This window comes from Corvus moneduloides, chromosome 15 (assembly GCF_009650955.1).
Source record: "Corvus moneduloides isolate bCorMon1 chromosome 15, bCorMon1.pri, whole genome shotgun sequence".
In the NCBI taxonomy this organism is placed as follows: Eukaryota; Metazoa; Chordata; class Aves; order Passeriformes; family Corvidae; genus Corvus; species Corvus moneduloides.
The window spans coordinates 16,173,349-16,285,287 of NC_045490.1; the positions used below are offsets into that span (position 1 = coordinate 16,173,349).

At 52.1% G+C, this 111,939-nt stretch overlaps 1 protein-coding gene across 3 annotated transcripts; it reads left to right on the forward strand.

The window, feature by feature from the left end:
• Positions 1-36,742: 36,742 nt before the first annotated feature.
• PSD2 (pleckstrin and Sec7 domain containing 2) lies at positions 36,743-108,485 on the forward strand. Of its 3 annotated transcripts, none has more exons than XM_032124564.1 (16): positions 36,743-36,895; positions 70,211-70,322; positions 72,326-72,907; positions 77,794-78,282; positions 79,355-79,549; positions 82,624-82,704; positions 83,183-83,295; positions 86,006-86,066; positions 90,559-90,649; positions 91,764-91,807; positions 94,741-94,931; positions 96,002-96,072; positions 102,714-102,871; positions 103,880-104,024; positions 105,058-105,201; positions 106,763-108,485. In XM_032124564.1, exons 3-16 carry the CDS (start codon positions 72,390-72,392, stop codon positions 106,967-106,969), a joined length of 2,508 nt encoding a protein of 835 aa, XP_031980455.1. In that variant the 5' UTR covers positions 36,743-36,895; positions 70,211-70,322; positions 72,326-72,389; the 3' UTR covers positions 106,970-108,485. The 3 variants fall into 3 exon arrangements, with proteins under 3 accessions (XP_031980455.1, XP_031980457.1, XP_031980456.1); XM_032124565.1 differs by lacking the exon at positions 36,743-36,895 and adding an exon at positions 52,246-52,449 and having other exon boundaries at positions 86,006-86,064; positions 90,560-90,649; XM_032124566.1 differs by lacking the exons at positions 36,743-36,895; positions 103,880-104,024; positions 105,058-105,201 and adding an exon at positions 52,241-52,449 and having other exon boundaries at positions 106,763-106,896.
• Positions 108,486-111,939: the final 3,454 nt, after the last annotated feature.

The following is a 111,939-nucleotide window of genomic DNA, read 5'->3' on the forward strand; positions in this document are numbered from 1 at the left end:
GTTTCCATGACCACTGGACACCAGTTTGGCCCTTTCCATACCTAGATAACGGGTCTTAATTTTCCAGTTTAAAACCACTGAAGTGTCAAGAAGTGCCACACTGCTAGTCTGGGTCCAGATGCTGTCACAGCAGATGTCCTGGGCCTGGAGCTGTCACTTCTGTACTAAATGTCCCACTGTCAATTTTGCCACGTTACAGGGCACAATCCTTGAGATGTTGTGGTGACATGACACACTTTGACTGGTTTTAGCTATGACTCTCCTTTGCTTGGCTCTTTAAAGTTCTCCCTTACAACTTGCCAGCTATGGAAAGAGCTCTTTTTACTCTTGTTTTGACAGTGGAATAGATGCCAGTTTTGGGGAAACACTATAAATATCCCTGAGTCTGTGATCTCTGGTGTTAGTATTTCCTGGCAGTGCTTTCAAGAGGATCTGATTGATAAGCACTCAACACAATGGTGAGTCCTGACACATTTTTAAGTGTTCACAGATGTGGCAGATAACCTTGTCCCATCATCTTTCGATGCCAGGTTGAGGGCTGGACGTAGTTTATTGATAGCCTCAACTCCATCAAGGTCCACCGTATCAGTGAGTCACAACTCAGCCAAGTGTTCACTTCATTTCCAAGACACTTTAAAAGATTATCCTCACAACTTCATCTATTTATTATTTTTAGGATGGGCTGGAGGATGACGATGTTTTGGTTTCTTATAAGTCACTTTCTAGATTCTTACAGATTATTAAAGAGCATAAAGCTCTGAATTTATAGGAAAAATGATTTGGGTCTTGTGCAAGTGATCTTTTGGGATATTTGATATGAAATGGCTTCTTAGAAAATTGTCCAATTTGTCAGTTTATTCCATCTCACGAGCCTTTTAGTCACAAAATCACTGCCATGTTTCTGGCCAACACCTCCAATTATCATTAAATTTTCTTCCGCTGTGGCGAGTGACCTGCAAATCCACTGATGTTCCTCAGTAACATTAATGAAGCCACTTCTATGACCAAGTTCTGCATTACTCCAGCTCCCTGATGCTGAGTTGTTGGATTTTTCCTTCATGGTGCCTGGCTTCAGACAGAGCAGGATCTGCCCTTGGGTGTCTGCATTTGAAACCTGATCAGAAATGCTCAGTCACCAACAGTCCCCTCCCCTCCCCGTACTCTTCAGTGCACTCCAGAGCATTGTAATGGCTTAAGATGATGAATACTATGCAGACAACACACCCAGCTGTCCAAGCAGACAGTCAGCGGAGAAATGAAGATATGCCTGCCTAAGTAAAAGTTTGATTAATTGCATTAATTAGGCCCTAAGGTATGGTTCATAAAATAAGAGTACAACTGGTGTATTGGATTGGGGAATTGACTATGTGACAGGGAACAAACAGTGGCACGAACAGGAACTCGTCTCTGTCTGGAATGGCATGATAAATTATCAATTAAATAATGGAGAGTGACAAAGCTGCAGTCTGTGAGAGGCGACCTCCAGCCATGGCGGCGGCCAGCTCGGGTGGGTGACTCGGCCACGTCTGTCAGTCTCTCCAGTGTTCCATACAAGTTTGTTCTCCCATAGTCCCACCACACAGGCTTGTGGTCCTGTCAGCACTGCAGGGCACTGGACCCTCATGGGGTGAGTGTGGACTCAGCAGCCCAGGGGCCAGTGGTCTCCTGCAGGGACTGTACCAGAGCACTGAGCATTCACCAGCTGCTGATCTCCTCCTGCCGTGGCAGCAGGACCACCTTCTGCCAGGCAAAGTGGTGAAGAGGTATTAATTCATCCCAAAGGCACTGGTTTTGACCTTCACACGTCTTCTCAGTGCGCCCCATCCTTTGGCATCACAATATTTGCTCACCAGGGTCCTGCCTCAGTGGGAGAGCCATGGGGCAGCTCAAGCACGAGGTCCACTAGCATTCCTCCTCCTGGATGCTGGGACTTTGTGCCAGGCCTTTGTGTGGCCACAGCTGCAGCTTCCTCGTCCTCTCCTGTCCTTGCTGCTCTGCACGATGGGCTCCTCACTGCTCTTCCCTCCCGTCGTGCTGCAAACCTGTGGGGATTTGCCTGCTGCCAGACGGGGGCTTGTCTTCACCTGCACAGGCGGAGGTGAATGGATGGTCTGTGTTCGTGGTGTGCTCCACCACATCCATTCCCCATTTCCCACCCGAGTGATTAAAGAGTCGCCGGTACTCCAGGCTGGACCGGCTCCCGTCGATCCGTCAAGCGCCGCTGCCGCTCCCGTCTCCGGCAGTGCTGCTGCTGCTGTGTGCAGGCGCAGCTGTGCGGGAGGAGGCTCTCCAGATTCCTCGTTACCCGTTGTTATTAATGACTGTGCGTTCCCACGAAGCCAATAGCAGCCTGGGACAGATGAATCACCCCCTGCCCCAGGAAGCTGATGAGGGATGCTGCCTCCCCAGCGGCACCGCTTCAGTTTCTTCTAGAAGAAGGTTCCTTCAGGATCATTTCCACCAGCTCTCACTTTCCACAGCATTTTCTCTCATTCTGCATTGTTTTCTGTTCCAAGATTTGTTCCATTATTGCTTTTAGCGTCACATAAAGGCCTTGACTGAGATCTAGGCTGGATTCTGACAAACGACCTCTACAGCACCACTCACAGAATGAGTGAGCAGGTCTGTCACCAGTACAGTTGGCACGTATGACATGGGGAACCCCAGGGGAACTTCAGCACTGACAGTGAGAACTCAGGAGGTGGTGTGGGCTGAATGATCCGCTCCCTTCCCTTGGGAATGGTCCCTCTAAGCAGAGGAGGGACTAAAGGCAGTGTGAGAATGGAAACCCAGCAGGGAAACGATCACAGTTCCACCCTGATGAATGGCTGAGTCAGGAAGACGTGCCTGGTCATTAGTTGTGTTGTCTCCACAGTGGGTGTCCAGACAATGTAAGATATCGCTTGGACATTTCTCTTGTCGCATTGCCCTGGCAGGGTGGGATGACAGCTCTCTGGTGCTTGGTAGCTTGTTCATTCTCAAACCATCACTGGGAACATTCCTCTCACCTCCTGTCTATCAGATTTCTCCACCATCCATCCTGTACATTCAGAGAGCGCCCTTTTAGGCAGACTCCAGCTGCCAAACAGAAACCAGGGTGGTTCAAAGATAGCTGAAATCCACGCAGTCTGGTTTTCCCTCTCTTCCTTCCCTCTTTCTTCCACAAGCCCAAGTCCTGCATGAAGCCAGGACAGTAGCTTGGGACAGAGCAACCACATGCATTAGTGTTTACTAAGTGCATGCTTAGAAAGGACAGATTCCTCCCAAAACTAAAGAAAGAAACAATTCCTGGTCCATTGGTGCTTATGGCTGCCGTACTGTAACGAGTGAGGATCAGACATGGGAGGAAAGCTGGAGAGGGACAAGAACTACAGCCCTGGGATCTCATTCACCAGGGAATTCACATCTCTGTGCTGATGTAAACACACCTCTATCAGGTGCTTTAATGACTGAGCAGCACTGGGGACCTCACAGGTTTTTTTGCTTCCCTGTTCTTTCTTTACCCTTTCTGTATGACTTTTGCAGTTACAAGCTGTGGATTACTCACCACTTTCTCTTCAGCTTCCTCTGAGTCCTTTGTGTGCCATTCTCCCAAGCTAAGCAGGGCCGTTACTGCTGGACAACTGTCTCCTATCAGCGACGGTGACACAATCAGTGCCGTGTCTCTGCCTGTCTCTGACACGATTTCAGTGGGTTGCTCTCTGTTCTCTGACAGGTTGGTTTCTGTTGGGGATATTTGTGCGGCAGTGTCCCTATCCCTTTCAATATTGGTACGTTTCTGGCATGTGAATTTGGGAATGGCTGGCTGCTCCATGAATTTCTCTCCTCAGCTGGTTTGGTTGCAGTAGGTGTAGCATTGGGATACTGCTTTCACAGGATAGATGATCTTTCCATTTTGCTTTGAAAAATACCCACTCATTCTGCAGTTGTAAAGCCACGGTTCTGTTAAAGAGGCTGTGCACACCTTGGGGAGGTTGTTGCCCTTGTCTCATCAGATTTCTTGCAGAACAGGGCACAGCAGCTCACCCCAACTTCCGTAGGTGATGCTCAGTGAACTTGTAGTTGAGCTGGAGCCTGGTTTTCCAAAAGATGCCCAGTCTGGAAGTTTCGGATGAGTCTATTTCCAACCGCAGAAAATCTGGTAGAGCGTCCCTCTATTCAGAAAATGAACTAAGCTTTGAGCTTGCTCTTGGAAGCATGGAAATCTACTGGCAACAGGCATGCTACAGCAAGCAAACCTGTGGCTGATTCATCTGTCTCTCTGCTCTTGCTTTGGGTGCCCCTAGGGAGGCAGCCGGATGGGGATTCGATTGGTGTCACCACAAAAAGTGGTTGATATTTAACAAAAAGCCATGAGAGCCCAGCTGCGTTTGGCTGCAGCCAGTGCACGTTGCCTTTCTCTGCTCCCCTGACCCATGGCCCTGCTCCTTTTGTGGTCTCACAAGCTGGCCAAGCTTCCAACGCATTGGGAAGTCCCACAGCGACGTGTGACACCTGCTGCTGCTACCACTGCATGAAACTCCTGTCAGCTGAAGAAGCCCTTTGGGGTGGCCCTCCTGATTGTCACACGGAGCCAACTGCTGCAGGACAAGCAGCAGCCCCAGTGTGACTGCAGTTCAAGCCCCTGCCACCAGCACTGGCTTCCACGGGTCTGTGAGGGCTGGTGGGAGCGCTGTGGTGATTGCACCCTGCTGGGTGCTGTGCTGGTTGTCTTGCCCATCGTTTTCTTTGCCTCATTTGTTTGCATCTTTCAAACATGACTTGATAGCAGTCAGGGAGCCTCCTTCACCCTCCTCAAACCTCACTGGGGACAACTGAAAGCTTTTAGAGCATCCAAAGGAGGGACATGAGGATGGAGAAGGGCCCAGAGGGGCCACATGAGGAGCAGCTGAGTGCACTTGGCCTGTCCAGCTGGAGCAGAGGAGACTGAGGTCAGACTCACCCAGGGGCTGCAGCTCCTCCCAAAGGGCAGCTCCAATCTCTGCTCCCTGGGACCAGGGACAGGGCCCAAGGGAATACTTGGAGTTGTGTCATGGGGATTTAGTTTGGACATTTGGAAAAGGTTCTTCCCCCAGAGGGTGCTCAGGCACTGACCAGGCTCCCCAGGGAATGGTCCCAGCCCCAAGGCTGCCAGAGCTCCAGGAGCGTTTGGACAACGCTCTCAGGGACCAGGTGGGATTGTTGGGATGCCGTGTGTAGGGACAGGAGTTGGATTGGATGATCCTTGTGGGTCCCCCCCCGCTCAGGATATTCCATGATTCTATGGTAACTGCACAGGGCTGCCACTGTAACCAAGAAGTCTCCACATCTGCCCTTGTGCTGGCCTCCCAAAGGACCCCCAATGCCTCCATGGAGCTGGTGACAGGCATGGGCTTTGGGGTCTGGCAAACAAAGCACATCTGCCAGGCTTATCAATCCCTCACTGCTGATATCAGCCCCAGAGGGAGTTCCTGTGTCAGGGCACTTTTTGGGTGGCAGAAGAGATGAAAAACCCCATGATCAAATGCAGCAATCCCCACCCATCCCCACTGCCCTTTCGTCATCCAGGCCAGCTGGTGAATTCATTGTGAAATGCTATCCACTGTTCTGTTTATTCCAGATGAAAATCGCTTCTCCAGGGACTGCTTCCCCAGGAAAAACTCTTCATTTGTGTAAGTACTTCAGAAGGAAAGACTCTGAAGCAGGTCTGAAACTAAACCCTTCTCTCTCATCAAGGCTGAGGAGTCCAGCTAAAGCAGCTACAGCACCCCTGCTTTACTTTCCAGGAGAAAAAGAGATCCTTCCCATGGCAGGGAGACAGCTCTGCCAATGTTTCCTTCTCATACCTAGCACTGGCAGTAATTTCAGCTGTGGCAAGATTCATCAAAGTTAATCATCTGACCCTCATCTACATGAGATAATTTTTCAGCGAGCAGGATTTGCCAGTAGCCTCAGCTGGCATCACGCAGACCAACATGAACAAATCACATCCTGTTCCAGGTCTGGCTTTCCAAATCCCAAGCAGGGAAAGAGAGCAGCGGGCGTCAGATCCTGAGGAAGACCTAGATTCAATTCAGCTCTTGGTGTTGGGCCATACGGCTGCCTCAGGTAGCTCTTCAGCGAAAATCTGACAGTCCCCAAAACTTCACGAACACTTCTGGCCCTGAGCGGCTGGCATCTTGCACAACCTTCTGATCTGACAAGTTTGCCAACATCCTGAATGGTGAACATCTCATGGGGTAGGCGGTTCTTGGGAGGCTTCCATGCATCTTCTGTCGTCTCTGAAAACCTGTCTGAAAAAAATCGGTCTCCTTCTGGCTTTGCGTTCAGCCCGGCACCAAACCTATAGAGGCAGGTTCAATTGGAAAGGTCCCATCTCTGCAGGGGTTCGAGCCAACCTTCTGATTTGATGTGAACAGTATGTACGAATGCCACTGAATGACATGTTTCCATGATAAAGAGTGTGGTGATGAAATTCTTCTGCGTGCCAAGGATGGAAACAAAAAAGTCAGTGGGCAGCTGCAACACATCACAGGAGCTGGAAAACAAAATCCTTTCTGATTCCCAGAGCAGTTCTTGAGGTCCTTGGAAACCTCAGATTCCTGCCCCCTGCAAGGGACCCGCACTTCCCCAGAACATGTAAAGCACTGTCACTGTATTAAAGCTGAACAAATGCTCCACAGAGAAAAGGGAGATATTGTTTGAGTGACAAAGGCTGATAAATCATTCTCTGGATGTTTTCCTCTTTGCTTGGCTTCTTCCCATTGATCCATAGGAAATCGGTGGCACTTTGCATGTGAAAATCCATAACCCAAAAGTCCATGCATTGATGACTTGGAGCAAGCCGTGTTCTCAGGTAACACACCACTTGCTTTTGGTTTTCATCAGGATTGCTCTGTGGGGAGGAGGGTAAAGAAGGCCTTGGGTGATTTTTGATGTGGGGACAACTGAGCTGATTGGTGTCCTCATGTCAAAGCAGCCCCCAGGCCCATTCTGGAGAAATGCACACCACACACATGTCACCCGTCCCCGATGCCACAGCTCAATAGCTCTCAGGCTCCTGGGAACTGAGGGCAGATAGATAAACACACGGCATTGATGCAAATGATCCCTTCATGGACAGCTGGAACGTGGTTCCACCTGAGGTTCAAGAGTCCAGCAGAGACCTGAGGAGCTCGGCCTGTCTGCCCCACCTCACACACCACCCCTGAGCTCCCCTTCTCTAAAAGGGATGACAGCACTTGCTGTGGTCTTGGCACGTCAGTCTGATTTTTCAGCCTGAAGGCTGCATATTTTAGGCCTGCTGTGGTGGGTTGACCCTGGCCAGCAGCTAAGCACCCAGAGAGTTGCTCATTTGCATCCTCCCCACAGCAGGATGGGGAAGAGAGTCAGAAGAGCAAAAGTGAGAAAACTCGTGGGTCGAGGTAAAGAAACAAAGCTGTATGCCTGCTAAGGGAAATAAGGAATTCATTCACTCCTTCCCATCAGCAGGCACATGTCCAGCTGCTTCCTGCAGTTCAGAGCTTCAATATACATGATGGATACTTGGAGAGACAAACATAACCATGAACAGCCCTTCATCCTCCTTTCCCTGAGCTTTTATTGCTGCCATCATATGGTCTGGAATATCCCTCTGGTCAGCTGGGATCAGCTGTCCTGGCTCTGTACCTTCCCAGCCTCATGCCTGGGGGTGGAATGGGAAACAGAGAAATCCTCAGCACAGAGCAAACACTGCTCAGCACTAACCAGAACACCAGTGTGTTACCAACACTGCTTTAGTCACCAACCCAAAACACGGCACCATACGGGCTGCTGGGAGGAAAATGAGCTTCATCCCAGCCAGACCCACTACACCCACGGAGCTTCAGCCCACAAAGCCTCCCTGTGCCTGGGGCATCACTTTCTGTCTGCCATGGATGAAAACTTCTCAGGGCTCCAAAACACCACAAACAGAAATGGGTCCATCAGGATCATCTTCCCCTGAAAATCTTTTGGTCCAAAGGGAGAGGCAGCCTGAGGCTGGTGGGAAGAGCAAGTGGCCTAGAGAGTGCTACCCTTCAGTGTAGGATAGATACCAGGAGACCTTTGCTTCACTTAGATGTCCTGAAGAAGGGCTGTCATTTACCTTCCTTGCGCCTCATTTTCCCAGTGCCCAGGGCAGAACTGGCAGCACTGGTGTCCCAGGGTTGGTGGTGCTGCAGGGGCACCAGGGAGGCTGATGGGCTGTGTAAAATCACCTGGTGCTGGCTCTGCTGTACAGATATTGAGGCACCCTTTCTCTGACCTTGTTTATCTCTGAGCTGCCTCTTCCACAAGATGTCACCTCCACCTGGATACGACCGATTTGGTTCAAGACTCACGGAAGTTTCCCTGCAGATCTGTGCCACAAGATGTGATCTGAACCTGCACGACATATGGCTCAGAGCTCCTTATTTCATATAAAATGGGACTTAGCTTCGTAATCCTGAACTAAACAGAGAGAGATGCAAGCAGAGCCAGAAGGGAGCATCACTGCCACTCTCCTGCCAGTTTTCTGGGTCGGCACTGACTTACACACATCTCTGCACAAGCGTTCAGCAGTCAGCCGGTCTCACCCACCAAAACTCCTTTCCAAGCATCCAGATGGGGCCTGAGTCAGGTTTTAGCTGAACCACTTCCAGGTGGTGCACCAGGTAGCCCTGGGCAGACATTGCCTTGCACTGTGCTGGATGACACTGTCATTCAAGTCTGCACCAAGCAGGGTCCCTTCTTGGCCTCAGGGTCCTGGAAGAGCTCTGGAGTGAGTCACCAGTGGCACTGTTGACCTTGTGCTGACAGAGGTGGGCAACAAGTCCCACTGTGTCCATCCAGTAGTCTGGAATACAGAACTGGATCATGAACTTGCCCATAAGGGCTTCTCAGTGTGGGGGACAGGCATGTGCCCGGGCAGGCAGGAGGGACTTTGCTGTCCTATTCTCTGGCTAGCTGTGCCTCTTCTTGAGCCTTAGCTTTTCTGAGTTTGACCCATGTTTTCATATCCTTCTTTATCCATTTATCAGCTGTAGTTATGCAGTTTGTTTTTTCCTTCCTGAGCTTCAGAGCAGTGAGTAGTTCAGGATTCAGCTGCTTTGGTTATTTGCTCTGTTTCCAAGCCTTCCTTTGTACCTGTATGCTTAAGATCATTCCTGTAGGGAAGTGTCAGCAGCCCTCCTCTCTGTCCCACTTAACCCCTGGGGTCTCCCCTCCTGGTTCTCTGAGGCCACAGGAGATGCCTCCCAAGCCCATTGCCTTTCTCTTGCCACTCTCCTGTCACTCAGAGCTGTGAACTCTCACAGCTGCTCTCACCCAAGGTGCCTCCCACTTCCAGTTTGCAAGGATCCCACATCAAATCCATGCAGCCTGAAGCTAACAGATGTTTTGCCATCCCATCAGCTCACTAAGAAACTGAGATTCCGATTTTTTTCCATAGCTTATACCACCCGTACCAAAGGTTCTCTGGGATAAAAGCCGACTTCACTGAACACCTGCTCAGCCCTTTGCTGCCCTGTGAGTCCTTCTGTAAAGGTCTAGTCATGCCATTTTCCTGCAGATGCTGTCTTAGGATGCAGAGTTGAAAATCAGTAACCTCAACAATCCTAGATATCACGAATTTGTCTGATTACAGGACTCCTGAGTCTTTCTCCAGGTCTCTTGGAGATGTTTGCCACTGAAAATGCCTGCTACCTGACCGTGCTGCCGCACAGTTTACTGAAGAGCTAGACTTCCTCTTTATACCTTACCTCAGACAGCTGGAAAGAACAGTCACGATCGCAAAGAACCACTGTTATTTTCCCAGAGGGGAGCCTGAGTTCTGTGGAGAGACCAATCCCATGGTGATTATCCCTTCCTGGCCATATAAGAGAAGGCAAAACACAGAGAGAGTCTTTCGTGGCTGCATGGCTGCACAAAGGAAGGACCAGGCTGTGAGCAGCTCCAGGATTGAAAAACCTTCCTCTTTTTCTACAGCAGTGTGGGACCTGCTGGGGAGCAAACCCTGCCGTTGTGACCCATGTGCATCACTTATCCAGGCAGGGTCAGTCCTTCCCAGGCTGTCCCAGCCCTCATCCTCACTGCATGGGAGGAGAGGATCTCTAGTCCTCGCTTCCCACCCCTGCCACCATTCCTCCATCTCCAAGATGGAAAGGATGGGTGTAAAAGGGAAAAGAGCCAGTCTCTTTTCTGTGCCCATTGGAGCACGGCTGCTCCGTGGCCTGTGCCAGGCTCTGCACGTGTGTTAAGGGTAGGATGCGCTTTTTGACGATTCCACAGAAAATGCATCCTGCTAGCTCCCTCCTCTGTAGCCAGCCCGGCTCTGCAGAGCTGTGAGTCATGCCAGGCAGCACGATTTTGTTCCTGTCATTACCACATCAGCTCAGGCTGATGCACAGGGGAGCTGGTGGGTTGAGTAAGAAGGTGCCATTTTTACACGGTCTCTCTGCAGGCAGGAGCTGGACTTTTCTCACAGTATTTTTTTACAGTGTCTCAGCAAATAAAACTCTGAGCACAGAGGGTCAGGACATGCTGCATGTCAATGAGGGGGATGTAGAGCAGTCACTGCATTCTCTTATCTCCTGCTATCCCCTATGGAAAGCTGGACCTCAGTGCTGACATGTCTTGCTGAAGAGGTCTCCAGAAAGACACACAAGTCAGCAGAGAGCAGGAGGAGTCCTTGAAATGTCAGCAGAGGAGGTGGGACAGCACAAAGGGACTGTTGGATGGAAGGTGGATTTGGAAAGCTGTGCATGACCACTGGCCTTTGATAAGACACAACCAGAGTTCCCAAGGAAGTTGAGAGAAGATCCACCTCCTGCTTGTCCAAATCCACCATCCTCCAGCAGAAAATATAATGGTCAAAGAGGGATCCCACCCTGGTCTTACCCAACAGCTGGGGAGCCTTGTTCTGCTGCCTTGACCATGTGGATCTCCCTTCTCAGTTTAGAAAACCAGAAGCTTGTTGCCTAAGTGACAACAGTTTTTTGGCTTAGCGGTCTGATCTCCTCGGGAAGGAAGGGGGACCTCTCCTCAGAGACCAGTTTGTCCCAGCAGAAGAAACTGGACAGCTCCATCTCTGGTTGTAAACAGAGCTCAGACGCTAAGCTGTGATTTAGGTAAGGAGTTCTGGGTGTGAGAAGCCAGCTGGGATAACTCATGGCTTTGTGGAGCATGGGGCAGACCAGTCCCCCTTTGCCCCATGCCATGTCCCTGACCCAGCTGTTCAGCCATACTTCACTCAAGAGGGAAAGGGAAAAGAGTATCTGCTGAGCAAATCCAGTGTCTTAAGGCTTCTTAAAGAGTTTCTCCAACGCTCTTTGTTTGCATGTCAAGTCTGGTGTGAGTGGAGGACCGGCCCCTTTTTTGGGCCCAGTGTGAGAGATTCTCACACACTTTCAAGCTGAGAACATGCCTAAATCAGCGTAAATCTGTTACTCTGTGATCTAAGTATATAATTTCTACATTTTGCACAAACAAGGCCTCTAAAGGGGCTGAAATCCAAGAGAGGAACAAGGCGAGGAGACAATAAAGGAAAAGTATGCATCCAAGTTCTGTTACTGAACAAAAGGGAAACCAATGGCTTCTCCATCCACATCCCTCAAAGACACAAGGAAATGTTGGTGGGAAGTGACCTCTGAAGATTTCTAGTCCAATCTGCTCAGAGCTGGGCCATGGCCAGTGCTATGCCAGATCAGCTGTGCTTTGTCCTAACTGCTTCTTGAGAGCACCGCTTCTCTGGTGACCTGTCCAGGGAAGAAACACCCATACAGATAAAACATTTTTAAACCAGAATGTCTCAAGCCCAGCTTGTGGCCATGGTTCTTTGTTTTACTTGTCACTGACTGACCAGCTTCTCACCACGTCACACAGGGACGGGAAGGAAGGTGTTGCTAAAGGTGTCAGTCTGAGTGTGTCCCCATCAGTGTGTCCAGAGAGAAGGGTTACAATGAGGTCTTTAGGAAGCTGTCAGAAAAAAGCCTGCACTGACAACCTCACCACTGAGGCAGCTGGGAGCTGTGTCCTGGCTGCAGACATTAGATATGCTCAAACACTGAGCGGGAGAGGCTCCAGCAGGCAGAGTAAGCAGATTGTTCCTGGCAGGACCTGACAGTATGGCACTGCCACTTGAGTCCCGTCCAGTTTGCCTGGGAAGAAATTGTCAAAACCAAGTGCAGCTGCTAAGCAAGATCTTGGAGTTACCTGCAGCTGGAAGAGTTTTGATGCTGCTGGGACTGAAGTCAGGAGGTTTTGCATTGGAGAATAGCGCTAATTGGTTTTTAAAATTGAGAGATTAAGATACCCCACTTCCTGGGGCTGGAAATGACAGAGGTCCTTTCTTCCGAACATGGAGGAGACAAGAGAGGAGGAGAGGAACTGGCTCTATGGGGCCAGACGTGCATGTACAGACCAAGGAAGTGTCTCCAGACACGTGCCCTTTGCTTAGAGCACCACACATCAACACTGCCCATCCTGCTGGGCCTCCTCACCCATGGCAAGAGCTGGCAAGAAGCTGCATTGGGCAGGACATTTGAAGCCATGTGCAGGCAGTTATTATTTGGAGCTGGGGAGACTGAGGAAACGCACACACTTTCTTACCTATGGGCAGGAACAAGATCATCTCTGTCCAGAGGCACTGGGTTGAACTGGAGGTGTCTGAGTAATCAGAGAATGGTGGAATCACAGAGTGGTTTGGGTTGGAAGGGACTTTAAAGATCACCTCCTTCCCCCCCCTGCCATGGGCAGGGACACCTCCCACTGTCCCAGGTTGCTCCAAGCCCCATCCAGCCTGGCCTTGGACACTTTCAGGGATGGGGCAGCCACAGCTTCTCTGGGCAACCTGTGCCAGGGCCTCCCCACCCTCCCAGGGAAGAATTTCTTCCTAGTATTTAATCTAAACCTACTCTCTCTAAGTTTGAAGCCATTCCTCTCTGTCCAAACAGCAACGTTCACAAGGAGTTCAGCAGCTTCTTCAAATCAGCTTTCCTGAGTTGAAAAATAGTTGGAATGACTGCCCGTGAACCCACCCGAGGTCTCCCTGGAAGTTCACAAGCCCCCTGATTTTTGTTTGCTAACACATTGTCTATTTCTACTGAAACCTTCTTCAAAACTGTTCAAAATTTGTCATCGACCAAAAGCATTCTGTTTAAATACAGTTTCTGAAAAAAGTGAATGCTCATAATTCTGCAGAATATGGCAAATGTCAAATTGAATTCATGCCAACTCCACTTATTTATTAAAAAGAGACAATCTTTCCATGTAAGTAAGTTCCTATCAAATATTTTGGCCAGCTCCCCTACCTGTGGCTTTAATTGTGATCTACTTATCCCACTGGAGCCCGTCAAATGAACAGAGGTGAGGACATGGAACAGAAATTGCTTGGGAGTGAAATCAAGGGCAGACGAGGAATTCCCTACCCCCATGATAGAAACCCACCCATTGCCAAGGAAAGCTCATTGCTCAGACTTCAAACACTACAGCTTGTGCTTAATTTGGATACCACGGTTCTCCTACTAGGATGAAAAAGTGCCAGTCTTACTCCAGGCAGAAGAAATTGGGGGCTTAGCAGAGCTGCCAGGCCCCATCTTTGCACAGGAGCAATGCCACGGTCTACGGCAGCGCCGGCAGCGGCAGCCGGCTCGGATGGATGATGGCGAGTGGGATATGGGTGGGAGGAGGCCTCTCTTTACACGCTGGGGAGTCAGTCTGGCTTTCTTTCACCTTAAAACAGAAAGTTATTGCCCTAGGGCACAGCCCAGCATCGTTAACCCACGAGGTCTCAGCAGAGGTGGATGGGATAACGACAGGCAACGGCTGCAGGGTGGAATCTTCAGGTTGGATATTAGGAAAAATGCCTTCCCCAGGTGGGTGGTGCAGCCCTGGGTTGGGTCACAGAGGTGTGAGATTCTCAAGACTTGGACAAACAAAGCCACATCTGGCTGCCAGCAGTCCTTCTCCAAGCAGCAGGATGGACTAGAGACCTCCCGAGAGATGGAGATTCCATGTTTTATTTCCATTTATTTATCTGCCATTATCTGTGCCACTGAGCTCAGGTGTAGCCTCCTCTGCTAAGAGCTCCTGTGGGCAGGCAGACCTTGTTAAAATCACAGAGCCATTTCTGTGCAATGATTTTTTGGGGGGAGGTGAGCACATACAGGCGTAGGCAGGTTAAATGCTGGAAGCTTTTCCAGCCTACAGCCTCTGTCCTCATAAAGCTTCAGAGAAACACCTTTTTTCTCAGGTCAGCTGATGTTGACACAGCTGGATGGGCTGTTGATGAACCTTCTTGACCTCAGGGCTGCTCAGGGCCAAGGAGTGAAGGTGGACTCCTCTTGGATCTCAACCCTGACCCTTCTGAGGCCTCAGCCCCTCTCAAAACTCAGTCCTGACCCCTCTGGGACCTCAGCCCCCACCCAGGCTCCCAGACTGGCTGGTTTGGTTGTGCTCTACCTTCAAACAAGGACAAATGAGGTGGAATTCAGAGAAGAGCAACAGGAATGATTACAGGGGTGGATATAATGGCTGAGGAGGAAAGATTTTGAAATTTAAAGATGGATAGCCAGGCTACAAGCCTACATACAGAGACATTATCATCAGTCATTAAGCAACACAACACTTCAGAGCCAGGGCAGGCTCATGATTCAAGACAGCCCAGTCTCCAAAGTGCTGTAGCCCAGAGGAGCAGCGCAAGACCAGGCAGAAGGAGCCTGCTCAGGCTTGTGAGCATGAGCATTTATTTTTATTTTTCCTCTCAATGCAGCATCTCACAGTATAAAATGAAATTCTGTTTGGCACTAGGCAGTACCACAGGGGCACCAGGGAAAGAGAACCTCCTAGCAACAGGACTTGATGATCTTGGAGGTCTTTTCCAACCTTAGTGACTCTGTGATTCTGTGATTCTATGACTCTGTGATTCTATGGTTCTATGATTCCATTTGGGGAGACTCTGTAGAAGCTGGAATTCTCTTGGTGTGGCACTGATCAGCCAGAGAAAGTGCCAGAGCCCCACGGCTCAGGATACTGAAGTTAGACTGGACAAAGCATCGGGCAGTAGCCAATGGTGAGGAATAGCCAGTGGTCAGCAGATGGACAGAGCAACTGGAGGAAGTCTGTCCCAGCACAGATTTGCAGGAGAGGGGCCAGATTTGCCTCTGGTGTAATCCCCAGCCTCTCTGAGAGAGGTGGCCAAGCCCTCCTCACACCTTCACCCAGGGGAGAGCCGGGCTTGGATCGCAAAGTGCTTCCACAAAGTTTGCAAACCGCAAATACCACGTGGTGAGACAGGGAGGGAGCGAGGGAGTGGAGACAGGGAGCAATTAATATGCAGCTGGTGCAGGGCCTGGGAGAAAGGAGCCACCGATGCCCAGCGGAGCTGACGCTTCGAAACCCACAATAAAAGCTGAACGATGGCTGGATGCAAGGCCTGGCAAATCAGAACAGATGCAATAAGCTGGGGCCAGTGGAACCAGCAGCCAACAATGACAGCAGAGCCCACGGGCTGCGGGGCACGTGGTTGGCACAGAGAAAGGAGGAGGCCAGGGAGGAGCGCGGATGAGCTCTACCAAGGGAATCAAAGGCCTGCTGTTCTGAGGGCCAGAACAAACGGCAAGTGTGCTCCTGACACACATGGCATTGACAGTGGGAGCTGCGAGGTCCTCCGTGTCCCTCCAGGAGCCAGCCAGGGGCAGGCTGCTTCCAGGCTCAGCACAGGACCCTCCATCCTCCCTCCTGCCTTCCCCCAGGGAGAGCTGCCCTCTGCCACACACTGCTGGAGAGAGCTCTTCCAAAGTGATCCTGCAGCCAAAACTCCTCTGTCTTCTGGCATCCAAGTATTTCCCATCACAAGGGAGGGAGATCATCCTTTCCTCACCCAGCGTGGTTTGTGAGCTTGGACACCTGGGGCAAGAGCTGCACCAGCTTGTGGCTCCCAGGTTGGCTTTGCATGGTGGGACTTGTGTGAAGACCTGAGAAGGGAAGGAAAGGTCCACGCTGCTGAGGCCACCTGTCCCTTGCCCTGTTGGGACATCGAGCTGTGGGTTAGCACAGCCACTGGCACCATGAGCCTGGTGGCAACACTCCTGTTGAGAAGAGAGCTGATTTTGTAGCCAAGGACACAGACACCCAGCCTGGGAGCTCTTGTGTCAGTGACATCCACTATGTGCCTGTGTAGGACACGTGAGCACATCAGAAATTGAGAGTAAGTGTTTGAGATTCACATCAAACATCTAGGACAGCAGATTTGTGTGCCTGGTGAGGAAAATTCGTAGTTTAAACACCTCACCCCTAACTTCATGCACAGGGCTGCAAAGGCCCTAAGTCCTTGGTTCCCTTGCACCAAGCTAAGGACAGCAAGGCAGAGGTTGGGCGTACCTGCACTAGCAAAATCTCCAGGACCAGTAAACCTGCCTCGAACAACTCAGGCCTTTTAAAGAAGGAAAAAACCCCTTAAATCCACTTGAAAACTCCCTTTTGACTCCTGGCATCGCCTCCATTTGTTTGTGGCCTCCCTTGTGAAATACCATAAAAGAAAATTTTGCGAAGGGTGGGGTGGGGTTTTTTTTGAGATCCTTCTTGCTGCTCCCAATGCACAGCCCAATTTAGAGGAGTGTTGCTTCATCTCCCCAGCTCCTCACAGTTAACCTGTAGAGCAAGACAGGCTCTGCAGTGCTGTAACAACCCATTAGACAGCCAGTCAATCACACCAGTGATCACTGTAATGGTGCACACGCCAGCAGATGCCTCCCCACCAGAGCTGGGCACAGCAGTGCACCTGCCAGTCCCCCCAGTGTCTGCCAGGGGATCAAAGGATATTAAAGGGGTAAAAATAAAATTCTCAACCTGATCTCTTCTCCAGCTGCCTCTTCCCTCTGGTACAGACGCAGTGTCCTGAGGATGCCATGCCCATGTCAGAGAAAGCCCCTCCAGCTGGGGCTCAGCTCTCTGGGCAGCTGCTGTCTGAAAGCTCTCATCTCATCAGCTCACCAGCACCCGCTCCCCAGGAAGCCAAAATTAGGCTGCACGGTGTACTGGAAACAGGAATCTCTGTCCCTGTCCCTGCCCTTGGCCTTCCTAAGCCCTGTGATGACTGATGCTGAGATCTAGTCCAGGAGCCTGGTTATGCAGGGCAAACTGGTCTTCAGTGCTGTCCTGCTGCTCTTTCCTCTTCCATTTTTTGTGTCCTGTCCTTAGTGTGTGATGGATACAGGGAACAACTCCAGAGTCACCTCTTGGTTCCAGAGAAGATGCACTCTGTGGCCAATCCCTCACAATCTAGATGAGGACAGCTTTAGAAACTGCATCAGGAGATGTTTTTATTTCTTCTCCAGCCTGAAGCCCTTGAAGAGTGTCGCCCACAGGCTTAAGCTCTTCTCAGCAAGCCTCAAACTAAGTAAAATATATCAAAGCAAGATTCTCATATACGCCTCCAAACCTTCCAAATATCCAAAGTCTTGCATTAAAACCAGCCTAACCAGCAATCTCTTGGACAGCCCAAACCAGAAGGCTTTTCTGGAAGGGAAACATTGGGTCTCTTCAAATTACCAGACATTGTGCAAGGGTGACTGGAAAAGAGCCTCTGGACTATGCCACTCAAAATGATCTAATTGTTTCTTCTGGCCTTAAAAGTCATTTATCAAAAACACACCGACCCTGTACTGGGCCAGCAAAGCCTCTGCTATAGATTTGGCAACAAGATGTCCAGACCTACAGTAGCCATTGACACCATCATGATGGATCTGCTGAAGAAAGCTTGGGTGGAGGCGGGGCACGTATATAACAAGGAATATGGTACACATATAAATATGTGCAGACTTCAGTAAGCAATAAATCAGTTGAGAACCCCTTAGTGTTTCGAGAAAACCAAGCTATGTTCTAGTCAATCAATCTGTTGCTGAAAATATTATTAATGCCTGGCACATAGATTTATGATGAAGGCTAGATGGATGCAAAAGAAACGTTTGTTAGTGGGAATTTTTGATGACTGTGCTGGAATATCATTCATTTGTGAAAAGAAATCTAAATACAATCATCGTGGTTATTTATCAAGGAACAGAGTCATCTTCATCTCTTTGTTTCCACCTTAAAATGCAGGATACCTGCAGGACTCTCCGGTCTCTCTTTTTGTCTTAAATGCACACAAGTTAAAAATGGGTACCTGTAAACATCATCGTGGCAGGAGCTGCCCCATTATCACATCATTCCCAACACAGCCTGAGATGCTGGGCCTTGGTCAGTGTTCAGAAACTAAGCACAAATTTACCATGCAAGATGTCACCTCAGTGATGTCTCCTGAGTGTCTCCGTGCAGGGATGGACACATGAGGAGGGAAAAAGTCCCTTCTGTAGACTTTGTTAAGCTCAGGGGTTATGAGGTTCAAAGGAATTAGAACATCTAGAGAAGGTCAATAGGAAGAACAGCTTGTACCAGGATGAGCATCTCTGGCACTGCTCACAGGTTTGTGGATGGGTGCTGAACCAACAGTGTCCAGAAGTGGTGTGAGTCCCAACTCCTCCTCATCCCAGCCCTGCTGGTCGTGTTTCCACTTTGCCATCACCAGTTCCTGCCCTCCCCAAGAAGATGCCTGAGTTGCTGTTAGACCCTGGTGTGGTCATTCCTCCTCAGCCAGCTGCGAGGACCATGGTGTGGAAGAGTCAAGCTTTGGCACTGCAGGATCTTTGCCAGAAGTGCACAGGAGACTGTCAGATCCCGTGGGATGCCGGCTCCAGCCTTCCCAGCACCTCCATGGACATGTCTAAATACAGGCTTGGACGGAACCAACACGAGATGAGTTATTGTCTCCACATCAGGAGGAGCCCATGGAGGGGGATACAACCCCCCACCACGCTGAGCAGAGCAGCTCTGGGGCCGCTGCTCCAGCACCAGCCTCAAGCTGAGCTCTGCGCCTCCAGTCCCAGCCCCAGGCTGCCTGGGCCAGCTCTCTCAGCTCCCTCGCTTCCCTTTACTGCTGTTTGTGTTTTCTTTCCACAGCTCGTTTTCTCGGTCATCCATGTCTCTGTGCATCATATATCACGCCTAGGTGTCCGGAGGAAAGAAAGATCCCCTCCAACCCAGCAGCCCTGTAACGGATGGACCTTCCCGATTCGCAGCGAGCTGACAGCTTGTGAGAACAACAGCTTGAATTACTGAAAGAACTTTTCCCACTGAGTTAATCTGCAATGGATGTAGGTGACCTTCTAAAGGCATCTATTAATCAAAAAACCGGTGCCCATTCACTGTGCTAGGCTGAGCCCTTTGGAGGAGGGGGAGATACTAATTTCCCTCTGAGATAAATCATAATTTGACAATAATCATCTGCCCTAATCACTCCGATTCTTCCCTTTAATTATTTGTACACACGGCTCTTCCTGCCTGAGAATCACAAAGGACAACATTAAATGTGGAAATGCTGAAGGCTCCAGCCGCAGCCTTAAATCCCTGTGTGGAGCAGAGCACCCAACGGAGCTGAGCTGACAGGGTGGACCCTCCTTCCAAGGGGCAGGGAGCAGCCTTTCCCACGGCTCCCAGTCATAGGGAGTCACTGGTCCCAGCCCAGGGACCACAGCATCAAGGGGAAGGCTGCTGGAGGGGACAGCAGACAGCAGAGGGGCTCTAGAGCTGTCCCAGCAGCCCGGGGTGACACCTCAGTGCTGCACCCACTGGAAGAAGCTGACCCGCACACACCAGCCATGCACTCTTCCCGCTGGGAGCGCACAGGGTTAACGTCACATCAGTGCCCCTCGGATGTTGGGAGGAAGAGTTGTGAGCTGGGGAGCCAGCGGGCCGTGGGAGGGAGGGAGGAAGGAGGGAGGAAGGAAGGGAGGGAGGGAGGGGTGGTTTGGGTGGCCTTGTGCTGTGCTGATGTGCTGCCCTGGCCCGGGGCTGGCGTGGGGTCTGTGCCCGGGGTGTGACCCTCACCCAACACGACCGTGCTGTGAGGGTGGCTCTGGCAGGCACCAGCAGCCCCTGCCCGGGGAAGCTCTCAGGTGGTGCCAGAGCGAATGAAATGCCTGGGGGCCCATCAAGGGCCAGGGCTCCACTCTTGGCATCCCCTGTCACCTGGCCACCGAGCTGGGGGCGTGGAGCCGCGTCCCATGACTGCCTCCAGCAGCTGGGACTTTTACTCAGCCACCTCGGAGCCACTGGCTCCCCAGGGCATGCTCCAGGCAGCACAATGCTGTGTCCTTGGGCACCCGTGAAAGCAGAGGGGACATTGATGGGGGTCAGGTGACCATTTTGTCAAAATCTGCACCTGTGAGATAAGAATATAAATGGCAGTGGTGTGAGAATTTGCCCGTGCCTGAAGTGGGGGCAGGCAGTGGGGTTTGTCCGTGGCAGCGAGGGTACAGTGGTCCTCTGCACGTGCCTGACTGAAAACTGCTCAGCAAAACTCCTTTTCAGCAGCCTCGTGGGATGAGGCAAACAGTGCACGCTGTCCCTGGGAAAATGGGACTCCTCCTTTTTCTCTTTGGGAAGAAATCCTCTAAAACTGGAAACAGCCAGGAAATGCTGCACAGCAGCTCTTGGGAAGTGAGATTTCTCACTGCACCCATCTCCTCTCCCACTGGCCTGTGCCCATAGCATCTCCCACCGTTCAGGCACAGGCTGGGTGTGCCGGCTCCTCACTGCCAGCCCCACGGGACCGACAGCCTGGAGCCCAGTGCCGGTAGCCAGGATGGGGTCCCGAGTGCAGCAGCATCACTTCAGAAACACACCAGCCACATTTCATCCTCTGCTTTGCAAGGTTTGGGGCCAGGACGTTTTAGGATTTAAACATCTGCCCTCCCAAAAACCCAAGCAAAATAGGAGACAGCCTCCACAAGCTTCCCCAGTGCTACTGGGATGACTTCTAGCAATTCCCGGAGCCCAGGTCACTGTGCTGTCTCACAAGCTATACCATGGACCTACAGCACCATATGCTGGCCTAGCTTAGCATCTACACAGCAGTGCCGCCTGCCGCGCTCGCCGCGGTTCCTCGAGCAGAGCGGAGCAGAGCGGAGCAGAGCCGGGCATCCGCCTGCTCTGGGCCCGGGGCAGCTGCAGGCGGTGGCGATGCTCCCACTCCCTGCGGGGGGACAGTCGGTGACCGGTGGGGACACCTCTGAGAAGGAGCACGGCAGCGCTGGACCAGCAGCCCTTGAGTGCCCAAGAGCACCGGAGTGGCCAAGATGCCCGGGAGAGCAGCATCCCGGGATGCCCATCCCGCTGGTGTGAGCAGAGGAGGGTGAAGCTCAGCCGCGGGTCTGGGCAGCCGTGTCCTCCCTGACCTGCTCCAGCCCCGTCCTCCCCTCTGGGCTTTGTCCTTTGTGCAGTGCGGCACCAAAGCCCACCCTGTGGGAAAGATCTGCTCCAGTTTCACCAGCTCTGGGGGTACTGGTGCTCTCCCCTGGGACCCCACAGCTGCCCCAGGGCCCCTGTGCAGACCGGCAGCTGCCTCACTGTAAGCCCAGTTGAGGCCAGCTCCGCATCCTGCCCCACCAGCAGCTCAGACTTGGCACAGCTCAGCTGCTGATCCTCCCTCAGATGGGAGGGACAGAGTGACCTTGAGCAACTCTGGAAGTAACCACATTAACATTGAGCTGGGGTGGAGGAGGCTGTTTCCCGAAAGTCTAATCTGTGGGACTCCCTGCCATGAGAGACTGGCGGTGCTGAGAGCCAAGGATACAGAAATAAAGATTTAATACAACTGCCGAGAACTAGCTGCTTCTCTGAGGAAAACAGGCACAGTGCTACTACGTGCCTGGTGCCTTTATCTCCTGGTTCTTGTCACAGGATGCCCTATGGGCTGTCCAGCACTGACCAGTGAGCCCTAAAGCTTGGATTGCAGTGCTTAGGGACAGGTTTTAGAGTGGACGTGGCAGTGCTGGGTTAATGGCAGGACCCGATGATCTTAGAAGGCTACTCCAGCCTTAATGATTCCCTGATTCTGTGCTTACCTCCAGGCCAATGAGGCATCACTGAGTATGAGCTTTCTGTGCCCACTTTGCAGTGCTGCAGTGCTTCCTGAGCCATGGGGGACAGCTCAAAACCACATGTTCCTCTGGAGCAACTCTGGTGGCAGACCCTGAGAGTTTGGGACACCATGAGTGACACTTGGCCTGTTTATGAGTGAGTCCTGCCATGGGCATGAGAGACAGGTGGTTCCTCATGGAAAGAGAGAGCTCTGAAGTGCAGCATGGCCAAAACCAAAAACTACTGGGAGAAATCTGCCCTCATACAATCATAGGATAGTTTGGGTTCGAAGGGACCTTAAAGCTCATCTCGCTCCAACCCCCTGCCATGGGCAGGGTTACCACCCACTAGACCAGGTGGCTCAGATCCCCATCCAGCCTGGTCTTGGACACTAAGCCAAACATCACTTTAGGTCCCTCCTGACCCCAAAACCTGTAGAGGCAGAGCTGGAGCTAGCAATGACTGATCCAGGCATTGCATGTGCAGCAGGAGCTCACCACATGCTCCAGCTGCCCTTGCTTTGCACAGAAACACATCCCACCATTCTGGCTGAGCCTCTGCTCTGTGTGGGGTGTGCCCACGAGTGAGATCACATTGAATGCCCAGCAAGCAGAGAGATGACCCTGCAGTCTCACAGCAGCCGCTGGGGATTGGTTTGACCACAACATTGGGGCCCCAACAGAGAGCCTGGGGAGAAATGGAGAGAGCCTTTGCCCCCATGGTCCAAGGATGTGAGAAACCAAACAAAATTTAAGAGGTCAGCAAACACAAGGCAGCAATCAGCACAGGCAGTGGGGAGGAGAGAGCGAGACAACGCAATTTATGGAGCTCAGGAGAGGGAATTCTCTGAGGGCCCCAATCACGCACTATAAATACCTTCAAGGTAATGACAGAAATGGAGTGAATTATTCACCATCTCTGATGATGGGAGGGCAAGAGGCAGTGACCTGGATCTGAGGAAGGGAAGTCTGGGTGGGAGGAAGCCTGGGCAGCAGGAACAGCCTGGCGTGGGATGTACTCCCAGGGGCAGCCCTGCTTTCTGTGCAGAGTCCACCTCTAAATACGTCCTTGGCTGAGTCCACATCAATCCCAGTGTTGGAGGGGCCAAGGCCAGGTCGTGTGGGAGTTCCCAGCCTGCCTGTCCCTCCTGGCATGGAGGGAGTCACTGAATTTTCCTGCATGTGGTGGCTCTGGCCCATACACAGAGTCTGCTGCTTTCCCGGGGCTGTGGCTGAGCAGGAAAACATCTTCCTTTGCCTCGGAGAGGCATCCACGTCCTCCTGGCCCCACCCAGGTCAGTTTGGCATTTGTGACAGCCATCAACCTGGGCAAATCGGCAGGAGGGAGAGAGAAGAGTCTAAGGCTTTGACTTGGAAAGAAGAACATTGGCAAATTGCCTCCAGCAAGATCTGAGAATCACAGACTGGCTGAGGTTGGCAGGGAACTCTGAAGGCCGCCTGGCCCAGCCCCCTGCTCAAGCAGGACCACCCAGAGCCAGTTGCCCAGCTCCATGTCCAAACAGCTTTGAAATATCTCTGAGGATGGAGACTCCACCACTCCCTGTGCAACCTGTGCCAGTGCTTGGTCACCCTCAAAGGGAAAAATATTTCCTGATGTTCAGAATGATCCTCCTGTGTTTCCGCGTGTGCCCATCACCTCTTGTTCTGTCACTGGGCACCAGTGAGAAGAGCCTGACCCCATCTTCTCTGCACCCTCCCTTTAGGTTTTTATACACATGGATGAGGTCTCCCTCGAGCCTAAAAGATGGAGATTTCCTGTGCACAGACAAGAGACCTCCTGCCTGCTGCCGGGGTTGTTTGTCTGCCTGCAGACGTGTGTGTCTGTGCTAAAGAGTAATGACCACATTGAGGGTATGGGGAGGCCCAGAAAGGTGCTGTGCTTCCACTGATTCTCTTGGAAGGGCTGGGGCTCAGTGCTGCTCCTGCTCCCCGTTGCTTCACAGCAATTCCAGTGGGGAGCTGTAACAGCTTTCCCAATGCCTGCTCTTTGTTCTCCCTGCTGCTGGATCGCAGCTGATGACACGAGGAAAATGGAGGAGAGGTGGGAACAGCTCTGCTGTCCCCTCTGTCACAGCGACCTGTGGAAGAAGCAGTGCCTCCTGCATGCTCTGGCAGCCTGGAAATGCGAAATGATCAGTTATGGAGGAGACTCATTGCATCTGCTGGGAGACCCAGACTGACTTCTGGAGCTTTTTCTATCTCTCTGCAGATGGGTCTGTTCTTATCTGCATCTCCCCTGGGGAGCTCTTCAAGTGCCTCATCATGGCAGAAGGCCTGGAAAATAGCTAAGGGTCCCCCAGAACTGTTTTGGAGGTCAGGATGGCACTGGGGTACGCATCATCAGCCACCCACCAGCCTTTCTCCTGGCAGAGGCAGATGCTGGAAAGCAGAGAACCAGGGAGACGAGTGGGTCAGCTTGGGTGGTTCCTTCAGCCTCTCAGGAAACAGAAAACACTGCTCTGATCTCATGCTCGACACACAGAGTCACATCACGAGCCAGTACCCTGGATGTGCTGTCCGAACTGTGTCAGTCTCCTGCATTTCTCATCCATCACAGCCATGCAGAGAAGGTGGCATGGGCTGAAATGGCTTCTGGAGCAGAGAGTCTAAAGGACACTTGCTGGCTCTAAAACCCACAGAAACCACAGGAGATCCTGTTTCCTCTTAGCTGGACAGGTGGCCATAGGCAGAATGGTCAGCCCCACTGTTGGGGGAGAATAGAGAGAGGAAAATCCACACTGGAAGAACATAACAGCTTTGTCAGTCCTGGGCCGGCTGCCTGGTTCGTGTCTCCCATGGAGAAGGACTTTTAAATTCAGTTTCTGGCCGCTGCAGTGGCACGGAACTGTGTGACAAGAGCAGGAAAACAATGATCCCTTAGACCCTGTTTGGTTCTGTCTGGCGCTGGCAGAGACACGGTATCTGTCCCAGGCTGATTCCGTATGCAGAGGACAAGGACATGGGTCTGCTCCAGCGTGGGACATGCAGCTTTACAAGCCAGAGAAAGAGGAAAAGCAAAGGAAACTGCCTCCTAAATGTGAAATAAGTGGAGGCTGGCTCCAGACCCTCAAGACAAAGCTATAAATCTGCCCAGCCCTGCTGCGAAAGCATGAGACACCCTGCAACAGCCACATGGCGTCACAGTGTCCTTGATCTCTGTTTTCTCTTCCATCCCTCCCTTTCATCCCCGCCACCCCGGGGCACGTTCCGTCTCCGGGTGACTCCGGCTCCTCCGCCCGCTCCCCGGCTGCTCTCCCGTCCCGCTGCTGTGTTTCACGGCAGCCCGGCTCGGGTTGCATGGCTAGCGGCAGTCCCGGCTGAAGGACAAGGCAGGACGTGCTGCAGCCCTGGCTGGAACTGCTCCCCTCGGCGCTGTTCGGGGCCAGCAGGACCGGCCCGCGCAGGGAGCGCAGCCCGAGGCTGCTGTCCCGGGCTGCTGTCGGGTCCTGCGGTGACAGTGCTCCGGGCACGGCCCGTCACGGGGTGGGCAGCGGGTCTGAGCCACGGCTGGCCCATGACTGCGGTGGCCATGCCCCCAGGCCGGCTGTGGGTCACAGGACCCACCGGGACAGCTCCTGACCCTCCTCTGTTTGCTGGGGTGGAATTTTCCTCGTAAGCTGAGATGAAAGGAGGAATTCTCCGGCTGTCCCAGGAAGGGGGAGCCACGTCGACGCCTCTTCCCAACGCACAGCTGACACCGAGACATCCCCTGAGAGCCACGGGCTAGCCCAGCTCCCCAGCTGGTTTAAAGGCAACTCTGTTTTGAAGCCACAAACCCTTTCTCCCATATGATCAAGCAAGGAGACGATCTCAAAGGCCACCCAAACCACATCCAGGCGAGGCCATTTCCCGCTTGTCCCCATTTGACCATGTCCTGGGCATCGTCTGGAAGTGAGGGAACAAAGCACAGAGGGCATCAAGCCATCGCCTTGCTCTCCCCCAGCTTGGCTCTGTGGAGCACAGGCGGAATCAGCACAGAAGCCACAAGTCTGTGCCACATTTGTCTCCTTTCAGTCCCTGGGCTTGCTGCACAAGGAGCAGGGGGAAGAGAAATGTGTTCAGGCTGCAACTAATGCCAGAGCCTAAGAAATGGATCAATTCACCCCCAGACAATTTGCAATGCAAAGGGAGCAGCTCCCCTCTCGGTTTACTCCTCCCCACGACCAAATGCATGCACAGCCCCTCTTTCCCACATCCCTGCCTTGGGAGGAAAGCAGCTCGCCATCCCAGTGCAGACAGAATCCTGAGCCCCTTCGCTGCCCCCACCTCGCAGCTGATTTAAATCCCTGGCACTGGCACCCGGTGCCTGTTCGCCCTCTGGCACCAGAGAACCAGGAGGGGTGAGGACGTGGTGCCAGGGAGGGGGGCACCAAGCACATTGGCAGTGCTGCCTGTACGCAGCTCAGCTCTCCATGTCTCCAAAGGCTTCTCTCCCAAGCGTGCCTGACTGATTAGTAAACGGAGCCTAAACCTTTTGGTCTCCATCGATCTTATCTTTAAACCCTGCAGACAACAATTCCTCAATCGATACCTCATTTAATTGCTGCCACCAGGCTGACAGCTGGGCTCCTGGCTGCGCAAGCCTGGCTGTCACATGGCAGGTTGCCAGTGCCACCTTCTAATCCCAAACTGATTTATCCTCTTCCAGCTCCTCTGCCTTCCCAACCCCCCCACTCCTGACCCTATTCCTGCCCTTCCTTCCCTGTGCAGGGGTAGAAAAGCCCTGACTGCCTGCATCTCCCTCAGGAGCACGTCCCACCCCCGTGACAGTTTTCCCCCGAGCATGGCTGTGACCAAACTCATGTCGATGAACATTTGAGCAGGAACAAGCAGCCCCCACACACTGCTCAGACTCGGTTCAGCCCATTCCCAGCCCAGCACTACCTCAGGGGGATGCCCGAATGTCACTTGTGGTGTGTCCCAGCCAGCCCACCCTGGGGGACAGGCAGCTCCTGCCCTGCACATCCCAGTCCCAGGCCTGGCCTCTGTGCATGCACAGCGAGGACCCAGCATGTGTGGGGCATGATCTGGTGGGTGGCTGCTGTTCCTGGCCAGCCCCAGGAGGTGGATGTTTATGGATGTTCTTGGTCTCCTGAAGAGCAGCAGATACAGAGGCAGGCCGTGCTATTTTGGGAGAAGCTGCCTTTGGAGTCAGGCACTGACTTCCCAGCTCAGCGCTCTCTGCTCAGGGCTAGGGGAGGCATGGCACGGGGATCAGGCTCCCGTGATGGGGCAATGGCCATGGGTGCTCTCTGTTTGCTCTGGCTCAGTTTTTAATCTTCAATCATGGGGTTTTTTTGCTGCAGTTTACTGTTAATCATAGGTGCAACACGCATTTCTCCCAGGGGCAGAAATGGGAAATAATTGCTGTAACTTGATCTTAGATCAGGTGTTTGTCATCTGCAGCTCTTGCTGGCCTCTCTTGGTGGGGATGCTGATTGTTCCGTCCTTGTGTCCTCAGGAAACATCAGTGTGTAATTTCGGAAGGAAATAGCACTTGTGTATGAACACATCACCAGCAATACCACCAGAGGGAAACCTCGGGACTGGGATTGTGCCCCACAGCACAAACCCTGAGCCTGTGGACTGTCCAGTAAGGGGGTGGGTGCCTTCTTCCACCAGTGGCGCTTTGAGCATCACCTGTCCTTGTAGCTTTGAGTTGCTACATGGCGACCCTGAGTTGGTCTTCTCCAAGCAAGAGGAAGTTCAGATGTGTAAAACAAATCACCACCTCTACTATTGGCCTTAGCTGGAATCCTGATTTTGTGCCAAGTAAGAGGGACAAGGCCCTCACTGTGCAGGTGCTGAGGGGAACCCTGGGACTGGGCCTGGCCTGGGGGAACCCATGTCTCACCAGTGTGTTGCAGGAATGTGGAAATCTTCTCCAAGGTACCATTTAGGGTCTTCACAAATCAGCAGTGAGGAGTTAATGTGTGAGGAAAGGCAGGGGAACATGCCAACAGCTTCCTGGGAGCAAACACAGCTCTGGGGAACACGGATGCACTCTGGGAACACCGGGCTAGCTCAGAAGACCCCTGGCTGCTGCAAGGCGTCTCCTCCAGCGATGGCAGGCAGGATGTACCACATCCCACACATCTCCTCTTCCAGTTTGCTCTTCTCCTGCAACAGCTACACCGAGGCAGGACGTGACCCTGGGCAGAAGCCAGAATCTGCTCTTGGTGCAGGCTGCCAAGGCTAGAGGACAGAGCAGAGGTCAGGATGAAGGTAAAGGTACCTAAATCCCAGGTCTCTGGGCCAGAAACCAATTCCAGAGCCTTTTGGCCAGGACAGAATTTAGCCCATATATCCATGGTCTTACCACTGAGCTCAAACAGTGTCTGTGCAAGCAAGGCTGGGCCCCAGCAGGGTGCTACCTTAGCAGACAGTCCTGCTTCCATCTCCCAGGCCACAGCTTCCCAGTGAGCCAGGGAGGGAGGGGAATGCTCAGTAGCTCCAGGAGTGAAGGCCAGGGAAGCTTGTCATGGGAGTGGGAGGGGGGATTCATGTCCTATCAGCAATGAGAAGTTGTTTCCACCAACAGCTTGGGGCTGTCCTGTGCAGGACCAGGAGCTGGACTCGACAATCCTCATGCAGGGCCAGGAGTTGAACTTGGTGATCCTTGTGGGTCCCCTCCAGCTCAGGATATTCCGTGGTTCTGTGACTCTCTGATCCCTGCTATGCTTCCATAGCCTGTTTCATTCAGTGCTGCCATCTGCTGCTCATGCCAGGTGCCCTGTGAGCCAGGCTGGAGCGAAGGGGACCCAGGTAGGCAGTCCTGGTGGGAGAGGAGAGCCCCGTGGGCAGGGTGGGGGTGACTCCCTGTGCCAGCCGTGGCATGGGAATGTGGGAATGTCGATCCCGCAGTCGTCCTTCGCTGTGGTGCCAAAGGGTGCCTGACACATGGCACTGGGAGCTCTGCAGTTGGCCCCGAGCGTGCCCCAGATGGTTTGATGCCAGGGTGTTTGCACACAGCTCTGCCATTTAATGGGGAGGGAAGGCAGAGCTGATCCCAGCTGAAGCCACACACCAAAACGCTGACAGACTGTTTGTCGAGACACAAACATTGGCAAATGGCCCCGCTTGCCATGTACTGAGAGTCACGGCAGGGAGGGAGGCAGCCCAAGAACAGGGATGTCTCTGGCAGGGACTGGGAGTCCTCAAAGTGCAGTTCAGAGTGTGTTTCTGGGAAGAAGGAAGCCACTTTCAGGGGAGACTTGAAGCATCCTTCTCCAAATGTGTGGAACTAGGATGTCCAGCTTCTACAGATGGGGCTGGGGGTGATGGGGACAGCAGGGTATGATTCTCATCCAGCACACTTTGGGGGATGGAGCATCCTACCTGTCCAGCCAGGACAGTATCTCTTTGGTCCTCTGGCTCAGTGTGTCCAGGGGTGCTTGTCCAGACCCAGCCAGGCCGTCGGCACCTTGGATGTGTTAGTGTCCAGCCCCAGCAGGAATGCAGCAGGCAGGGTGGTGCTGGGGCTGCCTGTGAGCCGTGGGTTGGGTAGGGCTGTGCTTGCCTCACCAACACCTGCCCTTAGCTCTTCCCCTCTGGGATCCCATGCTCCAGAAAGGAGGGGATGGGAGTTGGGGCACTGAAAACATGAGCCAGAGCTGGGCAGCCTGGAGCAGAGCCAGGGACCAGCGTTGTGCCCAGTGGGTGGCACAGGTGTGCTCACCTCAGGGACAGGCTGGCACTGGTGCCATGAATTTACAGCAGTGCTGTGGAGGGAAGAATTGCCTTCAAACAGCACCTTCCAGCCTCTAGCACATCTCCTGGGGAACCTGGATTTGGATCCTGGGAAAGCCAGGTCCCCTTACCTGAGTGTCCAGCCCAGAAAATCCAGCTCTCAGGCCACCTGGGTAGCAAGAGGTGGCTGAAGGCACTGAGCTGGAAGGCTTTACAGCTTCCCATCAAACCAGGGAAACAGGAGCTGCTCCTATGCTGATCTAGCAACTTCACTTTGCCAGCAGGAGCTTTTTGTGTCTCAGATGATCGCCCTGATTGGAAGCAACTTTGGAACCTAAGTGTTAACCCAGCTGGGCCTCAGTTCAAGGTGATTGACTACTGCAGACAAGGAGCCTGTGTTTCCAGAAGCTGTGCCCTGCAAAATGCTTTACATCTCCCAGGGCACAGGGAGAGGGGCTCCCAGAGAAAGAAAAACATGGCGCATGTGGGTGGGGGCACAGAAGGGTAATGAGGGGGGAAGGAGCTGCCAGCTGGGAAGAATTACAAAAGAAATAAGCTTTTGTCATCTACCAGGACACCAGATTGATGTTAAAAGAGTCCATAGTTTTAAATTACCAATAATACCACATCAAAAATCTCAAAATTTGGGGTAAAGGCCCAACAAACTAGGGAAGGACTCCTGTGTTTTGGTGACAGACAGGGGTCCATCCCTCCACCAGCCACCACCACAGTCCTGCCCAGCTCCAGGCTGAAACCAACCCAGGCTGTGGCACCCACTGGCCCCCAACCAGTAGCATCACCAAGGACTGCTTGGGAGAGCCACTTGGGGATGTAAAGGCCTGGGAGAGCCCAGTGAGCTGCCTGCTTGGAGCAACCATCCCATAATTTGCTTTGTCAGTGCAGCCCAGGACTTTAAACTTGGTGTCTGTAACTGCATGGGATGCTCAGCCAGGGAAAGCCAGAGGATGCAGAGAAGCACGGTCAGTCTGACTTGTTTTGGGCTTCCTTCTGCTCTCTCTGAAGGGTCTTCATGCTGCCAGCATCACAATATGTGATGTTTTAAAAATCTTTAATCACATGATAGAAGGGGTGGTCACCTAAAAAGCAAATAAAGGTTTTAGCTTGTGTGAGTTACTGTGGAAAACATGAAAGGGACTTGCACAAAGGTGGAAAAATGCCCACTGTGGTACTGAGGGGCAGCTACTCTGCAAAATCACAGCAGTGTCAGACAGGGACACCCCGATGCCCCAGTCCAGGCTCTGGGACAGTTTTCCACCTAACTTGCACTGGGCAAATGTCCTGAAACCCGTCTCCTATATCAACTCTGACCGTTTCTCTCCCTGCCTTTCAGACGCCTCATGAACTCCTCGCCATATCAAAAGACAGGAGAAAAGGGGCCAAGTGAGTATTTTTCAGCCCAGTGCAGATGCCCCAGGCAGGGCAGCCCCGCAGTGCCCAGCTCCCAGTGTACTCATCCTTGCCCTCAGTGTCCCCCTGCTGTCCCCTCTGCCAGGTGCCCCCTCAGCCTCCCCTCTGCAGCTTGCCCGTGTCAGCTGCTACCGAAGAGCCTCCATGGCCCCAGGAAGGGGAACGGGCTGCTAACAGAAATACCTCACTTCAGAGTGATCTCCCTGACCTGAAACCCTCCAGAGACCTCTCTCCAGAGCATCATCCTGCTCATGCCGAGCTCTTCCTCCTCCTGCCCGTGACCCTTTTTTCTCCACTGCAGAGGTTTCCCTTAGAGGTGTGGGGCTTTCTCTCTCATGGTGCCTTGCTGCAGCTTTTTGTGTGATCTCCCACATCATCCTCCCCTCATCCAGAGGTTCTCCTGCCAGTGTGCTGGGCTCAGCGCTGGCACCGCAGCATCCCGTGGGATCCTGTCTCTTAGCAACGCGGAGGAGGATGCTGAGCACACGTCTGGCCCATCGATCTGTGGAGGCTTCGTGCACGGGGCAGAGGGCAGCAGCTGCCTGCAGGGAATGCAGCTCCCCCGCACACACCACCTCCTTCTCCCCTGTCCCTGGGGAGGTTCAGGAGGTTGAACACTGTTGTGGGACACCTCAGCCTGCTGACACAGCCCTGCTCTCCAGCCCATCACAGAGCTTCCCAGAGCCCCTTCCCGCACCAGCGACCTGCAAAACTCCCACCACCCTCCCTGCTTTCTGCCACGGCTCCTCCACCACTAACAAGGCCGTCAGCAGGCGCTCGGACCGCCGCAGAAGAGCCGGGAGCGTGGGCGAGCATCCCCTGCCCGCGGTGGCCGCGGGGCCGGCGCGGCGCGGGCCGAGCCGCCAGGGGGCAGCACGGGGCGAGCACCTGCCCTCAGCCGCCCTCCCGCGGCCGCTGCCGGCGCTGCAGCCGCGGCCGAGCCCGGTCCCGGTGTCCCGGGGGATCCCCGAGCCGCTTCCCCATGGCCGCACGCGTGTCCCGGGGGCCGCATCCCGGCGTGGCGGGCGCGCGGAGGAGGAGGCGGGCAGGGCAAGGAGGTACGGGGTGAGTGAGCGTGTCCCTCCCGCCGGGAGAAGCATCTCGGCCTCGGGGCGAGCGGTGGGGTCCGGAGGGCGGTTCAGCTCCCAGCTTCCGTGTCGGAGGGATGGGGGTGCTGCCGGGGCTGTGGTACACCGCTGCCGGAGAGATGGGCTGTGTTCTCCCCCGTGCTGGAGGACCTGGGGTGCCTCCAGGCTGCGTTATTCTCATAGGAGGCAGATGCCCCTGGGTTGTGCTATCGCTCGTGCTGGAGGGATGGGGGTGCCCCTGGGTTGTGTTGTCCCCCGTACCGGAAGGATGAGGATGTCCCCGGGCTGTTTTATCCCCGTGTTCGAGGGATGGGGGTGCTCCCCGGATTGTGTCACTCACGTGCTGTAGGGTTATGGGTGGCCCCCCGTGTTATCCGCTGTGTTACTCTCTGTGCCAGGGGCGATGGAGGTGCCCTCGGGCTGTGCTATCCTCGTACCGGAGGGATGCGGGTGTCCCCGGGCTGTGTTGCTCCCGTGCCAGAGAGAAGAGGGTGCTCCTGGGGCTGTGTTGTCCCACGTGCTGAATCAATGGGGTGCCCCCAGGCTGTGTTATCCTTATACCCTGTACCGAAGGGAAGGAGATGCCCCCGGAGCTGTGTTACCCCCGTGCAGGAGGGATGCGGGTGCCCCCAGTCTGTGTTACCCCCGTGCAGGAGGAGTGCGGGTGCTCCTGGGGCTGTGTTACCCCCGTGCAGGAGGGATGGGGGTGCTCCTGAGGCTGTGTTACCCCCGTGCAGGAGGGATGGGGGTGCTCCTGGGGCTGTGTTACCCCCGTGCAGGAGGGATGGGGGTGCTCCCGGGGCTGTGTTACCCCGTGCAGGAGGGATGGGGGTGCTCCTGGGGCTGTGTTACCCCCGTGCAGGAGGGATGGGGGTGCTCCTGGGGCTGTGTTACCCCCGTGCAGGAGGGATGGGGGTGCTCCCGGGGCTGTGTTACCCCCGTGCAGGAGGGATGGGGGTGCTCCCGGGGCTGTGTTACCCCCGTGCAGGAGGGATGGGGGTGCTCCTGGGGCTGTGTTACCCCGTGCAGGAGGGATGGGGGTGCTCCTGAGGCTGTGTTACCCCCGTGCAGGAGGGATGGGGGTGCCCCCAGTCTGTGTTACCCCCGTGCAGGAGGGATGGGGGTGCTCCCGGGGCTGTGTTACCCCGTGCAGGAGGGATGGGGGTGCTCCTGGGGCTGTGTTACCCCCGTGCAGGAGGGATGGGGGTGCTCCTGGGGCTGTGTTACCCCCGTGCAGGAGGGATGGGGGTGCCCCCAGTCTGTGTTACCCCCGTGCAGGAGGGATGGGGGTGCTCCCGGGGCTGTGTTACCCCGTGCAGGAGGGATGGGGGTGCCCCCAGTCTGTGTTACCCCCGTGCAGGAGGAGTGCGGGTGCTCCTGGAGCTGTGTTACCCCCGTGCAGAAGGGATGGGGGTGCCCCCAGTCTGTGTTACCCCCGTGCAGGAGGGATGGGGGTGCTCCTGGGGCTGTGTTACCCCCGTGCAGGAGGGATGGGGGTGCTCCTGGGGCTGTGTTACCCCCGTGCAGGAGGGGTGGGGGTGCTCCTGGGGCTGTGTTACCCCCGTGCAGGAGGGATGGGGGTGCTCCTGGGGCTGTGTTACCCCGTGCAGGAGGGATGGGGGTGCTCCTGGGGCTGTGTTACCCCCGTGCAGGAGGGGTGGGGGTGCTCCTGGGGCTGTGTTACCCCCGTGCAGGAGGGATGCGGGTGCTCCTGGGGCTGTGTTACCCCGTGCAGGAGGGATGGGGGTGCTCCTGGGGCTGTGTTACCCCGTGCAGGAGGGATGGGGGTGCCCCCAGTCTGTGTTACCCCCGTGCAGGAGGGATGGGGGTGCTCCTGGGGCTGTGTTACCCCGTGCAGGAGGGATGGGGGTGCTCCTGGGGCTGTGTTACCCCCGTGCAGGAGGGGTGGGGGTGCTCCTGGGGCTGTGTTACCCCCGTGCAGGAGGGATGGGGGTGCTCCTGGGGCTGTGTTACCCCGTGCAGGAGGGATGGGGGTGCTGCTCGGGCTGTGTTACCCCCGTGCAGGAGGGATGGGGGTGCTCCTGGGGCTGTGTTACCCCCGTGCAGGAGGGATGCGGGTGCTCCTGGGGCTGTGTTACCCCCGTGCAGGAGGGATAGGGGTGCTCCCGGAGCTGTGTTACCCCCGTGCAGGAGGGATGGGGGTGCTCCCGGAGCTGTGTTACCCCCGTGCAGGAGGGATGGGGGTGCTCCTGGGGCTGTGTTACCCCGTGCAGGAGGGATGGGGGTGCTCCTGGGGCTGTGTTACCCCGTGCAGGAGGGATGGGGGTGCTCCTGGGGCTGTGTTACCCCCGTGCAGGAGGGGTGGGGGTGCTCCTGGGGCTGTGTTACCCCCGTGCAGGAGGGATGGGGGTGCTGCTCGGGCTGTGCCATCCCCCAGATCAGCAGTAGGGTGCAGGACAGGCTGCTCAGGGTGCTGCATGCCCACCTCTCTGCAAGCCCAGCAGTGCCTGAGGCTGGAGCAACCATCCCCGGGAGCACCATCCTCTTACAAGTGGTGTTGGGAGAAGTGACAGGAGCTGAGCTGGAAGGCGGCTGTTTTTCTCAGAGCTTCCAGGATGGAGCACTGCGGGATTAAGCTTGTGCTCGAGTGGTCTCACGCTATCTCAAAGCTGCAATTCTTCTCGGGCTGTTCAGGGAAGGACTCTGCAGGGGTTTTGGAGGATTTGAGGCCTGACAGAGGGTTTGCTGCAAGGATTTTTCTGTGCTCATGTTCCTGCCCAGCTGCTTCCTTGTCCAGTTTGTCTCCAGCTTTCTTCTGTGTGAGGGAGCAGGCTCAGCTGTGTGACAGAAACACCCTCTCACCCAGGGGTGCGTAAGACATGAGCCAGAGGAGCAGCATCCCTGTCATGCCCATTCCTTTTTTCACATGTGGCTTTGCTGTAGCTCGCCAGTGTAGAGGGAAGGCTGAGCAGCAGAAACAGAAAGCTGTGATGTGGACAACCCCACTGGAGCTGACTTGCAGGTCATCTTGGTCTGATGGGCCACAGTTGCGCTGGGAAGGTGTCAGGCCTTTCTAGGCAAGCAAAGGGAGCAGTTTCTGGGCAGGTTTGCAGGCATGGGATTGCTGTGCCTGTGGCATGGGAAGCTCTTGCTTGAGGAGCTCTTGCTTGAGGAGCAGTCTTCTCATGCTATGAGATGTCTTCAGCCTCAAGTCCACTGTCAGTCCCTCTGGGTAGTGTTGATCAGAGTGGAGCTCATCTGCTCCCACCTTTGCAGATCTGCATTGGGGGAGATAGAGGGCAGGCTGTGAATTAGAATGTTTGATAAATGAGGTTGCTTTTCTGAAATATCTTTTTTAATTAAAGGAAAATGTTTGTCATGTCTTCAGAATTAAGTTCTTCTCTGTGGGTTTGGGGCAATTCCTCAGTTGAAATGCCTTTGCATGGGATGAAAGACAATCTGGAGTTAAAAAATCATTGTCCCAGCATGAGTGCTTTTGGTTCTTTCTTCCTGGCAGCAGCTGGCAGCAGTGTGGCAAGAAGATGGTTACTGGAGTAAGTGTGAGAGAGGTGGTGGTTCTGGGTTGCTTCCTGGGCTGGCTGAGGTAGTGCGTGGCTGCGAACAGCCAGGATGTGCCCCTACAGAGAGCTCAGAGCCAGCTGTGCCTGCACCCTGCTGCTGGCAATCTGAATTTCACTGCTGGGAGCCCAAAGGCATCATCCCATCCCCATCCGTGGCCCCACGAACGGGACCCAGGCAGCCCTGGGCTGGAGGTTGTGGTCTCTTGTATGTTTGTCCCTGTGTTTTCTGTCACCCCTGGGCTTCATCCAGCACCATCACTCCCTGTCCCAGACCGTGACATCTGCTCCAGCACAGGGCAAGGCAGACCATCCTCCTGCTTTACTGCTGCCTGAGCCTGCCCTCCTTCTACCCCAAAAGCCTTTTCCTCTCCGGAAACCACTGTAACAGCTCTAGCAAAAACTAGAGGCACCTTTCTGCACCTCTCAGCTTCATTCCAGGCTGGTGTGCAGACTCCCCTGGCTTGGAGTGAGGGGCTGAGCTCCTGAACTCAGTGCAGGGCAGGCAAAAGGTCGCGGTGAGTGACAGGGTAAGAGACCTGATGTGGGGATATTGGCAAAATGATCTCACTGGCTTTTCTCAGGGGGGGCTCAGCCATCAGGTTAGTCCAGAAACACTCACCTCAGTTGAGGGGGATGCTATGGATCACTCCTTACTTCAAGGCTGCCCCAGACTGCTTTTGGCAAGACTGAGTTTAAGAAACAAACCACACCTGGCAGGGAGACCTTCCTCTGGAGGGGCTTAAAGCTTTCTGCAAAGGGACCTGGATGGTTTCCTACTGCCTCCTTTGAGAGCAGGAACAAGGAACAGGGCTTTGAATGGTGTCCTGAGACCTGATGCTCTGAGTTTCCGTTCCAGCATAGGGTCCTAAGCCAAGAAAACTGCCTGTTCTGCCAAGGCCGGGTAGGAAACTGGGCCCTGGAGCAGCGATGTGGCGTTAACTCCTCTCTGCAAGGAGCACTGAGGCTCCTTTGATGAGCTCACTATCTGCAGCATTCACTTTCTTGTTTCCTTCCAAAAGACCAATCCTGCCTGGCTTAGCTGCAGCCTGACGCTGTGGAGCTTGTGAAGATGCTAATACAAGCTCAGTGATGAACCTTAATCACTTCTTAACCATGTCCTCTCTGAACTGTGCTCTGCTAGTGAGCTGTCAGCCTGGCTGGGGAAAGGCGCTGGGGGTCAAGGAGTCCAGCAGAGGTAGGTGGGCTGGAGCCAGGGGAGGGGTGGCCTTGGAGCAGGGAGCATTAAACATGTTTTGGCATGTCAGTGGTCTGGCACATGGGGAATCTCCTCCTGTTTTGTTTTTTGGTGATCATTTCTTGCAAAACCCTGTGTTTAGTGAATCAGGTGGAAGGGATCAGCTGTTAGTTTGGACACACGTCCCACAGGCTCTTGGGGGTGGGATACTGCTCCTGGTAGGACAGGTAGACTGGCTGTCAGCAGCAAGTCTAGAAGTCATCTCAGAGAGACTGAGAGCTGCTCTGCTTTGGCTGGGGACTGCTCGTTCCAGCTGTTTGCCTGAGCACACCACACATCTGCGTGGGCTGTCTCCATCAGGTGAGACGTGTGCGTGGACAAGCTGCCTGCTCTGCATTTGCTCCTCCTGCTGCAGTGACCAGATGTCCTACTCTTTAGCAATGTTGTCCTACTTTCAAGTAGGTTATTCTATTTTTGCCTGGCCCTGTCCTTTTTGTGACTTTGCCTTCCTACGTGTCCTGTGCCCGGCTTTCCCCTGGCAGAGGCAGAAGTTCTGCAGGTCGTGGTCCCAAGGAGCACAAGCCATTTCTCTTTGCTCTGTTTCCTGGGGAGCTTACACAGCCCCCAGCCTTGCACACAGGGCATCAGCTCAGGGACCCAATGCCTCCTTGAAGATCATCAGATGCTGAAGGTGCTCAGGGGGAAGGGTCAGGCTTCCAGCCTGCTTTAAGGGTCTGGGTGCCTGGCAGTCATGTTTGTTCTTGTTTGTATGTCTTATCTTCAAGCGCCAGCACTGCCAGGATCTGGAAGGGAAGTTTGAGCACAGGAGGAAAGGGCTGAGCTCACTCTCAGGGTTGAGAGTGAGCTGGGAAATGGGAATGGAGCCTTGTCGTGTAACTGCAAACAGGCAGGTTTAAGTCTGGGTACTGCCAGCTCACAAGCCTTTCTTGGAAAACACCTTGGGCTGCCAGTCCCTGCTAGCCCTGATCTCTGACTCTGGCTCTTCCCAACCTCTTCTTCACTTACCCTTTGACTTCACTTAGAAAACTTAAGCTTCTTGTTCAAGCTGGCCATGACACGCTGAGGTCAGCACATCTGAGGCCTCTCAGCTACCCCAGGTGGACTCCAGGTGTCCTGGCATGGCTGCGAGGCCATGGAAAAGGGCAGGGCAGCTGGACTGCCCCGTTGGACAGGCTGTGCTGTAGCAGGGCTGGGAGGGAGCACGCAGGGTGGAAGCTGAAGGCTGACAAGCTTTGGACCAGTGCTGCAGTTTATTTATGGCCTGCTTAGCAATCTCAGGCAGGCAGTGTGGGTTAAGGCATCTCCTGTCCTGGATTGACAGTACAGATCCAATTAGCCATGAAAGCCTCTAATTATTTGTCCTGAATTGCTCCAGTGGTAACCAAGGCTCTGCTATCTCCTCCTTTTGTCTGTGTCCCAGCTGGAAATGCCCCAGTGTCCCTGCATCTAGAGCAGCAAGTGTGATGTGCAAGCAGAGTCAGCACAATCTAATCAAGGGAGACAGGCCCTGTGAGTTAATGAGGGGATGGACCTGCTTCATTTACTTTGGAGAGTTCTCTAAGCCCCGTCCTGGGAGACAAAGGGCTGGGGTTGCGTGTGGCAAAGATAAGGCTCACAAGATGAGCTGCTGTGGGAGAGGGGCTGCAGGCCACAGGGAGGGAGGGGGGTGGCTGTCAGACAGGGCTTGACAGCAGGAAGTCTCTTGTGTCTCATAGGAGAGGAACACCTCCCTTATGGGGAAAGGCTGAGAGACTTGGGATCGTTCAACCTGGAAAAGAGAAGGCTTCAGGGTGACCTTGTTGTGGCCTTTCAGTACCTGCTGTGGCTACAAGGGAGCTGGAGAAGGACTTTGGACAAGGGCCTGGAGTGACAGGACAAGTGGGAATGGCTTCAAACTGTCAGAGAGTAGGTTTAGATTAGATATTAGGAAGAAATTCTTCCCTGGGAGGGTGGTGAGTCCCTGGCACAGGTTGCCCAGAGAAGCTGTGGCTGTTCCATCCCTGGAAGTGCCCAAGGCCAGGTTGGACAGGGCTTGGAGCAACATGGGCTAGTGGAAGGTGTCCCTGCCTATGGAATGGAGTAGAACCAGATTACCTTTTCAGGTCCCTTCCAACCCAAACCATTCTGGGATTCCTTGATTCTGATTCTACAGTTTGGCCAGCTCAGGCTGGCAGCTGGAAGCACCAGCTGCAGGGAGCCATGGGCACGAGGTGGGGTCACACAGGCAAGACCTGATGACTTCTGTTTTCCAGACACTCGTGCTAAGTTACAGCTGTGAATTCTCAGCTGCAAAACTATTTTAAGGGGAACAAAGCTTTGCAGGGCACTTATTGCATCTTCCTGCTTGTTCTGGGTTCTTGTGGTGCAGAAGAGGGGCCTCGGCTGTCTGTGAGAGAAAATGTGTCATTAACATTCTTAGTAGCCCTAACTCTGACCTGATATGACAGCGAATAGCTCTCAGACAAGACAGGGCAACCAGCCTTGGCTTGAAAGCAAAATTTTGCACAAATAATATTCAGGTCCTGTATGAGGGGCCAGCTGAGTGCTTCCACCATTGTTTCCAGGCCACAGGGTCCCCCAAAAATGGGTTTTATATCATTGTCCTGAGATGCTGCCTGGAGGCAAGCCACGGCTTTGCTCACCAAGTGCACATTTTCTTTTTGTGTGGGTGGATGAGCAGCAAGCCTGCCGGCGACATGGCTCTGCCCCTGTGCAGAGAGGAGGGGAGAATCAGCAAGGATCCCCACCTGGGGGAAGCTGGGAGCTGTTCCCAGGCATCCTGGTGCAAAATAGGCTGCTGGAGCACCAAACGTGTCTCTCTGACCTCCATCCAAGGGACCTTCAGATAGGACCCGACTCTGCCAGGGCCAGCGCTGGCCCTAGGAGTCAGCTGACACATCCTTCAAGCCTCTTGGTGTCCTTCCCATGCAGTCCAGAGCCTGCCAGGTTCAAGCCAGAGAGCTTCCTCCATACAAATGGGGACAAGGGGGGCGGGCTGTGAACGTACAAAAAACTTTCTTTCCTGCCCACTTGGAAAGGGGTGCCGTGGAATTTTAAGCAGCAAGGACAAAACTCTGCTGAAGAGGCCTCTTCTGTGCTTGCCTGTTGAAATCACTGATCACAGTGGTGGGGGGGTCCAGGGACATGCCAGCCTTGCCCTTATTAATGGCTCTGTTGTTGTCTGCTCCACTTTGTTGGTCTTTGCTCTGGGAGACGGTTTGCTAAAGCGGCAACTATTTTCCCCGAAGCGGCTCTCATGGGAGCTGTCCCTGTGGTGGGGCTGTCCCCGTGGTGGAGGCTGTCCCTCTGTGTGGCCAGGCTGCACAATGCCAATTCTCAGACCTGGCCTGCAGGGCTGAGCCAAAGTGTTCCGGGAACCTCCTTTATGGCCACAAAACCTGAAATTGCAGGTGGAGGAGGGACAGGTGAGAGGAGACATGGGATCTTTGTTCCACCTGGGACTTTTCCCTTCTGGATTTTAAGGGTGCTCACCCTCGCAGCTCAGTACCCCAAGTAGGGGCACCACCTTCTCCCACCTTGGTCTCTGCTCTCTCCAGCAGCACCAGTTTGGCTGGGCTGGGGAAACAGTGACAGGCTGACTGGTGCTTTTCATCCATCACTTTGACCATCCAGCAAAGCAGCTGTGGGGGTGCTCTGCCCTGCCCACCTCCTGTTTCCCACCCCGAGCTCAGAGCATCGGGCCCTCTTACCTCTGTTTTTCTCCTTGAACCACTTCGTTTTAAAATAGAGCAATTATCTTCCTTCAGAAAGGAGCTTACCTGCTCCAATCTAGGGCAGTTTGACAGCGCAGCAGCCTGCACAGCTCTCCCTGGGAGCACAGTTGTGTCCCCAGCATGGGTGCTCCAAGGGCTGGAGCCCCTCTGCTCTGGAGCCAGGCTGGGGGAGCTGAGGCTGCTCAGCTGTAGAAGGGAAGGCTCCAGGGAGACCTTAGAGCTCCTTCCAGTGCCTAAGGGGGCTCCGGGAGAGCTGGAGAGGGACTTTGGACAAGGGATGGAGTGATAGAACAATGGGGGAATGGCTTCCCACTGCCAGAGATCAGCATTAGATGGGATACTGGGAATAAATTCTTCTCTGGGAGGGTGGTGCAGCCCTGGCACAGGGTGCCCAGAGAAGCTGTGGCTGCCCCTGGATCCCTGGAAGTGTCCAAGGCCAGGCTGGATGGGGCTTGGAGCAGCCTGGGATAGTGGAAGGTGCCCCTGCCCATGGCAGGAGTTGGACTGGCTGATCTTTAAGGTTCCTTCCAACACAAACCCTTCTGTGATTCTAAGGGGGCTCCTGTCTGTGACTGGATGGTGGTTGGATCATTGGTTTGGTGTCTGAGGAGAGGCATTATGGGGCCTGAGCAGTTTGAGCCCTTGGTCCCACTCTTTTCTCTGTAACCACTCACATGTCAGAGGGGTGCAGGCTTGGCTCCTTGGGAGCAAGGCCGAGATGTTCTGCCAGGGTTCACAGCCCTCCCTCCATCGCCAAGCCCTGAGGGATCTCTGGATGGGGAAATTTGTTCCTGAGTCTGTGTGATAAGAAAATACAAACCTTCAGACTTTTACCTGCACATCTATCAACAAGTGACAGACCTGCAGGGGGCTGGCAGGAGCTTTCAGAGGTGGCCTAATCCATGCTCATGCCTGAAGATGGGACCAGTTCTTTCGTAGGTCACTGCCAACAGAGGCTTCTCCAGCCTGCTCCTAAAATGCCTGCCCGTGACCGCTGTGTGTTTTACAGGATGGGGTGCTGGCTGTGATTCAGAGTATGTAATTTCTTCCAGGCTTAAATGCTCAAAAACCAAGGGGGCCTTTGCAGAAGCTTGTTGCAGTGAAGAGTTCAGTGATGGAGCAGATTCTGCCAGGCTTGGCTGCCACACTCTCCGTGGTAGGAAGGGTTTACATCCTCACATGTGTAGATCACCTAATCTCCTCTGTCTTGGGATCCCTCTGCTGTCTCACAAGTCTACACCCAGCTGTTGTTTAATTAAAAAATAAGCAGACAGGTATTCACAGTGAAAATTAAGCTGTTTTGTTCTTTATATGTCCTTGATGCTCTCCTGGCATCTTATCTGGGGACAACAGCTCTAAGCCTTGAATTTGCATTTATTTGTGCCTTGCAAAGCCGGCTGTTTTAATTGGGAACAAACCCATGGACCAGTGAATGTCCCGTGCCATGCAGACTGGCCATGGTGTTAGAGAGGAACACTGCCTTGTTTCCCCTTTGCCCTGCCCAGTGGGCTGTGAGGTTCAGGGGATGTGGCTGCAGCTCATGTTCAGTTCCACGTATTGGGCGACTGCTGAGGGCACTTGGCTTCTTCAGCCTGGAGCAGAGGAGGCTGAGGGGAGACCTGAAGGCAGTCTGCAGTTTCTGCATGAGAGGAAGCACAGGGGCAGCACCAATGACAGTGGCAGGACCCAAAGGAATGGCTGGAGCCATGTCAGGGCAGGGTTAGGTTGGATATCAAGAAAAGGTTCTTCCCCCAGAGGGTGCTCAGGCACTGACCAGGCTCCCCAGGGAATGGTCAGGCTCTAAGGCTGCCAGAGCTCCAGGAGCATTTGAACAATGCTCTCAGGCAGAGGGTGGGATTGTTGGAGTGTCACAAGGCCAGAAGTTGGACTGGATAATTCTTGTAGGTCCCTTCCAACTCAGCATATTCTATGACTTCACGATACAGCTTTGTGTAACTGTGCTAAGCCAGCCTTGACACCAAACAGAGCCCATGTTGTGCTGTGAAATAGGGTCAGGAGGGTCAGGAGAACCAGAGAAAGATCTGTGTAGGGCACCCAAGGTCATGAGGAAAGGCAACATGAGCTACTGATGATTTCCAGTGTAGTAGAGGAGAGCCAGCTGACCGGAAGCTAAAGGCTGGGGCTAAACCCTTTGTAACAGAAGGTGCTTGTCCACGGACACAGACCAGGTAACTTGTCCTTTGAGCTTTCTGTCCTTTCAGTGAAGCTGGAGCTACGACTCACACCCTAGAAGTTGGGGACATACTCAGTACATTTGTCAGAGATTGATAAACCCGAGGATGCCAATGGGAGGAGACTGGATCTGTCTGCATATTCCCTGAGTCAGCAGAGCTTCTCCATCTGGTGGCTTTAGGAGAGACAAAGAAGAATAAAGTTAAAAGGCAGATTTTCAAAGGTTGGAGGAGTTGAATCTCCTCGATTAAGGCACTGTAAAACACTGTGATCATCAAGCCCACCCCAGGTGTTTGTCTTGAACCAACCCAGGACCTCTTCTGAGTGGGGACCTGAGGCTGCTGGGTACACGAAGCCCAAGCTTCCATGGACACCCTCTCAGTGGATCAACTGGGGCAGGGTTTAGAGATGGTCCAGCTGAAGAAGGGTTTCCCCCCAAGAGCAGACAAACCAGGACAGGACTTGTTTCCTTTGAACTTCTGCAGGAGTGCCAAGCTTTTCCCCCAGATCCCCCAAACACTCCCACGGTCCAATCCCCAGCTTTGTACCCTGAATTACTCCATCCCTACAGAGCAAATGCAGTGGAGCAGATCCAGCCATGGCTCTGCTAATGCCTGGGGGCAGACTAGTGTCAGTCTTTTCCTTGGCATCTCCCACCTACAGCACCTCTGACCAGGAGAGCGCTCATGGCCTGAGCTCCACTGCACTCCTACAGCAATACTGTGCAGTCTTCATACTGGAAATTGGGATTTGCAGAGATGAAGTGAGTTAATGAAGGAACTCAGAGCTGTGGGGAGGGAGAGGAAAAGAGCCCAGGAAAGCTGTTAATCTGCCATTTTAATTTGCTGCATTGTACCCTGAGAACATCATCGTTGCTGAGCTACCACCCAGGTGCTCATCCAATGGGAGCTGCTGGAGATTTGCAAGTAGAAGAGCTTTAAACAAGAGACAAGGCGGATTAAACCTGACGCCCCATCGGATTCTCCTTCTCTGGGTCCCTGATCTACCAAAAGGCACCTTTTCCACTTTGCATATAAGGTGAACTATTGTATAAATATTTAGTTACTCTGTTGGGAACATTAATTATAAATGGAGACGCAGCTTTTGAAAGCTGCCTGTAGGTCTGGGCACCCAATTTCCATTAATTTTAATGAGAACCAGACATCCAAATCCCATTCGGTGGCTTTGAGCATCTCAGGCAGGAAGTTTCATCTGACACCCCCGCCTCCATTCTCCCCAGTCTGCAATTCAAGAGTGAGATTTGCAAATACCTTACAAATCCTGCAGATGCCTGGGTTGCCCTTGTGCCATGCCATTGTTGTCCGCTGAGGATGGTTGGGTGGTAGCTTCAGAAGTATTTCTAATAAGTTCATCTAATCCATCCTGTTAGTTCTTTTCCTTTGCACCCCCCTCAGCACTTTGAAACAGCGATGCCTGAATGAACCCCCAGCCTGCGTGTTTTTTTGACAGAGAAGCTTTGATGCTTGCAAGTGGCAGCTGTTCAGAGCAGGTCTGAAATGAATGATTGAATTATCTGACTGATTAAAAATGTGCTGTGGCTTGGAAGATCTGACAGCAAGCATTCACTTAGGCAGCTCACATGAAAGAGAGCACACATGCACATAGGGTGTGTGTTTGTGTGTGCATAGGGAAAAACAGCCGGTGAGATGGGACAGACACTCAGAGCAGCAGCTTCTTAAGCTCAGCATCCTTTCCAAAGCTCCAGATCTGCTGTGAGATGCTCAGCAAAGCTAAAACTCAGCGTGGTTGTGGAGATAATGATTATTTAGACAGACGTCAGCAGTGGTTTAGGAAATGGAAATTGAGCTAAAAAGTAGTGCAGGCTGGGGAACTACTTAACTGCATCTCAGTCCCTCCCAGCCTGTGTTTGAGGAGGGATAAACTCTGCTGCTGGAACACGGTTCCATCCTCTGTGCTGCAGGCACGTGCCATGGTGAGGAGCAGCCCCAGAGGCACCAGCTCCGTGGGAACCTATCCCGTGATCCAGAGTATGGAAAAACTTGAGCCCTGGTGAGATTAGCTGTAAATGGCTGGAAGGATGGAGAAAGGAAGCTTGGTTATGCCCTCCATGCTGTCCGTGATGGCACAGATGTGCCCATGCAGCCTTTCCAGACCTATCTCAGCTTCCTTCCCAGTCTCCACAGATGCCTCACAGAAATTCAGCTCAGCTAGAACAGAAGAGAAGTATCTGGAAGTGAAATGAATGAAAAAATTGAAATTTTTTAAAAATGTGGGGTTTTGCAAATGAAACATATTTTGTCAGCTCAACAAGTTCACAGGCTCCTGCTGGAGTTCCATGCAGGGAAAAAAAATCATGTCGTAAAAGTTGCAGCTGTAGTTCTTCATTGTGAATGGTCTTCTGATAGTTTGCTGAAATTGATTTTTTCCTCAATTGTGAATCTGCTCTTCATCTCCCTACTTGCAGAAGATCGCTGTCTCCCCCTGACCCCCCGCGCAAAAGAGGTGAAACACTGGGCTATAACTAATTGCTTTATCAGAAATAGTTTTGGTTTGTTCTCTCAGCTGAGCCACTGAATAATTTGCTCTTTGCCCCTTCCAATGCTGTTAGTGCTGTTGGGTGTCTGTAACAGCTTCAGCCTTGCCCTTCGTGCTCCTGTCCCAGTTCCAGTGGTCATTTCCACAACACTAAATGCTGCAATAGTCCTAAGGGCACACAGAGCTAATGGTAACTCATTGGCATCTGTGTCATCTCTCCATCAACATCCCAAAACGTCCCTCTTATTGAACCCATTCTGGCAACCCAGGAACACTCAGAGCAGAGAAGGTGCTGGGATTCTGCTCTTGTAAAACCTCATCATTGCTAATTGTCCCCCTGCAGCCCAGCTGTGGGAGCCCCAGGGCACCTGTGCTTCTGTCCCCCATTTCTCCCAGCCAGGACCTGACTGCTGAGCTTAAATGAAACATCAGATCATTTGAATTCTCTCTTCCACCATCTGAAAATGTCTATTTATGGACTTTTATATTTTATAGATGATAGACAAGTTGTTGACACCTCATCCCTGGAAGTGTTCAAGGCCAGGTTGGACAGGACCTGGTCTAGTGGAAGGTGTCCCTGTCTATGGCAGGGGGGTGGAACAAGGAAAGCTTTAAGATCCCTTCCAACCCAAACCATCCTACGATTCTATTAATATAATGTAAATCAGGTTTATAACTTCAAAAATTGTTTTTAATCCCCCTTTCCCTATCCCAAGTCTTTCAAAAATCAGAGCCAGCAGACCTGGCTGTGGCCTCTGGGTTGGACTCTGACAGTCTTAAAGGTGAGGGTAGACGTGCCAACACCTCCAGTCAGAGTCAGTGCTGCCCAGTACATGGACAGTGGGGTTTACCTTGGCCTGAGTTTTCTGCTGCCCTTGGTCACTGTACCTAATCCTACAGGCTGAGCAGTCCTTGGCCTGGAAGATCCAGGGCCTCTCTTCCCACAGCTGAAGTGTCCTCACTTTCTGTGTCTTGGACTGTCTCAGGTAACGGCAAATTCTCCTTCCATTGCTCTCTGCCCCTTCACATCAGTGCTCCAGAACCTGCTCACAGCCAGCAATTTTAGTCCTCACACCCTCCAAAATTCCTCTCCAGCTCTCTTGGAGATGCTTCAGGGGCTGGAAGGCCACAGTTAGGTCACCCCAAAACCTTCTCTTCTCCGGGCTGAAAAACCCAACTCTCTCAACCTTTCTCCGTAGCAGAGCTGCTCCATCCCTCTGATCATCTTGGTGCCCCCTCTGGACTTGCTCCAACAGCTCCACGTCCTTCCTGTGCTAGGACCCTGAGCTGAAGGCAGAACATGTCCCAGTATTCCGCCAAGGGATGCTCTTCCACTCAGGTTGGAGCGAATGAGCCCCGGCGCAGATGGATCCCTGCAGACTGCCGGATCGAACAGGGGGATGGACAAATAGCTTCCCTAAACAGCTTCATAACAAAGTGAAAGAAAATCCATGTTCCCAGAACAGCTTTTCAGCCTCAGGGATAGATGCTGAAGGACTCGTGCTGCTGCCAATGCACAGCCCCACAGTTTCTAAAAATGACAGATGATAATTTTCTGTTACCAAAAGTATTGCAGTGAATTTGGTGTGATTCTGGACCAGGCCTCAGCTGGACAGATAAAGGTGAATTGATTACTGAACTCAGAATTAATGGTTGCTTAAATGCCCTAATTGCATTTGTTCTGAGCAGAATGTGATCCTAAATTGATAATATGTATGCAAGGCACTTGAAAGTGGTCAATTTTCCTAAATTGGGAACAATTACAAACAAGAAATGATTGGAGGAAAAACAGAGAAAAAATGTGTGTTCTAAATGAGGGTTGCTTAAGAAAACTTTGATAGATGCTGTCTCCTCCACAGCATGCACACAGTTCTGCAGTCACTGAAGATATTCTTAGCTAAGAATGTATCATTGTTAAGGAAGCAAAAATCAGAAATAAATAATCAGTAATAAAAACCCAAATAGGAAAAGGAGGGATTTGGTAACAAAAGCAATGAATTAACTGTTACATAATGCAGAGGCCTGGAAGGCTAATCTGGAAGAGCAGTCAATGAAAATTATGTTTGGTGGCATTAAGGACTATTTGGGAGTGTGCATGTGTGTGTGTTGATATGCATGTATGTCAGGAAGAAAATAAATGCAGCACGTTTGCTTTAGATGAAGCTGGTAAAGACTCTGCTCTGATACTGCAAAAAAAAGTGTCCAGTCAAAGATTCAAAGCTCTGGAGAAAAGCAGCCTGATGGGTCCATATCCTACAGAGGGGATGGAAAACTGCTTGCCCCAGCAGTAACCAGGCAGCGCATTAAATGGCAGCTGGTAACTTGAAATATTTGTACATGTCTAGGACTAGGAAAACTACATGCTACATGGCATGATTTCATAAGGCATCGTGAGAGGTCCTGTTAGGGTGTTGGTACTTCCTGCATGTCAGTACCTGAGTGTTGGGGAAGGGGGTACCCAGAGAAGCTGTGTCTGCCCCATCCCTGGAAGTGTCCAAGGCCAGGTTGGACAGGGCTTGGAGCAACGTGGGGTAGTGGAAGTTGTCCCTGCCATGGCAGGAGGTGGAACTGGATGGGCTGTAAGGTCCTTTCCAACCCAGGCCATGCTATGATTCTATAAAATTAGTCCAACAAAACAGGATGACATTTGTTTTGGTGAGATGATGGATGGCAGAGAGGGGGAGGCTCCTAGCACTGGGGTATAATAAAAGATGGAAGAGGTGCTGCAGACCCCTTGTAGCCAGAAGAACAGCGGGCTCCCTGTGGGACCTCCAGGCACTTGGCTCACATCAACTGCTGAGGATACAGCTTTCATACACTAAAAGTTACTGAAATTAGGACAAGTCAGATGCTGTGAGTGGTCAGGTCTGCTTGGGGAGCTGATTTTGTGTCAGCAATGGGCTCTCAGGAAGACAAGTGCAAATTCATACACTCAGAAACCCCCGTGGGCAGAGGAAAGATGGTGTTTTGGAGGACAGTGACTCATTTGAAAGTTCCTATGAAGGAAGATGGAGAGTGAGCAGAGTGCTCATCCAGCAGCATCAATCTTACCTTCTGCCAAAACCTGAAATGCCAGGAATTATGACTCCCATATTCCAGACTGGGATTTCCCAGGCAGAAGTGCCTACTCTGGGCAGGGAATCAAAAACCTCCATGGCACATGGAGATTTGTTTTGCATGAGCAAGAGAGGTGAGTAATCCCTACATACACAGGAGATTAGTGCACGGTGTCCTTTTGGGACTTCCAGAGGGCTCTGGTGGCTGTGCTGGGCACTGGCCAGGCTGGTGCTCAACTCTGAGTCTTGGTCCAGCACCCAGGAAGTTATTGAGGAGCTTAGAGAATGAATTGTGGTGTAGAAAACCAGGCTCCTGTGGAGCCCTAAACAAATTTCACTTGAATGTATATCCAGGAGGAGGTTACAAGGGAAACTGGTCACAGTCTGTGGGGAAAGAAAAACTCCAAGGGGAACATTCTTGAAGTAGTTGGGCTTTTTTGTCTAGGAAGATCCAATGGTTGCAGGGTGACCCCAGACACGGTGTTTAAGTGCAGGTGCTGGGATTGGAGTTGTTTCACCTGTGAGTTAATTGACTGTTGGACAGTTTGTCTCAGGGTGAGGTGTTTTGTGTAGCTCTCTGCCTTCTGCCTACACCTGTGACTGACAATAGCCCACTTGGATGCAGAAATTCCGGGTGTGGACTTTCTGAGCACATTTTACCTCCAAGGACAGGCATCACCCAGGACAAAGAACTGATCTTAAGTGTCAAGAGAAATGCAGACAAAGGCTCTCAAGGACTGACCCTTATTCTTCAGAGGGGCTGTTATCCCCCTCCACATCCCCCTGCCCACACCACCTGCATGCAGCAAGGTCCTCATAAGGATTTCTCCTAATTATGGCTTTCATCAAAGTGACTTGTACTGAAAGTTAGTGAATCCCAGCTGGGAAATCCAAGGGATTTCCTGAGAAAAACAGCTGTGTGAGGACATGGAAGCATGCTCATTCCTGAGTACAAAACAGTGCCAGCGATGGTTTAATAATAAAAATTGAGAAGGCTGAGCAGCACCCAGGGGTGTCCTTGTGTGCCACACTAAGCATCAAGAGCAGGGCATGGCTGGAAAGCTCTTTGTAACAGGGATTCAGCACTTCAAGCAGAGGCATTAAACTACAGTTAAGGCACTTTTAAAGTGGTGAGGGTAGTCAATAAACCCTCTGGGGCTGCAGGGTAAGTAAGTGGTCCTGTCTTCTCCACTCAGAGCAAAAGGGGAGCAGAGTCTGTGGAGCTGCCAGCCTTGGAGCTGCCTTGGAGCAGCCGTGGAGCTTGGGTTTGGTGGATCCCATGGGGCTACATGAACATGCTCCTATCTTTTTTCCAGGTGTCCCCCTCTGCCCTCAGCTTAGCTGGAGTGTTGCCATGGTCTGTATGGTGCAGGTGTTGAGTGGTCTGCAGTGTTCTTTGGTGCCTGCAGTTCCCTGCTGCCTGGCAGGCTCCCAGAGGGGTGCTTTGACTTGTTTGGGGGCTTGAGGGGTGGCTCCCCTGATGCTGGTGTGGAGGGAAGGTGTCCTTACCTCAGGATGTCCCCTCTTCCTCAGAGAACTCGTGTCACAGGTGGCAATCAGCATCTGCATGTTCACCTACACATCCAGACAGTTCAGCAGCACACACAGAATCGCTGTAGTTCAGGAGTTTTCTTAATTGGAAGAAAACATTATGACATATTCAAGGCATCTGACAGATCTACCAGGAGAAATCTCTGTACCCTGTTGCTGCCAGGAATGCCCAATCAATGACAGGGACAGGCTCACTACCCTGCCAAAGGGAGGAGAGGAGGTTTCTCCCTGAATCCAGCTGTTGATATGCTCATTCCCAGGAGCAGAATGATTGATAACCCAGTTATTTGGAACCCACTAGTGGGTGTATTCTTAGAAACTAGAACCTCGTTTTCTCATGCTGCAAAATGTCATTTCCTAGGACTGGCTGCACAGAAATTGGATTTTGTTCCCTGCCTTCAGACCTAAACAGCACAACAGACTGATAAATATTGATTGTGCTTTTATATTTTAATTTTTTTTGGTGAAGCACCCTAACCTGATAATTGTTTGATTACAAATACATTAGAGTTGATCAGAGAGAGCAGCAGGACAGACTTTTATGATGGTGTAAGGCAAATCTCTTAGATGAAGGGGACCCTGTGGGAGGTTAAAAGCCCCACACACGGATTTGCCCAGCTTCTTGACTGTGGCCATTTTTGTGTCTCTCCAGCACAGTAACCTTCATTCACACTTGCATTTGCTGGAAAAGTCCTGGGTATAGCTGCAGGGTGGCTCATTACATGGCTCATTACCGATACTATCCCTGGCACACAACCCCATGTGCTGTGCTGGGGGTATCCCTGCTGGAAGGATGTCCGGCCGTGTTCTGCTGAGCTGCTCCAGGACATTGTTTCACCTGATGGCTGTTCTCCAGTGTTGGGATGTATGGCTGTACATTGTAATGGTATATGGGGGTTTGTCTGCTCATTCAGCGATGCGTGTGCCCTGGAACAAGTTTTCCAAGAGACAGAGGTCCAGGGAGAGGTTTTCTCTGTGGAATCTGGAAGCCATGAGCTGTCTTGGAACATGCATCTGGGGCAGACACCAAATCCTTCTCCCTCACCCAGAGGTTCAGTGGGGCTTGGAGCAACCTGGTCTAGTGAAAGGTGAACCTGTCCATGGCCTGGGTTGGAACCAGGTGGTGGTTCAGGTGCCTTCCAACCCTTCTGTGATTCTGTGACCCCACAGCCTTGTGCGGCAGTCAGGGTGCACATCCTGGGTCCTGTGTGTCACCAAGACGTGGGTGATTCCAGTACAAAGGTGTGTCAGCTCTGGGTGAAGGATCCTTGTAGCTGGCCACTGTCCCGGCTGGCCCAGGCTAAGGGACCGCTGGCTTGTGCTCCAGCTGGGCAACTTGACCCAGAGAGCGCCCACCACCCCTCACCTGTGCACCCACAGAAACCCCCATTGCATCACAGCCACCAAAAGGCCAAGGCACACTGTTCGCCCTACACCACTGCTCTGTTCACTATCTGGTAAAAGGGCCCTAAAGCAGGAACAGCCTTGTGTCCCCGTGCCTCTCCACCCCACACTGCACGCCCAGCCCTCTTGGTGAGCCAGGTTCCTGGGTAAGCCTGTAGACAAAGCCATTGCCTTTGCATGCAAGAGCTGTCAGGATGGAGATGTGTCAGTGGTGGTGAGCAGGCACCAGGCCCAGCCCACGGTGGTGGGAGAGGCTCTGGAGCCGGCTTGGCAGGCACATGGGCAGCCCTGCTGCTGGAGCCAGGAGGGCTCTTCAGCCAGGGATGGGATGGGACGGGACGGGACGGGACGGGACGGGGTGGGGTGGGATGGGATGGAGCTGCAGCAGGTGGGAGTGTCCAGAGGCACGGAGCAACCCAACCTGCAGTGCTGGGGTCTGCACCAAGGTGGGTCCTTGAGGCATTGCCAGTGCTGCACATCTGCATTTGGAAGCGCATCAGTTGTTAAAGACACTGAGAGCATTTGGCAGGATTTCAACCCAAAACTTCAAGCCAGTGTCAGTTTGCAGGGTGACGATTTGCTGGCTGGAAGCAGAGCAGTCCCTCAGTGCTCTGCAGGTGCCCGTGGGGGGGGCCAAGCCCCAGCACTCCGGGGACATCCCTGGCAGCTCCTGCGCTGCGAGCGGAGCCTCCCAGCCAGCAGCGGATCTGCTCCTGCCAGGGGCTCTGCCGGGGGCTTCGCCAGCCAGAGCTCTATTCCATCCTTTCCCTGGTCCATTCACCATGCCTCCCGCCTCCTCCCCCTCTCCCCGTCCCTCCCACCCTGCCTGCTGGATCCCCAGCAGTCTCTTGACACCTTGGGGGAAGGCTGGGAGGTGTAACCATCGCCAGCGAGCGAGGAAGAGCAGGAGAGAAGGGAGAAGGAAGCCAATAACAGGGAGGTCTAGGAAGGTGGTGAAGGGGGAGGGACGGGGCCACTCCTCCATCGGTGGGACTGCAGATTATTTTGCATGGATTGTTGAAGAGAAAAGGGAGCTGCATTTGTGAAGGGACCAAAAAATAAACAGCTCACTGCTCGGGTAAGTGCCAATGCGAGCTCCCCGGCTCTCATTGTCATGCTGTACATCGATCCCCCCTCCCATTTTGCTTCGTTATAATGGGTTTGATTCTTATTAGGATTATTTGATGCATCAGCTGTATGCTTCAGTTGCTGGAGACTGAGCCTCCCCGGTACGTGTGTGTGAGTGTGTGTGTGTGTGCATGCGCGTGCATGTGGGAAGATGCCCATTCTCTGGATATACATTGACACATTTTTCCAGCTCTCAGTGTGATGTCTCGTTCGCAGTGTTACCCCAAAGCGTGCCGTGCACACACACACAAATGGTGTTGGCTGCTCCTGCCTTTAAAATCCACTCACACACGCAATTATTGATGCTGAAAATTAAACGGTGGGCTCTTAAATCACAGTCCTCAGTGGCAGGGGGCTACTTCTCTTTATCCTGAGCCTGACACGTTCAGTATTATGTTTTATAGCAAAGCTACATTTAAAGATCAATTCGGCAGTGGTTATTGCATCCAAATTACATGGTTGTCATGGAGATGGTACAGAGAAGCTGAAGTGATATGACTGCATCTGGACTGGAGTGGGGCTTCGCTGCCGAGTGAGATCCTGCCTTGCCTCCTGTGTCTTTTTGTCTCTGCTGGGTTACAGTTTCTTTTAATCTTGAATGAAGCGGTGCCGTATTAGAGGATTTAGAGGTCGAGCTGCTGGGAAGGGCGTGTGTTACCCCCACTCAGCACTGGGTTATTATCATAATTGTTCTATTAACATCTGCATCTCCCTGAATTTCTTCCACAAGTCTGGGAAAGAGGAAGGCGTCAGAAGGACAGATAGTTTTCTGAACACAGCTAGGGCTGGGAGTACTTTCTAAACGGATACCTGCCATGCCCACACCTCCCTGCCAGCTCCCACACCTTGGGGGACAAAAGGGAAAGGATGCTCTTATTTTAGCCATGTTTATCTTCCATTTTGCTGCCTCAACTTTGAGGATTCAAGGAGCCAGTCACCTGCTCATCACTGTCAGGGGAATGGCTTTTTTCTTTTGTTTTGTTTTTTGTTATTATATTTGTTTGCTTTGCAACTGGTAATATGGATGTGTTGGCAGTTGGGAAAGAAAATCCATAATTTGTGAGAATGAAATTTTCCTGCCTAAGGCTAGCTAGAATACAAAGAGTATATCTGTGGGAAGGGCATGTTATATGTTACAGATGTGTATTTCTCTAGCGGCTGGGAGTAAATCACACTATTGTGCTCATCTTCATTATTTTGGGTGTTAGGCTGGCTTTAGTCAATATTTAATCTAAGCTCATTGTGTGCTCACACAATAAACGTGCAATTTGGAGCCTAACTTTGCATCTCTAAAATGCTTTGGGAATGCATGTGGCATTGTCTCCATAAATGCAATTTCACCCTTTTCTGCGAGACCAAGCCTATTGTGGCATGTAAATATAGTAAAAGGCACTGGTGGAAGCAAGCCCATCAGAATGGCAGTGTTTCTCTAATTGTATCACTAAACATAAGACAGAATTAATTACTAGGATAAACAGAGCTTTGTAGCTCTTGGATCAGGATAATATTTGCATGGAGTTCCAGGCCTGCATTATAGTAGCTGGCATTATGGCTTAAATTCCCCCCATGCCAGTAGATAATGTTTTTAGCCAGGAGTGGAGCATATTATCATTAGATACTTTTGCATTAAAAATATGTTAAATCCCCATGTCCTTGTCAAATTGTCCATTGCAACTGTTCCAAAGTCTGTGATTCAACCAGGATTTTCCTTAATGTGATTTTTCCCATGCAAGTCCAAACGAACAATGGATAAAGTCTGAAAGTGGGCAGCCAAGTCCAGAGGGGATGGCTAATTCACAGAATGGATGGTCCTCACTTTGTGTCTCTTTTCCCCCTAAAAGTTAGGCACAAGTGGAGGTGAAGTGGGTAGTTTTCCCTGGAGATCCCCTTGGATGTGTGAGGTTGGAAGCCAAGTAGTTCTGCATTAATACTGAGTTCACTCCAGTCTCAGCTCCTTATCACTCTTCAGCCCACCCTAGGATGTAGCTGAGTTATTCTCTGGGGAAACTGAGGCTTGGCATGGTCAAGTGACTTGTCAAGGTGACAGTGCCAGCATTGGGCAGGGGACACAGGAGCTCTGCCAGGAAGAACCTCTGTGTGACCACCAGGCCTGTTCAGTGCCCGGATGGTCCTGCTGCACTGGAGAAGTGGTGATGGGAAGCAGTAACTCCAGGTCATGGAGACCAGGTGGCTGGGGTGAGGGTGTGTTTGCTGAGGCCACTCATGAGAGCTTCACAGAGGGTGGCAAGGGGGAGTCAAGCAGTTTCAGACCAGCTTCTGAGGTGCCCAAGAAGAGGACTTGCTTTTCTGACCTCAGGGTGTTCTCCTTACGTGGCCCATCACGTGGCTCTTCACATGAAGCACTCACAGGTGTCTTGGCTTTCTGCTCTCCCCACTGGTGCTGCTCACCTCTCATCTCTTTGCTGAAATACTCTGTATTGCTCTTCTGGACTTCAGCCTACAGTACCATCACTTCTCTGCACTCCATCCCATCACCCAACAGCTTTTTGTCCTCTTCCTCCATGGGTTTTCCCACCAGTGAAGCTCCCTCCATCCAGCAGTGCCACAAGCTTCCATGCCATGGTTTGTATGTTCTGTGCCTGTCCTGAGGCACACAGCGCTGGGTATGCCGGGCCACCATGTCAAAGGGACTGAAGTGAAAATTCTCCTTTGAAATCTGAAGTTGCCGCATGTGGTGTCTGTGGTTTTGCACAAAGCTGGAGCTGGTGCTTGTTGCCAGAAGGAAATGGAATTCCCTGTTCAGCACAGGCATCTGTGCACGGCCCTGCTGACTCGCACAGGTTGGTGGAGTTGCCAGAAGGATGTTCCCTGGGCTGGGAGGGAGCTGTGGCTACTGCCAGCAAAGTGCTGGCTATGGGCGGAGCGATTCCTGCTGAGGGAAAAGCTTCCTTGGAGGTTGTGTGCGAGCAGTCCCTGGAGTGGGTGATCTCGTGGTGGAAGTGGCCACATCCCTTGTGGGTGCTGCTTGCTCTGCTGCCTGGCAGTCTCTGCTGTGGACACACCTCTTTGCCAGATTTGCTGGGGGTGAAAACATCCTCCTCGCCCTTTTGTCAGGGAAATGCCTTTCCCAGGGATGTGCTGGGACAGGGTTCATGGGAGGCTCAGTGCATCCAGGCTCTCAGTGGCGGGATGGAGCCACAAGAGTGGCTCAGGGGTATATTGTGCTCAGGAGGCTTGGTGTACTTCCCTGTGGGGGTTACAGTGTGAGACGGACAAGGTCAGCTCTGGCTCCCTCCCTGTTTCCTGTGACCCTGGGGAGGTGACTGGCAGGCTGGGCTCACGGGGGAGAGGCACCTGTCCAACCTGGACATAACCACCTCTCCCTTTGTCCTCACAGCTGTCCTTTGTGTTCCCGCAGGACCTCCAGAGGTGGCTGAGATGCTCAGGGAGATCCTTCCCTGCAGTCCATAGCCCGACCTTCCTGACCCTGGGCAGCACCCAGCTCTGCTCGGGTCCCAGGTAGGGACACGGGTGATTCCTTTAGAGCAAACACTTCCCATCACTGAATCAGCCCCAGTGCTCCCTCACTTACACCAGGCAGGGCCAGAGAGAGTGAGGAGCTGCAGGCAGCCCCAGCAGAGATGCTGTAGCTGAGCCCAAGCCCCTTCTTGTGCTCTCCATGCTTTTTCTGGGCTCTGGGCCTCAGCCTGGCACTGGGCACATGATTTGTCACCTACCTCTTCACCACTGCTGCTTACATTTCCTCCACTCCTTTCTCTTCCTCCTTCTCATCACCTCCCCTCGTGGTTTCTCAGCTCAGTGGTTTTGAAGGGCCTGGCTGGTGGCTGTGGAAGAGGCAGGGCTGGCAGGTGGCTCAGGCTGTCTGCTGTTGGGTTTTTTGAAGGAATAGTGTGTCCCCATGTCCACATGTCCTGGCCAGGAGCTGTGCTCACACTGGGTCCCAAAAGAGGAGACCACACCTGAAGGGATCTTCCCAGCACCACTCTGAGGGGCGCCATGGGAGCTGGTCAGGGTGTCACCTCTGTGGTGCCACCAGCCTTGCCTCATCTCCTGCTATGTCCTCTTCTTCTCTGAGACCTCCTGGATGGCTCCTGGCAAAGGTGGTGTTGGTGGGGTGCCCTGACATTGCTGGCTGCTGTAAGACACCTCATCAGGCCCAGGAAAGGCTTCCTTTCAAGCAGGATGAGCCCAGGAGTCATCCCAAGACTTTCTGCTTTCCTCTACAGCATGGGACATGAACTGGTTCTGAGGATAATCTCACAAAGCCCCAGTCTGGCAAAACCTTGTGCGCTGGTTTTGTGTCTTCCTCTCTCCAGCTCTGACACCTCCACTCTGCAGAGGCCCCCAGTGTCTCAGGGAGCTTTTCCTGCATTGTGATCGTGGCAGAGACCATGCTGAGGACAGGGCCACTCTGAGATCTTCTGGATGAAGTGTTTTCTGGGCTGGGGGGCTCGCAGCTGGATTTGGTGTCTTGTGCGGTCACTGCCCATCCTTGTCTCCCCTCCAGGCGATACAGCTGAGCCCCTCGTGTCGCTGCAGCCTTTCTGTGGCTCTGGGATGGAGAACTGAATTCCCCCTCAAAAGACAAAACCTAGGAGAGCAAATCCCAGTGATGTCCCCTTTCTGGGGGTTAGAGCATGTGCCTCTGAGCTCTCCTGATCCACATCAAGTGGGAAAACTGACATCAGACCCAGTGACTGGTATGCTTACGGTTCACCAACCGTAGTGAAAAGCCCAGGGAAAATGATGTGAGCTCAGTCTCCTCTCTGGCTTCTCCTCCCCCGTGTGCAGTTGTCTCTCTATTATTTTCTTGATATGGAAAAACAAATTTGACCCAAATATCTTTTTCTTTTAAATCTTTAATAATTTGTGAGGTAGTAGGGAAATGCTGTGATACCAAACTAAATTGAAGGGTTGCATTTTTTGTTTTCTGTATTTGCTTACATGCTCCAAAGTCAAGGCATAAAGCTCAGTTCTTGCAACTTTTTTTTTTTTTTTTTTAATCCAGCTCTTCAGTGGTTTCAGCACAAGTGCATCACAACTCTAGGTAAGGTTTAGCTGACCTATAATCCCAATTTTCAGCAAGTGAACAATTTTTCCAAAAAATTTCACACAGTTCTGGGCAAAAGCCTCATAGAGGTGGAGAGGGCGTTCCCTGTGGTACCTTCCAGCCTTCCTCCAGCACCTGATCCAGAACTGGCTGGTCTGAGGCTGGCTCAGGGAAGCATCCAGGTGCTGCCATATACAGAGCAGGACTGCATCCTCCTCCACAGCAGGGCCTGGGCACGCTCACAGAGATCTCTGCCCACTCTGTGCACGGCCGATTGCTGTTGGCTGGTGCTGGACACAGAAGGAAAGGATGGTCCTGGTCTAGTGGCAGGTGACCCTGCCCATGGCAGGGGTTTGGAATGAGATGATCTTTAAGGTCCCTTCCAACCAAGCCATTCTGGGGTTCTGTGGCACCTTCTCCAGTCCACCCACAGCCTCTCCCGTTGCTTGTCCTAAAGCAGCGTCTCCTCACCGCACATCCTGGCAGTTCAATGAGTGTTTGGACAACACTCTGAGGCACAGGGTGGGACTGTTGGGCTGTCCTGTGCAAGGCCAGGCGTTGGGCTCGGTGATTCTTGTGAGTCCCTTCCAACTCAGGGTATTCCATGGAGGACAGACCTTGCAGACTTGGATGAGTGCTGCCCTCAGTGTGACACGAGGCACCACTCCCAGCACCGAGCTCACCTTGTGTGGGGCTCTGCTCCTTCCCAGATTCTGCATGTTTGCTCCTCAAACAGGCACTGGTGCCCAGACTGTGGGAGTGGATGGCAGTGAACTGGGACCCTGGAGCTTTGGACACTTCCTAGGAACAAAAGCAAGCAGGCTGTGGATGCAGCCTGCCCAAGCAGGACACAGGCACGGGGGGAACAGAAGGGGTTTCTGGCCAGAAGGGGATACACAATGCAGGGAGATTCTGCTAAATTAAAAATATATATTTGTCTTTGCTGGTACAACAGAAGCTAGGGGAGCAGGCAAGAGGAAAGCGAGAAAGCTTTATTTAATTAGATTATAAGGCCCCAAAGGCTTCAGACTCATAAAAAAAATGAATTGATTTTTGTAATTGAGGATGGGGTTTCTGCCAAGTGCTGCCTTAATGAGTATTTAGGTTTTGCCTCCTAAGTTAGCAGCACCAGGCAAGGGCAGCTATTCAAGCCACTCCTCACCAGAGTCTTGAGTTTGGAAATAGGAGCTGCCTGCCTGCAGTTGGGAGTCTTAACCTGCCTTTCCAGGAAAGGACATCATGTGTCCTTTCAAGGCAGTTTATCCAGGTCTCTTGGTATTCTCTCAACATGAAATCCCTCCCTCTTCCCCAGACCCCAGGAGGCAGCTTTCTCCATGCATGGGTGTGGAAACTGAGGCAGCAGATAATCACGGGGTTGTTTTTCCTCCCAGAAGTAGAAAGAATTAATTTGCTGCAGCAGCTGAGGCAGTTTCCTTTGGTGGCTCCTTCCTAGGCACTGGTGGAACAGGTGTGGGGCACTGGAAGCCCATCCTGTGCCACCCCTGCCTGGGAAGGTGCCTCTCCTGCAGGTGATCCTTAAAGCACAGCACCTGAGCACGATGAAAGGGTGTTTGGTGCATGCACAGCTGGGACCTGCCTCTGCAGGAGCCATAGGACACCAGGGAGGGCATTATCCCTCAGCCCAAACCATAAGACTGTCTGGAAAGAACAAGAGATTTTTATCTCAGGCTTTTGGACCTACCTCCTTTCACCCCTACACTCTTCCTCCACAGTCTTTTCATTTTTGCACCCAAGAATCGGGAGAGTTCTGTGTGCACAGGTGGCTTCAGGATTTCCTGTGTGCCCTCATTGTGAGAGCTGGGAGAAGTCCAAGAGAAGGTGACTCCAAAATGCCTGGCAGGAATGTTGGCCCAGAGCTGCCTGGGATCAGGAGCAGAGTAACAAGCCCAGGTGAAAGGCAGGAGGTTTGGATGTGCAGCAGGATCACAGCTTGATAGCAACACCTAAACTGCAGATGTGTTACTATTACTGCCATCAGAGCAGGGGAGCAGAAAAGTGGCCACAAAATTCCAGCAGCTCCTGGTAGATGTAGGGAAAGATCCTGTAGGAGAAGCCTGTGCCTTATGACCTGGATGCTTCCTGAACGCAGAAGGGCAGGGAATCCACTGCTCTCCAGATAACAGCAAACTGCAAGGAGTACACCTTGGGTCCTTGGGACCTTGGGGACACTGTCCCTTTAATTCTGCACACCAAACCAATCAGAGATTCCCAGTGTCAGACACATGACTGCAGTTTGCACACTTGTCTCAGGCTGCATCCCCCACAGCAAACCCGGCTGCCACTCCTCATGTGCCACTATGTCATTGGGTCACCGCTGAACCAGGCTGAGCAGCTCTCACCTCCTGAACCTATTTCATCTTTACAGCACACTTATTTCTGGCAGGCCCCTCTGGCCTCGCTGTGCTTCAGGGAAGTCTCAGTCCAGCACATGATTCATCAGTTCCCCACATCATTGTCTGATGCCCAAATGTAGTGATGTCTAAGGAGCAGGAGAAAAGCCCTGAGAACATCTAAAACAGTCTGCTAAGAGGCATAATGACCCTATTGCAGGCTGGTGTAGCAGCTCTGCTCTGTAGTGCAGGGCATCTTGGAAGTCGAGAGAGCCTTTTGGTCCCAGAGCAGGTGTAGTTAAAACACTGTCCTGGTGCAATTACATCATCCTGATGTGCTTTTTGCTCTTTTTGTAATTCCCCTGAGGAGAAGCAGCATCCTTTTCTCTATAAAGCACCTTTACATCAGTTTAGGAGAGTGCCTGTTGGAGTCCTTCATCAGGGAAACCCCACTCCCCTCACCATGCTTATCCAGCACATCCATTAAGGGCAGATCCAGCCTCTGCACAGGAACTGCAAAATGGCTCCACCAGGGTTTCACTTGCACTTTCTGGACAACTTGCTCTGTTTTCAAAACAAGTCAGCTTCCACATTTCAGGCTGCTCAGAGCCATTCATGCTTAGGGAGGCCAGATCTGGCCATGTCACAGTAAGACGTTCCTGTGGAAGTGTTTGCAGCCCAAACATGTTTGGGAGAGCTGGGCAGGAGCTTTATGTTTTTAATGTGGGTGTTTGCAGCAGAAGCCTCAGAGCTGGGGCTGCTGTCCCAGGCTGGGGCTAGAGAGCAGCAGAGTGAATTCTTCTGCTTGTGACACAAACTTCTAATGCAGATCAGACACAGCCTTTCTGCTGACTCTGAACCCTGGGGGCTGAGCTCAGCTGGAGATGTCTACACTTGGGTGAGCTGAGTCTCACTCAAAGTGCTTTTCCATGTATTCAAGCAAGTTCTGGTATATCCAAGTTCTGAGCAGCATTTCCTGTACTGTGTGAAAGATAATGATAACTCAACACATCCTAAAGGAGCAGCGAAATCCTGCTTTTCCTCTAGTGGTTCCATCCTGGTCTGTAAGTTCTGAAAATAAATATGCAGTCATATTTTCTGCCATTTCTACACCCTGCTGACTGCAGCCTGGGAGACTGAGCAGACAGCACATCACTACAAAGGTGTGAGGGACCCACCAAAAATGTAGGTGTGCTCCAGGCCATTTTTCCTTGAGTGAAAGATGCTGAAGAAATGAGAGAATGGTCATGCTACCTGCAAAACAGACACCCTTTCCAGAGAACAAAATGAGTGTGACTCCTCCAGCATGGAAGAATGATGAACTGGTGGTGCCTCCTTGGTTTTGTACAGCTGACAGGCAGTTTTCAGAAGGTCAGTGATGATCTGTTTGCCTTTGGAAGAGGAAGATTTACTTAGCCCACACTTATTTATAGGAATGTTTTCTGCAGTTTTGAAAGGCAAAGTGGAAATTTTGGGCTAAACCACATTAAAAACGGCACATTAAAGAGTATTCACTAAGAAAAGGGCTGATGTTCACATCCTAGTCTGAGAGGTGGTGAGTTTCCTACAGCGTTGTCCTGTCTGTTCCCCTGCAGTGGCTTCCTCTCTCCACTTTGCCTCTCAAATGTCTTGGTTTGGTCCTGGTGACGTATTGAAGTCCCTTCATATTAGATCTCATGTTCCCAGGCTGTTCCTTGCAGCTCCTCTGGGCAGACAGCTTTATGCCCAAGTGGAGCTGCTGACTTTAGCGGAATTGCCATGTTTCGTGCCCTGACACCCTCTAATTTCAGGCAGGGAAGTTTCAGCCCTGTTGGCTGTCAGCAAATCTTGGCTGAGTCTGTGTTTTCAAGCCAAATTAGTGCATCTCAGTCTGATTTGGGTGAGGGAGGCTGTTCTTCCTTTCCTTCACTAAGATGAAAATAGAAAGTCCCCACTGGTGTGACAGTTACCCAGCTGTTCCCCTCACAGATGGATGACTCGCCTCAGGTCCGAAGTGGACACTGGTTGATCCCATGTTATGCTTTGCTTGCTGAAATCAGTTGGAGCAATAAGTCCTATCTGGACTCTCCAGCAGCCTTTTCTGGACTCAATGCCTTCTGGGCCTGAACATCTTCAGCAGTCACGGTCTCTGCTACCTATCCATGGGTGCCTTGTAGCAATGCTCCTGGTTTGGAGGCCAGCTGGAATTGCAAGGCTGACATGGTGACACTCAGGAGCATCCAAGAGTCTTGAAGCAGGTGTTTGTCTCAAGTCTCGAGGATGTGGGGACCATCATGATGTGCACAGAGCTGTGTTGGCAAGCAGAAATCATGCTTAACTGATGGGCAGGGAGGGAGAGCCCTTTGGAGAGCAGGGCTGAGTCTCTGCTGGGCAAAACAAGGACCTTTCCTCTCTGCCAAGGGAGCCTCCTCACAGAGACTGAAGTTACTCCTTTTTACCTGGAGATGGTGCAGGGTGGAAAGGCAGACCTTTTGAGGTGTCTGTAGATGTGTATAATGACATCCACAATGCTTGCTGTTCTCTTTGTCAAAGGAGGATCTCCTCCTTCATCCTCCAGCTTCCAGCGCGACTGTGTCATTCACACTGATGCCATCAGGTTGTTGCTGGTGGTTCCCTGTGGATGAAGGAGTGCTGTGTGGAGAGAATGGGAGATTTCACACTCTCACTGACAAGTGAGGAGTTATCTGGTGTTGCAGGTTGCTGCACGTCAGCTTTGGACACCATCAGCTGGCTCCAAACCTGCTGTCTCTGATGTCAGCACCCACAAAAGTCTATTTGCTGTCTTCTGCCTCTCCTGACAGCTTTGGGGAGTGTTCAGGAAGACCTTTCTCCCTGCTCTCCAGGTCACACTGAGCTCCCAAGGAGCCCAAAGCCAGTGCCCAGCCATCTCTGCACGTTCTGGGCATCTGGACTCATGGTCCCCACATCCCTTGGGCTGCAGGCCATCTGTCTGCACACAGCTTATCTACCAGCTTCTGTGGTCAGACCATCGCCATAAAAGCCTGATGTCAGTCCTCATCCCTGAGCTTTAGGGATGTGTCGGAGTGTGGAGGGAAGTTTGCCTCCCTTCCAAAACTCCATTTCATTCTGCAGTACTGGTCTCCATCCCTCTGGATGTTTCTCCCAGGGGACAAGAAGGATGGGCTTGCCTGCTGCCTCCTGAAATCTTGCAGCGAGGCGTTGCATAGGATTAGTGTAGACAGACAGCATGGCAGGAATTTCCTTTTCTGGGGTCTGAGTCAGCTGCCAGCCCTGTTTTATTATTTTGGGTACTGGGAGAATGTGGGGAAGGAGGATCAATCAAAGGGAGGGAAAGAGAGGGGAAGAAGTTGTTTCCATTTATGGATTATGAGAAGCAGTTGCAACTCTTGTGGATTTTTATGGAAGGTAACCCTGGCTGTGGGGAAAGCTGGGTTTTACTGAATTCAGTTACGATGCTGCACAGAACTGAGTGGAAAGGCCCCATAAACAGCCTGGTTTTATAAAAAAAAACAACCCCATACAGACAATCAGACTATAAACTGCCCCTCCAGAGAAGGTGAGCACCAGAGTAGACGGGTACAGGTGAGGATGGAGCCAGCTCTGAGCGGAGCCTAAAACCCCTGAAAACTCCTGTCTTGAGTTGGACTCAACCCAGCATGGACTGATTACAAGCTGTTTGTTCTGCACTCAGGCAAGGCTGGAGCCACAGGGACTCACCTGTTACCCAGAACAGACATCCTTCTCTCAAGCTTTTCTCTGAGCTCTGGGAGCTGCCTGAGGATGGGGTGACAGGGCACAGAAAGCCCCTGCCCCTTTTCTCCACCTTTTCTGCCATGCCAGGAAGGAGCTGGCTGGGATCCTTTGGTGTCCCTGTCATCCCTTTACAGATGCAGGCTTGAGACCTGCGCCATGGGCTCATGGCCTTGGGCTCCTGCAACAAACAACCACCTTGGCCAGACACACTTAGTGTGGAGCATTTTCTTGGTGAGGCAGGAACAACAGCCCTGTGGGAGCTGCCCTTCTCCTCCTCCCCCCAGGATGCAGTAAAAATTTGCCCTCCTTTGCTCGTCCCTCTCTGGAGGCTCCTGGTATTCTCCAGCCACAGGAGGATTCCTGTGAATTGCAGTGGGTTTCTGCAGGTGTAATCCACAGGGAGCCCTGCAAGGTCTCCAAGGGGGTCAGGGTTTGCTTCTGCAGCAGGGAGGATCTGAGGATCAGACAGACCCCACTGACTGCAGCAGGATCTTTGTCCTCCCACAGTCCAGCTGAGAGGCCCTGGATGGGGTTTGAAAGGAGCCTATTCCAGGAAGATTACAGGCCTGCCATGCTGTCTAGAGCACAAGGGGCATTCAGGTCCATGTTCATCCACATCCTGGACATTCTGCCTCAAGCTCACACTTCTCCTGGGAGACATAAGCTCTTTCTCCCTCTGCCTTGGCCCATTTTTTGTGGAGGCTTGTGACTCCTACCACGTCACCAAGATGCAAAATGAGGGTGCAGTCACAGAACCACAGGCTAGGGAAGGTTGGAAGGGTCCACAGTGGCTCACCTGGTGCCACCTCCCTGCCCCAGCAGGGCCATGGCAGAGCCCAGGGCACAGCAGTGTGCCCACACAGCTCTGCAATATCCCCAGCGAGGGACACTGCACAGCCTCTCTGCACAATCTGCTCGGGGCCGGGCCCTGCCCAGGGCAGCAGTTCTGCCTCCTGGGCGGGGGAATTGCTGCGCTCAGGCCCTGCCCGGTGCTCTGGGGCCGCTGCTGGGCCCCGGAGCAGAGCCCGGGCCCTGCCCTGAGCCCTCCCTGCAGCCAGGGACACCCAGGGCTGAGGGCCCCTCTCAGCTGGGGCTCCTCTCGAGGCTGAGCAGCCCCGGCTCCCTCAGCCTGTCCTGGGCACGGAGCTGCTCCAGGCCCTTCCTCATGTCCACAGCCTCTGCTGGACCTGCTCTAGGAGCCCCAGGTCCGTCCTGTCCTGAGGAGCCCAGAGCTGGACACAGTCCAGGCTTTCACCCCTTTTCACAGGCTTGAGAGCATGACTCTGTTTCCCCTGCGAAGGAAGCAGTCAGATTTGCATGGTGCACACCCAGGGCTGGAGGAAGACTCAGTGCACAAAGTGCTGCACAGCCAAGACGTCGGTATGAGGGAAGGAACATGCAAAAAAAATACTAAATATATTCTTTCATTTTTCCCTGTTTTAATAACTGCAAAAGAGTGCAAACGGGAAAGCTGTTAAGGATTTTAAGACTCAGCTTTATTGTTTTCTATAAGCAAAAAACTGCTGTTGTTTCCCCAAGATGAAGTTTAGCAGGAGTCATTTGGATCTGAATGTGTCCTGATTGCTCTGGGGACTCTAATAAAAATTCAAAATAAGGAGCTGTAGGATTTGGTTTCAAGAAAAAGTATGTTCCATGTACAGTGATTTCTGATTACCCAAAGGCTCTTTTTTTAGCATGTAGCTGGTTTATTTTAGTCTGTGGGATATGTTTTATCCACAGCCTCTTTTGCACATTGGAAGTGAAGGATGTAGGACCTGCAGTTTGCGCTGTCAGAGATGGATGGAAACCACTGGGACAGCATATTGCCCATGAGCAACGACCATCAGTACTCCAGTGTAACTCTGCATCAGAGTGTGGCTGAGGGCTCAGCCCAGCCCTGCCCCTCAGAGCCTGCTCTGCAGCAGAAATGCTGCAGGTGACTTAGAACTTGGTGTCATCAGGGGGTGACTGCTCTGTACAGAGCAGGGGTTGATGTACAGAGCAGCCTGGAGCTGGATAAATCTTTGGTGTGCCCAGGTCTTGAGTTCACTAGGCAGTGGTGCTTTCCCTGTCTCCAGACTGTGACAGAGTGATAGAAGTAATAGAATTTGAGAAAATCCAGAAAAAAGTAGCCAAAGTACTCAAGGGGGTGGAGGAGCTGTCTTCTGAGAACAGGCTAAGAAGTCAGGGTCTACAACCTGGAGAGGAGAGGCTGAGAATGATATGATTGAGGTCTTCAAAATCCTATAAAAAACAAGCCCATAGGAGAAATAAATGAGGGTTTTCACAATGAGGATGGCAGAAGGTTTTTATTTTCAGCCATGTTGGAAGGGCAGAGGTCAAAGCAGAGACATAAGAAGGAAGAAATGTGCTTCAAAAAGAAGAACTGTGGCTGTGATCTCTCCATGTTTCTACAGCATTGTCTCCTCAAAGAGCCCTGACTGTGCCCATGTGCAGGGTAATGCGTGACACCTGCCTTTTATAAGTTCACTGGTAAGTCAGGTCATAAAAGCACATCATTCCTGTCCTGCAGCCACGCTGTGGATGGGGTCTACAGCCTGTACATCAAAAGGCTGCTGGGCACATTCCATTCCTGCTCACAGGGGACTCGGAGCACATGGTCCATCACAGCAAAGGATGTCACTATAGGCATTTTAGCCCAAGAAGTTAAAGATCTCTTCCAACCCAAACCATTCCATGATTGTCTTCACTAAGCTGGAGGGAACGGGATGCAGAGCAGCAAGGAGAAGCAAGGCTGCTGCAGGAAGCAGCCCAGCTCAGCATGAACTTGAGGAAAAGCTCATGCTTGACTAAGCAGCAGGATTCTTCTCCAAGCTTTCCTGTGTCCCAGCAGCCAAGTGGTTACACAAAACTGAAGTGGGAGCCTTTCCAGTTCCTAACGCAGGGAAGAAAATTAAAAATAAATCATTTCCCACCAGCCATTCAGCTTCAACAAAAGCTGGGACACTTCCAGAGCCAGACCCTGAAAGAGCTGCTGTGTGGTTTCCAACCCCTCACAAAATCAGGGCAAACGTTGCTGCATCTCTGCCCAGCCTCTTCGGGACCAGTGCTTCCCTGCAATGGATGCCAGCCCAGCTTCACTGGCCCCGCTGCAAATCCAGCATCATCCCAAAGTAGGTGATGAGGTATTTCTGCTCTCCTTTCCTCCCAACCAGCCCTGTCCTGTCTCCTCCTGGTCCAGGGGCTGTGCAGGAGCCAAGGCGGAGTGGGGCTGTCCTGCATTGCTATCCTGTGGCTCTGGGAGCATCACAGTGGTGAGCTGGTGCTGCTGGAGTTCTGATAAATGAAGGTAATAGCAGTTGGCTTGCTGGGTCTGGCCTGCAAAACAGGGCAGCATGAGATGGCCACAGGGATGGGGTCCTCAGCCTCTGTCCCATCTCTCCCACCAAGCCCCAGCTCTGGGAAGGAGATGGAAAGGCCATGGTTAGCCACAGATCATGGACGCCTTGGCTTTCTTAGCCTCTTCTACAGCAATAATGTGGTCTTTCTAGCATGTACCCATGTTCTGCTTACATGGGCCTCACAGAGCTGGTCTGCTCCAAATCATGGAGCTCCTGCTTAACAGCTGTCTACAACTCAGCAGGGCCACATTATCTGTCATTGTGACCAGTCCTGGCTGGGGTATGTGCCAGGTCATGCCCTTTTCTTGCCAGACCCTTTTTTGAATGTTAACCCCAGTTACGTTTGCAGGAGGCTGGGAACACTGGACATGCAAGGGGTGCCCACCCTATTCCAAGGACCTAGAGAAGAGCAATCACTTGAGAGGGTGCCTGAGCCTGCAGAAAGGGCAAGACTTGTGAAAATCCACTGATGGGAACCCACATACCACTTTTCAGAGAGTTACCTGCTTCAGAGAGCACTTTGCAAAGCAGAAACAAAAGGAAATGAGGAAGGACTTGGGGAATGTCAGCCTGCGGTCCAAGGCAGCCAGGCTGCACAGCTTTGGGATAGTCAGAGGAGCCCCAGAGGGACCTCTGAACACCTGTCCCTTGCCCCAGTGCTGCAGTGTGTCCTCTCCCCACAGCCTGGCTGAAGCTATGGCAGCTTCAGAGGCTGAGCTGCACTTTGGTGCTTTCCAAAGCAAAAAGAACGGTGTTAAGAATCCGGGTCTGGGCTTTGTCCAGAACTGGTGACCTTTCAGCTGTGTGCTGGAGGCAGATGTGGACAGTTGCAACCAGCTGTTCCACCATCATTTGTCTTCCAGTTTCTCCAAGCTGTGGAGAAACCGGAAGACAAACTTTGCTCATATTCCTTCCCCACACAGATGGGGAGGCAGCAGGTCACAGATGAGCTGTAGGGTGGGAGAGACCCTCTGCAGCTGATGTGGGGTGAGCTGGGAGTGTGGCAGGAGTTAGCTGCATGGCTTCAGTACAAGGCATCACCATGAGGAGCCAGAGCCACAGACTGTTTCAATCCAATCTCCCAGTTGCTCTGGAGATTCTGGGAAGCCTCAGCCACTCATAACCTGTGTGTGCTTCAAGTGACTGTCACTGCAAGCAAAAATCAAGTAGCTGGTGACTTGTTGGGAGTTTGTCATGGGTTGCTACACCCTCATCTTGTCTGCAGACTTCGGGTGCATGCGGCAGCCCCCAAGCAGGTGTGAGGATGCAGTGGAGCGGGGATCCAATGGGAGACATACAAACCTCAAGGGTCAGGAGGCTGCAAGAGGCCCGGATTTCTTTTCCTGGCTGTGCTCAGCTCCCAGTTTTGTCTGATGGTCTTCCCAGGTCAGCAGTAGTCTGTGCACACATCCTGCCAGGGCTTCCCTGGTGCCTGTTCTCCAGCAGGAACACAGGCCAAGGAGGAGCATGACTAAGGCCCTAACTATTGATTCCTCAGCACTCCTCCCAGACCACAAACATTCCAGTGAGACTTCACAGAGGGTGAAACGGTAGTATAATGCTTAACAACTGTAGTAGTTTATATGTAATAAAAAATGTTGGGGTTTTTTTTCTTATAATATAAATAATGTAAGTTACTTAAAGTTAGGAGGGATGGCTGGAACACCACACTTACTAAGGTTTGCCAACATTTCTTACTCAGGCCCATCTCCTAACTGCTTTTAGTTTCCTGTTTTCTGGTTGCATACAGCTGTGCCAAGCTTGAACTATTGGACTGGAATTCAGCTTGGGTCATTCCTACTGGAGGTTTTGGATGGGTGGCAGGGAGGTGGGGAATTTCAGCTTGAACCCTTTGGGCTGTTTTTTAAAAAATTGACTCAAAACCCCTGCGTTTTTCATCACACATTAAGAAACAGGCTATCAAATCTTTGCTGGAAAGATTCCTCCAAAGATTGAGCAGTGGCTCGGTGTTTCATGTCTTACATGTCTGTATTATACCTTCACTTTGAGAAAGCCAAAATTTGGCCCATTTTAGGCTTTCAGTATTTTTTGAGGTCATAATGTGGTTATGCTCAGGAGAGTGTTGGTAGTTTTCCAAATAAATTCCTGGAAGATGCTGCATTGGCTTGACCCCACTGCCTGTCCATGGGAACACCAAGTGCCTGGGACTGATTTTCTCTCCTGGATTTGGTGGGAAAGAGATTTACGGGTTTTCCCTCTTAATTTGGGATGGCTTGAGGAGATTTGGCCCACGTGTGTGAACGTGAGGACTGTCCCAGGGGCTTGTTTTACTCTCCCTTGGGAGGGCTCAGCTCCTGCGGGTGGGATTCTGGGCTACAGGAGGCTGATGTGCTGGTGACCTAGGAAGTCCAGGCCAGCCTTTCTCTTGTCAGGCTAGTGGAGAATGAAGCTTAAGGCCTGCAAGGGCAAGCCCAAGAGAAGGTAAAAGCAGATCCCTCTGCAGGAACTTGACACAGACATCTGCTGCCAAGCTGCTCCGTGGGCTCTTTCCAGCCATTGGAAAGTGGGTGGCACATCCGGACCCCGATTCACCCATCACCTCTAACAGCACACAGGCAGTGGTGTCCTGTCTTTCTGTCTCCATCGGCTCTATGCAAGTCTGGCCCATGAGCTCAGGCAGCTGTCTGTAGGGGACACGCCATCTGTGGTGACCTGACATGCTCCCCCAGCCTGGGGTCACCTCAGGGAGACCCATCACTGTCCATCCTGCTGTGTGCCAAACACTCTGCAAGAGAAATGTTGCTCCATCAATCACTTTGATAGCAGAAATTTGCTTGAAGTTAGCTCAAAGACCTTTAACGTGGCTCTTGTTTGTTGGTGGGGCTGAGGAGGGTTGATGGGGGATCAGTCCATAACTAGGGTGCCTCACTCTATGGATCTGGTGGGTGAAATTGGACATTCTGAGGGCTCATCATCAAGTTTCTCCTGAAACCTGCAACCACAGAGTCCCTTTGCTCCACTTTAACTCACTGGGGGTGCTTCATAAGGAAAGATATCAGAACCTCTGGGTAAGGAATACTCTTGCATTCCATGTCTGAAAACCCCAGAGAACCAGAGCATGCTGAGGAAAAAGCACTTGCAGTGCTCTGCCACGGAGTCATGGGATGGGTCTGGGGAACAACCTGATGAGGAGCAGCAGCAGGGTGGCAGGACACCAGCAGAATTCTCCTCTCTGGCCTGGGTCTCACTTTCTCTGCTCCCTTGTTGCAGGCAGGGGCCGTGCAGGGATCGGGAGCGCCCGGCTGCACCTGGTGCGGTAGGTGCGGCGATGCCGCGCGCGCTGTGACAGCGAGGGATGCACGCGGATGCCCGTGGAGAAGAGGTAAAACTGCCAGCACTGCCCCCAGGAGGGACCAGCCTCAGCTCGTGACTGTGGCCTGTGCAGCCCTCAAGGAGTGCTTCACCCCAAAGCCATGCCATGCGGGGCTCTGAACTCCCCAACCCATCACACCTCCCAGCTGCGGGGAGCAGGACATGGAGAGTGGGTTAGATCTGAGCTCCAGGATTGCCTGGGCTAGAGGACTGGAGCAAAGTCAGGCAGGAATTGGGGTTCCCATTGGAATCTGTCCCGCTCAGCAGCAGCTCAGCATGTACCTATGTGGTTCTGCCCGTACCCAGGCCACAGAGGGTGTTTGGGTTGGAATCCCTCCTCTCCCTTGCTCAGGTGCAGAGGAAGCAGCAGCAGAGAGGGGCTGCTGACCTCTCCGCAGGGTGAGAGGAGCAGAGGCAGCAGTTCCGTGTCCCTTGTTAACAAGAACTGGTAGAGCTCTGACCTGGCCAAGCAATTAGTGATTTTACTGCTAATGAGAGCTTCAGCTCAGCAAGTGAGACCACCCAGAGTCTGTTGCTGAACCTGGGCACCCTCCTGGCTGCTCAAAGGTGATGGATTGCTGAGAGGGAAACTGAGGCAGGGAATTTGAATGATCTGCTTGAGATGTGAGTTAGGAACCAAGGTAGGGGGAGAACCCCAGAGTCCCATCTGCCTGCTGGCACTGATTAGCCAGGCTTCCTGTGCAGGTGAACAACACCAAATGGTCTGGGTTGAAAGGGACTTCAGAGATTATCCTCCAACCCCCTGCCATGGGCAGGGACACCTTCCACTACCCCAGGTTGCTCCAAGCCCCGTCCAACCTGGCCTTGGACACCTCCAGGGGTGGGGCAGCCACAGCTTCTCTGGGCACCCTGCACCAGGGCCTCCCCACCCTCACAGGGAAGAATTTCTTCCTAATCTCTAATGCAGCCCTGCTCTCTGTCAGTGTGAAGCCATTTGCCCTTGTCCTGTCACTTTATGCCCTTATCAAAGTCCCTCTCCAGCTCTCTTGGAGTCCCTTTAGGTACTGGAATGGGCTCTAAGGTCTCCCTGGAGCTTTCTTTCCTCCAGGCTGAACAGCCTTGTGAAGACAGATAATGTTTTAACGGTACCTGTGAAGACACATATTGCTTAAAACCAAAATCAGCTGTTACAACAGCTCAGCCTGGGTGCCACGCAGAATACTCCTGCTTCCAGAAGTGATCATTTCTGGTGGCACTTGACTGCAGCTGTGGGGGATTATGACAGAGTAAAGCTTGCACAGCACTGTGGGGCTGAGGATGGTGCTTGTAAGACCTTGCAGGCTTTGCATCAATGGGCCTATTTGCCAATAAAGAGCCTTTTTATCAAAAAACGACTTGTCTAGGTGCAAAACGGTGTCCTTCCCTTGCCCTACAGAGAGAGCATCCCAGGGTATATTCAATCAGGACACTTTTGCCAGAGTTTTAGCTGGCAGCTTGTGACACCCTTCAGCAGTACTTGTGTGTTGGGAAAGGAGAAGTGGTGCTCTGGCAGGCAAGATGCTCTGCAGAAATGCTAAGTCAGCAGGGAGAATCACACAGGTTGGCACAGCACAGCTGCTTAGAACAGTTAGAAAAGAATAAATCACACTTATTGCCTGTTTCACCTATTTCTTCTATTTCTGGAGGGCAGGGAATACCAGGGAGCAGCTCCCAGCATCGAGTCTGGGAAATGCAGCCATGCCACATTCCTGACCCCAGCCCTGGGCACTAACAGCCTCCGTGGGACACATGCCCTGTTCTGAGGCTGTCTGGGGCTATGGGAGCAGCAGGAAAGGTGGGTGCCTGGGCCGCAGTGGCTCAGCAACACAACAGCAGCTTGGCCTCTGAGATCTCTCTGTGCTGAGTGAGGAGCACTGGGCCTTCAGAAGCACCGAACATCGGAATGGTCCTTCCTTGCTCTTACACTGAGCATGTGAGAGGGGGTGGGGGCTTCAACCTGCCTTTCTGACAACCCTTCCCGATGCCCACACTGTGGTTTCTTTTCCCTTGTAGGTAGTACCGAGCCTGAGCTGAGCGCGGGGAGGGATCCCGTAAGCGCTGGGACAAGGAGTAGAACATGAGCGAGACCAGCCCCTTGCCATGGTCTGCCGCAGATGAGTGCGAGCCGCATTCCCCGGGCTCGCAGCCGTCCCCGCTGGCCTGCAGCGATGGGGACGAGCAGCCGAGCCAGCCTGCGGAGCCTGCCAGCGGGAGAGCCAGCCCCCGGCACGATGCTCAGCCCTCCCGGGCGGAGGGGGAGCGCGGGGACCAGCGGGACGAACATCTGGAAGCGGTGACAGAGCCAGGCGAGAGGCTCAGTGAGCAGGGACAAGGGACAGGCGCTGCCAGCGGGAGCGGCCGTGCGGACGGGGCAGTGCTGACCAACGGGGTGGACGCTGCGCTGGCCGCGGGGCGGGAGCGGCCGCCGCTGCAGCCTCAGGACGGGGACACGCCCGGCCGGAGCAGCCCCGAGCTGGGGGACAGGGGCTCCCCCAGCCTGGAGATACCGAGCGGGGCCCTCAGCAAGGAGCGGTGGCACAGCGTCCTGGGATCTTCAGAAGCTCTGAGTGCTGACGAGGCGGAGGAGCAGTTCGGGTGAGTGCGAAGCCGCCGTAAGGTAGGCTCAGCCCTGGTTTGTGTGGGTTATTTTCAAGGCTCCTTGGTTCGGGTTACTCTGCCCCATCAGTGTGAGGAGCTGCAGCTGCTCTCATGGCTGATTGTGGCTTTCCACTCCTCTTTCTCTTTGGGCTTCTCGCACATTTTCCCCCTGTTTGTAACTTTTTACTCTTTTTTTTCTCTCTGGGCTTCTCACACAGTTTTTTCCTGCTACGAATGCAGAAAGCTGTGATTAGAGCCAGTGTCTGCCCACAGAGTCACTAAAGTGAAGGGGAAGCTTTTGGGATCTCGAGAGGTGCTGGTTGTGCTCACTTCGAGGGTGTCCCACTCGCAAGTTAGAGATTCAACTACAGCACTTATGGCAGAGTTACCTGAGGTAACTTAGGACAAGTACAGCAGCCTGGGGATGCTGGAGAGCCAGGCTTGTCTGGGAGGCTGGTGTGCCCTGGAAGTCCCTGGCAACATGGCTAGCTCTGTCAGTCCTTGGGCTAACAGGTGGCAGCTGTGTGTCTGAGAGCGGGCAGGACACTGAGCTTTGCTCTCCATGGCATCTGTGGCAGGTGTTACCAGTGCCTGGATGACACGGACAGCAGTGTGAGACAAAAGGTACAAGTGCCATCCAATTCTCAAGTGCCTGAGACAAACCTGCACATGTTCAATGCCCCTCATTCCCTGAGTCCTCTCTGCTGGCAGCCTGGCTCTCAGGAGAACTCTCCAGGCTGGGGGACACTCACATTGATGTGGTGTCCACAGCTGATTTTATGATTCTGCAGGTTTCTAGACCTCCGTGGGACTCTGCAGGTTGGGGGCTTAGAGGGAATGACAGAGCGATGAGGAGAGGTGCTTCCCATGCCATTCCTGCAGGAGTGGTGCTTCCCTTTGCCACCAGAAATCAGCCAGGGCTCTATGTTGTAGCCACCCGGGGCTGATGTCTGCTGTGAATTTTACAGCCCTGCCTGTGCACCTACCCCAGGCCAGGAGAGAAGCTGCAAGCAGGAGGGGCCGGACAAGAGCAGCAAGGGTTGTCCCAGAGGAGTATGGCCTTCAAAGAGCAGCTGTGAAGGGACAGGGTGGCCAAGGTGGACTGGGGATCACCTCCTAGCTCTAGCCTGTGCAGGCTCCATGCTGAGCTGTGTGTTCCGAGCACTGTCTGGAGCGTGGGCAGCAGAGCTGGGGAGCCACGCAGGGTGTGGGCTGACAGCAGGCATCCCTCCTGCTTTGTTTCTGTAGTGTTGAACAGGCTTCTCTGTAAAAAGCTGGTGGTTTGTTTCACTCAAGGGAAGCAGCAGCACTGCTTCAAAAAGCACAACTGAAGGTGTTTCAGAGGAAGGGTGTCCAGGGCAGGCTGCTGCTGTCTGGAGAGCTCGGGGAGCCTGTCCCTCCCCAGGCAGGTCCCTCAAGCCCCATGAGCTATGCAGTCAGGTCTTGGATTGCTGCAAGTCTCTCAGGTTTCAGGGGAATCATATTTGCTTGGTAGCTGGCTCCCTGGCAAAGGCTGCGAGTTCAAGAGGAAGCTAAGGGTGGTCAGAGAATGCTGCTGCAATCACTGGACATGCAATTATTTTAAGGTACTAGGGCATGAATTGGTAGAAGTGGCAGGCTGAGGATTTGGAGATGATGCAACCTGACTTGGGTCTTCATGCAGAGTCTCTGATCTCGTGCTCTAAACATATTCACTTGGATAGCAAATGAGTCTTTTGGGAAGCTGAATGCACAAGGGACAAGTCACACGCTATATTCAAAGCAGAAGGGCAGCTGGAAAACTTCTGGGACACAGCTGAAGTCTGAGAAACCACTTAGTGCCAGCAGATCGGGTTAGCTCACTGTGTTCGAGCTCATCAGTGCTTTGACCGCCTATCTTTAGGGTAAATGGCAGGAATGTGTGGCTGCTGTGGGCCAAACACAGCGTGGAGCTGCACTGCTCTGCCCTGCCTGCATGTGCTGTCTGGCTCTCCTGGGTCAGTGTGGGTCAGCAAGGCCTGACCGATGGACCGAGGCACTGGGAAGTCACTGTCATCCTGCATCACCTCTGAATTCCCAGTTTTTTTCCTTACTCCCCTTTGGGGAATTGCTGTTTCTGTAACAGCCCATTCTGGGTATAAGAGAACCCAGTCCAGTGTTTTACTAATGAGCAGTCAACTGTTTGTTCCTGATGACAAATCATTTGTCATCATCTGCACATTGCTGCTTGTATAATGCATTTTCTCCCTGAATTTTAAAGTACTTTACAAGAAGGTGTTGAGTCTTGCTCTTCCCACTGGAACGGAGAATTAAAGGGGGAAGTCATTCAAGGCCATCCCTCCATGGTAGAGCTGGAGAAAGAACCCATGATTGTCCTCCCAAAGGTAGGTTAGTGCATCTCTATGCAGGAAATGGTTGGTAAAGAAAAATCAGGGAAATAGAGCCAAAGATTTAGTGTTTGTGCTGCAGTTTGCATTAACTGAATCCCTTTTCCCCCTTTCTGGTTTATCCCATGGCATCTATTGTTTGTCAAAGCCCTATTTTCCTTTCATTGTCGCTGTGTTGCCTGGAGGTCTTTCACCTTCTCAGAAGCCCCCAACATTGGCCCTGCTGCTCTCAGGGAGGTCACAGCTCTGCAGTCCAACTTCGAGATCCAACAGTGAATGATACTCTCTACTTTTAGCCCCATGAACTCATGGGAAAAGAGCAAAATTTTTAACAGAGAAATCACCACCTTTTGCTTGTAGACACACTCAGCACCTGCAGTTTTGGGACTGCGGCTTTTGCCCACACATTTCCTCCCATGGCAACATATATCTGTCAAAAAATTCACATTCCATCAAATAAAGTTTCAGAAAAACTTTGCAGAAAGACTGCAGTGCAGAGGCAAGGAAGTCCTGGTTTCCATCATGTCCTTCTCTGGCAGGATCCGCACTCCACCAGCACAGCAAACTTGTGATGGCAAGTTCAACATGAGTCAGCAGTGCCCTGGAAGCTGGAAGGGACAACGGTGTCTTGGGGGGCATCAGGCAGAGCATCGCCAGCTGGGCCAGGAAGGGATTGTCCCACTCTGCTCTGGGCTGGGGCAGCCTCACCTTGAGCCCTGGGGCAGAGCTGGGCACCACAATATGAGAAAGAGCTACAGCTCTCAGTTTGAGACAAGCTGTTACAGGGTGTCCAAAGGAGGGACATGGGGATGGTGAAGGGCCCAGAGGGGCCACATGAGGAGCACCTGAGGGCACTCAGCCTGTCCAGCTGGAGCAGAGGAGACTGAGGTCAGACCTCACTGGAGGCTGCAGCTCCTCCCAAGGGGCAGCTCCAATCTCTGCTCCCTGGGACCAGGGACAGGGCCCAGGGAAGGGCTGGAGCTGTGTCAGGGGGATTTAGGTTGGTTATCAGGGAAAGGTTCTTCCCCAGAGGGTACTCAGGCACTGCCCAGGCTCCCCAGGGAATGGTCCCAGCCCCAAGGCTGCCAGAGCTCCAGAAGCATTTGGACACCGCTCCCAGGCACAGGGTGGGATTTTTGGGGTGTCTGTGCAGGAACAGGAGCTGTACTCAGTGATCTTTGTGGGTCCCTTCCAACTCAGGATATTCTGTGATTCTGTGGCTCAGTGATGAGTTTTGCTTTATTACAACTCATTAACCAGTGAGAAGTGAAATACAAACAACCCAGAGCATGCAGCTCCGTAGTGGCTCAGCTGCAGCAGGAGCACAGCTCCGTGTGCCTCGCTGTAAACAATAATCCAGCATTCCAGAGACGGCTGGGGGAGCAGCACAGGCAATCAGATCCTTTGTAGACTTACACAACTCTGTGATTACAATACAAATAAATATATGGCTCCTTGTTTCAGCAAAGCAATTGCCTTCCCTGCTGTGTAATAAGTAGGTGACACTTCTCCCAGGAGAGGCAATGTCAGGTTCATTCACACGAGCAAGGTCTTTCCCTGTCTCCTACCTTAGCCTGGCTTTGCTTTGTGGGATGCAGACAGTGCTCCTGGGCTGGGGTAAGCTGTACAAAGCATCTCTGTCCTCTGTCTTCTCTGGGGCTGTGCAAGGAGAGATGTGATGTGCCTGACGTGTTGGTGCCCATTGAGAGGGACTTTTCACAAGGGCAGGTAGTGACAGGGCAAGGGGGACTGGCCTTAAGCTGAAGGAGGGCAGGGATAGATTAGATATTATAAAGAAATTCTTCCCTGTGATGGTGATAAGACACCAGCACAGGGTGCCCAAAGAAGCTGTGGCCCAAGGCCAGGTTGGACAGGGCTTGGAGCAGCCTGGGATAGTGCTTACAGCAGAGGGTGGAACGAGATGAGCTTTACAGTCCCTTTTAATCCAAACCATTCTATGCTTCTATGACCCATCCAGGAGCAGTGCTCCTGCCTGCTCTCTGCAGTCTGTCCCACACTGTCTTTGATGGGGCATTTGTAGGGACACTGACTTTCTCCCTTTGCTGTCTGCTGTGTTTGGCCTCAGGGACAAGTAAAGGGCTGGAATATGGAAGGTCTGTGGTGTGAGCAGTTAATAGAAATGATTCTGTACAGGGTATCGAAAGAGCAGGACTGTCTGCCTTGGGATTATGGCAATGGGGGACCCGTTAAGCAATAACCAGGAGGTTATTCTGGCATTGGATCCAGTAGCAGGTGTCATATGCAAAAGTCTCCAGTTCAGAGGTCTGGCTTTTTACTGGGACATGACCAAATAAAGGGCTGGCTGGGCCTCTGGGATTGCTCATCACAAAACTGGTTTTTTTCAGCTCTAGCATCTTGTAACAGAATTGGGAACCAAGATTCCAAGGGCCGTAATCCCAGCAGCCGTTTCTGCCTCTTCTCTTGCCTCCCAGCTCTAAGTGGAGCAGGGCAAGAATTGCCTTGACAGTATTTTCTGCATTTCTCCTTTTGGTACAGGTTTGCCTCTGGAGATGCCAAGCTGAGCTGCAGTGACGATGACAGGGAGCATTTCCAATTCAAAGACATCAGGGATGGCTTCAGCTCGACCTTTGAGAAGATCGTTGAGTCTGACCTTATGAAGGGGACCTACTACAGCAGCCTGGACTCTTTGGACGTGCTCTCCCTCACAGACGAGACAGACAGCTGTGTCAGTTTTGAGGCCCCACTCACCCCACTGATCCAGCAAAGGGCCAAGGAAAGCCCCGAGCTCTTGGAGCAGAAACTGGCAGCCCAGCAGAGAGAAGCCCTTCACCACATGGCTGCTGATAAGCAAGAGCAGGCGGCAGCCAAGGCAGCGGAGGGGGACTTTGGGAGCCCTCTCAGACACTCAATTACCAGCAGCAGGTCAGAGAATGTGCTGAGCCGGCTGTCCTTGAAGAGTATCCCAAACGGGTTCCACGTGGAAGGGTCAGAGGAAGATGCCACCAAGATCATTAACTCCATCAGGTAAGGCAGGGAGTTTCTTGAGCAGTGGCTCCTTTTCTTATGGGATCCCAGTCCAGGTGCAAGGCTCAGTAGCCATGATTGAGTTGGAGCTGCTCTTTCACCCCTTGTGCTTCCTCTTGTGTGCTGTCGTGGCAGAAAGGCCAAATACCAGCAGGAAAATTTCACCTGCAAAGCCCTTGGGAGGCTGGGGATGGTCAGGTGCCCTCCCAAATGTCTCTGAAGTGCAGGGAAACCTCAAGGTTTCACTTAGGACAAGGTAGCCCTACAGAAGCCTCCCCAAAAGTTCTTCTGCAGGCAGTGAGAAGATCAGCAGAGACTTCATCCTCTGGACCAACTCATACCCAAACCATCACCCCTGGGAGGCAGCAGCTCATCTGTAGGGCACTTTCCTGCATGAGGAAGCCAGGTGATGAGCAACTGGGTCAGGGGAGAGCTGGAGAGAGGTCGTATGTCCAGCTGTCAGGCCAGCAGTGAGTCACACTGCTCAAAAACGCATGAATTGGTGCTGTAAGTGGCCTTGGGCAGGAAAATAAAGGGCTGTATCCACACCTACATGGTGCCAGCAGGGCTGCTCAGTTTTGTCTGTGGGCACAGCTGGCCATGAGGCCAGCAGGCAACTGGCAGAGGAGCAGCCCACCAGTGGCAGCAGGTCTGGGCTGCCATCAACATGATTTGTACAAGTGCAGTTTCTTATCTTCAGCAAGTAACCCGAACTGAAAAGCATAGCTCCTATCCCTAAGATTTCCTGGATGTCCATGGCTTGGAAAGAGCTTGGTATCCCCAGTGGGGAGAGAGGAAGCTTAGGAGGTGTTGAGGCTGCTTACTTTGATACATTCTCATTTCTCAGGGGGAAGTCGCCCTCTCTCTGACCTTTTCTACCAGTTTGGAATTACACTGCACTGCTTCATTTGAGCTGAAAGGAAGGAGGGTTTGTCCAGTGTCCAGCTCACAACCATATTGCTGTTTTTTCATACATTTTTTGTGAGGGCAAGAAGAAATCAAAATGTGGCATTTTCTGTGGGTTTCATCCAGCCTTGCTGTGGCTCCTTGAATGTTTCTTGTCTCTGCACAGCGACGCCAGCCTGAAGGACACCCTGTCAGACTCTGACTCGGACATGGGCAGCACGGAGCAGCTGGACCAGGGCAGCACGGACACCCTGGCCAACGGCTGCAGGGCGGACAGCGAGGCTGCCAAGAGGTTGGCCAAGCGCCTCTACAACCTCGAGGGCTTCAAGCGCTGCGACGTGGCCCGACAGCTTGGGAAGAAGTATGTGAGAGCCAGCCCTGTGAGGGGGTGACAGAAACACGGGCCTGGGGAACACTGGTCATGCTGGGAGGGCAGGAAAAGGCAGGAAGGGACAAGCCTGTGTGCTGGTTGGAGTCAGGGCTGCTGGAGATCCTCCCAGTTGAAACTGGAAGCCCAATGACCTTAAAATACGAATCCTACAAGCTGCCTGCAGTATTGGGCAGTGCCACAGGCTGCTGCCCACTAGAACCAAGAGCTTCCTGCCTTTGGGAAGAGCCCAGCAAGACACAAGCAATCCCCAGACTGAAGGGTTTGGGAACCAGACCTGCCTCTGCACTGGGCTCCCTGCCACTCCCAGGGTTTTTCCTGTCTGCACCCCAAAATGTTCTTGCTGCAGAGCCTCCCAACCCAGTCTGTACGAGGGCAGGAAGGGTTTGCTGGAGAGCCAGGGACACACAGCAGGTCCAGGCTCTTCAGCTGGTAAATTTGCCTGGGTAAGGCAGAAGGGAAATCAAAAAATATTCAAAAGTGGGAGAGTTACAGAGATTTCTAAGAGACAGAGTAACAGTAACAAGTGTAGCAGTAACAGATTATTTTAGGATGCCAGTGGGTGTGAAGGCACCAATCCCCATCATCCTTCGCCTGGATCAGATATAACCTGCGTTGCTGGGATTTATTCTTTTTTTTGTCCTTGAAATGTCTCCCCCCTGCCCAGTTCAGCAGAACACACCTGTCCCTCAGCAAATACCCACACTTCCAGTACCAAGGCTTGTCTGTGCTTCCCACCTTAGTCCTGGGGCAGAAGGAGCCCAGGAATTGTCTCCTGGAGAGGCTCTTTGCATCATCTGGCAACATCCTCATTCTCCTCCTTTGCTGAGGTTCTTGTAGCAGGTGCACTGCTGGTTGCTGTTGCCTCAAGTGAAATACCCTTCTCCTTTCTTTCAAATTTGCCATGACAGCTCACTGAGGGGGGGAAGTTTGAAGCACTGGGTTTCTGAGTCTGTCCCCTTGCTGTTTCCTGCAGTCCTCACTCACACCTGCAACCCTAGCACCTTGGGAGGCTGTTTGGTGACCCACATCTGGGAATTCATGCAGCCTTTGAAATAAAACTTTTGTTTTTATCAGCTGGGTTTTGACATCTGAACCATATCCTGACATAGGACCTAAATAGAGCTGCAGACTCTTGCATCACGCAGGTGGATTTGCAGAGCAGGAAAGGAAATAGGGTGAAGATAGGTATTTATAGGTATTAATACAGGTATTAAGTCAGTCTTGCTCACTCAAGACAATGTAAGACCAACCTATAGTGCTGGGAGCAGACTAAGTTGAAGTGATGCTTTCAGGCCAGCTCCATGTAGGAGGGCTGTACAAGAAGTGAAATTTTAAAGCTATTTACCTCGTTTTACCACTTCTTTTTTCTTTGTGATAATTGGCAATTTTCTAAAAAAAAAAGGTAAACCAAAGCCAAAAGCATTCATCATTGTCAAACAGGCAGAGAAGGCTTGATAAACAAGGAAATGCAGGTTGGATATCTCCCCACAGTTTCTTTCCATCTGCCTCAATTCTGTGAAATTAACCTAAAATCCAGAAATTACTGTTGTCCTCTGAAGGGCAAGTGTTTGGGCAACTGAACTCTCCATGGAAGACTCTTGTTCCTGCACTGGTCTGTGGCCCTGTCTCAGCTCCATCAGTGCCCACGATCACATCTTGTGCTGGGTGGGGGTTGAACTGTCCCAGGCTGTGCAGGTGGCAGTGCCAGGCACTTCCTTGTAGGGTTTCCCAGAACTGCCCAGCACGGTTCCAGCATCGCAGTGCCCTGGGATGTGGGGTCTGTCAGAGTCCCAGCAGTGGGCAGCATGATGTGGGCACATGGCCTATTTGAGCCCCCAGAGATGAGATTTTACTCACGCAAGCTTCTTATGGATCTGAAGTGACCCAGGTGACTGTGATGCAAAAAAGAGCCTGGACAATACAGGTTTGGTCTGCAGGGCAGTGGGATTCAGGCTGTGAAACAACACACATCTGTCCGTGTCCAGCCACATGGGAATGGACTGGGAGAAAAGGGCTCCTGTGTTCCCCTGGGGTGGCTTGTGGCCCAGCAGGCCAGTTAGAGCTCTTGGTGCCTGGACCCTCCCAAAGCAGGCAGAGGCAGGGAGCATCAAACCAGGGTGTGAGGTGAGAGGAGGTCTGTAGAGGCTGTCTGTGTGGAAAGGGCACCAGCCAGAGGATGACAGGCATGTCCCCACAGGAAATGCCTTGCAGGGCCACCAGCCAGAGCATGGCAGGAATGTCCCCCTGGGAAATGCCTTGCTCTTCTTGTAGGAATGTCTCTGTCGTCATGGTGGAAGTGTCACCCATTCCTGCAGGAAGGGCTGGCACTGGCACAGAGACAGAGGAGGAGCATTCCTGAGTGAGGAAACCAGAGAAGACATATAAGCCCACCCTAGGGAGGGACAAGGTCTTGCCCTGGCCACTGTTGTTATCCCATGGCCTGGGGCATGTTAACAGGCTCTGGAGCTCAGGGACAGGAGTCCCATCTATGTCACTGAGCCCCTGGAGACACAGGAGTTTGCTGTTTCCAGGGGTTTGGCTGCCTTCTGGTGTCTTGTGACACTGTCCAGCTCCCTTGGCAGAGCCAGCAGCCCCTGCTTGGAACTCATCTGAGCTCCTCTGCTCCAGTCTCCAGCAGCATCCATCTGCCACAGGAGCAAGGTGCTCTGGTGAGAGCGTGGGATGGGAGCCTCTGGGGGTGAGAGTGGGAATATTGCAGTGGGAGGAGGGGTCACATCCAGCAGTGGGAGAGAACCAGATGCTGGAGAAGCACAGGATATCCTCATGACCTGGCCAGCAGCACAACACAGGAGTGCAGCAGGGCAGGTGTCTCTCATTCTCAGGTGTCTGGGGCTGCCTGTGGGCACATCAGCAAGGTCTTCCAGCAGCATTTCAGGCCAGGAGCAAGTCTCCCTTGGTCTGGGATCATGTCTGCAGTGTCTTGCTGGGACTGGGCTGGCCAAGAGGCAGCATTCTGCTGTTCCTCTTGTGGACAGTGTCTTCTTCCCATATGAAGGGGCTGACCACTCCCTCTTTAATTACAGTAACGAATTTAGCAAGTTGGTAGCAGAGGAGTATCTCAGCTTCTTTGACTTCACTGGCCTGACCCTTGACAAAGCACTCAGGTGAGCACTGGGATGGACAGAGTGGTGGGGTTTTGGGATTTCCTCCAGGCTTCCCAGCACTGTGGGAGCCATCCATGTGATGGAAGCAGGGACTGGGGGGAGATCCAGGCTGTCATTCAATCTTTGGTGTCACATTTGGCACAAGGTGCTACCACCAAAAGTGGGCTTCAACAGTAGGGCCCACAGCCTGCTTCCTCAGGGTGGAGAGCAGCTTTCCCAGGAATCCCATCCCATGCAGAATCAGAGCAAGTGGGAGCAACTTCTTCCCTTGGGATGGGCAACCCATGCTGGTGCCCTCACACCAGAGGTGGGTCAGATCCCAGCTGGCAGCACATTTCCCTGCACAGCTCCACAGATGCCTTTGCATCCCCTCTGCAGGGACACAGGGGTGTGGGGCTGGGGGGAGGATAAATGACCCCTTTCCATCTCCCTCCTTAGCAAGGACACTGCTCAGCAGTGCATCCCTTTCTCTTTGCAGGACCTTCTTGAAAGCGTTCCCGCTGATGGGAGAGACACAGGAGCGGGAGCGGGTGCTGATCCATTTCTCCCGGCGCTACTGCCAGTGCAACCCCGAAGAGAGCACCTCCGAAGGTACTGCTTCCTTCCCACTGGCTCTTGGCACACTCACAGGGAACCTGTGCACAGAGCCGGAGTGCAAAACCCACCACCCACAGCTGCAGCTTCTCCCTTTCCCGGGCATCCTGACCTGATCATTTATCCCTGCCCTGAGAGGGACTGGGGATGCTGGGTGCTGACAGACCCCCCACCCCCAAAAAGAGACAGACTCAGCCAAGGTCTGAGTGTGGGGTGCCAGGGAGCCTTGTCCTCCTAAATCCATGTGAGCTGTGCTGAAGAAGAACTAGATCTGGAGCCTGGATCAGTGGCCGTGCTTTGCTCAGCACCAGGGAGGTGGTGGGTGGTTCTCAGGGGCTGCAAATTACCCCAGTTGTGGCTTGCAAAGTGACAACTGACAATGGGCAAATGAGTGGCTGGTGCTAGCTCAGCCCAGGACCTTGTCCATTGAATGGAAAACCTTTCCATGCAAATTGAGGAATACTGTTGGCTTGCCCCGCACAGGAATTGTGTTCCACACATTTTCAGCTGCAGCAGAAGAAAGCACAGCTGGATAAAATTCTGAGCTCACTGTAGCTGCAGATTTTCTTAGCTACTTTCAGCCTGTTCACATTATCTTTTAGAAGTGGATATAGTTTCTTCTGACATTTTTAGGTTAAGAGTTGGACTCCATGACCTTAGATGTCTTTTCCAACCTTCACAATTCTGCACTTTCACCATTCCTGGAAGTGTTCAGAAGACATGAGGATGTGGCCCTTGGAGATGTGGTTTAGTGATGAACACAGCAGTGCTGGGCCACCGTTGGACTGATTTTTAAATGGGAGAGGTCATTCCTGGTGCACGTGGCCCACACACAGAGACAGGAGCACGTCCTGTAAGGTTTGCACTTACATGAATGGCACTACAACCCTGCTCACAGGCACCTGGAAATGCCCCCTGGGTGGGATCAGGCCGCTGAGCTGCTCTCAGCTGGCACCACGGCAGTGCCAGGGATTCCTCCTCCACCCCCTGCGTGCTGCAGACCTCCTGCTTGTCTCCCCCTCACAGGCTCCCCAAAGGGCTGCAGTGCCTAGTGCTGCATGAACCCACCAGTTCCTCTGCTAAGCTAACAGGACGCTCACTATGCTCAAAAGAGAATGACCTTTTTGCCTTTATCAGCGCTATCCCAATAAAATATCAGTCTAGATTTCATTTCCCTGAGTTTGTGTGATGTCCTCCTCCACTGATCCAAAGATGATCTTCACTGGGAAGGGTCCCCCACCCTGCAGACATTAAACTGCAGGTTGAAATATCCCACAGGCTAAGTCCTGGCCCCTCTCCAACACTCCCCTATGAAAGTGATCCTGCAGTTCTGTTGCATCCACCTCCCAACCCTACAGAAAGGGCCCTGGGACCTAAGTGCCACATCCAGTTGTTTCTTGAACACCTCCAGGGATGGTGACTCCACCACTTCCCTGGGTAACCCATTCCAATGCTGGACAACCCTTCTAGTGAAGAAATTTTTCCTGATGCCCAATCTGGACCTCCCCTGGCACAGCTCGAGGCCATTTCCTCTGTTCCTGTCACTTGTTGCCTGGGAGAAGAGGCTGACTCTGGTTTTTCTCCCAGGGAGTGTTGTCCTGTTATTCCTTTCCTGCACTGGTGAAGCCCAGACATGGAAGAACTCTATGATTATGTTTTGACTCTCTGTGAGCTGGGAGAAAAAGTGGGTGAGAAAATGACAGGTTTTGGGACACCAGCTCCACCATGGGGCCACGTGGGACATGATTTACCTGACCAAAGTGAGATACCCACAACCTCCCACGGTGACTTAAAAATGCACAATGGGAAGGCACCGTTGTTCTAAACCCAAAGCAGCTGCTTGTGACAGTAATATTCCAGGCCCTGCCTCCTCCCTGGTGCTCTCTAGCCCTTTTGTGAGGTCCTTCAGGGACCAGTCCATGTCCCAGAATGTGTTTGCATCTCAGTGCTGTGAGCTGGCCCATGGAGACTCACGTCCTGACCTTGAAAAGCTTCAGGACACCTCATGGCTTTGAAATAACAGCAAACTACCAGTTACTGGTGTAGAACAGGCGGCTGTGCTGTCTCACACAGAAGGAAAGCTTCCTGTGAGTTTTTTTTAAGTCAGAAAGCCAAAAATGCCACACTGATTTATAGGGACAATGTTTGTTGAACCACTCAAGAGCTTACAGACTGCCAGGGAACAATGGCTAAAGACCTCAGGACAAACCCCTGAGGTGACCAGGATCAGCTGGGGGCAAACCAGCCCTCTTTGGGTCTCTGCCCCACTCTGCAGTGGCATCAGCACAAAATGGAAATCATGAAATCATAGAAAGGTCTGGGTTGGAAGCAACCTTAAAGATCATCTAGCCCATGGAAATATGGAGTAAGATTCAGTGGGAAGTTTGGTCTTTTAAAGCAAAACTGCTTTGAAGCCAATTTTCTGGTGGTTGTTTTAGGAAAAGGTGTAGTCTGAGGGAAAAGAGGATGTCTTTGGGGTTTTTTGTGTTGTTTGGGGTTTTTTTTAAATCCTACACAGCTGAAGGAAGCAGGTATTCTTTAAGGTCCCCAGACACAGCAACTGGCCTTGGTTTTGCAACAGCTGGGCTGCCAAGGCAACAAACACCAGAACTGCATGAGAAGGGGAGCAATCAGCCATAGACAAACACCAGAAGTGCACGAGAAGGGGAGCAATGAGCCATGGCTGTGTGACTGTTGTGTGTTTCAGATGGGATTCATACGCTCACCTGTGCCCTGATGCTGCTGAACACAGACCTCCATGGCCATGTAAGTAGCCCTTGGAGCTGCATCCATCCTTTATTCCTTCCCAGGGCAGAGGTCTGTTCCCGTACGCTGAGTGTGTTGCTGGACAGTTAAGACAGGTTGGCAGAGAGTTCTTTGACCTGCTCCAGGTGGAATTTTGGGTGCCAGGCCCAGACCTGGGGACAGACCACACAGGAGTGTCACTGCCTGCTCCAGCCAAAGGCACATGTCCTGCTGACATCGGTTATCCTGCCCAGGGATACTTTGTCCCTCCTGTTGCCCAGCTCAGCCCTGTCCCAGGAGCTCTCAGTGAGGTCTTCCCTGTCAGTCCCTGTGAGGTTTCTCCTTCTTGTGGTGCAGACACCTCTTCCCAGAAACTGCTGCAAAGGGGCCAGTGGGTTCACACAGGTCTAGATTTGATCTTTCCTTCCCAAAACACGAAGTGAGTTCCAGCTGTTCCTTTTCCCCAAGACGTAACAGGCAGCCACTGGAGAGTTTCTTAGCAGAGAGGCCTCTGGACAAAGAGCAGAGCAAGCAGAGCTCAGTGCCCAGAAGAGTGGCTGGAAAACAGCAGAAGCTGTGAGAAGATCTCTCACCACCTTTTAGAGGCTCCCAGTAACCTGTCTCTGCACACAGTGCGATAGTGGTGGGATCTGTCTCGTAGTGCATTCATCCTCCATCCAAAATGGTTGGAGCCAAGAAATTATTTCCATCAAATCATTTCCTGCAGCAGCAAAAGCAGCATTGTGGCAAAAGGCAAACTATGTGACTTCGATCCAAAATAATCTTATTTTGTCTAGTTTTTTTAAGTAAAAAAAAAAATCCAAAACAGGCCTCTGGGAAGTTAGACATAATTGAAGAGACAAAAAAACCAACCTAAACCTCAAAAAGCTTGCCATTCCTATTCTTCATTGTCAAGCTGGCTCAGAGGCTTGGTAAGAAGAAATGTTCTCATGATATCTAGGCACAGGAAAAATAGCTTTCTTTTGACCAGGTGTGCAAATGCCTGAGCTTTTCTTTGAAAAAATCTTCTCTTTATTTTTCTGCATGTGTAACATTAATTTCTTCTTCTCCTTTTCCTCTTTTTTTTTTTTTTTTTTTTTTTAATTTCCTTCCGCTCCTGGAACCTCTCTTTCTGCTCTTTAACCCTTTACCAGGTGGTAAGTGCAGTCATTCTAGTGTTTTGCTTTAAAGCACTGGCATTTGACTTGTTTTGATTGTGTTAAAAACAGTAAGGAATTCTGTTTGTCTGGAATCCGAAGTGATTGTGCAGTGTTCTTCCCTACTTAGCAAGCCATTAGCAGCTGATACCATCACATGAAATGCTCCTGGTGTAAAGAAACATCCATGAACTGTGGTGTACCTGGGAATGTGTGACTTGACCTCCCACCCCTCCTTGTTAAAGATGCTGCCATGATATTCCATGTCACTTTTGATTTTACCTCCCCTTTTAATGTTGTGTGTGTGTTGCAGTGTTTTACTGTGCGTTGCCGGAGTGGGAAATGCCTTCGGTGAGGAACGGGGGTGGGTGTGTGTCTGTAGAGGGGCAGTTCCTCACAGCAGTGCCTCTGGCATGGTCTGGTTCACCATTCCAGCAAAGATCATGACACTGAGGTAATGACTGGCTTTAAAACAGGAGATTTGCACCTGGCCTTAGCACTGCTGATTTTCTGCTCAGGTGTGCTCAAACCCTGCTTCCAAACCACCCCGAAAAGTTTAAAGTGAGACATTCCCTATTCATGGAAGCACCTGGAGTTGGTTTTAAAAGCCAGCGGTTACCAGCAAACATTCCAAGTATGATAAGCATTCCCAGACTATACTTGTAGGATAATCCAAGTTGTTGCAGCTTTCTGCCTTGCTCTGCTGGTGCTGTTTGAGCTCCAGGAGATCTTATGGTCACTGCCCTGCTCCATCTCTGCCCCAGGGAGACAAAGCTTGGGGATGTCTCCTTTCCCACTGTCACTTTTCTCTCCTGGCCATGGGAGGACAGTGACAGATCAACACCTTTGCATCACCAGCACTCATGGGTGCACTTTGGTCCTTTAGCAAAGGCCACCTTCTGGAGTTATAGTGGGATTTATTCAAAAAGCAGAGCCCCGAACAAAGCTTGAAATGGGATCCTGGGCAGGTCCTAACTCCAGGTGCCCATTGCTGTTAATCTTACAAACCCTGTGGTGGTGTCCTTAAGCCGAGCTCAGGGCTCAGTGTCAGCAGCAGCGCTGTGTTAGCAGCACTAGGAGGGCTGGAGAGCTCCGAGGTGTGAGCAGCCCTGCAGAGTGACACCGGTCTGCCCGCAGCAGCTTTGTGTGGCCCAGGGCTCACTGGTACCCAGAATCTGCAGGCTGGTTCCCTGCAGGGGCATGATTTTGTTCCTGCAGCCTAGAACACATCCACGACCAGATCAATTACTCAGCAATTAGCTGCTTTTCCACAGTGTGGCTGCTGCCCCAGGTGAGCTCAGAGGTCTCTCGCACCAGAGGAAGAGACAGATGACACAACAAGGAAGGCATCCCTTGGGATGAATATGAGTCCCAGACACGTACATGAGAAACCCCACAAAGGGCCTGTGAGACTGTTAACTTGTGTTATCTCACTGTATCCCCTCACTTCCAAAAATGCCTTGGCCTCTGCATTCAGTGCTGAATCACTACAAGCAAGATCTCTTCGGGCACGAAGGCCAGTGCTGTGCACTCTGCTCCCCTGCCTCAGGGCAGGGCTGGGAGTAGGTGCCTTCTCTGTGCAGAGCAATTCCGTGCCTCAAGGTCTCAGGCAACACCTGCCTCACCTCCAAACTCCCTTCCTTCTGGAGGCTCCTTGCCCGCCTTCCTTTCTCCACCCACACTCTGTTGTGCTGCTGGATTTTTCCTTTATCTTTTGTGGCTGAAATTCGCTGGCCAGCAAGCACACAAATCTCTCCTCTCTGCTGAGATCCCAGCATGTCTGCTCGTTTCCTGAGCTCTTCTGCAGCCCGTGTACCCAATGAGCACTGGCTGGCACGTCTGGCTAATGGGGCTCACTGGGAGAAAGCCACGAGGGCTGAACTGTGTTGTGCCACACCACATCCCCAGGCACTGCAGATTTATAACAATGCTTTACTCCTCTTTTTCTTGATCTTTCAAGGGAGTCAGCTCATCTGGAGCTGGCACCAGCAGGAGGCATAATTAAGAGTATCAGACAGAGCTGCTCAAAGGCAGTGCTTGGCTCCCTGTGCAGCCCAAGAGTGTTTGCACACACAGAAGGCAGGGGGTGTGGGGGGGCACGGTGTGCTCACCCCAAGGCCTCACTCTTTCCTGGTGCTTTAATCTGCAGAGAAGCCCCCAGGTGATCTGCAGTGCACATCTGTGGGCAGAGGTTTCAGGTGTCATCTCTTTCAGGAGGTTATTTCCATGCACAGAGGACACATCTCACCCTGCAGGACATCTCCTGTATCATCTGCTGCCACTTCATCCCCTGCCAGTCACTGAGGCCCTTCCTCTTCCTCACTGAGCCCCGAGCAGGGCTCTGACTCTGCTGTTCTGGGCCATCCTCCCACATCCTCCTGGATGGCCACCCTGTCCATACCTTGATGTGAAGCCCAGCAATGTCAGGATGCTGCTGGGATCCTCAGGACCACCGGTGGCAGCTCATGCTCTCCTCACTGACTCCACCGCCTGCTCCATGTGATGTCACCGGGGTCTGCCCCACACACTGAGGGTGTGCAGGATACGATATAACAGGGCCCTAGAGACACACATCTTTCTTTGTGACATCAAACTCATTTTTCTGAACCCTATAATGGCCACTGACTCCTCCACACCTCTGCTCCATCCCTTTGGAGAGACAGGATTGCAGGGGAGGCTTGGAAAAAGGCTGCCTGCCTCGACCCTTGCAGGCTGAGGAAGTGAAGGGTAAAGGGTTTGGGAAGGCAGATGCCACAGGAATGCCAGGTGGCCTGGAAGCATCAGTACCAAATATTTTGGCATTAGCTGATGGTGAGCGTGTTCCAGGCTGTGAGATTCTCCCACTGTATGTGCATTGCCCTCTCATGCTGCTGCACTCAAGTTCCCGCAGTACCAGTAGCTGGACCGTTTCTTTTTGTAATGGCAATCAAAAATAACAGCTTCCATCAAGGACCAGCATTCCCCTGCCCAGTGCTGGTTGTTCCAGGTGCTGGCATTGCAAGCTCACACAATTTCACTCACAGCAGGCTTGGAGCCCCATCCAAACACTGTCATTTTACCAGGCTGAGTGCTTGTCTTGGGTTTTGAGACACAGAGCCTGTACCCAGGACCACTCCAGGAAGAGCTGGAGAGGCTATTTTCAAGTGTCTTGTTTCCACCATTAAAAAGGTAATTTGAAACATTTGGATGCTGGCATGAGCAAATAAAGCAGAGAGCCCAACAGAAAATCAGATCAGGAGCCCTTTGAGCTCTTGGGACAAGCCCGGGCTCCAGCACTACATATAAAATTGTTCTTTGAAAGGAACTGAATAAAGTCAAAACTCTCCACAAGTTTAATGAGCTGCTCCTTTGCCTTACAGAACATTGGCAAAAAGATGTCGTGCCAACAGTTCATAGCGAACCTGGATGGGCTGAACGATGGGAAGGACTTTGCAAAGGATTTGCTGAAGGTAATGTGATATAAATAGACAGTGGGATACTGTCATTATTATTGCAGTGCCAGGTAGTCCTGTTGGGACTCTCTCTGAGCCCTTCAATCAGCATTTTCCAGTTGTTTCAGGAGTAGAATTGTAATCCTCATGAATGTCTCTGCTAACTTGCAGTGAGCCAAAGTAGATCTGTTCCTTGGTGGTGTTTTATCCAGATTTGTGGCATATCTGCCCTCAGAGCATACCAGGGGCCCTTTTCCCCCAGCAGCTCAGATAATGCCCAGAGCAAGGTACCCCCCACCCCAAAACACAACCATCCAGCACTGAAACCTTTCTCTGCCTTCACCACCACGTGATGCAACATTCCAACACAACCAGTGCAGTACCATGGGATATGGTTAAACGCCCCAAAGGGAGGATTTTCTCCTGCCACGTGGTTTAGCAGCACCACTGCTCTCTGCACCTGCTGCAGGTCCAGCACCCTGACCTGAATTTCGCTGTATGGAAGGAGGTTGGAATGAGAGGTGCCACATCAGGGGTGTCACATCATATTTGGGGTGACATTCCCATCTCCCAGCAGACCTCACCCTATCCTACCCCTCTGTATGGTCAGGACCACCTCCACATTCTGCTTTGCTAGGCCATTCCTGCTCCTTTTCCAGTGCCCCAGGAAGCCACTGGAATTTTGCACAGAAGGAACTGGAAAAACTGATTCCAAAGTCATTCATTCCTCCCCTGATACTCAGTTCAAGCCTCCTCTGTTGTTTCCCCTAGTTAAGGCATTGAAGGTGTCATGGCATATCCCAGAGTCTTCTACCACTGTGTGTAGGCCAGGATTCACTCAGAACTAAGTGCAGCACCCCGGATGAGTCAAAAATGTCATGCACAGGCTCCTGAGCAGGGCTGGCTGCCTTCTGCTGCTGGTGTGTCCAGTCCAATACCCAGTGTGGCACACAGACAAGAAGGGGTCCAGCAGGACAGCAGTCACCCTGCTCACTGGGGAATGCTGCTCCAGGACAGTTCAGCAGGGAAAGTATCTCTCCAAGAATACAGACAGGGTGTGGAGGAGGAGATGCCTCTGCAAGCAGACACGACTTCCATGAGAGACACAGCTAATTCCTTGTTCTTTTTTCAGACACTGTATAACTCCATCAAGAATGAGAAGCTGGAGTGGGCCATGTAAGTATATGCTAAGCATTAAAGGGATAGTGTGTCTTTCCAAGTAGCTGGCAGGTCCTAAGGCATGCTTTCAATCCCAGAATATTTCCTGCCAAGCCCTTAAGTGCTGAAGTCCCTCCGTAGACAAATGGAGTTTATTTATGGCTTAGACACAAAGGCAGTTGGGAAGGTTGGTGACAGTCTGTGGATCCATGACCTAAAGGAAGGGAATGCCCTCTTGGTTTACTATTACACTTGTAAAATGCTGGTTCCTCTCCAGGTGCTTCAGAAGTCTTTGCACAAGCAAAGATCTGGGGATATTTTGGTCAGTGAGACTTTCCATCTCTCCCACATGTTTTTTTCTGGAAATAGTATCAGAGAATCACTTAAGAGGGAAGAGACCTTGTGATATCTCTAGTTCAGCTTCTTCCTCAAAGTATGGTCAACACTGAATTTAGACCAGGATGCCCAGGGCTTTGTTCAATCTGATCCTGAAACCCTCCAAGGACAGGGAACCCACAGCCCCTCTGGATCCACAAACCAATACTTTATTATTCTGGGAGTGGCATTTTCTCTTGTCTCTGTTGTTTTGACTTCTGCCCACTGTCTCTTGTCCTTGTGCCATGCACCACAGTGAAGAGCCCAGATTTGTCCTCTCAATAACCCCCTCACACGAGGCTGTAGCCATCTCTTCTGTAGATTGAGCAAGTCCAATTCCCTCAGTTGTTTCTTAGTTTGCAAGTGCTCCAGGCCCCAGGCTGCCTGGTGGCCTCAGCTGAAGTCTTTCCACCTTGCTGATGCCCTTTCCTGTGCTGGGGGCCCGGCACTGTTTGCTGTATCACGACGTGGTGCAGGGAGCGCAGAGCAGAGGATCACTTCTCTTCGCCTCCTCACTGTGCCGCTGTTACACAGCCCAGGATGCTCCTGGCCTCTGCTTCTGCCAGGACACACTGGCTGCTCCTGCTCATCCTGCTGACCACTCGGAGCCCCAGTGCAGCACTCGGGTGCTCCTAGCCCTCTTAGCAGGGGCCTTGTATCCCTCTTTTTTATGTCATCCACAAGTTCGATGAGAGCATCTTTTGTAACCCTGAAACAAGCCTGGAAACAGCTGGCAGGGCGGACTCCATCACAGGTTCACACAGCACCTTCCTCAGTCCTTCTTCCCCTGCTCCGCCACCCACCCCTGCCCAGAGCACAGGCCAGGATCATCAGCGAGGTCCCCCAACCCCAATGTGTCCCGAGGGGAAGCGCGTGACAGACCTGAGGTCTTCAGCTGACTCGGTGGGCATTCCTCTCCTCCTCTCTTCTCCTCAGTGTTAGACCTTCCTTGTCTCCAGTGGGTCACGGGACAGAGCAGGACCTTCTGTGCCATTAGCCCCATCACCCTCTCTCTTCCACATATATTACCCTGACCGATAAAAGCATCTGGAGACGGTTTGATCCCCCCTCCCTGGCTCCCTGGAGGAAGCGGCGGTGCCAGCGCCGCAGCGGGGCCGGTCGCCCGTGGGCTCTGTCGCGAGAGGGAGCTGCGGGCTCCGCAGCGGCAGGCGCGGGCTGGTTTATGTAAGGGCAGTTCAGCAGGAGCGCATCTGCCTCTGGATGCGGGCTGTGGTTACACAACGCCGCCGGCGCAGCTCCCTGCTCGGGCACACCCCGGGGATGTCACCCTGCCGGGGTCCCGCTGCCGCGGGGCGGCTCCAGCCAGCGGCGTCCAGATCCCTCCCGCCTTTCTTCATCCCCCTCGCTGTATCCCCGCATCCCCTCACTCATCCCGACCGGCCTGGGGCCTGCCTTGCTGCAGGGTGTCCCGCTGGGCTGCAGGCTCAGAGCCCTCGGCTCCTCTGCAAGGGGACAGGTGCCCCCTGACATGGGGGACCTGGGTCAGGGACTCCCTGGCACGGGGTACCTGGTTTTCTTTCAGAGACCTGGCATTGAGTCATAACCTTGCACAGCCAGGACCTGCTTCTCTCTGCTGCCTCTGTCTTTCGTCCTTGTCCAGCCCCTTGCCCACAGATCCCCCCAGACAGGCAGGTATGCAACCAACAGCAAGGAGCTCAGAGCGGTGCAGCCCAAACACCTGAGTCCCACTAACTCCCCACCCAGGAATAGTATTTGGGCTCTGCCTGAGCCCCAGGACTCCTGTGGGTGCTGAGGGCTGAGAAATCATCCTTCTCTTCCAAGAGGTATCTGATGCTTTGGCCATCTGCTTGCAGCAGGTGAGGAATTGTGTTTTACTCTCACATCTCAGCCAGTGGATTCATTGAGGGTCAGTCTTCAGCTGGGGTTTGGTCCCAATCTGATCTGCAACCTGAGGTGACCACTCATCCCATTTAGACATTGGCATGTATCAGACAGGGCAGGAAAGCCTTGTTTGCTCTTTCTCCTTCATGTCCCAGGGACACTGGGAGCTATCACTTCCCATACAAGTTCTACTTTCTTTATGCCAGAGTAGGTTCATCTCCCAAATGTCTGCAGATCTTCTGTTCCTCAGAGATGCAGAGGACATTCCCAAAGGTATTTCACTGTCTAGGAGGCCCCAGGCATTGCCTCTCAGCAGTTGAGAAATGCCAGCGATACCTTGATCTTCAGCAAAAATCCTCCTTAAGCTCTGGCTTTAGGGCACAGAATTGGAGACTTTTCCTGTGGAATATTTGTAGTCCTCAGCATGGGATGTCTGCAGTTTCCTAGTGTTCAGACAAGCACCCAGCCCCTTACCTGTTTTGAGTGACCTCACAGTGGGAACATGGGGGCAAATACCTGTCACCCACACTCATCCCAGCTCAGACCGCCGCTATTGGCACTCTCTCTGTTATGGTCCCAACATCTCCCGTTTTCTTCTTTCTCTGACCAGTCTTGTAATAACAACTCTGAACCCAAAGCAAATAGAGCTGCTTTGCACTGTGACCAAACCCACATCTCCTCCACTGAGTCTCTTCTCTGATTTTGTTTCCAAGTGACGAGGACGAGTTGAGGAAATCACTCTCGGAGCTGGTCGATGACAAATTCGGAGCCAGCGCGAAGAAAGTGACAAGGATTGTTGACAGCAGCAACCCCTTCCTGGACATCCCCCAAGCGCTGAACGCAGTCACCTACAAGCACGGTGTCCTCACCCGGAAAACCCACGCAGACATGGATGGGAAGAGAAGTACGTGTTCAGGGATGGTGGGGAGAGGTGCCCCAGGCAGTCCCAGAGCCTTGCCCTGGCTCTCCTGATGAAGGCATTTCCTCACTTCATCCCAGGGAACACAGGAGAGACCCATAAGTGCCAGGATGCAGGGAAAGGAGGGTGTTTTGAGGCATTTGTAGATAGGGGTGTTTTCAGGAAGCCTCAGTCTTCCCTGCTCACTGCCAAGGAATCTAACACAGACAGACCTGGTCTTCTGTCCTGTTCATGGGCATAATCTCAAATCCCAGTCTCTGAGCAACGGGGGAAGGCTGGTTCCTCAGCAGTTGTCCACTCCAGCCCTGACCTTGGGGACAGTTTGGCCTGCCAAGCTTTGCTCCTGTCCATATCCTGCCATGTGCTGGCTGGGCAACAGAATACCCCATAGCTCTGCTACCAGCATCTGGCATTACAGGAAAGGTAAAGGTATTTGAGAACTGTTAACGAGCAGAGATGAATTAAACCTTGGGTAATTCCTTTTGCTAATTGATACGATTGTCCCAGTCATTGCAGCTGATTAAAAAGTCTTGAGTAGAGATTACCACCAAAAGCCTCCCTTGCTTCCAGCAGCTTCTTAATCAGCTGTCTTGTGGTGATGTGGATAGCTCCCCTCACCTCCCACCCCTTTCCAGCTTCTGCCAAGCTCTGTCCCAGGTGCATCGAGATGGTAGTGCTCCCTCCTCAGGGGAACAGAAGCTGCCTTATCCAGGGTACAGCTGCTCAATTCCAAGCAGAGGAGCTCACGGAATGTCTCTGTTCTCCAAGCATTTAGTCCATGGAGCATGAACCTGGGTTTGGAGGAGCAGAGACTTCCTGCAGGTGTCCACTGACCAGTTCACGTCTGCTCTGACCTGCTTGTGTTCATGCTGGGAGGCTGCAGAGCCCTCAAACACCGGTCCCAGCAGACAAACCACTCATGAGCAATATCCTGGAGGTGTGGGAGCTGTGGGCCTCAGTCAGTGCCTGTGGTAGGTCAGGAGAAGGGTTGGGTTTGCCTGGAAGGTCAAGCAGCACTGGCAGACATGTACAATTAAAAATTCTTCCTTTTTTAGCTCCCAGAGGAAGAAGAGGTTGGAAGAAATTTTATGCTGTGCTCAAAGGGACCGTCCTTTATTTACAAAAGGTAACCATGGGGAACTCTCCCCTCTGCTGTCTCCTGCTGTCTCCAAAGCAGTCATGCAGTCACATATCCAAGTAGAGGTGAATCCATGTCCTAACCCATGTGTGGACATCGACAGAGCTCCTCCAGAGACCCAGAGCTGGAGGATGATCTCATCTTTGGTGGTGGTGGTGGTGTTCATGCTAAGGGCACTATTCCCACCTTAAAGGGAACCCTGAAGGAAGAAGTATGAAAGAGGAAACACAAATTTCTGCAGAAGTATCCCAGCAAGTAGGAGCTATTGGGGAGGATGAATGAACAGATGATGTGGAATAGGTGAAGTAGGATGTTGGTAAGAAATTAAATAGGAAGGTGAAGAGGTGGAGCATCTGACCACTCTTATCCTGCCTATTGTTTTATTTGCTGGCATAGATCTGATTATGCACAGCTTTATTGAGTCTGGCATAGGAAGCCAGCTGATGTAATCTTTTTGGGTTTCACTTAAGCTTTTGATACTGTCTCTCACAGGATCCTTCTGGACAGAATGTCCAAGCACACGGCTGGACAGAAACATCATGTGGTGGGTGAGCATTGGCTCACGGGTTGGGTACAAAGGGTGACAGTGACTGGGGTGACATCAGACTGGTGATCTGTCACTAGTGGGGTTCCACAGGGCTCCATCCTCGGCCCTGTGCTCTTCAACGTCTTCATAAATGCCTTGGACACAGGACTCAAGGGAACACCGAGTAAGTCTGCAGACAGTACTAAACTGAGAGGAGCTGTTGACTCCCTCAAAGGCAGAGGCCCTGCAGAGAGACCCTGGCAGATGAGAGGTCTGGGCAATCATCGACTGTATGAAGTTTAACAAAGACAGTGCTGGGTTCTGCAATCCTGGGTATGCAGACTGGGGAATGAGAGGCTGGAGAGCAGCTGTGGAAGGGGACCTGGGAGTCCTGGTTGATGACCAGTTGAATATGAGTCAGCAGTGCCCTGGCAGCCAGGAGGGACATCTGTGCCCTGGGAACATCAAGCCCAGCATTTGGATAAAGCTCTCAGGCACAGGGTGGGATTGTTGGGGTGTCCTGTGTAGGGACAGGAGTTGGAGTTGATGATCTCTGTGGGTCCCTTCCAGCTCGGAAGATTCTGTGATTCCATGGTTCTATGCTTAAAGTTCATGTTCTTCAGGACCTTGATGACTTGGGTCCTTCCATGGGCTGTCAAGTGACACTGTCTGCCTCTCTTCATCTCTGTTCATCACGTAGCCACCTCCAGTCAACACAAGTGTAATTCCCAGGTCCTCATGGGACACAAAGTCACCATGGAATAGCTTCCCTGAATGCTCTAGCATTCAGCTCTCTGGCACTTGGATGCTTGGAGGATTTGCTGGAAACCCTTTTCTGAAGGAAAATCCAAGTGGATAGGGGCTCACTTGAATGTCAGTGTGAGCCAGCCCAGGATGTCAAATGTCTGTTCATCATCAACAGCATAACCCACTGAACCAGGTCTGAACTACCTGAGCAGCACACGCTGTGCAGTAACCCATTGAATTCACCTTGCTGGAGCAGCACTCTCCGTGGGTAGATGCTCCTGTGTATTTCAGCATTATCTCCACAGCAATGAGAGTAAACAAACACTGGATTATATAAGAGAGGTAGAAAGATCCTCAGGGCAGCACGGAATTATGACTCAGAGCTGATAGCATACCACAGTGGCTCTCGTGTTTCGCCAGGTCCTATGGCACATGTCAAAAGGCAGCAGAAGTCTGGCAGCAGTGGATCCTAACTCCCAGCGTGGGTTGGTCTTAGCCCAGTGGTGTTTTCACAGCTGTGCCATGCTCTCCTGCAGCAGAGGGAAGCTGCAGCACCCAGGAGAGCCCAGATCTCCTCCAGCCCTCTAAGTGTGGTGTTCTTCAAGCCAGCAGCACTCTTCTCACGCCTCAATCCTTGTCTCATTACACATCTTCACATGGAGCCCACCAGAGTCCTCATGCTGACCCATGGGTTATACATGAGGATTTGACTTGTACAGTTACCATCAACATTTAATTGCATGACACTTTTTCTGGGGGGGGAAAAAAAAAAAGACATTTCAACTATCACAGAACCATTTGGATCAAAATGAATTTTCCACCAAGGACTTCTCTTGGGATGAGTCTGCTGAGGGGCATATAAATTGGGAATGAAATATACTTTCAGGATGGAATTTTCTTCCCTGGCAGCAGAAGGAGCCGTGAAGCCAACACTGAGTGTCATCGCTGCTGCTGGGGCAGAGGCTTTGGGGCTCTTTGCTGTACAAGGCTTGCAGCAGTAACCATTCATTAACAGAGGTCATTATGTTTGTCCGAGGTGGTTGGGATTTAAAAAGAGCAAGGATGAGGATGACGTGGCAGTGAGGAGATCAATGTTCTTATCTCAAAGACCTTCAGGATTGAATGGTTCAGAGACCGAGGGCTTTCTTTACGGACAAGGACTGAAGAAGCAAAACAGCCAAGATTTGGCTGGGTTATGAAAGTGTCAGATAAATAAGAGCCATGACTGATGTGTAATTAGCAGGAGGGATCAGAACTGCCAAGGATGCCCCAAGGAAGTAGCATTTGGAACAACAACAAAAATAAACCGAAGGAATGTTTGGGCAAAGGATTTGGGCAAAGAGGGGTTTCTTACTCGTGGGCTGCTGCCAGACTGTATTATAGTCCTCTCCAGGGAATTCCTTGGGCTTGGCTTGGCTGTAGACAGTGTCTTATCAGGCTTGCAGAGACAGGACAGAAGGATGAGAACATGAAGACAAAGTCCTTGCCCTGTCACTTGCAAACATTCCCAGCACCACAACAGAGAGTGGATAAACATCCACCTGCCCCGTGGATCCTTGGTGTCATTTCTTGCCTGTGGGGTGGTTTGCAGAACAAAGGAGTTGCACAATACAGGAAGGAAGTGCTGTGCCAGCTTCACAAGCTCTCAGTGGAAGACGACTGCAGATAAACATAAGGTAGAACCTGGCTTGAGCATAAATCACTGGGAAAAGGTTTTCTGATGTGAAGATAGAGGAGAAAGTACCTGCTTCCAGAACCACCTGATGTCGTGGAGCACAGGTTCAGCCTGTGCCACTTTTCTGCTCAGACCAAATTAAGGATCTAGGCTTTAATAGTAAATTCACAGAAGTTGAACAGGGAACTCCGTTTGGTTTTGAGGAGCAAGTTGAGTATAAATAAGACTGAGAGGTAGAGGGAAGGAGGAGGAAAGAAGGCCAGGGTAGGTAGATGTATAGAAAGGAGGAATGGCCAGACACAGAGAGAGGTGGACATAGCATAGGCAAAAGGGTGGGTGGGCAGGCAGAATTTGGTCTGACAGAAGCAATTCAGGCAGCAGCCATAAACCTGCTAATGAGGAGATGTCACATGTCATTGACTTGCTGGTGTTAATTGCTGGATCAGCATGTTCCAGCACAGTCTGCTGAAGCAATTGCTTGATCCCCTAAAGGGATGCAGCAGAGTCTTGAGGAAGAAATGCAGGCTTGGGAGCAGGGCACACCTCTCATGTGCACTAATCTGCTCTGGGCACTGACTCACTCCATGGCCTTTGGCAACTTACTTCACCTCTGTGAAATGGGGATAATAACCCTTAATCACCACACTTACAGGGGGGTTAAGAGAAATGATGGGGAGCTATAAAGCATGAGGTGCTTTTATACAGAAGTGCTGGAAAGGGTGCAGGTCTTCCCACAGGTTCTGGCCCCAACCAGGAAGGGGCTCCCAGTGCAGCCTTGAGCCACAGGTGCTATCCCATGCAGGCAGGCCTTTGCCAAGAACTCCTGACTAGACTTAAAAGGGCACAGGGGTTCATTTTCCTAATTAAAAGGTTTGTTTAGCCTGGTAGATGTAAGACAAAGAAAAGAAAGAAGAGGAAAAGCCACTCACAAGCCAGAGCATGAGGAATATTTGTCGCTCCATGTCCAAATTCCCAGCACTGCCCAGGACTGGTTCTGAGGCCAGAGGAGAGGGCAGCAGAACTGATACACTGGGCTCTTCCACTCCATCCAGGTGCCCTACAAAAGCAGGCACAAGAGGCAAATGCCTTTTCTTGGCAAAACAAGCCTTGACATTAGCTGTGGATCTGCTCACAGGGGTGGGCACCACGGGACAGTGACCCAAAGACACCAGGATCTCCCAGCATTACCAGCCACACATGCCATTGTGACTACCTGGCATAGGGATGAGCTTCTGGAAGAGCCATCCCAAGCAGGGAGCCTCCAGCACTGTTCACTCCTGCAAACAGCAAGGCAGAAGGGAGAGAGAACCTGCTTCCTTCAACCTCACATTGATTTACTGGGCCCAGCATTAGAAAAAGAAGATTTGATTTTTTTTCTTACACCAACATGGATGCCTGAGAGCCTGAAATCCATGGGGGCAATACTTGATGATTCCATTCAAGATGAGGATCTGCATTAGTCAAAGCACGCGGCAGCTGTGGCAGTTTCCTCTTGTCACACGCCATTAAGCTGGGCTATTTCGCACTGTATTTTCAGAAAGCTTATTTTGGAATAAGAGATCATGGGAAGCACAGTCAGATTTATTCAAATCCAGAGAGCTTCAGCCTCGAAAAAATATCCCAAATTGAAGTCTCTCTACAATACATGAGGCCTGAGCAGCAATGTCTTCCTCAAGCAAATATTTCTCTTACAGTGGGGTAACACATTAGGTCTTCACAAGGCAAAGCATTTGTTTTTCTTTGCAAAAGGGCTGATGGCCCATCCTGCTGGCTACTGAAATCACCATGATGGTGAGGTCATCTGTACTGCCCACCTGAGTGTCTCCCTGAACACAGGATGCCTGTAGCAGCCAGCCTTCCTCTGCTGAAAAGCCAGGGCTTTTCTTTGGGATTCACCATCCCCAGGAACCTGTGCCAGACATTTGTGTGTGGGCCCATGGCATTTCTTTTTGTACCAGGCCAAGTTTCATATGATGATGAGCACAGTAGGACAGCCACTCTCCTGGATGGGATGATTGCTTTGAAAAATGAGAGAATAAGCTTATTTCAGAAGCTTATTTCCCACCAGCAGCAAGAGTCTGAGTGAGCCACCTCCTTGGGCTGGGGAGTCCTGGTCCTCAGTGCTCTGAAGAGCAGCAGAGGGGAAATCTTTCTGACCCTACACCAGAGAGCAGCCTCCCTGACCACGGTGACCATCTCGGAGGCTGCAGCACAGCTTTTCCCTGAACAGCTGCATTTGTACCACTGGCACACGGGAAACAGAAAATAATCTTTTTGCAAATCTGCACAACAGACCAAGTTCTGGCTTGGGAGCTAAGGAAGGCTTGGGACATACAGACCATCATCACCAGGCAGAGCTGCCTGGGGCAGTCAAGGAAAGCAAAATATAGAGTGCATTAATCCTGTAGTACTGTAATCATCAGGGCAAGGCAGGGCCTTCCAGGGACACCCTGTCCTGGCATGGCCTCTAACACGGCTGGGCTGGTGGTTTGCTTTAGCCAGGGCCAGGTTCTTTTACATCACCTATCCATTCATCCATCTGTCCATCCTTCCCATCCCACCATCCAACTGGCTGAGCTGGCAAGGGTGTGGAGTGGGAGGCAGGATATTGCGTTAGGTCACTGGGAAGGTGAAAGGGTAAACACAGGATTGACTGAACTTTTTTTTCCTAAAAAGTGCTGTGTCAAGATCATAATTTCAGAATCCCATGTTGGGTATTTTCTACCTTTTTATAGAATATAAACATACATAGTTACTGCTACATTCCTTACTTGTGTGAAGTCGTCCTTCAGCAGAGAAAGTAAAGCAGGAATACAGGGAATGCTGCTGCAGTTTGCAAGTGCCAGTCTAATGAATTACAGGGGAGACCATGCCAAGGGAGCACATGGACTAAAGGGAGACCAAACCTGGTTCAGGGGGGCCACACTCAGACTGGCAACTGCCCACCAGGCCCCACAGCTGTTCATAGGTGCACTGGTTGCAGGGATGCTGCTGTTCCAGGGCTACTACCTTCCTCCACACAAAGCTGTAGTGATAGGACAAGGAGCAATGGGTTTAAACTGAAAGAGGAGAAATTTAGGTAGATACACGAAAAAAAATCTTCCCTGTGAGGCTGGTGAGGCCCTGGCACAGGTTTCCCAGAGAAGCTGTGGCTGCCCCTGGAAGTGTCCGAGGCCAGGCTGGAGAGGGCTTGGAGAAACCTGGGATAGTGGAAGGCGGCAGGGGGTTGGAATGAGATGAGCTTTGGGGTCCCTTCCAACCCAAACTGTTCTATGAGTCTGGGAAGCTGCAGCACCAGGGCAGGTGCTCGTTGATATCCACTGTCCATCGGGAGTTGCATCCCAGTTTGAGCTCTGCACTGTGGGGGAAGCTCTGCAGAAAGCTGGCCCTGCCTTGTGCCTCCCCACAAAGCCTCAGGCGTGTGCTGTGTTAGAAATAACTATTGATAATTATGTTTAAAACTTTCATCTCCTTCTTTACATCTTCCCAGTGAACTTAATGATGGAAGCAGTTGCCAGATGTTAATTATTATCATTATCAGCTCCTAGCATTTACTGTACAAAGCAGTGCTTTTCCTGGTCTCGGCACTCTGTGATTATAGCGCGGGGAGAAAGGCAGGTTCATTAAAGCAGCCCGCAAATGTTAGTGTTGTCATTATCCAATTAACGTTCCTCTTCACAGGATGAATATAAACCTGACAAAGACCTCTCTGAAGTGGATCTGAAAAACGCCATCCGTGTGCACCACGCCTTAGCCACAAAAGCCTCTGACTACAGCAAGAAGTCCAACGTGCTCAAGCTGAAGACAGCTGACTGGAGAGTCTTCCTCTTCCAGGCCCCGTGAGTCCCAGCTCTTCCTGCAGAGCCTGGATGGGCAGCCTGACCTCCAGCCCCTGCCAGACTCCCTCGGACCTTGCCAGATCGGCTCATGCATTGGGGGGCACACTGGGGGGGAGGAAGGGGCTGAGGGTGATTTCTGCAGGGCTGTGCAAAGGATTGGGTCATAGGTCACGGTTTCTTGGTAGCTTTGTGCCAGTCCTTGAGGTCCTTCCCAGCTGTCACCAAGACAGGCTGAGCAGGATGCGCTGGGATGTACAGGGTTGAGTGAAAGGGCTCCTCTTGCTGACTTCTGTTGGTGTACTGCGGAAGGGAGAACATCTGTGTGGTGCAGATGATGATTCTGCTTGTCAGCTTTGGATGGGGAAACTGTCTAAAGCTCCTTAAAGGAGTCTCCCCAGCCAGGGTAGATGTTCTATCTTAGTCCATTGGTGAGGAATGTTATGGTGTTAATAAGTGTCAAGTGTGATGGAGTCATCTTCTGTCTCATGTTTTCCATGTCTTCTGCTGAGAGAGGTGACATTGTCTGTAGGTGGGGCTGGGGTACTAATGTCAAGTTAAAACTTGACATCTGAATTTGTGCAACAAAAACCTGCTTGAAGGCTTGGGGGAGCAGTGTTTGAACAGATTTGATCAGGGACCCTGGACAATGTCTCACAAATGCCATGAATGAGGGGTCCATCCTGCTCTGGGGAACTTCTGTTGTGTGGCTCTCACTCCCCAAAGAGTGGGACATCCTTGGCCCTGGCTTCTCCACAGCTCCTTGGGAATACAACCAGAGCTGATGAAGAAGGCAGGACTGCCCAGGCTTTGAGGCAGACAGCAGCCTCATTAGGGCACCATAGAGGAGCCAGTTAGACAGTGTCTCCCTCTGTTCAGAACCCAGCACAGAAAGTGCATCAAAGTAAGGCCCTCCTGAGCATGGGTGGCTCTAGGGCTGTTGTCAGCTGGCTGGGCCTGGTTCAAGAGCACTTGCAGACTCTCTCTCTCTTTGCCCCTCCTCCATAACAGAAGTAAGGAAGAAATGCTCTCCTGGATCCTGCGAATCAACCTTGTTGCTGCCATTTTCTCTGCTCCAGCCTTCCCAGCTGCAATCTGCTCCATGAAGAAGTTCTGCCGCCCGCTCCTGCCTTCATCCATGACCAAGCTGTGCCAGGTAACATGTGAGAGAAGGAGTGGTGGAGGGGTGCCCAGTGCTCAGCAAGCCCTTCAGCTCAGGCTGAGTTCATCTGCAGGTCCTGCTGTTCCTGCCTGATGGACACCCTCAGGTGCTCAGAGCAGGAACAGGGGAGTGGAGTGGGCAGCTTGGACAGAGGTGGAAAATCCTGGTGTCTGGCCAGTGCTTCCTTTGCAATGGCTATAAGCAGCCCTATGCACACACCTGCCTGTGTGGCTGTGGCTTGTCTATTGCTCTTTGTCCATCACATCCCAGCACCTTCCTGTTGCCAGAGTTGAAAGAGCTGAACAGCTCCAGAGTTGATGCTGCAGAGCCCAACAGCCCAGGTTTGGTTTATACCATGGCACCCTCATGTTTCTGGAGCTCAAAAGCCACAGACAAAAGGGATGTCTGAGCTCCAGTCAGTAGGGAAGGTTTTCTGGAAATAAGGAGGCACCAGGCTCAGCTAATCAAGAGCAGCTGCCATCCAAAGAGTAGCTTTTGCTTCCCTGTCCAGGGAAGGCCCAACATGCCTTAGCACTTCTAAAAGTAGGGACACACTGCCACTGTCCCCCAGCAAAGGGGAGGACAGCCTGAAATGTCAAGGCAGAGATACAGCTCCTGTCTGCTGAGACAGATTGTGGCCAGATGTCACCTTTGTCAGAGCCCAGATGGGGAGGGTACTTCTATCTCCAAAAAGAGCAGGATGAGCAGCTCTTGGGACAGTGCTGCTTCTGCCTGGCTGTTACAGGATGCACGTTAGAGAAGCATTTTGTGCTTATGATGCCAAAGACGCCTTGGTGCCAAAGAAATCCGCTCTTGGCACTGGAGATACCCGAGTTTTGCTCTCACTCCAATACCTGTGTTTGAGCTGCTCCTTATCAGATAATTTGCGAGTGCACAATGCACCTTTGGCTCCAGCACAGTAGCTGAGCTTGTGCCCTTGCAGAGAGAGCTCCCCTAGCCACGGGCAGGCGGAGCACTTGGGTGCTGCACTCCCACGTTTTAATACCTGACACGCTTCTCTCGGCAGGAGGAACAGCTGAGGTCTCATGAAAATAAAATGAAGCAGATTGCAGACGAATTAGCAGAGCATAAATTACATCCTGTAGAGAAGAGCCTCAAGTCAAAAGAGGCTGAGGAATACAGGCTCAAAGAACATTACCTAATATTTGAGGTAAAGGAACTTTCATCTTTTCTGTGATAAATGGTATTTTGGCTGATTAAGGAGAACAGAACTCTAGAGGGGGTGCTGTGAGTCTGGGAGAGCATGAAAGGAGAGAGAAGGACAAGGGCTCCCAAGCTGGATGGGTGTCTTGGGGCAGCAACAAGCCTCACTGTTTTGCACTGAAGCTAAAAATAGAAATAAGAAACATTTCTTTCTCTCTGTGATTTCTAACCAGAGGAGGGGAAAACTGACAAGAGAAAGAAAGTCTGCCTTTGCTGTGCCAAATTTTGACATTTCCTCAGGTTCCAAGTAAGAGAGTGGTTCAGTTCTCAGGGTGCTGCAGTCTTTTTCAGCAACATCAATAAAAAGCAAAGGGAATCCCTGGGACAATTAATCTTGTTTTGCTGCAACCATTTTTGTAAACAAAGCCAAACCCAGCATTACAGCTGATTACAGACCCTTTCAGGATTCATGTAAATAAGTTTTAACTCTCTGTAAAGTATAAGAAGCATTTAATTGTGGGAGAAATGGGATATTTTGTTCCAGTGAGAGTTGAGCAGATGGTGTGGGTCCTGCACATAGTGGGAAGGGACTGCTGGAGGCCTCTAGGCTGGCTTCCAGCAGGAACTTGGATTATCCCTAGTCTTATTCCTAGTCTTATTCCCAGACTGAGTGTGCCAGTTAGTGGCCGAGCCTCAAAATCTCTAAGGACGGAAATGTCCCACCTCCCTCATGCCAGGGCTGCACCATCCCTTTGTGTAACACCCAGCCTTACTCTCCAAAGCCACAGCTCCCAGCTGCTGCTTCCCTTGTCTTTGTACCAACCTTTCAAACAGTTGCTGCTGCCTCCCTTTTTCCAGCATCTGGTTTTGGATGCCTGCAGAGAAGTCTCTATCTGAACTTTTCTCTGGACTGCCTTTTCAGTCTTCAAGGAGAAGTTGGCACTTCCAGGGCATAATTCATCTCTTCTGTCTTATGAGATGTGCTCCAGAAATGCTTGTTTCTTTGTGCTGACAAAGAAGCCAGCACAGGCTGCCTCTGAGATGTTAAGAGAAAGGATAGGTATTGCACAAGTCCTCAAAAAGATCCCATCTAGCACTGGAACAAAGGATCCAGGCAGAGAGGATGCCTCCCTTTATGCTGTGCTCTGTGAGGAGCAATGGGGGCACAACTCAGCAGCAATAACTGAACCACTGGATGGAAACAATGACAAGGAAAAGTATTCGAACCAATCAAGGGGAGCTCCTGAATCAGGAAGCAGCAGATCTGTTGATCTCATTTTGCCCCCAGTATCCTTTTTATACAATCACCATGGCAGCCAAGACCTGCAAAAGCAACTGAGAGTCCCACACACACCCACACACACCTTTCTCCTCAGCCCTTCGAACAATCAGTCTTTTGCACTTTTGACCGGGCACTGTGCTGCAGTTAAATCTGTGGGGTGTGATTAGTAGGATGCTGATGGTATAGGATGGGTTTTCCTGCAGCAGCAGATGGAATTGTTTCTGCTTGCTGCACACACCATGGCCTGTCCCTGTTCCCAGGCTCTCTGTTCCCTCTTTCCCTGCAGAAGAGCCGCTATGAAACATACATCAACCTGCTGTGCATGAAGATAAAAGTGGGGACAGATGACCTGGAGAGGATTGAGACCAGTTTCTTCAAGGTGGAAGCCGACGACATTGCTTTGCGGAAGACGCATTCCAGCCCTTCCTTGAGCCAAGGGCACATGTCCCTCAGCTGTAAGGCAGAAAAGGACATTTTAGAGCAGAACACTTAACAAGGAACATGTGCACAGGGGGATGAACCGGCGATGCTCTGCGCTCCTGGACTTAGATTGATGAGCACAATTTTACTTAGGAAATTATATGAGCAAAACTGTAGACATGTATGACATGGGGATTGCTCTAGTGAAAGAAATCAAAGAAGCTTTAGTTGACACTCTCTGACAATGCTCTGGCATTTCAGCATCATCTCTTCTTCATTCCCAACTGCACCAGTGGCTTTTCTTTCCCTCCTGCTGCAGCCTGCACAACAAAGGGATATGCTGGTTCTTCAAGGGCTGGGTCGCTCTTTCCTCCGCCAGCCCTGTCTCTCCTCCTTCCCTCCCTGGAGTCCCCAGCGGTTCATGGTCACAGTCCCCGGCAGTGCAGGAAACTCGGCCGAGACGCCGGTCTGTGGCACCACCAGCGCTCCCAGAGAAGGGCACAGGGTGGCAGGGGCACGTCCCTGCCCCGAGGGGAGCACGGCGCAACAGGACGGGTGTCATGAGCTGGTCACCGCCCCGGCGAGAGGCGTCTTCAGCACAGCACGTGGGAACGTCACCTGCCCGCGGCAGGAGAAGCCTGAAGTGCCCTCTGTCACCTTATCCTTTTTATATATATATATATATACATATAAATATATATAAATAAATATATATATATAAGGAAACTTTAACGTGGGTTTTTAACCTCAGTGTGCAAGTGAAGGCAAGCTGCCTGGGGAAGACACTAGGGACGTGGAGGGTCTGACCAGCCCACCAGGATGTTCTGAAAAAATGGAGTAGCTATGTACCTTTTTTTTTCTTTTTTTCCTTTTTTTTTTACTCGAATGGAAATCCCACCTGGCTTTGCTGTGAAACATCGCTCTCCTGTTCCTGCTTATTCAGACAAACTGCCCAAGCAGCTGCTAATTTGGCAACTACGGGATCCACCGCTCTGGGTTCGAGGCACAACTGGAGCCGTGCGCAAGCTCCAGTGGAACCTTTGTGTGCAGGAGTGATCCCACCTGCCCATCCCTGCTGTATTCCTCCATCCTGTGATGCACATGCTGTACTCTTTTAAGTGGGAATTGTGTTTCTGTTCCTTTCTGCTGTCTGTGGTCCAATGATTTACTGTTGTGCTGAAGTGATTCCTCTGCATTTCCATGCCACGACTGTCCTCCCACACTTTATTTATTTCACTGTTTTGTTTGATCCTTTATCTCAGATCGCTTTTCTTTCCCCTAGGTGCATTCACAGTAATCAAGTTCCAGTTTTGAAGGATCTTGTAGCTGCTAATTACAGTCATTTATTGTTTATATTTTGCAGCATTTTTTAAACAAACAAAATAAGATTTATTTGGACCTTCAGTGTTTGAGAGCTATGGACTACTGTTTTCCATGATGGTTCATGACACTAAAAACCTCTTCCCAACTTTATCACCTCTTCTTTTATCTCTGTTTCTTTGTACAGTTTGATAGTTTATTTGAAATGATGCACTAAGAATCATGTAAAAAAAGAATAACAATAAAGCTGAATCTGTTGGTAAAGAGAATTGGTCTGAAGCATCGTTCCACCACATGCTGGATCGATCCCAGATTTCACAGCACCAGAAGGCCAGGCTGATACAGATCTCCACCAGCACGTGATGCAGAAAAGCTGGGATCCTATGGACAGACAGCACCAGAAAACATCAATCCCTTTCCACAAGTGGGTGCCAGCCCACCCATCCTCTTGGATGGTTCTGGAGCAGGTGAGGATAGTTGGATTGCTTTGGGAACACATTCAAGTAACTCTTCCCTCCGTCCAGTGCATCCCAGGTGTGTCTGTCCACATGCAGCCTACAGATCCCTGCATCAGCCCAAGAGCCCTGGAGATGTTCTCGCAATGGTTCCCAGAGGAGTCTGTGGCTGTTTCTCCAAGGCATCATTGCTTTTGTGTCAGGTGTTGTACAGACACTCCTTGCCCCGAAGACCTCCAAGATGTTCCTACTCACATGAAGTGTCTGGTGCCCAGACTCCCAGAGTGGAAGTCCAGAGGAAAACTGGACCCAACTCCTTCTCTCCAAAATCCCAGGTAGTATTTTGTACCTCAGTCTTCCCATTGTGAGCATCCCTTCCAGCGGGCAGTGACATCTGCAGTGTGTCTGAGCTGCCACCAAGAGCAGCTTAGCCCCCGGTTGAAGGTGGCAGTCTGCCATCCTCAGCTGGGAGTAACTGGCAGAGAGAAGCAAGATCTCGCAAAGTCTCCTCTGGGCAGCAGCGAAGAGACTCAGAGCCACGAGACTCACCACCCAATGGATGTGGGAAGGGGCAGCAGCTGATGTCAGACAACGCTTGGCAAGACAGCTCAGAGCGTTAAACCTGCAGTTTGCCTGGTGCACAAGTCCTGCTCCAGGTGCACATGCATGTGAAAATGCATTAAGAGCATCTTTCCTACACGAGGGCACAGCCAAAAATACCTTGTTTGACCAATCCACAGCCTCAGTTTGTGATCTGGAAGAAAATGGGCTTTTTCCTCCCTTTTTTCCCTCCCTGGAGGTCAAGCACTCAGCCACCCACCACTAGGAGAGAAGAGCAGCATCTCAGAGGAATTAGGCAGCCACATCCTTTTCTCCTCCTGGAGTTATTCAGATGCACTTTCTGGCACATCCCCAGCCTGTGCCAGCCCCTCCAGCAGGCACCACGACTGCTTCGGGTCTCACACAACCTCACCTGGCAGTGGTGGTTGAGCCTGACCTCCCTGCCAGGCCACTTCTCCTGGGCACAACTCGATGCCAAATTCATTTTACAGGGACTTCTTTGTGGGGGAGGCTTTGTGACCCCAAAGCCAGGATCCAACACTCCTCTCCTGCTTGTGTCACCAATCAGTGTCAGCAGAACAACTCCTTCTCCTCAGGGAGGGCTTTACAGGCACTATCCATGTGGAGTAGAGCTGTCAGGAGGCTTTGGTGGCTCCCCCACCTGTGAAAATTGCTGTAAAATATTTACGGCAAAACCCTAGGAATACACACGGCTGGAAATGAGGAGTCTAAAAATAAACCAGCCAGGGAAAAAAGAGAGAGATACAGGCTTCCTTCAGACGCAATTGGAGAGAAAATTGAAGTAGCGTAACTGCCTCTAAATATAGAACACAATTATGGGAATCAAGGAGCACATTTAACAAAAAAATCACCGCCCAGAATCCTGAGGCTGCCATGGCTCTGTGGTGTCTCAGCAGATGCAGAACATCACAGATCCCTGCAAACCATGGAGCAGGGAAATATCCCCCTGTGCAGGGCAAACCCACAGCTCCTCTCCAAGGGACCCAGAGAGATTCCTGGTGGGGATCAGCTGCATTGAGCACACCCTGAGATTTGGCCACACGGTTGTTCTGCATGCCAGGGAGACCCAAGAGCTGCACCTTCCTGTAATGCAGATGCTTCTGTGCCAGCCCTGGGGGGACTTCTCCATGAATGGAGCTCACAGATTCTAAGGAGAGCCAGGCAGGGAGATGGGGCTGCTTTGGGAAGCCAAAGGCACCCAATCTCTCTCTTCCATGTGTCTGGTTTCCCCAGGGATCAGCCTTGGTGATCTTCCACATGTGTCCCTTCCAAGGGGTCAGGATTTCTCTGCCCATTCTTGTCCATCTCACCATGCTCCAGGAGCCACCCGAGGAGCTAAGATGGGGGATCAAAGGCAATGGGGAGCTGGAGCATGTCCCAAGAACAATGGGAGAGTGCAGAGCTGCGCTGCTGCCTTCATCCGGCGAGGCTTGGGGCTGCAGCAAAGTGGGGCGTGATGTGTGCAAAGGCAAATGTCACCCAAATCAGGACTTGGCCCTACCACCTTTATCCCCGGGTCTGGTCACTCAACACCTCCTTTGCACACTGCTGTTGGGTGACATGGGCCCTGTGGCAGGAGGGCAGGACCCTTCAGCCTTTAACCTTCTGGGAAATCAGTGCTGAGGTGTCTTTGGTCAGGGGGGAGTGCTGAGCTCTCTGGTTGATTTGGAGGCCCCACAGGACATGCAATGAATGTTTGGGATGGCCTGTAACCCAGCCAGGTCAGCTCCAGGGCAGTGGGCATCCTGGGGGGGTTGGAGCAGAAGAAGCCCAGGCTATGGGTGTGCTTTGCCTGGCCTCCAGCATGGGCAGCACTGTGAGGGCCGGGGACTTCTCTCATGGCTCTGGGCATTCATAGAATCATAGAATGGTTTGGGTTGGAAGGGACATTACAAATCATCTAGTTCCAACCTACCCATTGCAACAGGGTTGACTCAGCATAGCAGATCCCTCTCCTGTTAAGTGAGTTCAGCTGGGACTTTTGGATACCTGTTCCTGTCACTGAGCAGGAAGAGGGGACTGAGAGCTGAGCTGGATGGAGCCATGGGTGCCACCTCAGGGACTGTGCTGCTGTGACAGCACCACATTGTCAGTGAGTCCCCTACAGCCAGAGAAACAGATTTCCTACGGAGGGGCTGAACAAGGGACCTGTTTTGTGGGGGGGTCAGTGCTGCATGGCAGCACAGTGCTGGCAGGACTGGACCCAACATCTCCACTCCAGTGAAGTCACTGAAATAGGTGCCAGGACACAGAACATGCCAAGCATCCTGACGTCTCTTGGCACAACTGAAAACTTCCATGGTTGAAGTGAAGGGCTATCTCCAGGTCTGCAGTTGGAATGGCATCCCCCTGGGAGATGTGTGGGTAGCATTCACTCACCTCAGTGAGCCTCCACTCCTGAGCCCTGCAGTGAAGGTCAAATATCCATGCCAGGTAGAAAAACACCCACCTATGTCTCTGTGGGCATAAAGGTCTTTACTGAACCAGAGCATCTCTCATATGAGGAAAGGATGAGGGAGCTGGGGCTGTGCAGCCTGGAGAGGAGAAGGCTCAGGGGTGCCTTATCCGTGTGTTTAAATGGATGGCAGTGAAAAAGAGGGAACTGGACTCCTCTCAGCAGTGTCCAGGACATGAGGCAAAGGGCCCAAATTAAAAAATAGCAAATCCAGTCGAAGACAAGAAGACA

Bases quoted from the DNA above. Each gene is read 5' to 3' on its own strand.
- PSD2 (XM_032124564.1), top strand. From the start codon at position 72,390: ATGAGCGAGACCAGCCCCTTGCCATGGTCTGCCGCAGATGAGTGCGAG. The intron at 86,067-90,558 runs AAGTAGCCCTTG...CTTTGCCTTACA, and splicing joins ACAGACCTCCATGGCCATGT to GAACATTGGCAAAAAGATGT. The intron at 91,808-94,740 runs GTAAGTATATGC...TTTGTTTCCAAG, and splicing joins GAGAAGCTGGAGTGGGCCAT to TGACGAGGACGAGTTGAGGA.